Source organism: Heteronotia binoei, chromosome 2 (assembly GCF_032191835.1).
Source record: "Heteronotia binoei isolate CCM8104 ecotype False Entrance Well chromosome 2, APGP_CSIRO_Hbin_v1, whole genome shotgun sequence".
NCBI classification, from domain to species: domain Eukaryota; kingdom Metazoa; phylum Chordata; class Lepidosauria; order Squamata; family Gekkonidae; genus Heteronotia; species Heteronotia binoei.
The window spans coordinates 60,910,036-61,011,202 of record NC_083224.1 but is presented as its reverse complement, the minus strand read 5'-3'; the positions used below and the strand labels follow the sequence as shown (position 1 = coordinate 61,011,202).

Here is a 101,167-nt window from a genome sequence, read left to right as displayed (position 1 = left end):
ATCCTAGTATTCAGCATCAACCTCTTCACACACGGAGACAGACTTGGCCAATCAGGCTACATACCTGTCAGCTCACCTGGCTTCCTCCCTGCTTTCTAATAACAAAACTTTTTACCCAAGCATCTTGCACTATAAATGGAGAATCCTGTGGTTCTCATTTGCTCTAAACCATCTGTGTTTGTGTGTTGTCTTAAATTCCTGTCTGCCACGATGTTACATGGACCTTGCATTGCCTTGTGATACTGGGATTTAAGTACCATCAAGTTGTTTCCAATTTACAGTGGCTCTATCAGTTGATGACCCCCCAAAACATCCTATTGTTAACAGTTTTGCTCAGGTCTTGAAAACTGAAGGTCATAACTTCTTTGATTGAGTAAATCCATCTCATATTGAGTCTTCCTCTTTTCTTGCTGCCTTCAGTTTTTCCTAGCATTATTGTCTTTTCCAGTGAGTATCTTCGGAATTAATACTTGCCTATATGCTCAGATCCCTGCCTGGAACTTTGGTTAGGAGGCTATTGCCCCTGCTATTCCTACATTATCTTATGTTTTAAAACACTGCCAAGTGCATGCAGGACTCAGTGCCAATCTGTACATATAGATTAATGTGATTTTTTTAAAAAAAAATTGACAGCAAAAATCAGCACAAAGGAGATTCTCTGAAAGAGAAAAGAAATTAGCAGGTACATTAGGAAGACTGTTTTCAAAATAGCTCCTTTAAGGTACCCAATTTCCAATAACCTTTAATGGCATAACATAGGTACCCATACATAGAATGTTCTCCCTTACTCCTGTTTTGTGCAAAAAAGGGTGAGGCAGGAATAAGAAACAAACCTAAAGCAGGTTTGGTTTCAGTAGCAGTGAGATTCCTGTTATTCATGATGATGCAGGCATGCTTCACTGCACTAGACCCCATAGTGGCAGCCATTGGCAGTGCAGAAGGAGCACATTGGGAACCAGACATAGAATCATATTGTTGGAAGGTTACCCCCCAAGGTCATCTAGTCCAACCCCCTGCACAATGCAGGAAATTCATAAATACCTTCTCCTAAATTCACAGGAACTGCACTGCAGTTAGATGGCCATTTAGACTCTGTTTAAAAACCTCCAAAGCCCACCACCTCCTGAGGAAGCCTGTTCCACTGAGGAACTGCTCCGACTGTCAGGAAGTTCTTGCTAATGTTGAGCCGGAAACTCTTTTGATGTAATTTCAACCCATTGGTTTTGGTCCTACCTTCTGGGGCCACAGAAAACAATTCCACACCATCCTCTATATGACAGCCCTTCAAGTACTTCTCAGCCACCTCCTCTCCAGGGTAAACATGCCCAGCTCCTTCAATCTTTCTTCATAAGACTTGTCTCCAGCCCCATCACCATCTTCGTCACCCTCCTCTGGACCCGTTGCAGCTTGTCTATATCCTTTTTAAAATGTGGTGTCCAAAACTGAACACAATACTCCAGGTGTGGTCTTACCAGAGCAGAGTAAAGTGATACCATCGCTTCATGTGATCTGGACATTGTGCTTCTATCGATACAGCCCAAAATTACATTTGCCTTTTTAGCCACCGCATCACACTATTGACTCATGTTCAGCATATGGTCCACTAAGACCCCTAGATCCTTTTCACACATACTACTGCCAAGACATGTCTCCCCCATCCTATAACTATGCATTGGATTTTTCCTACCAATAAGTATTGAATACGCAATAAGTATTTGAACACCACTGAACTGAAAGGATATCATGATATTAGCACCATATTGTTTTAAATTGTTTTAGATTGTTTTAATTAATGGCTGACCTGTTGATATTGTTTAAATGTAATTGTTGGCTGAATTGTTATTGTGATTTTTTGGTTGTGAGATGCCCTGAGCCTGCTTCGGTGAGGAGGGCAGGATATAAATTCAATAAACTTAAACCTAAATGCAGAACTTTACATTTATCCCTGTTAAAATTCATTTTATTGGTTTCAACCCAGTTTTCCAACCTGTCAAAATCATCCTGTATCTTGTTTCTGTCTTCTACTTTGTTAGCAATCCCTCCCAATTTAGTATCATCTGAAAATTTAATAAGCATTCCCTCTATTCCTTCATCTGATTTCAAATCTTTTATAAAGATGTTGAACAAAACAGGCCCCAGGACAGATCCTTAAGGTGCTCCACTTGTCACTTTCTCCAAGAGGATGAGGAACCATTCATAAGCACTCTTTGAATGTGATCTGTCAACCAGTTACAGATCCACCTAATGCTAACAGGGTCCAAACCACATTTTACCAACTTGTCAACAAGGATAATATGTGGAACCTTATCAAAAGCCTTACTGAAATCAAGATAAACTATGTCTACAGCATTCCCCTGATCCAGCAAGGTAGTCACTTTCTCAAAAAAAGAGTTCAGGTCAGTCTGACATGACTTGTTCTGGAGAAACCCATGCTGTCTGTTAGTAATCACAGCCATCCTTTCTAAATGTTCCAGGACTGACAGCTTGATGATATGTTCTAAAACTTTTCCAGGTACAGATGTCAAGCTGATGGGTCAGTAGTTACCTGGATCCTCCTTTCCCCCTTTCTTGTAGATGGAGACAACATTTGCCTACCTCCAATCTTCCATCACTTCTCCTGTTCTGGCACTTCTCCTGTTCTCCATGGAAAAAACTGAAAAAGTTGGGTGTGCCCCTGGAAGGGGAACCTAGGAGACAGTTCCTTGAGGCCTTGGTCATCCTGGAGGCCTATGGAGTTAGGCAACTCATGTGATTTGATTTCATATGATGTTTGGGTGGGGTTTGGTGATGTGAGGGAAAGTCCAGGGGAATCTTTAGTCATGGTGCCTCTTGGCAGCCCGGCTTGTGCATGAAAGTAAATTTGGCATGGGCCCAATACCATATGCTCTAAGAAGCGATTTTAACTTGGATATAAGGCACTCCCCGCCCCTCCCCAATCAGAGCCTGATTTTGTGCTTGTGCTTAATTATGCATACTTTTTAGAACAATGAATGACAAGTGTTCTGCAATGCTTTAGATAATCCATTGTTTCATTCCAAAATAACAATTTAATCTGTCTCGTATTCTGCCTACTCACAAGTGACAGATTCAAGATTATATCAACAGGTTCTAATTTATGATTTGATAAGAATAACATGTGCTTATTCTATATTGTGCAAAATCATTTCTATAACTGTTTCCTAATTTTAAATATTTGTATTTAATAAATAAGGTAAGTGAACCATCGTGTGCATACCTTGATGTGCTTGGAGCCAGAAGAATGGCTGTCATGGGATGTAATCTGGAAAGCCTGGACTGGCTTCAGCAGCATTTCATCAGTCTACGTAAACTGAGTACCTGTAGCAAAGTGCTGTGTTACCTGCAGCAAGGTGTTGTGTCAGGCAGATCACCATTTACCAGGTGAACTACCTGCAGAGAGCATACAACTACATGGAGACCATGTATGGCATTTTATTTAGAAATGCTGAGAAATGGAAAGTGGCAAATTTCTCCTTCTTGCAAGAGCAAACAATTGGACCCCCAGCTGCCTTCATGACTAATTAAGCAAGATATCATTTAGAAGAAGATAAATATCATTTAGAAAATGATAAACTAGTTGGCAAGTATCAATATTTGTAGGAAGGGGGTATAACTATGAACATAAATGTCAGCCACCTGTATTAGTCCTGAGAGAAAGAAATACTGAACTAGTACCATTTCAATTCTCAAATAACAGAGGGTGGAGGTGAAAGTCATCCTGGAAACAATTTCTTTTGAATTAGAAGCACTCCTCTATTGACCCCTGATCAAGTGAGTTGGCTGAAGCTACACTCAAGAAAGGAAAGACACAGTACATACTGAGCAGCATTCATTTCTTTATTGTAGGCATGAGTCTTTACAGCAAAGTACAAAGCTCTCTTGCATTCAAGCTGAAATCAATAAGCAAAGAATTTGCTTTATGATAAATGCTTTTAATGGTCAGTTATTAAGACCACCTTCTCCAGGTGTCCTGTTGCCACGTAACAATTTAACATCCTTGGAGCAATTCATGCATCTGCTAAAATGGAAAAATCAAAGCAGCACTGGAGAACTGTGATGGAATAAACATCTGGCAGTTTCACACAGTGGTTGCAACTGCAACTGCTATGATATCTAGGCTGTGGTCAGATGGCAAGCTAGGCATGGTCTGGCCACACTTCTGTTTTATCCAGTGTTATTTGTTCTGGAGAGGTTTGTCCAAACATGCCGCCCTTAACCAGCCTCACTGCACACTCACGCTATAGTTGACCAGATTATTGCTGCACAGTAACCATGGAGCAGGCAGGTGGGTGGCATTCTTTTTTGTTTGTCTTTCACAAATGTACATAAATGCATAGCCAAAGCACTGGCTCTTTTTTGACAGCTCCACGATCCCTCTGCCAAGTACTGTGGCCCCTCTCCGCCTCTTTCACTGTGCCTCTCTTCTTTGGAATACATGGAGGGGAATTGTAAGCATCATACAGATTTGCATAAGGGTAGCCCCACTGACTTCAGTACATTAACTCCTGTGCCAGTCATGAAATGCTCTCAAACAGCAACTCTGATGCAGAAAAAAATATGGGAGCCTAACTAGGGACTATTTCCATGGCTTTCCAACCCCAAGAAACAGGAGAGAGGGGTTTTTTTTTGGGGGGGGGGGCTTTGTTGTTCAAAAACAATTCCCCTGGGGGGGCTCCCAACCCTGACAGAGAGTTTGGGTGCAGAAACACACAAGCAGTATTTCAAAACCCTGGGACAAAGATCCACTTATGTGTGCATTGCTAACTGATAAAAAGGAGGCAAAAAAGGAAGGGAAGGTTCAGACTTCCCAAATAACTTGACTTTGCAACAGGAGAGTTCAGACAGCTAGAAATATGGAGTGAAAGCACTGACATCTGTAAAGACCATACTTTCCCTGGTGTCAAATAACTCATTTTTGAAGACAGGTGCCAATGACTGGGGAATGGGACACAGATGTTGCTGCCTGATTGTGCAATTTAAATCCAGAAGGAAACAGCAATGACATCAGATCAAAGAAGCTCATCTGATTGCAGCCCTAGTGGGAAAACACATGTTCCTGGTGATTAAATAATTTTTGAGTATAGAAAAAAATGTAACATCATCACAACAGGACTGTAACATGGAAGAAAGATGACTGGGACACAACGATATACCAATGACAGCAGCATGATGCTAAGAGAAATTAAACTATTAAAAGCTTTGTTTCATAAGAACTGAACCAGATTTTCTCCATCCAGTGTGGTGCACTGATTTCTCACCTAACCACCTACAATCTGATTTTGAACTGCTGCTTCCATAAACATGACACATGTTCAAGCTTACATGCATCCCTACAATCGCACCCTGTTGCACAATCCTCTTACACTTCCTAAAGAGTATGTCTGCCAAATTGTGTCACACAGTGTACATTGCTAAACAGCTACATATTAATCTGATCTGCAACCCCACCTTCAGTGCTGGAAGGGAGGTTTATTAATGCCAGATCAAATCCTTATGGAAGGTGGAGCAGCTGCGGCATTGCCAGTGAAACAGCATCTGTTTACTTCATTGGCTCATGGGCTCAGCAATCTCTTTGCTGCACCTGCACTGCAGTGGCTGGCTGTGATGGAACTGTGGTGCTGCTAGTCTGTTCCCTGTGGGGTTTGGCTACACAGCAGGCAGAAGGAAATTTTGTCTTTGGCAGTTGTTTTACCAGGATGGTTCTGTGGACCCTGTAAATCCAATCATCACCAAACTTGATGGGCAAGTAGAGGAGAGTAATCCAGAGATCCCCTGCATGTTCAGTATCTCTAGCATACAGTGTGGGGGATTCTACCACATCACAAATCACATGAACCAAACTGATTTGTTTAGCACCTAAAAGTTGATAACAGTCTGTGGTTCATGAACCAGGCATACCAAGAACCAAACTGCATTTTCTCAGTCTATACCCCTCCCTATTGAGCACAGCAAAGGTGCAAGCTGCTCCAGTGGCTTCTGCAGCCAACAGCCGTCATATAGCCTTATGGCATCATGAACCACCTGGCACAAGGGATTGCATACCCAACCAGGAGTGGTGCCTTCCATTTCCCCATCCAGGGTTTCATTTTCTGTTTTTTACTTGTTGTGTCTTCCCTGAAAAGGAGATGGGACCAACATTTCCTCTGATTTCCCCCCACTACTGAGCAGAGCAGTTCTGAGCAAAATATAACTGCTGTAATCTTAAAATGGGCAATGGGTGGTGCAAGACCCTGCATGACTCCAGGTTGCTGCTGAACGGGGCTTCCTGTGTTAATGAGTAGCTGCTCATGAGCACAGCTTAGAGGAAACATTGGATGGGGCTTCAGTGACACCAAAACCAGGAATTCTCTCCCTCTGCTAATGTCACCTGTGGATTTGTTCCTGCTGCCCAAGGACATATGCAGAAACATCATTCTTTCAGCGTATGCAGAGTATGCTGGGATGTAGGACCTGTACAGATGACTGATCCTTCCACAGTGCAATCCTATGCACCCACTTCATGAAGACGGAGAGATTGGATTTATACTGTATCCTTCACTCAGAGTCTCAGAGCAGCTTACAATCTCCTTCCTTTCCTCTCCCCACAACAGACACCCTGTAAGGTAGGTGGAACTGACAGAGCTCTCAGAAAACAGCTCTTGAGAGAAAAGCTCTGCTGAGAACTTGTGGCTGACTCAAGGTCACACCAGCAGCTGCACATGGAGGAGTGGGGAATCAAACCTGGTTCTCCCATATTTGAGTTTGTGCACTTAACAACTACACCAAACTGGCTCTGGAAGGCCAAGCTCTGAGGGGCACTGAGCCCCAGTATAAGAAACAGGTAGCTGAGACCCAGAAAAGCAACTTCAGCAACTGTTTTTTTTTAAATTACAGTTGGCATTTCCAGAGAGTGTGTCACCTAGAAGCCTGACACACACAATGGTGATGGCACTGTTCCTTTTTGCAAACTGTGCTATTTTAATGCTCTGACTCCTTGTTAACATACACAAATGGGCCCAGGGTTGCTGGGATCCACCAGACCTCTCCAAGCTTCTGTAGTGCAAGATGCACCCCCCCACTCCACAATTGTCTAGCCATGCTAGGAGTGGTAAAAGACAGTTGTCTGAGACAAACTCTGGTAGCTGCCCTATTCTACTGATTTGCTTCACCTACACTAAAACAAGCCAAGAAGGGCAAGGCAGGGCAGGCCCCACAGGTTACTGTTCACCTTTCAGGCAAATCCCCATATCCCCCCACCCTTAATGAAAGTGTGTGCAGAACCTAATGCCAACCCAACGGCTGTCCAGCCTCTACCCCAAAAGCTCAGCTGGTCTCATCTCCTGGCACCTTGGCAACCCACCCCCAAGTCTGAGAGTGCAGATGTGTCACCATTACTAGCAGGAAGAGACCCACCCATTCTGCCACCAGACTGCAGCACCAGTTTAGTGATACAACCTCTGCACATCCTCCAAAAACACCTGGATAAAAATACACTCAGTGACAGGTTCAACCACAGAGTAAACTTTATTGAATGGTACCAAGAGTAAAGGAGCTGTGAGGAACCAATTCCACCTCCACATTGCCTCTGGCCTAATGGCTGTCACTCTCCAGGGACAGCAAGCAAATGGGTCAGATCTATCATAAATTTGGTCTTAGACAGAAAATAGGAGTAGCTGGTTAAATTGCATGCCTTTCTCATATAAACCTGGAAAATGACCAGGTAGTTTCTATGTATTAATTTATTTAATCAATCAACTTCTGCTTTCCTCATATCACCAAATTAACACACAATAAGTACAGGCACTGTAAGAAATTGGGAAGAAAAGCTAAGTGAAACATCAAGACCAACATTTGAATGTTTTTAATCTGACTATTAAAGAATAGAGTTAATAACTCAATAATTGTTTGCTTTTTACATATGTATTACAGCCAAATCCTGGTAACAGGTACCTATGCTAAAAATAAAATAAATGGGAGTTTGTACAGAATTTCCATGTAACCTGATGCTATATTGAATAAACATTCTGACTAAATTGTAATTCAGAACAAGAGGGAATATTTAAAATGTATTACACTCTACTGTGTCTCTTAGGGAGTGAACCCATATACTCAGAAATAAGTCCCATTTTATTGAATGAAGTTTAGTCCCAGGAAAATATTCATAGGATTGCAGCCTCTCTTCTTTTCCAAGCCTCTGTCTGGGGCTCAATGAAAGAGCATCTTCTTGGCATGCAGAAGGTCCCTGGTTCAGTCTCCACCATCTCCAGTTAAAAGGACTAGGTGGTAAGTGATGTGAAAGACCTTTGCATAAGACTCTGGAAAGCTGCTGCAAATCTGAGTAGACAATGCAAACCTTGATAGACCTGTGATCTGACTTGGTAGAAGATGGCTTCATATGTTTTTGTGATAAATAAGACAAAAAATTTCCTTCCCAAGTATCATGATGCTGTTGTTGAATTCATTCGAGATTGATAGAGACAGTAAACTGTTTCCCCTCCACTCCTTCAAATACTTCATATGAGGTTAATTTTTCTTTCCGACCTTATTTTTGTTCTCACTGATCTGATCCTGCAGTTTACATACTTCACATTTAGAAATACTTTTATCCTTATCTTCCTTGCTTCTCCAATTAATATCTTTGGATCACCTCATAAGTATAGGTATTGCTTTCCAATAGATCTGATTTAGCCTGCACTTTATAATCCTATTGTCAGCCTTTTAATCTATTCCTCAAGTAGGCGTCCATTGCTATTTCAGTAACGCATAGAATGTGGCCACCTACTGGATAGCATTTGTAACATCATTAGTGATGATGACCCAACTCTCCCACCACCACTCCTTAAGTCAGTTTGCAAACTGTTTAAAATACTTCTGCACAGATGTGCATTGCCTCCCCATCTTATCACAACTCTGGAATACTCATCCAGCCCTTTTTTACTTTTTAAAGGGAATGAAATATATGTGAGATAAGCTATTTAGAATTGATGTTATTGATTGACAAGTCTATGTGAAAGTTTTTTTAAAAAGAGTTTTAAAAATTAGGGTCAAAGCATTTTTCTGTCCAGGGCATCTGAAGGCATTTGTCTGTCCAATCTCTCTTCCATTTTCCTTTCTCCTTCCATTGCTTCTTTCTATTTCCCTTTGAAGCCTTTCCAAGATAGGGAGGGAGTCAAGAATAAGCTTAGAAGGTGTTCATTCCATGGTTGGGAAAGCCATCTGTTGGCTTCCAGTTTGCTTGCTATTTTAGTGATAAAGTCATGGATTTGCTCCTTTTTTCCTTGCATTTTCCAGCACAACACTTAGGAGTTTCCTTTGGGATACTTCTTCCACAGCTCTTGGGAATACACCCTTCCCTAGGCAGCCTCTTATCTTTCTGTCCTAAAATGTTGCCTTTAAATAGGCTAGATGAGATTGTGCCTGGATAGCAGCATAGCAGCCTACCCTAAAATATTGTATCCTAAAATATCTTGTTGCTTCCCTACCATTTTCTTGGAGAACATTGTAAATAAGGATTTATACATTTTACCAACTTGAGGAGTTCTGACAAGTCCCAACAAAAACAATCTCAAAGTTTTTGGCAGCAAAATAAGATCAGAAAGCCCTTTGATTGCAATCAATGCCTTGGCAGGGGCCAAAGAAAGACAACAAAAATGCTTTGAACAAGCCCGGTGTGCAGGGTGTGTCCCTCGCTTAGAGGGTGTGCAGAGTGACTCATGGCATTATCATGTAGTATGGAGTGCATAACATGCTGAATGTGTGAGAGGGAGCACCTGAGCTGCGGCTCCTTCAAATCCTTCTGGAATTTCTTCCAAACTTCCTCTATTGAAACCTCTCTCTTTCCCTATACTTTCATCCTTAAAGAGCTGCTAATGATTTTATTGTCCACTTGCTTTATTTATTTGTGAAAACATTTATTCTTCACCCTTCTGTAAAGCTCAGGACAGCCTATGTAAACAATTGAAATAATTTTCATAGAAAATCACCACTTCTGTACCCCACAATCTAATTTACTTCAAAATATTCCTCAGTAAAACAAAGCAGATACAGTTGTCAGACTTTTAATCCTTCAGCGAGACATCTCATTCCCTCAGCAGAAGATGCTTTCAAATAAGACAGGCTTGTGTGCATTTTTCAAGGCTAACTGAGCTGGAGCCTGGACTAATTATGAAAGCTGATTCCATAGGGTGGAAGTAACAACTGACAATGTTCTCACCCTAACTATGGAAGTATTTACCACCTTCTGTGAGGGCAGAGTAAAGGGAAGGCAGGTGAAGTTGGCTTACCAGTTCCTATAGAGAGAGGGGGTCTTTCAAATATTAGACTCTCGGCTTAACCATAAAGGGCTGTATAGGTAAGGACCTGTACCTGGAATTGAGCTTGGGAAAATGTCAATAGCCAATCAAGCTCATATTGGAGTTATTTATGCATAGCTGCTGATCATAGTCAACAACATTTTCTAACAACCGAAGGTGCAAATTTGTCTTCAAGGGCTGTCCCACATAGAGTGTTTTATAGCTGCAGATTATAGAAGCACAGATCAATGTATGTGGGTCAACTGAACCTAGAAGGAAGGACAACCTATAAGTAAGATGGATGAATGAATGTGCTCCCAGCCTTCTTTAAAAGCAAGGCTATGGTCAAGAAAAGCCCCAGACTTCTACTTGATCAATTACAGGTAGCTTAAAATTAGTGAAAGCAGTCCATTCCATCCAAAACAGCCACATTCTGAATAAATATAACCTGGATTCAGTTATAACCTGCCTAACCTTTATTTTCAGAGCAGTCACAATCTCCTTTACCTTCCCCCACCACACACACAACAGACACCCTGTAAGGTAGGTGTGGCTGAGAGAGCTCTTACAGCAGCTGCCCTTTCAAGGATAACTCCTATGAAAGCTATGGCTGACCCATGGTCAATCCAGCAGGTGAAAGTGGAGGAGTGGGGAATCAAACCCAGTTCTCCCAGAAAAGAGTCCGCACAGTTAACCACTACACCAAAATGTATCAATTGATCAATCATTTGGTACAGTTACAGACAAACAGAGAATATATTGAAACATGCAAATGCATCTGATGAAGTGGGCTGTCATACTACAGTATATTAGTTAGTCTTTAAGGTGCTACAAGACTCCTTTTTGTTTTTGTTTATGGAAGTATTTTTTTTGGCCAATGGGAGTAGCTTTTGTTACTTAAGGACTATGATCTAGTTGCTTATTTGAAACCATTCCAGCTTATGGTGATACAGTTTTGCTGAGGTTATCAAATTGTGAAGGTGTACATTATAGCACATAACTAGAAGCACCTCTTGTCTGTTCCAAGGTCAGATTGTTCAGTGCTGGTACGATCAGCCATGTGCTGTGATCAGCTATGATCAGCTATGCGCTGTGGATTGCTCTGAACAATTCTAATGGTGACAGATAAAGAAATATTTGGCTCTGATGGTTCAAACGACAATACAAAAGAAGAAGAATCACAAACCAACCATCTCTGCTTAGTTCTTCATTATTTGATAGATTTGGAGAACTGAGGCAAAAGTAATGATGAATCATTCTGGGCCCACGCTTCTCTCAGTCATAGCTTACCATCTTCTATCATAACACTCAGCAGCATCACAAAGGGGTGGGCTGTTACACTTGTCCTAGTGATCACGCATAGCTGCCCAGGCCTTTTCTGTATCTTCTGTTGCATTACAAGCATTTGAAAAGCCAATGTTCACAATATAAATGTTTGTATCATTACAATCATTATATAAAAAGTTTGTGGAATGTATAAGGGCATCAGTGCAGAAGGCAGGAATATGACTGAGCACCTGTATAAATATCAGGAGCTGCTATTCAGTTGTTGAACTGAAAAGTACTTAGTGTAATGCAGTATCCGGATAATCGTTGTGGGGTTTTATCCATGATGAAAAATAAACCTGTGTAGGTAAGTATTAGGGAAATTAGGTTGAAGAGCAAAATGTAAACATGATCAGAAGTCACCAAAAAGATACATTTATTTATTTAGATATTTACATTCCACAGGCTTACAACATTGCCCTCTTCTCCTCCAGTCTGTCTTAACCCTGTAAATTAGGTTAAGCTAAGAAAGAGTGACTGGTGAGGGTCACCTAGCAAGCTTCTAAGGCAGAGTGGAAATTTGAATCTTGGTCACCCAGATCCTTGTCCAACACCACTATACTACACCACAACACCACTATACTACACCAGTACATCATTTCCGCTTGTTCTTCATACCTCTGCAATGTCATTGCTGCTCATTCTTTTTGTCACTTATCCTAGAGTTCACTATAATATCCATGTCTCTCAACCACCTAGTCATCCCCATCTAGTTTCTGTGGATTCATAGAGTCACACTGCTGCATTAGCATCATTGAAAGCTCAGCTTCCTCCTGCAGCTCTCTTCATTCTCTTCTGGGCTGAAAGGGAAGCAGTAGAAAGGGAAGCAAGCTTTTGATTATCTGTCCGTCCATCCATCCATCCATCTATCCATCCTAGTTGAAGCATGAAGGCAGGGAACAAGTTGAATTCAATCAATTAGACAACATACAAAACCACTGTCCCAAAGCAGGAGCATCTAAAAAAAACTCCTGCACAATAATGTCATACAAACTCAACTTCCAAACTCATCATCAAACCCATCAAACCTTTCATAGGCTTCCAACAACCTACAGAACCTACAACATCTCCAGAATGATATCCAGAAGGAAGGGGGAACTTCGCTCACACTTTCTGGAAGGCTCTGTCATAACACAGAGGCTCCAATACAGAAAGCCCAAGAAGAAACTGCACCCTCCTACTGCTCATTTTGCTAAGGAGACATATACAGTCCTTGAAACACAATTTCTATGTCCAGTCCTCCACTATTTTGAGATATGCACCTTGCACCTAAACTGAGCCAATTCCTTGCTTTCTTGATTTTAACATCTTTCTTATATGTTAATATAGATGTTAAGCTTTTGGACAGGGCCTTGTATTTCTTACGCCCTTTGCTTTTGGATTAACAAATGCTTTGTGTTGTAAAGGGCACTTTTTATGACTGTTTCACTGTTCTCTCTTTATAAATTAATCCTAATGTGTTTATGCCAATAAAGATAAGAAATTGAAACTGAAATTAATCCTAATATGTAGCTTTTCCTGTTCTGGATGTTCCTTCACTCTTTATTTTACCAGCAACTGTTGTCATTTTTCCTAATACTAAGCATATACTAAAAAAAAAAAAGTTCAGAATAATAAAATAATGGAATCTGGATGAAGTAAAAGAACATCTAATCTATCTGCTGCTGCATGGTACAACTCTTTGCTCACCAACCCCTCCTTTAATTAGTCCACACAACTGGAACCATTGTGTGTCATCATTAGTTGCATTGGAACAGTGTTAAGAGAACAAACAGTTATTACCTCAATGACTCAAGCAAGTCATGTAAGGTATGTGTAGCTGCAAAAGGCAAGACAACTCTGGGGTTACTGGCCAACTTGATCTGAGGGATAATTTTATTGGCAGTTGATAGGAGGATGAGAATGCTGCTAGATCAAACTAGACTTCCTTGCAAGAGTTTACTTTCCTTATAAATTAGTTAAGATGACCAAGGTAAATATAGAAAGATCTCTTATGCTAGATTACAGTAGAAGCAGTTGCAAGAGTTTACTTTTTTTAGACTATATTTAGGATTTTGGTCTGAATTTACAGAGATATATATAATTTCTTATTTTCATTCAGTTTAGGCCAGGAGTTGATAAGTGCTACATAAAGGTCAAGGCAATAGATTAGTTCTTTTTAATGGATTTTGCATGGTATTATTATGATATAATACAATTGAACTGGAGTTATTAATGACTCCTTAATCGCCTACTCGTGGTTCTTGATCTGATTTTGTTTTATGAATGCTTCTTTTGGGATATAAAAGCACATGTTTCCTGAACTTATTTAGTGAAAAAACAAAGAATGTTGAAGTCAGTTCACACTGGTCTCCATGCTGAGTTATTTTAGAAAGTCTAAAGTAAGATTCCTTTAAGACCAGCCTTTCCGTCTGCTAACATCATGCCTGCCATTGTTTTGTGGATTAACAAATAAAACAATTGATTGCTAATTAATGACCTATTCAGAGTAGAGAAGAGAAAGGAACAGTGAATTGCAGGGTTGGAGGTACTAGACAATTGCAGTGAGAAAAGCCAGGAAAGAGGGCCAAAAGGATCAACAGCAAAGCAAAGCTGAAGGAGGTGATTCTTTCTTCTGCTACGTTGTATCCCACATCACCCATCCATCCTAGCTGCTTTATCCCTTGCTGCATGTATGTTGACTTTTCCAAGTGCAGTGCCATTCAAAGCAGCACTAACACGGCCACCAGCTCTGCACTACCTGGGAGAGTGTGTTGTGCTTTCTTTGGTATTTGCAACCAGAGTACAGCTGTGGGTGTGTGCAGGCACAGACAGAAGGCTGTATATCCAGTCTAGCAGAGGGCGTGCCTTCTCACACACCGGAGAGCAGAGTGTGGGGAAAGAGAAGCTGTCAGCAGAGGCACGTATGGCAAGGAGGGCTCCCTGACATTCTACACAAGATCAAGAATTTTTGCCGCTGCTACGCTTTCCCCCCCAAGTTTCAAAGGAGAGAAAGGTGACATCCCACCTCACTGCCACTGCAATCATGCTTCACTCTCCTTCTCCACTGAAAACAGCACTGGCTTATGAGTGTTTCCAAGATCAGGCCAATTCAACTCTAGCTTTGCCCTCGGATCACAAGCTGAAAACTAGGGGTACAGGAAAACAGAGGGTCCAGGAGCAGGTGATGATGACAGTGAAACGGCAGAAGCAAAAGTCCTCCCTGTCGTCAAACACAGGCCAGTCCAATCAAGGTAAATTGCTATCTTTGCTTGGAATAGGAAGAGATGCGGTTTCTGTAATTCAACTTTAGTTGCTCACTCAAGAGCCTCTGTGCTCACAGATATGTGGGTTTTGTTGCGGTTTTGTGCCTTAACTGGTGTATTTGATTTTGCCTGAAGGATTCTGTTGTGCTAATACCAGGGCAGTCTTACACCTTTTGGTAGGATAGTCATCTGATTCCAATTTCGGGGGGTCCCATTCTTGGAATATTGGTAATCCAGTGGAAATATTGTTTCAACAGTCACTTCATATAGGGCTGCAGCCCAGTCAAGTCTAGTTAACTTGAAGGCATGGGATTATGCAGATTGAGCAGGAATGGTGAAGATAGAGGTTTGTGTGCCAACACCATTTTTTTTTTTTAGAAGGGAGGGTGTAGTCTTCAGAGTCATTTTAGCCTCATGATTCCTTGATTCTCTTGTGCTTTAATCTCATGAAGTTAATTGTGTTAAAAAACCCAAGTGTAATCCAATCAAAATTAAGTTCCTGTAAATCCCATTGACTTCAAAGAGAGAAATAAATATCTTCTATTAAAATTAATGGGGTTTAAATCGTTAAATTATGATTTAAATCTGAGATTATCTGGATTGAGTTAAATCTGAGATTATCTGGATTGAGTTTTAATCTATTTACTTTAAAAAAGAAAACAACTTGTGCACTTGAGGTGGAAAGTTACACAACTTGTGCACTTGAGGTGGAAATTAATTTATCTCTGTGTTGAGTCTGTCAGAAAATGTTATTATTACCTATTTGTGGCACAGGTCTAAGTAGTCTGTAATGTACCAGCTAGCAAGGTATTTTTGCTTTACAGCTTTGCATCAGTTTCTCAATACCTCAGTCTGTAAATGATTCTGAAGGGGGAAATGGACCATATGATGGAAGTACAATTTAGTGTTTGTGACGGTCCCTAATCAGTATTCCAGAACAATTGACCAAACCCTAAAGCCTGGCCTCTTCCTGCCCAATTCATATAATTGTTACACAGAGAATCAGATCTTTAAAAACTAATTTGGGAATACTTAACACTACATTTTGGTATTTGAGCTGTGAAGCATCATGATTGCAAGCATTTTTTTAGAGTGACTCAGCTGACCTAAAATCACTTAAATACATAACTTCGTTGTTAGGCTCTTGAAGGCTTTATGCCTTAAACAGCAAAACTGCAAACATTTTAACAACACACACACACACACACACAAAATAATAGACAGCTGTACATAATGACCCTGGTAGTTCCTAAACTTAAGGCATAAGGGAATCCTATAAAAAGTATGGTTGGCCAAAGAACATTAAAAACATATAAATCAGGTTACCGATTATCTGAGTGTAGGATAGTGAATCTATAAAATCTACATACATATAGATTTTACATACATAAAATCTACATACAAGGGTTTTTTTCAAACTGTAACATTGCTGAAGATGGCACTGCCAATCACTCAGCAAGTAATCCATATTTGTTTGTTTTTAACTCTCCTGGTATCACAATCCTTTCTAGATAAACACACTCCTTTCTAGGTAAGATATGTTTTTGTTTGTTTCATCATTTATTAGAGGCTCTAAATAGTCCAGTTAGATCTCCACAACTCAATATTCTTTATCAAAACATTACTATTTAGACAAAATCTGCATCACATCAAGAGTTTTGGCACTTACAGACTTTGTGGAAAACTGGTTGTGCTAATTTATTCAAGAACTAATTGTCTGGCCTTGGAACATGGCTGGTGGTTTTGTGGTCTGTATTTTACTTTCATTGAAATAGCACTGAAGTACAAGGAAATTTTCATTTTGAAATAGTGAATAGTAAGAGAACACGAAAGAGAAAAATGTGCAAGGAAGAATATTTGTGCTGATCATATTGATAAAGTTTACTTCTTTCTTCTTCAAAGCGGGTGCTTTTCATATTTGTTTCCTGTTCAGTCAATTGGGTTAAAAGTTTGGAATTCTTATTTTTCTCCAGATATATGAAAAGCAGATGCCTTCTTAGAGCTAAAATTAAAACAAATATGGCCACCCTCCTCTCAGCATATATATCCCCATGTCAAAAAACAGAATGCATGGGTTGGCTCCTGAGGTACACAATTGGATCTGACTATGAATGGCAGGAAGATCTCTCAACAGTTGTAATGTGCACCTTAGGTCCAAACTAGACATGACCTGGAGTTCTCCAACTCTTTTTTTAAATGAAAAGCAGGCTTAGAAGGCTTGCAATTGGCAGTTGAAGAATGGTGGGAGTGGGGCTTCTCATCCTTTCCTTGTCCTCCACTTTGTCCTTCCATGCTGATTTTCCATCTAAAACGAAAAAAAGATGGGAATACATTTTCCAAAGCAAGTTTTTCCCTGTGGGAGAAAAGACACATAGATCATAAATTCACCTCGCTCCACCATTAATCGTAAAGCAGAAAAAAGGGGAAAGGATTATTTAACAATCCCTTCCCTTCTGATTCTGATTCTTGGTCTGATTTTTTTCATGGTGTTAAATGCTATTGAAAAATGCCACAGAATTCCTTCATGCCATGTATAATTTGGCACAAATTTCATTAGTACAGTTTGTTCTATCAAGCCATAGCTCATTATAGAAGAGTGTGAGTTTAAAGTGAGTAAAATCCATGATTAATACCTCTAACTTACCCAGTATAGCAACAAGTTGAGATCTTGCCTGCCTTGACTCTGATCTGGAGTTCTATTAACTACTGTTGTTTTCATTAATTAATGCTCCGAAGAACAAAGGCTTAGCAGAGCAGAGTCATCTGACACTATATACATGCAAATAGATGTGCTTGTCCATTGTATTTTGTTGTGTCCTGATTCAAAAGTTGACATTTCATTTTCAAATTCAGCTCATTAAAATTGTTCCATACAAATTTTCTTTGAGTAATGAACAACAAATAATTATTTAAATGTACATTAAAAGTACATTCAGTTATTGTAGATTTTTTTAAAAATTAAGTCAACTAATATTTCCACTTTGAAGTGGCCTTACTCCGTCATATTAAAATTTCTTCTTCAGCTGGGAAGCAGCTTCATAGACAACACAAAATTTGATTCCAGTAGCACCTTAAAGACTAACAAATTTTTCCAGGATACAAGCTTTCCTGAATCAAGGCTTACTTTGTCAGATACAGGTAGGTAGCAATTTACTTAGAGACACCAACAGTACGGTGGTAAGCAGAGTTATACCCATTGACTTCAGTGGACTTAGAAGAGTGTAACTCTGCTTGGATGGCATTGTAAAGTGAATGATGTCTTGGCACAGATTTTGGGTTGCTCAGGAAATACTAAGTCTAAATAAGTGTCATTGTTTAGAGTCTAGAGTCCAGGATAAAACTGTTCACCAACAACCACTTTTCAAATGTAGACATTTAGCAGGATCTCATTCTTTGGAAATGGATGAAAAATGCGCACAGCTGTTGTATAACTAAAGTGCTTTTCAAGCAGACACCTGAATGGGAATAAGTTGTTAAAACCCGATAGTAATCTCCCTGAAGTTCTGATGAAACACTGATAAGAAACTGCAGAGTGCAGCAGTTCTGGGATGCCTTCCCAAATGAAAGGATGCTAATATAATGCCCATACATGAAGAGGCAGAGGCAAATAAATCTAAAGTGAGTATTCATCTCAGTGATAATAAGGAACGGTGCTATTACATAGAGGCAGATCTAGGCAAATGCCATTGTTATATAAAGGAGGATCACGCATTTAACCATAGCATGTGACAGAGGCAGATGACAGAGGATAATAAAGTTCACCAGAATTGCAAGCCCCAATCTCATCCCATCCAAAACTTTACCAGTCCTTAGCTAACTACAGATTGGGGAGAGTGGATTCACACACACCCTTTTGCTTTCCTCCAAACACAATGTGGCTCGGCTCCAAATAGGGGCCCCATGTAACTGTTGTTTCCCTTGAGGAAATACTGGAAGGATCCAGTTGTAGATTTCTCAGTATCTTCTTTAGTGAAGTCCTAGTTACTACAAAAAAAGGAACAGAAATATAAATAGTATATAGTTAGACAAGAAAAAAATCAAGGAATGCTCCCAAATGTGCAGCGATACCTTTCTTGTTGAATTCAATCTAAAAACAGGAGTCGTTATAAAACTAAAAAATGCATGAGCACATGAAGCAAAGCCCTTCATTAGCTGAGTAGAGCCCCCATTTGGGCATTTTAATGAGGGCTGACAAATTGCCAGATAACTGGTAGCACAATCGACTAAGGCACTATTATGTGTGCATGATAGGAAGCCAAATCAAAAATATATCCTCATCACTGGTTGCAAATTAGCTTGATTGCTGTGGATAATTCATGGCACAATGATGGTTAGGACTCTGCAGTGTACAAAGAGAGAAACAGAACATTTGCAAAAAGGAGAAATAAGTCCATGGTGACAAATAAAAATTGTGAAGAGGTCCCTTATCTTTTTTTAAAAAAAATTAAAATATATTTTGGCCAAATTGCTTGTTTTTATTTTATGATGTTACCTAGTTGTTACTGATAACCAGTTTCTTAAAGTAGTTTCACACAGTACACAACAGCAAGCGGTTGTTTTCCTAATGTGTATTATTATAGCATGGGAAAGCCAATATCCAATAACGCCTTCCTGGGCTGCATCTTGATGTTATACATAGTTTCTTTTCATATGGTTGTTATGCACACACATTACATTTTAATGCAGAACCAGTATTAGTATATAATAAAAGGAAGAGACATGATCCAAACAAAGTTCTAAGCCATTTTGATTTCCTTGGAAGAGCAATGTTATATGGTTGAAATTGTTCCACGGTCAATCAAGCACTTAGGTTTTGCTGGCTCTTTCCACCAAATGAAAAGTATTAAATGTTCTGTGCATGGATAAGCTGACTCAGCTTTTCTCCACTAGACTCTGTCTTACCTTTACCCAGGACTTTTTTTGTAGAAAAATCCCAGCAGGAACTCATTTGAATATTAGGCCACACCCCCTGGTGCCAAGCCAGCTGGAATGGCCTACCTGTGCGTTCTTGCTCAAAAAAAGCTCTGCTTTTACATATGTGACCCTGCAACTTAATGCAATGTTTTTATTGCACTTCCTATAGACTAGGGGTAATATCACAGAATGAATATTCCCTAAACCTCAAACAAAATAAACATTTTTTTAGATAGTAACTTTTGTGTAAATTGGCATGAGTTAAGCTGTTGAATACCGATAATATTAATGACAATCCTTATAATACCAGTAATAATATAATACTTATAATAAAGATAATATTAATGACAAAACTTATAATTCTGAATAGTCAATCTAATCATGTCATCAAATAGTAAATATTGAAACAGAAAAACCAAGGCACTCACCAACAAGGTAGGGGTTTTTGCTTACTTGTGGTAGTCACTGGGTATATAGAAAAATATTGTTTTGTAAACTGAATCTGAGTGAAAAGGAAGTGGCAACTCTCAGCTTGGCATAATGAATATGGGCAGCCCAATCCAGACATAAGTGGCGGCCGACCATGGCATAGTTGCCACGCCACTAGTAGACTTCCTGAGGACTTCGGTACTCTGGAGCATGGGGAGGGGAGAGGCGTAGCTTGCTGTGAGGAAGATGGTTGCCATGGCAATGCCACTGATGGAGGCATGCAAGGGAGGCGGAGGCAGCCAGAGGGGAGGGCCAGCCTACCCCCCCATTGGCCAGTCCTGGAGCATGTGCCATGGCTCATGACAGTCAGGGATGGGGAGAGGCGGCCCCAGAGAGGCTGATAGCCATCCCCAACTCGCCCCCAAACAGAGAACGGAGCCAATGATGGGCAGACCATCAAAGGCAAAGGAGAGACATCCCACCAACATGGGGAGGGAACAGGAGTGAGGCTGGGCATGCATGCACGAGAAGCCTGGCTTGGTGGCAAGGCGGGGGTGGGGACGAGACAGGCCCGCATGGGACCACAGAGAAGCTGTCAATCCCCTCATATCCTCCCGCTGTCAGAGACTCTGCCAACGGCAGGCAGACAAGCAGGAAGTACAAAGTGCAGGAGGGGGGACAGTGGAACTTAACCAGCCATGGGCGACAGTCCTCGCATGCTGAGTCTCTGGGACCCTGGGACCTGTGGAGACCTGGAAACAAGAGCAGTTAGCCCCAGGGGAGAGATCTCTCTCTCTCCCCCTCACAAGTCAAAGATACTGTCAAAGCAACTGTGCAGTACAAAACCCGTCACCAATGTGCCTGCCTATCCCTCACTCTAAGTCTGTATGGCCAGGAGCTCACCGGCAGAGCTTCCTGCCACACACTCCTCTCCCTAACAACTGAGTTGTGTGAGGCCAGAGCGGAAGTATTTCTAGGAGGGGGGAGATCATGATTGGGTGCTGGGGAGGGAGCTCATCAGCCTGAGGCGCGAGGATATTGGCAAGGCAATCATGCCGCTCCCTAAGGGGTTTGCGAGCTTCTGCAGCGGCGGAGGCGACCTTTGTTTTTGGTTTCCACAAGTGCCTATGGGACACACCGCTATTTTTGCTGGAGTAACGTTGCACCTCTTGGGGGGGGCGTGTCATGGGCCAAATTGCTCAGGAAGCTGCCTAAGCCTGGCTGCACCCCCTCCACCCCTCCTTCGCCTGAACGCTGTGCTCCACCTCACCTCCGCCCACATTCAGGCGCAGCCTTAAGGCGCCACTGCCCTCAAGCGGAGTGGCACTCAGGCAGTCTCCTGCCCACGTAACTCCCCTCCGCTGTGGAAGCGCTGGTCATACATAGGTGCAAACCCTTTCTGTGCCCACGTAGCAGCTCATCTGCTCCCAAAAGACTTTCCGCCCCGCCCCCCCGGATTATGCTGTAAATGTGTTCCATATAGCATGGATCGACAGTAGTACTGCTCAGGTCTCTGAGCATGTATAAATCGAATCCTAGAGGGGAAAGGTATTAAGAGGCAGAAATCTCCAAACTGTTTCCCAGTTTACCATTCCTTGCAAGCCCCTGGCTTATTATATTTAATATGGGGACACAGAGCTCTTCTGTGAGCTTGGTAGACACAAGAGTTCTGCTTATGGTTCTGGCATCAGATATACAGCCGGAAAGAGCTGTATACAGCCAGAGAAGAGAAAGAAATATCAGTATTTAACTAATGAGATGTGTCTATAGTACATCATTTTGGTTGCAAGGGAATCCATGATCTAAGACATAATCCATACACATTTAGAATCATAATGTTCAATACTATCTGAGGAGGCAGTACATACATTTTCTAAATAAATAAACTATTGGGAAAGAGGACTCCGTCTTTGAAGCTGCCAATCTGTTTATATATCAGATTGTATGCCCATTTAACTCACCCCACATTTATTCTATTCTATATGAGGCTCTGCTTAATAAGGCCACATTTGCATGTTAGCCAGTTCACACATATGCAAAAGTAGGTGCAACTACATGAACATCTCACCTTTTCCATCCATACACATGCCTCACCCTACATACTTCCATATTACATGCATGCATTAAATGCACTAATGTTTGCTAATGACTGGAGAAAAAACAAGACTTAATTTCATATTAACCCTGCAAGTAAATTCTTCCCATGTTTCTTTTGCCTGGTGCAGAAAAGGCAAGAAACCAGCCCCATTGCTTCTTTTGAACAGAATATCAAGACAGAACCTCTAGAACTACCAAGCACAGACCTGTTCACCTGCACTAAAGATTATTTGACTTTAATTAACAAGTTTCCTATATATCAGGAATGGCCATCTTTTGGTTTCTTAGTATATTTTGCAATACAATCCAACTTCTTCATCTCTGGCCCTGCACTGTAATGGTTACATAGCCATTTGCATCTTCATAGTTTTGAACTCATGAGCTCAGTTTCAGAGGGTCGTCCAGCAGCACCTTAGAGACAAACTAAATTTCTGGGATATAAGCTTCTGAGAATCAAACTTCCCTTAAATCAAATACTATTCAGATACCCGATGAAGGGACCTTAGAGTCATGAAAACTTAAACTGTCAAAATCTTGTTCGTTTCTAAGGTTCTACTGAACTTGAATCTGAAGTCTCATAAACAACCCAAAAGGAGATGTAACATCAATATGTGGAATACTTCTGTCTTTTTGTCTTCTACCATTTTAAAAAATGTGTAAAGGTGAAAACAAAATTTTCAGTGCACCAGTACTAGGTTAAGACTGCCAGTGATTTTGTAAGACCCTTAGAGTACCTCATAACTTTAAATGATTGCATTTGAAATACTTAGGCCATACTAAACGAATCACTGTCAGTTGATAGGAGAAATGCACAACTATGTACAGAAAGATGAGGTGTGGAGAATGCCAGAGTCATAAGAATATAAGAAGAGCCCTGGTGGATCAGACCAGTAGTCCATCTAGTCCAGCATCCTGTTTCACACAGTGGCTTGCCAGTTCCTCTGGACAGCCAACAACAACAGGATACAGAGGCCAAGGCCTTCCTTTAATGTTGCCTCCTGGCTCTGGGATTCAGAGGATTAGTGCCTCTGATGTGGAGGTTCCCCTCAGTCATCATGGCTAGTAGTCATTGATAGACTTATCCTGTATGAATCTATCTAATCCCCTTTTAAAGCTGTTCATTACTGTGGCCATCACTGCATCCTTTGGCAGCAAATTCCACATTTTAATCACTCTCTGTGTAAAGTAGTATTTCCTTTTATCATAAGAACATAAGAGAAGTCATGTTAGATCAGGCCAATGGCCCATCCAGTCCAACACTCTGTCACACAGTGGCAAAAAAAAATTATATATATATACACACACACACATACATATACACACTGTGGCTAATAGCCACTGATGGACCTCTGCTCCATATTTTTATCTAAACCCCTCTTGAAGGTGGCTATGCTTGTGGCCACCACCACCTCCTGTGGCAGTGAATTCCACATGTTAATCACCCTTTGGGTGAAGAAGTACTTCCTTTTATCCGTTTTAACCTGTCTGCTCAGCAATTTCATTGAATGCCCACAAGTTCTTGTACTGTGAGAAAGGGAGCAAAGTACTTCTTTCTCTACTTTCTCCATCCCATGCATTATCTTGTAAACCTCTATCATGTCACCCCGCAGTCGATGTTTCTCCAAGCTAAAGAGCCCCAAGTGTTTCAACCTTTCTTCATAGGGAAAGTGTTCCAGCCCTTTAATCATTCTAATTGCCCTTTTCTGGACTTTCTCCAATGCTATAATATCCTTTTTGAGGTGCAGCGACCAGAACTGCACACAGTACTCGTCCACCCTGAACCTATTGCCCATCAGTTTCATTGGATGCCCTCTAGATCTAATATCTTGGGAGGGAGAGATTTCTCTTTGTCAACTGTCTCCACCCCATGTATAATTTTATAAACTTCTATCATGTCCCTCCCCTCCCCCCCAGTAGCTGCCTCTTTCCTGAACTGAAAAGTCTCAGACTTTTGGCCTTTCCTCATAGGGAAGTAATCATCTTGGTTGACCTCCTCTGTATTTTTTTCCAGCTCTGTAATGTCCTTTTTGAGATATGGGAACCAGAACTGTACACAGTATTCTGAATGAGGCTACACTATAGATCTATACAGGGGCATATACATCATGTCCTTTTTTCCCTCTCAGTGCTGTCAGGAATCCTGGTCTACTGATTCTTTTCTAAACATAAATTGCTATTGAATCACTTTCTGTTTCAAAGGTTAGATAAGTGGTTTGAATGAACAACATAGATTTTTACAAAAAAATGTTCCAAGCCAGAGCTGTATGTGCATTAGGGAGAGCTCCTGACTGCCAGTTTAGGGAAGCATAGCTTTGCAGTGGTTCCAGTCCTTTCTGGAGGTCAGATTCCAGGAGGTGCTATAGAGGACAGGGACTTCTTCCTAGGGGTTCCTCAGGATTCGATTCCATCAAATCCATATTACTTGAAGCTATTGGGGAAAGCATCCAGTCTTATGGAGTATAATGTTACTCATATGTGGATAGCATCTTTTCATCTGTTCTGTATGAGGAAATGTTGAGCCTGAAGACATGGTGAACTCAGTAATGAACCAGATCAAGGCAAAGAAACTTCAATCTAAAATAAGATGAGTGAGGGGTTTTTTGTTCTTTTTTTGTTTACTTTATTTTTCTTTTCTTTTCTCCTTTTTGTTTTTTTTCCCTTCTCTTTAATTTTTTAAGACAAGATGAATGAGTTGGAAGAGTGGTGGGAGATTCTGTGGATCAGTTAGAATGAGGACAAGATCACTGTTTCGTTGTTTGCACATTGGATGTGTTCCTGGACCTTCCTTTGTGCTGACCTAGTCCACTTTTTTTCAATCTTTGGCTGATTCACCAGTTGTGCCCTCTGCCAGAATAGTGAAATATTCTCTTTATGTCACCCAGTGACCTCTAGATTTGATTTCTGTATTATCATCTACATGGGACTTGGAGTATTGAGCAGGGCAAAATACTGCAGCTAGACTTTTATCAGTTGTTATTCAGCATAATCACATCACTCAACTATTGAAACAACTTAATTGTATGTTGCTATATATGTTTCTGGCCTGAATTCACATGCTGGTTTTCACCTAGAAATCTCTAATTCTGAATACTGGCAATCTCAAGGAGCCTAAGCTCCTGTGTAAATGCATCAGATAGGGTCTGCAGCGCTGAAAACTAGGCAAAGGCTGGTTTGTCCTCTGTGTATGATGGTAGGGGCTTCTTCTTCAAGAAATCTGCCCCCAACAGCATGCTTGCAGAGAGGAAAACATTTAAAAAATTTTTACTGGCCATTAATTTAGTTTCTCGACTTTTCTGCCTTGCTATTTTGCCGCTGTAGATAATGTTAGAGTTTTTTATGTAAATTGAGTTTGATTTTTTTGGCTTGCAATGGTTGCTTCTCAGTTATTGGATTTCACACTTTGGAACTTCTGCTTTGGAACTTTGTGAAAAGCAGCTTCTATATTTTATAAAAAAACCCACAATCTCAAATACATTTTCAAAAATTCTGACACCTCAGATGAGTATTGATGAAAACATGCAGAGTTTCTTTCTCCTAAGAGGAATGAAGATTTTGGATTACTGGATCTGTGTTGAGAACTAATTATTTATTTTATTTTTATATATTTATGTTATATTTATATCCCGCCCATTCTATACAGACTCAAGGTGGGTAACAGCATAAAATAGACAGTAAACAAAAGCAATATTAAAACAATAAAACAATCAGATAAATGGCAATGGTGCTACTTCAGGCGGCTCATGTAATATTTTCTTTCTCACGCGCACAGATCCTAGGCAGTTAGTACTAAAGCGCAATAGATCCAGATGTGGTGGCAGCCCTCTCTCAATAGATGTCATATGCCATCCGAAACACTTCAGTCTTGCAGGCCCTGTAGAACAGCGATAAATCGCACAGGGCCCTGATGACTTCTGGGAGGCCATTTTCCCACTTACCTTACCCCGGAGCGACGTCCCTCTTCACCGCGCTGCGTCTGCGCAGATTTCGCACAAACTGCTGCGCAGCACCAGGAAGAGCCGCGTAGTCCCGGGGCTTTTGCATCGCAAATGTAAACCTGCTTTTTGGCGGTTTACATTTGCGATGCAAAAGCCCCGGGACTACGCGGCTCTTCCTGGTGCTGCGCAGCTGTTTGTGCGAAATCCGCACAGACGCAGCGCGGTGAAGAGGGATGTCGCTCTGGGGTAAGGTAAGTGGGAAAACGGCCAGAGAGTGTTCCAAAGTATTGGGGCCACAACCAAGAAGGCTCTTGCTCTGGTGGAATTAAGCCTAGCCTCTTTTAGCCCAAGGACAGCCAAAAGATTCTGAGAACTTGATCACACTGCTCTCTGAGGAACATGTGGGGCAAGGCAGTCCCGCAGAGAAATAGGTCCTAGGCCATATAGGGCTTTGAAGGTCAACACCAGGACCTTGAAACAGATTCGGTATGCAACAGGCACCCAGTGCAGTGCTCTCAGCACAGGTTGAATGTACTCCTGATGGGGAAGCTCAATTAGTAGCCTGGCTGCAGCATTCTGCACCAACTGCAGCTTCCAAATCTGAGTCAGGGGCAGCCCCAAGCAGAGAGCATTACAGTAATCAATTCTTGAGGTGACCGAGGTGTGGATCACCATTTCTAAGTTGCCGTGCTCAAGATAGGGGACCAACTGCCGTGTTCACCAAAGGTGAAAAAAAGCAGCTCTGGCAGTGGCTGCTACTTGGGCCTCCTTCGTTAAGGAGGACTCCAGAAGCACTCCCAAGCTCTTAACCCTTGATGCTGGCATCAATAGTGCCCCATCAAAGGCTGGTAGAGGGATCACCCTTCCCGGGCCGCTGCAACTTAGAGAACCTCTGTCTTCATTGGATTCAGCTTTAACCGGCTCAGCCTGTGCCATGATACTACGGCTTGCAGCGCCAGGTCCAAATTCTCCGGGGTGCAGCCGGACCGGCCACCCATCAATAGATAGAGTTGGGTGTCATCCACATACTGATGACAACCCAGCCTATACCTCCTGACCATCTGGGCAAGGGGGCGCATATAGATATTAAACAACATTGGGGAAAGAACTGCCCCCCTGGGGCACCCCACAAATAAGTGGGTGTCTCTGGGGCAGCATTTCCCCAATCACCACCCTTTGTCCCTGACCTTGGAGGAAAGAGGAGAGCCACTGTAAGGCAGACCCCTGTATCCCCACGTCAGCAAGATGGCTAGACAGCAGCTGGTGGTTGACTGTATAGAATGCGGCTGACAGGTCTAATAGGAGCAGTACTGCTGATCTGCCTTGAGCTGCCTTAATATTTAGAACTAATGATTTGGCTGCCAGAGGCATCCACAGAAAACATTTCTATTGATATGACTGCACTGAATGGTCATGAATCAATCCATGTGGTTCTAATAGGCCTAGGTTCTCCTGTAAGGAGGGAACACTTATGGTGTTCATGGGAGCTGTTAAGTGGGAGCATGGAGGACTGAATAGATCAAAGAGCAAGGAAATGCTGCTTTATGAAATGATTCCCACCAGTATGGTTTCTAATTCAAACATTTGTCACTTCTGAGAATCAGATGGGATAATCAGTTCTATGGAATTTATCTTAAAAGTAAGGAAGCACTCTAACATCTTGCAGATGAAACAGGGACTTGTCTGAGAAACCCTCTTTCTTGCAAAAAGCAAGATAATTTCATTACTCTGAAATGGCCATTGATATTAAACTAAAGGAAGGTGGTTCTTTTTGCCCCCCCAGTCGGAATGAAGAGGCAGACACAATTGTTGGGATTTAAACCGGGCCGCTTTATTAGAATTAACAAACATAACTGGCAGGGAAGGGAAAACCAGACCAGACAAGCCCTGGGGTCAACACCTGGACCCCGCCTTGTCCAAAGGGCGAGCCACCCTGCCCCCAGCACAAACCCGCCGTAATCGGGTTGTACTGAGCGGCCAGGCCCGCAGCCATCACCAACCGGGCTGGCATCAATCCCCATGGAAAGATCCAACCAGGTGAGGCTCTCTGTGATCTGCATCACCGTACTGAGCCGTTTAGCCCATCTACGGTTCCTGCATACCACCGCACCAACGGTGCTAGGCCATAGGTGCTCCCCTGGAAAACCCAATGGCCAAACCTAATCCAGCCTGCGACCGAACTAATACTCAACAAAACCTAACCTACTAGGCAGTACAAGGTAGGCGAAAAACACCCCCACATAGGCCAATTGTGTGGGAGTGAAAAAATTCCTACCTGGCCCCAAAAGGCGACCGGCATGTACCTGTACTGCCAATGGGAAGGGCGGGCGGGCAGAGAGCCGAAACAAAACTGCGCAATAAGGCGGGAGCCGGGCTTATATAGCCCCAACTCCGCGCCTTGCAAAACACCCGTATGTCGGGTGATATTGGTGCCCCTCCCTCCTTCCGGGGGTGCAAAGACGGCCCCCAGCCTATAGCTTGCCAGCTGGCTCGGCTGGGAAGGGGCCGGACCTTGCCCCCCCAGTCGGAATGAAGAGGCAGACACAATTGTTGGGATTTAAACCGGGCCGCTTTATTAGAATTAACAAACATAACTGGCAGGGAAGGGAAAACCAGACCAGACAAGCCCTGGGGTCAACACCTGGACCCCGCCTTGTCCAAAGGGCGAGCCACCCTGCCCCCAGCACAAACCCGCCGTAATCGGGTTGTACTGAGCGGCCAGGCCCGCAGCCATCACCAACCGGGCTGGCATCAATCCCCATGGAAAGATCCAACCAGGTGAGGCTCTCTGTGATCTGCATCACCGTACTGAGCCGTTTAGCCCATCTACGGTTCCTGCATACCACCGCACCAACGGTGCTAGGCCATAGGTGCTCCCCTGGAAAACCCAATGGCCAAACCTAATCCAGCCACCGCCAATGCCAAGCCTCTGCTTAGGCATTAGCGCCCCAACGGGTGGCCCAGAGCCAACCGCACCCCCTGCCAAACTTCCTCTACAAAGGCCCGGTTACCCAAATCCAATAATTAAACACCATCCGGCCGGTACAGGTCGACTTAAATGACCCGAATGGCCGGATGAGGGGGAAAAACCTAATCCCTCCTCCAAGACCCTGGAAGGGCCCAATTGGCCTTACGTCTGCCCTTGCACTGAGACCGGGCTGGGTGCCCCAGGAGCCGTCCGGCGAAATGGGCAGCCCCAACGGACCATGCTGCGCCCGCGGATGAGAACCCGCCTTCTCTCACCCCGAGCCACAGCACCTGAAAAACAAACCACAATCAGCAACGTGCACAAAATTGGTAAACATTAGGCCGACCCCCTAACCCTCCACGGAGGACTGCCTACCTTGGATCTTTTATCCCCGACAACCTGTTCACCTCAGAGCAAAACCATCCCAGAAATAACTAGCATCAGCCCAGCACGGGTATGTGGCCAACAACCTACTGGGAGCCGGCCGGCGGATGGGGCTGTGGCCCTTTTCCAGGTGGCTGCGAACTGCCGCCTCCGCCTCCGGGGCGCTTACCGCCCGCTCCGGGCTTTGCTCTACTGCAGGCCGACAGTGCGTGGGGCCCACTGCACAGCGGGCACTCGTGACGAAATTTACAGGGCTCCTTGGGGCAGACCCCCTTGGAAGCGAACTCCCAGCACAACAACCGGGAATGATCCGGCTGGCCCGCGGAGACGCGGGCACCTGGGGTAGTCTGTTGTTGCTGTGCTCCCTGCACCAAATGACCGCTGTCGGACCTATCCCCGGAGTTTGGTTTTGCCGGGGCCATCAGCTGCAACCACAGCTGTTGATTTATTTGGTCCCACGGCATTCCGGGATTGACAGCGGCCCGCATCCGGAAGGCTTCGTCGTATTGCAGCCATGCTGCCCCGGCGAAGTCCGTATAAGCCCTATAAACTATGTCTATATATTGAAAGAGGGCGGCCGCCCTGGCCGGCTGTGCCCTTGCGATGACCCCGGCATAGATCAGAAAGCCGGGCAACCAATTCGCCCAGGCCCTGTCAACCTTCCTGCGCTTTATCTTTTCCTTGTCCCTGTCGTCGAGCTCCTCCTTACTTTTTTTTTCGAGCTCCCTGAACAGGAGACCGAAAACATCGACGTACTCCCCACGGAGGATTCTCTCCCGTGTGGCCGCCGTCAGATGATCCCCCAACGGCAAAGAAGTGTCGCCGTAGGGGAGAGCGTGGAAGGGGATACTCGCATAGGGGTTCGGGGGGTAGAACCACCCACCCACTTGAGTTGAAGGCCATGCACCCCGCAACTGGGCCCCCTGCTGACCACCACCTGGCCAAATGCCCGGTGTGGGCAGCGAAGGAGGGGCTGCAGGGGGCGCCCCAGCGCCTACCAGCTGACCAACAGGGGCAGGAACTGCACTGGACAGCAAACTGGGTGTATGAAAACCCAAAGCCCACGGCTGAGCGGGGCCCAACTGTTCGCTGGCACCTGACCACCCGGGCCCCCATCCCACCCCGCCCACCCCCAGCAAATGGGGGGTTGGCTGGGCTGGACCCCAAGGCCAACCTTGAATGGGCAAAGTCATGGGCTTACCACCATCACCCGGAAAGACGCCCGAGCCTCCAGGGGGCCGCGGGCCACCGCTTCCAGATGCCCCTTCGCCCGATGGCACGCCCGAAGGACCTTCCCCTGGATCTTCCTCCTGGTCAGTTTCCGGCAGCGCTTCCGGCTCCGACTGCCCGCCCTGTAAAGCAGACAACCTTGCCAACAATTCAGTTTCAAAGGTCAGCCGGGCCGACCGGCTGGTGGCACGGCGACGGCCCTCCCAAATGGGTGAACCTCTGGCCACACGTTCCTGCTCGAGGGCGTCCAATTGGCTAATAATAGCGAGGCGAACCCGCTCACTCTGGCCCTGATCTTCAGTTGGGGCTCCTTGCTGGCCCCGCCCCCGGGGTGGGCGAGCAGGCTGCTTGCCCTTAGACTTACCCTGTCCCTTCTTAGGTGCCATCCTCTAATGGTACCAATGCCCCTAACGGAGACTTACCGGCCACCCAAGGCCCCTTTTCAGCCCCCACCTCCTCCCAGAATAGGAAGAGCAGCAAACACCCCTGTTAATGGGGTGGCCCACACCACAGCTCCAGACACAGAAAGACACCACCCCAGAAACTACCAGCCCCACAAGTAGGGAATGGATGAAGAGAGGGGGAAGGTTGCCAAAGGCACCAGCCCAGGCACCCGGCCCTCAAGCAAAAGAAACCAGGGGGGGGGGGGCTGGGGAGGACAGGATGCTCGCCGCGCCACTCAATCCAAGGAAAACAGTGGCCTAATCCCCTCCAAATTATGATGAGAGCGGGCTAGGCTGGGCTATCCAGGTCAGGGCCAGGGGAGGAAAAAACGCCGCACTGTGGTGGCCTGAGACCCCCAGGAGAAGGCTGCTGCCTAATAATGGCCAGTCGCCTGCGCACGCTTGGACCAGGGGCCACTTCGCGCAGCCCTGATTCGGGCTAAGCAATGGGAATAAAATGCCCTTGGGCTGGGAAGCCTTAAGCAGGGAGCGCCGCGCCGACCCGATCCGTCCCGGCCACCCCCGAGCCTCCCCCCCACTGGGCCTTGGCCCCCACGCCTGACTCAGCCTCTGAAGCGCCTCGCCGCGCGAAGCCCCGCCGCGCCGAACAGCTGTTTCTCCGAGGCCGCTGCTACGCCGGCGCGTGTTTCGGCCTTCGCAAGCGCCTCGCAGCGCGAAGCCAACGCCGCGCTGAACAGCTGATCCCCGGAAGGCAAGTTGCTAGGACGACCCTCGTTGCTCAGGCCTAACCCTGAGCTCGGACCAACGTGGCTCTCTCCAGAGAGCCGAAACAAAACTGCGCAATAAGGCGGGAGCCGGGCTTATATAGCCCCAACTCCGCGCCTTGCAAAACACCCGTATGTCGGGTGATATTGGTGCCCCTCCCTCCTTCCGGGGGTGCAAAGACGGCCCCCAGCCTATAGCTTGCCAGCTGGCTCGGCTGGGAAGGGGCCGGACCTAAGGACACTTTTTTTTAGTACAATTGTACTACAGTTAAAAATATACCATAACATACAGAGTATATGAAACAGAGGGCTGTCTCCTATTTATGAAGTATTCATGAATATATATTTATCTATAAGATGCATATGTTTATCTACTCAGAGATTTTACTGCTAGGACCTGCATAAGGAAGATAACCTCTGTGAGCAACAGCATTAGCAATTCATGCTAACCGGATTTTAGCATGGTGTCACCAAGAGGCCAAACACTGGGGCAAAATACAAGTAGGGCATCAGAAAGTAGGGACTCCAAAGGAGAGGTAGGGACTGCCAAGGACAGGTACTAGATAATAGGGATTACCCTTGGTAAACAGGGACAAGGGATGCAGGGAAATCATGTTAGGGAAATACATAGGCACAAAGTGCTAAAACAATGCAATAAAACTAGACTACAAAATTAGACAACAGTGCAATAAAATAGTATAATACATCCAATAAACAATAGCATCTTTAAAAACTACCAGTAATAATTTGGCCTCACAACAACACTGTGGGGCAGATCAGGGCTAGAGGCAGTGATTTCCTTAATGACATCTTTAGGGCTTAGAGAAGCTTTGTGTTGTGGTGTATGTTTACGAGAATAGCTATGGCCATGTTTGCAATGTATGCAAAGTGTGAAAAGAAGACACTCGCTTCCAAGTGCTCGAGGAAATGTTCTAAGGAACTGTAATTGGTCCTTGGCATATGTCAGCTGCCTGTTTGGAAGCACACATCTCTTTTTCACATGTGATTGTTTACTGCTACAAAACACTACTATAATCAGTGTTTGTTGCTCTGAACTACTCCATGGAAGGGCAAGATAAAAGGATAAGAGATAGATATCAAAACCCAGGGCTACAAGCAAAAACCACATTGGATCTAAATGCAGTCCAGGCACACCAGAATGGAATAATTTAGACCTTCCCTTTGCCCTGATAGCATTTTTAGTTTCAAAAGGGTTTTTCCTGTACTCATACAGCTACATATTACATTTACAGAAATAAGGTATAAAAGCGCTTGAGGCTGAACAAACCTGCTAAGCCAGAAATGGCATCTAGTCTACCCTTCCCCCCTACTAGAATGCAATTTGGCTATGAGGGAGCTCTGAACCAGATATGAACCACATAAAGTGGTGGTGAATGGGGTTTAATGAGGGTGTTCTCCACTCTCAAGAACTGGGCATGGAGAAACACATTTCCCAAGGAGCAGAACAAACAAACAAAACAACCATGCTAACTATCCAAATGGTCCTCCCTTCCACAGACTCTGTGTGATGCCTGAGATGCAGAGATAGTTCCCAGGACTAGAAGGGACCAGAGGGGTGAGCATTACCTATTCCTTTATTTCCAGGATAGTTGCACCTTCCTACATTGGCATTGCAAGACTGAGACACTTGTAGGTATGAGATGAGACATCATTTTTGCTGGTCTAACATCACCGCACATAGTATGTCTGGTTTAATTGTGAATCATGTTGTCTGGAGACCAGTTCTGACTCCAGGAGATCTTCAGTCACCACTTGGGAGTTTGGCAACCCTAATTTCTATTACTTTTTCATTAGTGTGTGTAACAGAGAGAGCAAGACAGCCTATTTGGTGAGAGAGAATGTTGTTTGGTTGTTGGAGTGACCATTAATATTATATGTTTTGCCCTTACAGTGCTTTTACCTCACAGGAACATGTAGGAAGTAGCCAGTAGTGATGATAATTCAGCCTTTGATTCTGAATATACCTTTTAAATAGGTACGGATGATATGTGTTAGCCTCCTTTGTACTTCCTCTGAGTCCAAAGTAGTGGGCTTTTTCCACTTTGTATAAGGTTGTACTGATTTCCACTAATTCTCTCCTCAGTACTTGAAAAAGCCCTGGAAAAAGGTGGCCATACTATGTACCAGTGAGTACTGTCTTAAAACCCTGCACATCACTATCACAAACAAAATTGTAAATTAGGCATGCAGTGCCCCCACTTATGAGACCTCTTGATTTGTAATTAACTTCTCAGTTCTCAATTCTGTGCTATATGACAGAATTGGTTTAGCAAATATGCTAATTTAAAATCAGTGAATTTGCTCCTTATACAGTTAAAGCAACAAAGATGCTTGCTGCAACTTAAAGATGAAACCCACAAAGAATCTGTTACCTTTGAGGTGCCACAAGATTATTTATATTTTTGCTTCCACAGACAAATATAGCTGGTCCTCTGGAATTTGCCAGATGTAGTAGTGAAGTTCTGCCTTTGTATTCTCCTGATGAAGAGTACTGGGTAACTCAAAAGGCCAGTTAATTAATACTAGCAGACGTTGGGTCCTATAAAAAAAGTCATGTCTTTATATCTCTGTATGTGTAGACCTGAGAACCAATGGCTGTTGCACCACATTAACGGATATTGCAAGCAGCTGCAGAATTAACTGTAATATCTTTATTAAATAGTCACTGCTCAAACTCAAGGCATACTTTCCCTTTCAAATGCAAGAAAAGATTGACCTGAAAATATTACCCAGGGAAACAACTTTTTTCAATAAAGATGCTTGCTGCTCATAATTTTATCAGGAGTACAGGATGATTATTATTAATGCAGTCCATCCCCTACAGTTTGAAGTGGTTTAGTCAATTCTATCACCTCAGCAGTCTGTATCCTTGGTTCCACCTCATTCCACTGCATGTCTTGACCATGCCTCAGATCTTCTGCAAAGGCCCTGCGCTATGCACCCCCACATTCAAAATAAGATGTGTATAGACACCTATTTTGTGAAGTGGTTCTTCAGTTTCGGACCCTCCCCTCTCTCCTGGCCTATCTAATTTTAGGCAGTAAAGACATTCATCTAATTTTTAGGCATTTCTGTTTGATTGTTTTGTGGCATTCCTGTGTGTTCTCTCATGCTTCTTTATTTTTATCTTGGTTTTTTTTTTCCCATGGGTGACAACAGCTTTCATTGACTGATGTGATGTGTTTAATTTTTATATTGCTAGTTGTAGCTTAATTATCATTTTACTTCCATAGTTTTAATGATGTGTTTGTGTGAAATCCACCTCAGAAGCCTTTGGCTGAGGGTTTTGTGCAGTGTATGTAAATTTTTCAGACAAATACCACTCTTGCTCCTACTGAAGCTATAAGGTGCTAGGAACTGCTTATAAACAAGGTGTGAAGAGAGAAGAAGTGCTGTAACTGGCCCAGAGGAGTTGTCATGGGAATCATGTACCCCATTTGAAACCATCAGTATCTTGGCAAACCCAAGTTCGAATCCCCTTTGTGCCATAGAAGCTTGCTGGGTAACCTTGGACCATTCACTCACTCCTAGCCTAACCTACCTCACAGGTTTGTTCTGAAAATAAAAGGGAGAAGAGAATGATTGTGAGCTGCTTTGGGTCACATTGAAGAGAAAGGTGTGATATAAATAAAAATAATATTTTTGCTACCTAGTCACCTTTAGAAGTGACGGGGGTAATATTTCAGACTTTTTAATACAACTTTTTGAATTGAACTTTTAAATTCTGCCATTACACAACAGAATTCAGAAGAGCTGTCTTTCATGTTCCTGCAATAGCTTTAGGTGGATTTTAGGATTAATGTAAACTGCATCTGTTGTGCTTCTTAGTTTTCTTCTCCCTTCTTGGACTGGTAAAATAAAACTTATTTTGCTGATAGGGCATGGAACTCTATGTTTATTGTTTTAATTGGCTTGAAAAGGAGTTTGAATTGGAGCACATTATTTTCACACCTAATATCATTGTCTTGTTTGCAGGTTCTATGTATGATGGTCTGTCTGATGGTTATAACTATGGAACAGCCCGTGGTAGCTACTATGCTAAAGCTCACACAGGAAACAACAGCTGGGGCCATGGGGTAAGACTTTATTTGTGAAACATGACATCCTGTCAGAAAGGAAAAGCAGAAGAGAGATTTGGTTGGAATGCAACACAATACAAATTCTATTGGACGTTTTGTACAATCATTTATCACAGATCTGCTCAGAAATTCTTAGAGTCCTAAACCTGGGTTTTAAAAGTGGGTAAAATATCCATGTATATAAGACTGTTCTTTGTCTTCCCTTCTCTCCCTGTGCATACACACAGGCTGTAATGTACTGAGAACCGAGACGGTTTGAAGGCAACATAGTAGTTTAATCTGGAGTACATCACAAGAGAGAGAGCACGCGGGCCAGGCCCCGCTTATATACATTGCCCGGTACAGCCCCCCCCATCCGACCAGGCCAATCCTGGTCGGTCAAACTTCCTGCCACAGATCTTGATGGGCGGGGCCTCAGGCGAGCTCCATCCGGGGACCCCAGGGTCTCCTTTCGTCGCCATCGCCATGAGGTCTGGTTACTTGTGTTCAATACATAACACAGGCAAAGGACCAGGACAGGACCGGGAGGTGAGGTAAACACACATCACTTGATTGAGTAGAAAGGGAGGGCCAGATGGGATTACAGAAAGTGTCCATGGCATGCCCAAAGGGAAGAAAGAACAAGAATCTGTTGAGTAGTGGTGGGTTCTTCTGTGCATGAGGAAGAGTCACAACATGTGCTATTTGTTCTTTTGGGTTTAGGAAAATGGGTACCCAAGAAAGGGAGAGAACTTGTATTTGATAATACTTAGACCTATGTTTGATAACATTATTTTTAAAAGTTGATACAGCCAATAGTTTTATTTTAGAGAATACAGTATAAGAGAATGAAGGAATAAATATACAGACTCCCAAATTCTGGTGATAGCCTATATCAGATATATACAGGTTGCAAATAATTGTAATTTAATTTTAACTAATACATTAATTTAATTAAAAAATAAAATAGAAAATGTTTCTTTTTGGAGGAAGAGTACACAAGTGCTGTGTTTTACATGTTTATATTATGTGTACATTAATACGTGTGTTGTTGGGGGGTTTTTCTCAAAGAAAAATGTTTCCTTAAAAAAATTAAGGAACAACTAAGTCTGAATCTCAAATAGTGACAGTAAAGGTTTGGCAAAGGGTGTCTGTCCTGAGAACAAAAACGTGGATTTTTAAAACTCTGAAGAAGAAATTATTTGCAGAATAAATCTTTGTGTGTCTCTTACCATGCCCTCCACCAAAAGCTGCTCCTGTTGGTTGGGGGAACTAACAGAGCTGGAGGTGGTATGGGAGAGCTGTATCTTGAATGGCAAGTAAACAGAAATTATAAAACCCTATCACAGCTTGTGCAAGAGGAATTGTCTTCATCTTGCACAAGGTACCTTTCAATCCTAACCCCAAATTAACAGATTTTTGCAAATTATGGTATACTCCCATAGTTGGCGGAAGGGGGGGGGATCCCTCATTAATTTTGTTCACATTCTTATATAATTAGAATGGCAGATTTGAAGCCTAACCTACCCATATTAACTTAGAATTAAGTCTCATTGAATGAATAATTGTTGTGCATAATGAATACTTTTAAATAAATTTGGATTGTGTAAAAATAGTTGTAGGAGGTTAAAATGAAGTCAACTGGATTCCCCCCATCCGCAGTGGTTGTCTCCCTTCTAAGCAGTGCAGTCATCAGTCTAATTAATGGAACTTGTTGTACAACGTGTTTTTCTCTTAAAAAGCTGTTGAAGCTATGTCATAATTTTAGCTTTTCTTGTCCCAACAACCACTGGATGTGTATAGAAGTAAGGTGACGGATGCTCGTTTATTTGCAGGAAAGAGCAAATTTATGCTATGTCCGAAGTTGAGTTTGCCCATCAAAAAAGTTGGCAGTCTGATGAAATGGGCTGTACTCCCATTAAATCTTAACACCACAGTAAATGAAGAGTCCTTGTTTCCTACAGCCACATGAGATTTTATGGTTCCATTTCTCTAGTCCTCCTTCTGAGCTCATATACAGAAATGACACATTTGGGACTGAAGCTGTGCTCATTTGTTTGTAGAGAACATAAAACTACTGCCCTCATGTGTCATACATGCTCACAGAGGCAACCCATATGCACAGCTTCTACTTGTTCCATCAGAAATATGTCATTAATTAGTCAGGATAATGACCTGAAACTTTTTAACTGTTTGGCAGATACAGAAATTTACAGGCTGGGTAGAAGATGACTCTCAGCAGAGTACACGCCTAATAATATTCTGAATAAACTCCAAACAAGGAGGTGATGCTGCAGTCAGAGAGATTCAGACACAAATGAGAGGGCAAATATGCTGTGCAACTAAGAAAGGAAGCAGGACACTAGAAGAAGAATATCAGCGGATGTTGGTTAAATATTTTTCTGAATAAGCTTCCCATGGCCCAAAGGTGGGAGAAAGGGTGCTTTGTTTATAGCAGTGCAAAAGGAAAATGTTTTAAAATACTTTTCTCCTGAATACATTGGATGGAAGTCTACTTATCCATTTAGTGTGTGAGTTTAAAAGCAGCAACAATGAAAGGATGTTTTTTTACTGTTGTCATCTTGTTAGGGTGATAGTTTTACAAATTTTAATGTTAGATTTATTGTTTTAATCTACTGTTGCTTGAATTTAATGTGAGCCCATTCACAAGAACGGCAGGATAGAAATGGAATAAAATAAATAAATAAATCACAGCTTGCGATGTCAGTGTCAGTAGGTTCTACTGTGCATTCTGCACGCTCAACATGTTTCCCCATATTATAAGATCATATGACTTTTTTCCATCTTTCACATCTTTCACAGTGGCTCATAACACAGCAGTGAATCCCCTAGTGCACAATATTGAAAAGGGGGCTTTGCAGCTACTTGTCAGTTAAAAAAAAAGTCTTGTCCATTTCAGCTTCGGGTCTTCCCCCCCCCCCCTCCTTTGCCTGTGTTCCTTTCTGTTCCCTTTCATTCAACTAACACTAAAATGCATGCACAAAACCTGAACCATGAGGTTTTAAATTGAAGGCACTTGCTGTGTAGCTGTGATAGAGCAACTGCATAAGTTTTTTTTTTTTTTAAACTTTGGATACCTTCCTCTGCATGTCAAATGAAGTTCCTACCTGATTTAGAAAAGGGAGGGCATTATTATGGCAGCAGAGTAAATAAACCAGAGGAAAAAGAATGATGTGTAAGGTGGGCACAGAATCCGAAGTCAAGATGAAAGGCTTACTGCTCTGCATATCTGCAGTAAGGTGTGTGTGCATAAAGGGCCATAGCTGTGTTTGTCTCTACATTAAGGAAAAAACCACAATTTGTTCACTCTTCATTTTTTAAAAATCAATGTCAGCGAAACACAGCATTTTAATTGGACTTCCTAAATATTTCAGCTATTAGAATAAATATTTTAATAACCTTTTCTTGATTGTTATGTTTATGCTGGAATTATTACTTGTGAAATGCAAATGGGGATATTTAGTATCTCCTCTAAATCTAAGTCTCTGGGTGCTTTCACATGGCAACTGTTTGCAAGTGGATTTTGCTATTCTTAAACAGTAAAAATCCAGTTGTAAAGTGTGTTATTTAGTGTGTATGAAAGTACCCTCTGACACTGATTGGCTGAGCTGCTGTGGTGTTATGGTGTGGCTTAGTTTATGAGAGGACTAAACAATATGCAGTACAAATTCTATGAGGGAAATTGTCACTTTGTGTGTGATTAAAACTTCACACAAGGCCAGAATTAGGGTTGCCAATCTCCAAGTGGGGGCAGGGGATCCCCCTGTTTGGAGACCCTCCCCCTGCTTCAGGGGCATCAGAAAGCAGGGGGAGGGGGAGGGAAATGTCTGCTGGGAACTCTGTTATTCCCTATGGAAATTTATTCCCATAGAAAATCATAGATAATTGATCCGCGGGTATCTGGGGCTCTGGGGGGCTGTTTTTTGGGGTAGAGGCACCAAATTTTCAGTATAGCATCTAGTGCCTCTCCCCAAAATACCTCCCAAGTTTCAAAAAGATTGGACCAGGGGGTCCAATTCTATGAGCCCCAAAAGAAGGTGCCCTATCCTTCATTATTTCCTACGGAAGGGAGGCATTGAAAAGGTGTGCCATCCCTTTAAATGTGATGGCCAAAACTCCCTTTGGAGTTCAATGATGCTTGTCACAGGCTTGATCTTGGCTCCACCCCTAATGTCTCCTGGCTCCACCCCCCAAGGTATCCTGGCTCCACCCCCAAAGTCCCCAGATATTTCTTGAATTGGACTTGGCAACCCCTAGCCAGAATATAATACCATCCTTCCAGCTACAATCTTCTTGGCTGCTTTGGCAGCCATAACAATTCTCAGAACTAATTTTCAGATACTCTGCCATAGTGATAGTTCTGTTGTCAAGGCAGGGAATCCTGAAACCCTGATTAAAACCCTCCCATTTTGCAGGTCCCTCCAACAGGAAGGCCTCAAGAAGGGCTCAAGAGCAGCAGGTCTGACTGGTATGTGGGCTAATGTCTGCAAGTTTATGCTGCCCTGCCACCTATGTTGTCCCTCTGAGCAGGCTTTTTAAAAGCTTTATTTGCCCATTTGGTTACCTGAGGTAAGAACACCCTGGCTGCATAAGACCAAGTAGCCCATTGCTACACTGGCACGTGAAGCCTGGAAGCAGCTGATCTGAAGGAAGCCTTCTTTTCCCAGGTCAGGCACAGCCATTCCCTCCCTCAAGCATTTATCCAGAATTTAGGTGGAACAAGCAGGTGTTAGCATGTGGCAGAGAGTGAGAAAGCAGATACCCCCAAATGCACATGCTCCCAAATCATGCCAGTTGAAATATGGTGCCCTGTTGAAGGCAGAGCACCCTACTTGCGTTCAGTCTCATGAAAATAACAAGCAGTTTATGACATACTGGCTGTATGATCAAGCACTACATGATAGGCCAGTTTAGATCCTGTGCTGACTTGAATAAACTATGATTGTCTTATCAAGATTTCAGGTTTTCATGGCTGGTAACATCATTAGGGTTTGTAGAGTCTTTCGGGATCAAGTGCCGTGTTCTACTGGAGAAAGTTTTCCTTCCAGACGTTTCGTTCTCAGCTGCGGAGAACATCCTCAGTGGCGTTGCAGCCGGAGCAGGCGCTTAGACCTTAATGGCGGCTGTGCATTGAAATCACTCAATGCACAGCAGCCAAGAAGGTCTGAGCGCCTGCTCCGGCTGCAACGCCACTGAGGATGTTCTCCGCAGCTGAGAACGAAACGTCTGGAAGGAAAACTTTCTCCAGTAGAACACGGCACTTGATCCCGAAAGACTCTACAAACCCTAATTATGATTGTCTTAGATAATCTGATTTTTCAAAGTGCATGCGACCATGAGTGAGGTGCACCATCCTGAGGTGCACCATCCTGAGGTGCACTGTGTAGTTCTAAGCCATTGAAAGGCATACTTGGAGTAAGAGAACTATGATGCACATGAGTTTATGCCATTGGGAAACCAGAGATTTACTGTACTTCTTGCTTATGCCAAATTCAGATATGGGGACACATGTTTGACAGACTCCTTCATTGTGGGGAGTGGATAACGCAAAAAAGCAGAAGAAGGTACCATCTAAGAATGTCCACAAATTATCCCCAATCAAATATAATTTCTATCTGACTATGTTGGGGTGGGTGGGAAGTGAAAATACTTTTTAAAATGGTATTACAAGGAAAATTAGCAGAATTTATTTCACGTGAGCATAGCTGGATGTTTCTGAATGCATGTTGGGAGGTTCAGTACATGATAGATGTGAGGATGATCAATGAAGGTAGTTGGCTACTTTTCCCACCATCAAGCAATTTTTTCTAGTCACTTTTCAGGGGGTCTTCCATAGAACCAGTTTGGTCTGAGTCAGATATATCCTTGACTGCCAGCACAGAACGTTAAGCAACAATTGTATTTTTGAAAATACAGGAGTGGAAAATTCATGACTAGAACTTCTGTTTAACTTTCCTGATGCCCCTGATGCACATGGATCTTGCTACAAGATGAATGAAAAATATTTGGAATAGCAGTATGGGAGGAAATACTAACCAGATCCATCTACTGGTCATGATTAGAGATGGGCATGAACCAAGAAATGAACCACGACAAGCCATGTCATGGTTCATTTTGAACCGGTTTATTTGGCTGTGTCATTCCCGAACCAAAAAAATGAACCACATTTTTCCATGATGGTTAATTCAGTTCATTTTTGCGGTTCATTCTCCAGACAGCCTGGCGCCAATTCAATCAGTTGCTAGGCAACACTGGGGGTGGATTTGTGGAGAGCCCTAGAAACACCCAAAGCAGTTGCCCATAGCTTGATTGGCAGCTCTGGGAGCCAACCACAAGGCTCCCAATCTGGCAGCAGATTATATGCCAGAATAATACCATGCCCTGACTCAGCTGCTTTCACTTTGCAGCACAAAGAGAGAAGAGTTAGTTCAGTTGTTGTTCACTGCATGGCTGATTTAGGGGAGGCTTTGAGGGTCTCCTTTTCCCATACACAGTGGGACAATTTTTTAAACATGTCTCCTGGCTGAGAAGGTGTTCCTTGCTGCAGTTTCAGGGACCGAACTTGGAACTAGAGCTGAGCTTTTCTGGGGGCACCTGCTTTGGGGGGCTATAACTTGGATATCCCAAATCCAATCTTCACCAAACTTGGAGGGCTGGTGGAGAGAGTCTGCTGAAGACTTTGATTGAGTTTGGTATCTCTAACTCATGAGGGGGCTGTTCTATCACCTCCTGAACCAAATGATCCAAATGAACCACAAACTGGTTCAGAAAAATCAAATGGAACATGAACCAACATGAACCACCAATTTAGGAAATCAAATGAACCACAAACCACCATTTCCCCAATTCATGCCTATCCCTAGTCACAATCAATTTAGGACCAAATGTTATCTTCAAGAAGAAAAGAAATGAAAAAGTATCAAAGACATGATAGAGGAAGGGTTGTTTTTTTCTTGTTTTGTAAGTTTTCCTTCTCCAGTTGTGTTTTAACAGCCAGAAGTGGCTTCATTGTGTAAGCAGGATTGAGGGTGTTCACATCAGTCAGGGTGGTACACCATCATATTTCACTGATTTGGTTTTCCCCTCTAGCTTGAGAGACACACCCTCTCAACGTGTTTGTGCATATTTTTTTTTACTTCTACACCATCTGTTGCTCTAGAAACAAATAAACCAACTGTTTAAAAATTAATAGTAATCATATTTTTTCGTAAAAGATTGCTTTGTTAACACTGGAAACACCAGCTAATAGGCAGGCTTGTAGACCCAGAAGGCATCAGGAGATATGGGCTGAGTTCCTGTCTCTCTTGTTGACCTGATGAGCTATTCAAGTCATTTTTGTGCTTTACTTTCTCCTGCTGCATAATATGGATAATTATAATGATCCACTTCTGTAAAGTACATGGTGATCCACAGTTATATTTTTAAGTCATAAACTTTTAAATACCTTGTTATGACACTTAATACCTCTGTGATTCAGTTTGGCCATGTGAAAAATAGCAATAACAGCTATTTCCTTATCTCATCAGAATGTTGACAGACTCTGTTAAATTTGGGGGTGGGCTACAGCTCGGATGGTAAGTTCAAGCCTGGATAACTAAGGTAATGTCTGCAAATCCCTTTGAGCACTCTGGAGTGCTATATACATTTTATTACGGATATCGTTTTAGTCTTTGGCAAAAATGACAAGTTACTATAACAAATATGATTAAAATTATTATGCTTGCTGATTAACTTTGGGCCACTCATACACTCTGAGGCTAACCAACCTCACAAGGTTGTTGCAACGATAAAATGGAGGAAAAGAGACTGGTTTGTAAGTTGCTTTGGGCCCCCATTGTACAGAAAGCCAGGGTATCAAGGAAGTAAATAAAACAGATGATGATGATTAATAATAATAATAATAATAATATAATAAGCAAGTTGTGCAATCAATGTAAGAAGAATTTCCACAGTGATATTTCTGGGGCATTAACAGCTGTTATTTGCTTCAGCCAATTTTGCCAGTGAACTAAACAGATAGGAGAGAGATCTGCTTAAGACCATGATCTTATATCTGAAAAGGATATATCAACTAGTAAAAAGGGCTAGAGAGGAGTTCACAGTGTCATTGTTTGTCTACACTATTGATTACTTGAGAATAGAACCTAGCAACAGAATTGGAAGCTGGGTCTTTATCCTGATGCCACAAGAATATCCAACACTAGAGCTCTCAAAATTTCCCAGGGAATTTGACTCCCTATTAATCTGTAGTAGACTGTAGACACATGGTCAGACATGTCTCAATTCTTGCTTCAGGGTTCAATGCATTCAGAATGTCTCTGAGTAATGTTTTTGGGGATGTCAGGTGTACTGATTCAGTGCCCCAACGCCTATGAATAAAATGGGTATTATATTAAATTATTTACCAATTCTAAGCCAAGTTGAAGCTAGGAATCTATTTGAATCAGCCCTGGTATAATGGTGTAAATGGTCATGGACCATTAACGTATCTGCCTTCTGGATCATCCTCCAGAATTTTCCTTGGCTATATTCAAGTTAATTCTTTTTGAAGCTGTTTGATCTTGGTTGAGTATTGGGAAGTCAAAGAAAAACAACACTGGGCACTGTCTGACCTCGTTTCTCTTTTGTGAAACAGCATCTGATTTTATTCCACTGGCGGGGGGGGGGGGGAATAATAGAGACAGCAACTTGGCAGAGATGTTGAATCCCTGGGCGTTTGCTGAAAACAGTTCAGCTAGCTATTATGTTTCCATTAAAGACTTAACATGTTATTTATGCCAGGCTTCTGTTTTCTTTTGCATTCATTCACATCAAGTGTCTGGAAGAACAAGCAAAGAGGAGTTTGTGCACAAATGTGCATATGTTGTTTGGTCGGATGTGTTTTTTCAGGGAAGCAATGATTAAGGCTTCTTTTTGTCCAGCATTTTGAAACGGCAAGCCATGTTTCATAGCTGTTGAGTTTTTGACATATTCCTCCTCCCAGTGAGGCTTGGGAAAAGTGGGTGCCAAGTTATTATCTGTTTGGGAAGGTACTTCTCAGTTAGATGAGTCCTCAGAAGCAAGTCAGTGCAAGTATGGCTTGGGTGCGGTGGAATATGCAAGATGATGCCTCCTGCAGACATGGAAAACAGCTTCTTTGGTGTGAAAAGAAGCTCCTGATTTAGCCCAGCCTATTATTTTTGCTTCTTATTGTACAACACTGTATTTCAAAAATATCTGTGTATGCACCTTATAAAAGAGCTGCTGCAGTATAATGGCTAATAGAATGAACTGTGATAAGGTTGCCAGGTCTGTGTTTAAAAATACCTGAAGACTTTGGAGTTGGATCCAGGAGAGGACTCATTACCGTCCAGGATTTGGGCAGGGGAGGGGCCTCACCAGGGTACAATGAACATATGAACATATGAAGCTGCCTTATACTGAATCAGACCCCTGGTCCATCAAAGTCAGTATTGTCTTCTCAGACTGGCAGCGGCTCTCCAGGGTCTCAAGCTGAGGTTTTTCACACCTATTTGCCTGGACCCTTTTTTGGAGATGCCAGGGATTGAACCTGGGACCTTCTGCTTCCCAAGCAGATGCTCTACCACTGAGCCACCGTCCCCTCCCCTCCCCTCAATGCCATTGAGTCCACCCTTTAAAGCAGCATTTTCTCCAGGGGAGCTGATCTCTGCCAGCTGAAGATCAATGTGACCCCAAAAGTCCCTGATTCAAATATTAAAATCTGCCAAAATGACACTGAGTAGCCTTAGGCCCGCCAAACTCTCTATCAGCTTCCATCCCCCATCTTCAATATAGGGACAATAATAGTATCCTAATTTGCAGAACTGTTGCAAGGATTACAATAGGATAAAGTATAAAAAAGCGCTTTGAAAACTTAGAGCAATATAATAACTACTTAGCTTTGATCTATCTATCTATCTATCTATCTATCTATCTATCTATCTATCTATCTATCTATCTATCTATCTATCTATCTATCTGTCTGTCTATCTGGAATAAAGCCCATTGTGAGGGAAAATTCAACAGGCTCTAGAAAGAGGCTCTGGGAGGGTGCCCCCACCCTTGCTGTATTCCCATCCACCCAAGTGAAGGCATTCACCCCCCCCCCAACTCTTGTGATCTGAGTCTAGTGTCTCTTATAATCCAGTCTGACCTTTAATAAAGGAAATGGAAGTCTAGTCAAAAATCTAAATGGTTCTGCTTTTTGTTTCACACACCCTGTGTTGCATAATTTTATATACACATTTTTGATATGTAACTTTTCTTCATTTCTGTATCCTGTTCACATCTTTTTTCCCCTACAAAAATAAGAATATATTTTTTAAAATCCTGAATGGTTTTCTTTCTTTCTTTTATCCTTGTTAGCTGTACAATGGAACAATAAAAAGAGACATGGAAAATAAACGCTACAGCTCCTACAGCCAAATGGAAGGCTGGGGTGGCAGGAACTACAACAAGATCTGCAGCCCTACCAGTCCTGGCAGTGATTACTGTTTTGTGAACATGAAGAGCAGTCGAAGTGAGCCAGATCTCTACTGGGACCCTCCACGAAGCACACTAAGGAGAAACCAAAGTGGAAGCCGGGTGGGGCACAAGGCCACTCTGAATCGTCACAGCATCTATAGCAGCTGCAACAATCAAGGCACTGTAACCACAACTAGGACAAGCAAAAGAATCCCAGTGCGGAGTCCCTCCTGTACCTCTGCTAACAAGCAAGATGTGGTCTATGCCCAGCCTGTAGCAAGCAGCAAGCATGATGCAATCTACGCACACTCCAACTCCAAGTAAGTTCTCATGCATGCCTTTTCTGTTGAGCCCATATATACTTTTTCTGTAGAAAATTAGCATGTACTATGAGTATGATAAGAAACTGGTCAAAGGGTCCAAAATTTTGCTGAGTTTGTGAGCACTTTGGAATTTTGGTGATGGAGCGTGGGCACCACACAAAATGGCTTCTATGTGAGCAATCACAAAATGGCTTCTTTGGGGTGCTGGAGCTAGTCACAAAATGTTGAGATGTTGCTAGTCAAACTGATTCCTTTAGTGGAGGCACTGTTTCTGAATAGATGCTGCCTGTATACAGAAAGATAATGTGTCCTGCATTCTTCTAAACTGCTTCCTATTCTAATAAAATGGAAGAATATCAGGACTTGACTTGTGAAAAAAGTGTTTTGTCAAAGAAGCAAATGACAGAAGAAAATCCATTAGTGTGTGTGGGGGGGGGGGACTTGCTAACCCTAATAAGCATCAAGATACCCATGAGATCTATGTTAGTGATCACTGTTCTATAGGTTGTTTTACTGGTTGTTTATCATCCTGCAGGGGGAAAAAAATACTGTGCAAAGTGTTCCATGTGCAATAGTAGAATTATAGAACATCCCTGCTTTTGGAGGAATTTACCTGAGTTAAGAGCTGTTTGGGTTCTCAGTTCAGTGGTAGTAACCCAGTCATGATGGACACAACCTGACATCCATACTTTCCAGCAAAACAGTGTATGTAAACAGTATTTTTTTTTACTGCTGGGAATTATATATTCAATATCAAGTTCATATGCTTTCAGTTCAGCAACTGCTTCCCAATTTCATTTTTCACAAGCAAACAAGATTTTGTCATGTGGTGCCATGGGATCTAGGAGAATTGCTTGCCATGTGGATCATAGTTATAGTATTTTCTATAATTACAGATCCAGTTTGCCTCTTAAAAAACAAGAGTTCACCTCAAGAACAAGTGTTGTGTGGGAAACATTCTCCTTTGCCAAGCATCTCTTGGTTTGGGAGTGGCCCCCTTCACAGCACCCGTCTTGCTAGGGGTGTGGTTCACTGGTGGAACTGGTTCTGATTTGGGAGTTGTCTGTCTTGAAGCAATGGGCCTGGTTGGTGAGTCTTCCTTCCAGTTGAACTAGTTCTGGTTTGGGGAGTTGTTTCATTTCTAGAACTAAGTTTCTTTGTATTGTTCTGCACACGGAGAAATCAGTCTATTTGGTAAAAAGTGGTTCTAGAGATGAATATCTTTCATCCACAGTACCAGACTAGGTTGAACAGATGTTGGGTAGTACTTCCTGTTTATTTTGAAAATACCTGTTAATTTTGAAAATTATTTTGAAAACGGGGCAGGAGTTTGCCAAGATGCTAAGTCTAATGGATGTTTTAACCTGAAGAGCGAAAACTAAATATCCATTCTTCCCCTTTTATATTACTTATCAGATAATTTAAAAATAGGTGCCATGGGTGGGAAGGGTATTTTCATGGAGCTGTCTGGGATGTAGAAGCTGTCTTCTTGGAGAAAGAACTCGAACCAGTAGCACACTTAATCCAAACCAGTATTTGGACTGAATTTGGGTGGGGTTACCAGAATATTCAAGAAAGTTCTGACAAGTCTCCCATTGGCTGCCTCTGGTCTGCGTGAGGCCTTCCATTTTCCATCAGCAACCCAAGCAATCATGCTGGGAGGACAATATCAGCAGGGTAGCCTTGATCTGCACCATTCAGCTCACTGAAGACACAGAGCCCTTGGATGTGTTCTTCATTGGTGCTATAGTTCACATGACTCATGTGCCTAAATGTACCATGCAAGTGCTAAACATTAGGAATATTAGAGCATGCTTTGATTTGCACAATCCTAATCAAATCTCATACCCCATGACAATGGCTCCATCTTGGAGATGATAGGCAAGGTCTGATGTTTACAGCCACAGCATGGCCAAAAGCCTGTAGGCACAATCAGGCACTAGATCTATCATGACTGCAAGATCCCTGGATCTAGGAGATTCCTCCTCTGATTATGGGGACAATGCAGCCAAAGAGTGAGGAATTGCAGGGAAATTTCAACCAAATTCAGATGCATGAATTTCAAATGCATTCAGATGCAATTCTGCTCTGAGCCCCCCAAAAGGGGGAAGAGGAGGAATAGAAATAAACTAATAATAATAATATTTCTGCAGTATTTTATTTCACTAATCACTGGAGTTAACTAATTCTGTTTTGTGCCTTGAAGTGCAAGGGTCCAATCTAAAAAGAACATCATGTCAGACTTCTTTCAGAAGGACCTTCAGTAAAGGAGACCTTGAGTAAAAGAGAGCCAGTTTGGTGTAATGGTTAAGTGTGTTGGCTCTTATCTGGGTGAATCAGGTTTGATTCCCCACTCCTCCACTTACAGCTGCTGGAATGGTCTTGGGTTAGCCATAGGTATTTGTCCTTGAAAGGGCAGCTGCTGTGAGAGCCCTCTCAGCCCCACCCACCTCACAGGGTGTCTGTTGTGGGGGGAGAAGATATAGGAGATTGTAAGCTGCTCTGAGTCTCTGATTCAGAGAGAAGGGTGGGGTATTAAATCTGCAGTCTTCTTCTTTATTGGAATGTGGTCTTAGTATCAGAAAGAAGCCGTTCTTTCCTTTTGGAGTTGTCTCCCATGTCAATCTTTTTATGTGTGGAGAGTTGTACAGTTAGACTTGAGTGAGGGTGTGTCTACACTAGTGCTGACTTTGTTCAGTATGCAACCTCCCTATGGGAACTGCATCACATTGATGCTCCAAATCTGAAGTCAAAGAATTCTGCCATCTCTGCTCTGATTATACTCCCTGCCTTCCTGCAATGGTAATGTCAGCATTTGCAAGCTAACCCCCCCTCCCCCCTTTCCTATCACTTCAGCACAGAAGGAGAAGATACGCAGACATGATCTAATACTTTTAACTATGAACGAACTGTCTAAACTGTGAAATTGCTCATCTGTTATACTGGAATTGCTTCAAAAGCTATGTGATTTACTGGTTGTAGGATTTAATGTGTAAAGGCTTGCAGAACAGAGTTCTTATTAGAATGCACTTGCTTTAGAAGAGAAAAATAACCCATGGGAACAGAAAGTAAGAGCTGGGGGGAGGATTAGCAGAAATGATATGGGATTTTTGTTTTCTTCAGAAAAAGAAACATTATGTATCCTTTTAAGTTGTTACAGTTTTGGCACACCTTCTTTGAGTACTGGGGAGAGCACCTTACAGTAAGCCTCTGAATACTCACAATTGTATGTATAGGACAACACACATATTTTTCAGCTTCAGTGCACAGTGTCAAAAACCCAGAGTTTTGAGGACTTGAGTCATTCATCATTGGATAAGTGATCATCTTTTTATATAAAGTTCTGGTGAATATTCATGATTCACGTTGTCCTAAAAACTATTTGTTCTAGTTGGCATTTGCACAAAGAGGCTACTATTAACCTACAAAATTGAGCCTGACTGAGTGCTGTCTTTGTGATTGTGTGTGATGATAGTGGGGTCATTCCTTGAATCTGAATGGACAGATAATTTTGCAAAAGAGGAATAGTTGAAGCAGAAGTGATGAAAGAAAGGAAAAGAATATACATACATTGGTTTTCAGCTTTGTGATGTTGGAAAAGGCAATGTCTGGTGTACAAAGAAGAAAACCTTGCAGGAGGCAGCAAGAAGAAATTTAGATAGGATAGTGAGGGCAGCACCTTTTCTCCTTTTAAGGGTCATTCCTTGTCTGTCTTCAGATTGCTATTCTTCGGGCAATTGCCTGCTTCTTCTCTGAAGTTCCACACTTAGGCCGTGTTCAGACACAGATAATCAGATGTCGCTGCTGTTTCCTTCCAGATTTAAAGTGGCTGATCAGACAGCAACATCTGCCTCCTGGCATTAATACGTGGTAGCCCCCCCCCCATCCTTCTTGGAACCAGATTATTTTGTTACCTGCTTCTTTGTGGTGTTTTTTGAGTTCTCCGGTTTCACCTGGTAGTTTTCTCCATCTGGATAGTTCTGCTGAGATATTAACCAACTTCTGGATGTCTGAAGGCTGTCCCAGAGCAAAAGGAGCCTCAGACATCTGGTTTATGGTTGCCATTTTTTTTTTGCTACTTAGTGATATGCGCATAACCACATAATGTTTAACCTATGCGCATATGTGCATAATGCATGTGTGCACATAATGCATGCATGCTCTAGTGGAAGAAAAAAAGAACTGCATTGTGCCATCGTGTGGATGGCAGAAGCCAGTTTCACCATGGAGTGATTCGAATTGCAGTATGGCAGTCTGATCAATAATACCCAGAACAAAGATATTCGAAACAGAACTGGGTCAGTTTAACATGGACTCAACACGCTGTCTGAACAGGGCCATACAGTGCAATCCTAAGAACACTTTCCTGGGAGTAAGTCCCATTGAGCAGACTTTAGTAGAATTCTGAGTAGACCCGCTTAGGATTGCACTGTTAGTCTCTCCCTCTCTCGGCTACTGGAGTAGTTAGAAACCTATCTCTGTCTTTCCTCTTTACTGAGCCCATTTTGGGAAGGGCAGGATATAAATGTGAAATATAAATGTGAACTAATAATAAATAAATATAAAGTTAGTTCATAAATAAACCTTTCATCTACACTTTAATCAACTTGTGCACCTTTGCTATGTTAATTACTCTGCCAACACATAATGGATTTTTTTTCCAGGAGTCATCAGACATGTGGTCTGTGAAAAAATCAATCACTGCTAGACCAGGAACTTATAGAATCTATGTGGGTAGCATAGACCACAGCAGTGTCGCAAAAACAAAATGCTGCTTAACATCCTTGTATATGGTCCTTTCTTCCCTATTCACAAGGTCTCAGTCAGCACTCCACAATTAAGAATGATACATTTACAAATCTATCTCCAATTTTGACACATTTATTTTCTTCCCATTTGTTTTTCCCTGGAATTAAATCCAAACAATGGTGACCTTCTAAACTTAACTTGTTATTCCTGTTTGCATATGTTAAAACATCATTATGTCTGTATGCTGATTTGATGTTCAACCTCTGCCTTATATGTGTGGACTGGTAAATTCTATTTCATTATATTTGAGGAAGTGTGTGTGTGCATATGAAAGCTCATACCTTGAAAAAAACTTTGTTGGTCTTAAAGATGGCACTGGACTCATACTTTGCAGAACCAGACTTAACTAGATGTGGAAAGAGCTGCCATCCAGACTAGCCTTTGGAGAGAAGCTGAGAAATTGAATGTATTTGATTAGACATATTTCCTAAGCAAGCAGTTTTTTAAAAAAATTAGCAGGTCAAGGACCCCTGTTTTGAGTTTTCCCCCCCACAGACTTGCAAGCCTTCATCTGGCACTTTTCATACCTGGAAAGCCCCTTTTCAAAGTACACAAGGCAAACTACAAATGGCCCAAGGAGATGTTTGTCTTTACAATAATACAATGAAACCCTGATCACCTTAGAATCAAGTTTAAGCAAAATGCATTGTCAATACATGGCTTATACCAGGGGTGGCCAACGATAGCTCTCCAGAAGTTTTTTGCCTACAACTCCCATCAGCCTCAGCCAGCATGGCCAATGGCTGGGGCTGATGGGAGTTGTAGGCAAAAAACATCTGGAGAGCTACCATTGGCCACCCCTGGCTTATACCATCAGGTTTCAGTGGACAGCTGATTTAGTAGGTCCACCATTCTGCAGGCCCTGACCCACCTTCTGAGCAGTCACATCCATTGATTGAAAGGGTCTTTGCACTGAAGACAGCAATAAACTTTCTTACTGGTTCAGAACTACCTGCCAGAGGCCCAGTGGGCAGGAGTGGAAAGGGCTTAAAAATACTGTCTTTAACAACAGTTTAAAGATCTAGAATGATTTCCTTATCATTACAACTGGATATAACTGAAGAATGCCTTGTCTAATAATTTGGATTCATATATGAACATGTAGTAAAGAGCAGCTTTCCCCATGTAAGTCTAACTGGACACTTTAGAACATCTGCAGAAACTCTCCTTTGTGTACCACCAGAATCCAAGGTAATCCAATCTGACCTGGATAGCCCAGGCTAGCCCAGTCTCATCAGATCTCAGAAGCTAAGTAGGGTTGGCCCTGGCTAATTTTTGGATGGGTGACCTCCAAGGAATACCAGGATTGTGATGCTGAGGCAGGCAATGGCAAACTACCTCTGAAATGCCTCTTGCCTTAAAAATAAGTCTAGCTCACCACCTAACGGTGCATAGCTCTAAAAGAGCTAGAACCTGTGGATGACAGTCATAGGATCTCCTGGCTATACTACACACACTACCATGCAATAATAATTATTAATTAATTATAATTATTACCCATGGTACGGTACAGGGCTTTTTTTTTAGGAAGAACGCACAGGAATGCAGTTCCGGCTGGCTTGGTGTTAGGGGGTGTGGCCTGATATGATATGATACTGTGAGCCGCCCTGAGTCCGCTTGCGGAGAGAGCGGGATATAAGTCAAATGTAATAAATAAATAAATAAATGATATGCAAATGAGTTCTTGCTGGGCTTTTGCTGCAAAAAAAAGTCCTGGTAAGGTGGATGATAGCAGGGCTGGATTAACAATTAGGCCAAGTAGGCACTGGCCTATGGGCCCCCATGCCTTTAGGGGCCCCAGGCTGGCTCCCCCCCCCCGGTTTCCCCCCTGTTTGCAGCCCTCCCAGCCTGCACACGCAGCTGGCAACTGAGCCACTCTTTGCTTGACTTGCCTGGTGCGGCTGCTGCTGGCATTGTCACCAAGTTTTGCCTCTCTCTGCCTCTCCCTCACAGCTATGTGAAAAGAGCTTTTTAGAAGGTGCCTACAGGCTGCAGCCAGGGCTATGGGCAGTGAGGCAGGCACTCCAACGCTGAGATAATTTGAGAGGCCCCGAGATTTTGATTGCCTAGGGGCCTCCACAGGGTTTAATCTGGCACTGGATGATAGGCAGAAGAAGACTTTCTCCATAGCAGGTCTCTGTTTATGGAATTCTTCGCCAGGTGAAGATGGCCTCTAACCCCATCACTGCTAGCTTTCTGTGGATAATATGACAAATACTTCCCATAACTAAAAAGTGCTGTTCAAGGGTTTACAAAAAATACCACATATTGATGGCAGACTAATACGTTTTAATTAGACCATAGCTTGCAACCAGAACAATTGTTGACCCTCTCTCTGTCTCTTCATTTCCCCAATAAATGTTTGCCTGCCCTGTGGTGTCATATCAAGGCATGCTTGAAGGCCACCATTGCAGCTTCAAAATATGTTCCAACATTCTGAACACAGGCAACCACCTGATAGCTCTATTCTCATACAAGGCATTCTAAACTGGAACAATTAAGAAATGTGTTCAAGGGTATGCTGAGAAGGGGCAGAATAGTACAAGTAGCTGCTAACATACTCCAAAGGGAAGAGGAAATGTGCAAGAAGACCATTTTTTCCCTTGCTGACCTAATGATAGCCAAGGACATCGATTCCCATAGGGTATAATGAAGAATTGATCTGGGGTTATCTGAGGCTCTGAAGGGGCTGTTTTTTGAGGTTGATGCACCAACTTTTCTGCATAGCATCTGATGACTCTCCTCAAAATGCTTGCCAAGTTTCAAAGAGATTGGACCAGGGGGTCCAATTCTATGAGCCTCAAAAGAAGGTGCCCCTATCCTTCATTATTTCTAATGTGGGGAAGGCATTTAAAAGGTGTACAGTTCCTTTAAATGTCCTTTGCTTATGGCTTCATGCCCAATGTCTCCTGGCTCCACCCCCAAAGTCTCCTTGCTCTACCCCCAAAGTCCCCAGATATTTCTTGAATTGGATTTGGAAACCCTATTTCAGGTCAAGGCCAGCATAGGCTATTCTGGGATGTTTTCATGGCCCAGGTGGTGTATAATGTTTGCTCAGCATATCTTTGATGGGTGATAGGACAGGGGACTCAGTTTGGTGTAGTGGTTAGTTTGGTGGTCAGCCAGTTTGGTGTAGTGGTTAAGTGTGCGGACTCTTATCTTGGAGAACCGGGTTTGATTCCCCACTCCTCCACTTGCACCTGCTAGCATGGCCTTGGGTCAGCCATAGCTCTGGCAGAGGTTGTCCTTGAAAGGGCAGCTGCTGTGAGAGCCCTCTCAGCCCCATCCACCTCACAGGGTGTTTGTTGTGGGGAAGGAAGGTAAAGGAGATTGTGAGCCGCTCTGAGACTCTTCGGAGTAGAGGGCGGAATATAAATCCAATATCATCACCATCATCATCATCATTCCAGTTTCCTCTGTTTTCCCTTGTGTCCAACCCACCAAAGCTAGCTACTACTGACTACATGATCTGAGAGTGATTCACTGAGCTGACTCCTCTTGTGTGTGCATGGGTGAATGATTGGCTGAGACTTCAGTGTGCATGAAAAAGAGATGCCATCTGTGAAATGTCAGGGGTCACCATGTATACTTGGAGGAATGCTGCTTTGATGCAGGGATTCTCATTGGCTTGTAGAACTAGATTTTTTTTTTAACAGGTACTTTATGTGAAATCGTTAAGGATATTCAGTTGTTCTCAGGACTTTTTTGTAGGAAAAAAACCAGCAGGAACTCATTTGGTAGTAAAATGCTGGGTAGGGAGCTGGTCCAGATCTTGAAGACTCAGGTTCTATCTCCACTGTGGCATCAGACCCAGGCCAGTTACCTACCAGTTGTGTGGTAAGTTAGTCTCAGACTAACTTACCACACCTGGTTGTTGTGAGAACAAAGTAAGTAACAGAGTCATGCATGCTGCACTAAACTCCTTTGAGGAAAGACCAGGTGAAATTGTATAAGTAAATGTAGCCACAATTGGGTAAGTAGGTGTAGCCACAATTTGGTAGTTGTATCACATGCTGAAATCTGTAAATTAGTTCCCAATGGGTGATAATTACATAGCCATGAATGGGCTCCTGGATGAACCTGCCATTTCCAGTTTGTATGCCTGGTATTCTGATCTCAAACAATGGCCTTTAGGCAAGCTGACAGCTGCATTCTCCCGTACTCTGGGGCAAAACCTGAGTGAGGAGTCATAAGGATGCAGATACTGTGGGAAAATGGTGGCCTAGTGCATTCTGGGATTACACACAGAAATCTGTTAATAGCATAAATAATTATTCACTCAACTAATTTCTTTCAAGGGAGGGCCACAGCGAATACCAAATATAGCATCATCCTTTCTATATCTGGGGACTTTGGGGTGGAGCCAGGAGACATTGGGGCGGGGCCAGGAACAAGGATGTGACAAGCATAATTGAACTCCAAGGGAGTTCTGGTCATCACATTTAAAGGGACAGCACACCTTTTTAAATGTCTTTCTTCCATAGGAAATAATGAAGGATAGGGGCACCTTCTTTTGGGGCTCATAGAACTGGACCCCCTGGTCCAATCATTTTGAAACTTGGAGGGTATTTTGGGGAGAGGTACTACATACTATACTGAAAATTTGGTGCCTCTACCTCAAAAAATAGCTCCCCCAGAGCCCCAGAAACCTCCAGATCAATTCCCCATTATACCCTATGAGAAATATTCCACATAGGGAATAATGAAGACATTTCGCTCTCCTCCACACACCCCACCCTTCTTGCAAATCTGATGTAGGGGATTGGCCTCTCTACTCACCAGCCAGCTTCTTCACAGCAACAAAGACACAAAAACAGAAAGTTGAAGCCTTTCACCACCTCCGGAGGTGCAAAGGCACATGGTCCTTTGGGGCGGGGCAGGAAGCAGCCTGGGAAAGCTCCAGCTGCTGCGATGGAGCTGGGTGGGAAGGGGAGGGGCAAGGAGAAGCTGCTGCGATCCGAGGTGAGAAGGGAAGGGAAGGGAGGAGGAGAAGCATCAGGGATTGGTGGGAAGAGGAGAGGAGAAGCTGCTGGGATCTAGGCTGCGTGGGAAGGGCCGCCATTCCCCCCACTTTCTGGATTTTTGCTGAGCGGGGGGGGGAGGAGGCTCCAAATCGGGGGTCCCCCACCCAAGCGGGGGATTTGGGAAGCCTAAGCATTCCCTTTAAATTTTATGACAAAACCATAGAGTTTTAGGGAAATACTAGAGTTTCTGGTGATACAGTTACATCACTTCCACTTACACAGCCGGTAATGATGTTTTGGCATTGCTGGACCCCCCCCCCCCTCCAATTTTTTCCTATCGGGCTCACTTTGTAGCAGGAGCACCTTTGCATATTAGGCCACACACCCCTGATGTAACCAATCCTCTAAGAGCTTACAGGGCTCTTCTTACAGGCCCTACTGTAAGCTCCAGGAGGATTGGCTACATCAGGGATGTGTGGCCTAATATGCAAAGGAGTTCCTGCTACAAAGTGAGCCCTGCCTATCAGTATGTTGAATGGTGGCAGGGAATGGTAGGGATTTGCCTGCCAAAAGCAGACAAATGACACCTCTATATTTTTCTTTTGCCAAGTCATTATGCATGGCAAGTCTCAGTCAGTTTCTAGAAATGTGGCTTGGTGTTCAGTCATTTCACCATGGAGCTTGAATAACTGCCCAGTAAGTCCTTTCATCAAAGGCTTGGAATAATTAGTTGGGTGGATCAAAGAAGGTAAATATATTTTATGAGTCGTAGATTAATTTATTTTGATAACAAAAATTGTTTAACAAAGAGGGTTTTGATTAATAACTTTTGAGTGAAATGTGGGGAAGGATATTATTTTTATTTTGTGACTTTTAAAATGAATAGACAACTCTGTTCTTAGATCTATTTATCTCTTCCCCCCCCCTCTCTGTATAAACAGCCGAATTTATTAGCATAAAAATCACTGATGGCTTTGTATTTTGTGAAAGGGATAAGGAGATAGCAGGTGAGAATCATGAGAATCATATGTCTGGATGTTGCTGCAGCCCAAGCTTTCAGGTGCTTCATTCCATCCTCCAAAGGTGAATGAAAGAGAATGCTCCTATGCAACAGCTCCTATATTCTCAGCAAGTTCTATTAACACTTCCCCTCCCCTCAATTGTCTAAGAAGGTACATTCATGGCCCAGGCTCAGGCTGCCACCTGCCTCTGCAACAGGTTCCTTGAAGATTAAACATTTGTATGCCTTCTTGCCACTCAGCTAGAACACTCAAGACAATGAACAATTAAAAAGCCATTAAACAATTTTAAAAAATAACATAAAACCCAGCAATTTAAAACAAATATTAAAAGCAGCTTCTTAAAACAATCCATATATAGTATATCAGCAATGAAAACAAACAAGAAAGGAGGAAGGGTCCACTTGGAGTATACCAGACAAAAGACAAGAGACAGTAATTGGCAGTGATAGATGGATCTCCTTGGTATAGGGTTGCCACGTCTCCTTCCATAGTGGAGGATCTCCCACTGGTAGCTCCACCTACTGTCACTGGCCAGTAGGTTGGGGGAAACAGTAATGCAAAGACAGATATTGTGTTAAGATAGGAATGTGAAATAAATTTGATATAGAAAGGATGATGCTATATTTGGTATTCGCTGTGGCCCTCCCTTGAAAGAAATTAGTTGAGTGAATAATTTTCATTGTGGAGAGTGGTTTCCTTTACGTATGATGTAGACTGAGTGGTAGGATATTGTTTCTTTGGTGGACAGGTAGTTGTAATTTTAATCTTTTTATATTATTGTGTCATATGTTCTATATTTAGAGCTTATTTAGGGGTTGGTTTAAGCACAATTGTAAACCACTTTGAGTCAACAGAATAGGATAGATTAATATAGTAAGAATAACTCAAAAGATCACAGATCAAACTACATAAACAAGATCAAAGTACAGTTTAAGGATAAATTTCTAGTAATTACAGGATTATACCTGTAGACTAGTATTATTTATTTGTTTATAGTCCACCTTTCTTACTGAGATGCAAAGTGGATTACACAGTGTTGATCTGTAACAGTCCATATAAAGAGACATAAGCACAATGTAGGTCAATACAATCATTAGGAAGAGACATCAAGCGAGCAGCATACTAGGAATAGGATTATTAAAATCTGAGTGAGTATATCATATTAGGCATAATATGTCATGGGTGCTGGGGACCCCGCAGAAGAAGCTGAGCCTGCAGAAGAAACTGTGCCCCTGCCACCTGCACCAGTGCCCTGGCCACCTGCACCAGTGCCCCTGCCTCCTGAGGGAGAAGACCCAAGCCCCCCTGCCTCGCCCTCTTGGGTGGCTCGGGTGTGTGACCGCCTTCGTCAGGACCTCAGGGATCGGAGGAGGGCGGCACGCTCATGAGCAAGACGCTCCCTGAGCCCTGAGTTTTGAAAGGATTCTGGCTCTTCTAGGAGTAAGGATGCTTGAGTCTCAGCAGGATCCTGGCCACCCTCTGAGTCAGCACTTAGCCCAAATGGGCAACAGACAGCAGAGGGCTATACAGCTGTGGGCTTTGGGAGGAGGCTTTGTGGAAGCAACTAGTCACTTACCTGATGCTCTAACATCCACTTCGGCTTCTGACTTTGGCTTCTGGACCCCCTGACTTTGGCTTTGATTTCTGGACCCCCCGACTTCGGCCCCTGGACTCCTGACCTGTGATACCTGGACTGTGATTTGGTTTTGGCGCATCGGACCCTCTTTGCTCACCAGCTACAGACCTTGGACTGCCCCTGGACTTCGCCTGACCCAGCCTGAGCCCGTGACATAATATAGAGTGTGGATATCATAAAGAAAAATGGTATTACAGCAGTAGAAAACAAAGAAATGACTAAAGAATAGGGTTGCCAAGTCCAATTCAAGAAATATCTGGGGACTTTGAGGGTGGAGCCAAGAGACATTGCAGTGGAGCCAGGAACAAAGTTGTGACAAGCATAATTGAACCCCAAAGGGAGTTCTGGCCATCATATTTAAAGGGACCACACACCTTTTAAATGCCTTCCCTCCACTGGAAATAATGGATAGGGGCACCTTCTTCTGGGGCTCATAGAACTGGACCCCCTGGTCCAATATTTTTGAAACTTGGAGGGTTTTTTGAGGAGAGGCACTGGATGATATGTTGTGGATGTGGTGCCTCTACCTCAAAAACAGACCTCCTAGAGCTCCAGATACTCCCAGATCACTTCACCATTATACCATATGGGAATCAATCTCCATAGGGAATAATGTAGTGCCCAGCATACATTTCCCTCTCCTCCACTTTCTGATGACCCTGAAGCGGGGGGAGGGCCTCCAAACCAGGGGATCCCCTGCCCATACCTGAGAATTGGCAACCCTTCTAAAGAAAATGCTTGGGGAGAGTTTATGTGTGTTCCAGAATGGGGTTTATTGTTTTTCCACAGTTTCCTGTTCGTTCCCATTGTTTCCCAATCTGTGTTTCTTAGTTTTAAACATGTATTGCACACTAGTATCAGTTCCATTTGCTGATTCCCCCAATATGCTGAAATATACAAAGTATACAAAAGGAGGTCCATAATGATTTGAGTCAGGAAAAATCCCATTTCCCACTTCTTTTTATTTTCTCCCCACTTCCCCTCATCTTGTTCCCCCCAAACCCTCCTATCACCACCACTATCACACAGCAAAAAAAAAAAAGTTATTTGGTTATGTTTGGAGCAAGAGAAAGAAAAGGAAGTGGGAGGTCCACTGTGGGGAGAGGAAAGTAGAATTTTAAAAAGTGAATGTAAAGAGGGCAGAATTGCTCATTTCCTACCTTGCCACAGTCTTCTCTTGCAAGGGAAATTGTGTTCAACCTGACAAAAAGAGAACACATTATAAAGGAAAGGAGTTGCAATCTAAGATAGGCGCAGAGGTGGTACATAAACAGTTATCTTCTTTAAATGAAATCAAGTCCTCAAGTAAGGTTGCCAGCCTCCAGGTGAGCCTGGAGATCTCCTGCTTTTACAACTGATCTTCAGTTGGCAAAAATCAGCTCCCTTGATAGGTTTGCCAATCCCCAGGTCCCAGCGGGGGTTCTCCCGCTTTCCCAGGCTCCTTCCCACTCCCAGTCAGCTGGCCGGTGAGAAGAAGCCTTTCCACCTCCGGAGGCTTCAGACTCCACTTTGAAAGGCTTCCTCTTGGGATAGTGTGTCTGTGTCTTTAAGGCTGAATGGGGGAGGGGGAGCAGGCTGTGAAAGCTGCCCAGACCATTAGAGGCACCAAATTTTCTGCATAGCATCTGATGACTCTCCTCAAAATGCTCTCCAAGTTTCAAAAAGATTGGACTGGGGGTCCAATTCTATGAGCCTCAAAAGAAGGTGCCCCTATCCTTCATTATTTCTAATGTGGGGAAGGCATTTAAAAGGTGTGCAGTTCCTTTAAATGTGATGGCCAGAACTCCCTTTGTTCAATTGTGCTAGTCACAACTTTGCTTATGGCTCCACCCCCAATGCCTCCTGGCTCCATCCCCAAAGTCTCCCGGCTCCAACCCCAAAGTCCCCAGATATTTCTTGAATTGGACTTGGCAACTCTATCCCCTAAAGAAAATGGCTGCTTTGAAGGGTGGACTCTATGGCACTGTACCATGCTGAGGTCCCTCCCCTCCCCATCCCCACTGTCTCTTGGATCCACCCCCAAAGTCTCCAGGTATTTTCCAACACAGACCTGGCAACCCTACCTCAGGGCCAGATGAATTGCATCTGAAGATACTAAAGCAATTTGTTGATGTAATTTTGATACCTCTGTCTATCATTTTTGAGAATTCTAGGAGAACAGATGAGGTGCCAGAAGAGTGAAGGCAAGCAAATATTGTCCCCATCTTCAAGAAGGGAAAATGGAATAGGAGGGGATAATCATTGAGTTTGTGGCAAATATGGTAGAAGACAGAATCAAGAAATAGGATGTTCTTGACAGGCTTGAAAACTGGGCTGAATAATACAATGAATTTTAACAGATATAAATGTAAAGTTCTATATTTAGGTAGAAAAAATCTAATGCATAATTATAGGATGGGGGGACAAAAGTAATGACTACTTGAAAATTACACAACTTTAAGACTGGGAATGAAGAAATTGAAATTGAAATTGTTCAGGATTTTCTATTCCTGACTCCATCATCAACCAGAGGGGAGACTGCAACCAAAAAATCAGAAGGAGATTGAAACTGGGAAGGGCAGCCATGAAGGAGCTAGGAAAAAAACATCCTTAAGAGTAAGAATGTGTTGTTGGTGACCAAGATCAAGGCTGCAGTCATACAATGGGTTTAATGCTGTCTGACCCTGCCTCTTATTAATCCAGGTTTTTTGTAATTGAGAGTTTTGATCAGACATCCCACCCTTAACCTGCATCATCACATGTTCACTCCATGGTTGATCAATCGGATTACTGCTGTGTGGCAACCATGGAGTGTGCAGCCAGGCAGCTTTTTAAGCATTTGTCTTCTGGGCATTTGCATAAGTGCATATTGGAAGCAATGCTTCAAACTCCTGGCAGGATGGCAGCAGCTGGTGGCCAATGGGATTGCTGGAGGAGGCTGCTGGGATATGTAGTGCAGTGTGGGGGGAGTGTTTTTGAAAATGTGCTTTGTAGGTTTTCTTAAGAAAAACATGAGGAGTGGGGAGGGACTCTGATTCAAAAGCGGGTCAGAACTGGGAGCCAGTGACTGGGGAATGGGAGGCAGATGTCACTTTAAATCTGGAAGAGAATAGCAATGACATCAGATCAAATTGCTCTTTTGACCACAGCCCAAGTTAACTCATGCCATGGTATTCACCATTACGATGCATGGATGTGAAAGTTGGATAATGAAGAAAGCCGACAAGAAGAAAGTAGATTCCTTTGAAATATGGTGTTGGAGGGGAGTTTTACAGATACCATGGATGGCAGAACCTGAACTCTCCCTAAAAGCTAAAATCATTAAACTGAGGCTACACTTTGGCCATAAGACAAGACTCACTGGAAAAGACAACAATGCTGAGAAAAGTTGAAGGCAGCAGGAAGAGAAGACCCAACATAAGATGAATTGATTCCATCAAGGAAGCCATGCCCTTCAATTTGCAAGACCTGAGCTAGTTTGTTAATGACAGGACATTTTGGAGGGCATTAATTCATAGGCTCAGCATAAGTCAGAAGTGACTTGACCGCACTTAACACAGTGAGATGGCCATCAAATAGCAATGCTGATTCTATGATGATTCTATGATGGCTCTCATTGCCATTTCTTATATGCCTACGGTAATGCTGATCGACACTTTGAGGTCAGAAATGAATTTTCCTCCAGAACAGATTTGTCTAGAGATCTTGGAGATTCTTTTGTCTTCCTCTGAGCATAGAGCAGGGATCATTGGGGAAGTGGGGAGGTCACTATGAATTTCCTGCATTTGTGGAGGGGGTTGGCCTAGAAGACCCTTTTAGTCCCTTCCCTGTTTCTTCTCCTAATCCTCTTGCCATTGCCTCTGATTCTCTCTGTTGTCTCCCAACCCTGTCATCAATACTTTCTACTCCTCCATCTCACAACCTGCTTCCCTGAGCTCCTTGAACGATGGGCAGGCTAAAATGTACCAAATAAATAAACCATGCCTGCTTTTTTCCTTCCCTCCTCCACTTCTCCCATTACACAGCAGTAATCTGATTGATCAACCATGGAGTGAACATATGATGACTCTCCCTCCCTGCAGCCGCTCTTGAGTAAAACAAAGTACCAGATTTTATGGGATTGTTAGGGAATCTCATAATTGCTAGCTATGATTTCATTAGATCATAGTTGACTTTCTAAAAGTTGGGTTATGTGCATTAGCTATTTTTTTTTAACATACCCACTAAAAACATTTTTAAAACACAGGCTTCCTATATATTTTTAGAAACACCATCCCTTTCTCTACCTGGTCCCATTGTGCAAGTTTTTGATCTGTACTCTGAGGACAAATTCAGATTAGGTCATCAGTTAATTAAATCTAGATTTTTATAACTGCAGCACTGATGTGGGCAAACCATTCAGTTCCACTCCTCCAAACTAGGCTCCGTGTATAAGGCCTACTGTTATAGATATATGTTCAAGGAAAGTCATACATGCAATCATGTGTGCAGACAAGTCTAAACCATTTCTACTCAACTGCTCATTCACCTGAACCCTGTTCATGGGGCAGTAGATGGCAAATCTCCTATCACATGCCTCCTTGCTCCTTAAGGGTTACTTTGTGCATCTGTGTACCATCCAAAATGGGGAGAGGGTGTAACTCAGTGGTATAACATGGTTTTAAGTCATGTCTTGGTTGTTTATTTTTATTGCTTCTTACTAACTGCTTGGGTTTGTTTTACTGTTGTGATCCACCTCAAGCAGGTCTTGAGAGGTAGCATATACTTTTTCTAAATAAATAAATGCTGCAGCATCTGCCTTGAAGTTGCTAAAATCTTTCCCTTCTTGTATTCAGAATTTGCAATGATGAGGTGGATTATGGAGCAATGACCATACAGAAAGCCATACAACTCCTGTGTTCCTCAGATGAGAAGTACCAGGCCATGGGTGGTTACTACCTCCAGCATACCTGCTTTCAAGATGAATCTGCCAAGCAAGAGGTAAAATTATTCCCTATCATAGTGTTTCAATTTTGTGTAGCTTTATGCTAGATGCTTAACTGAAACTTTAATGGAACTCATGGCCCCAGTAGAAGGATAAGTAGGTAACATTGGAAGAAAGAAGTTATGAGTTGTTCATTCCGCATTAAAAGGAAGTAATAAAATGATGGTGTTGTTGAGTCCATGATTGTAGTGAATGAATCAGTAAGCTCAGGTTGCAGTAGAGAATCAGACCACCAATCTCAATACTGTCTGCTTTGATTGACAGTGGCTTTTAAGATTTGCTAAAGAGATCCTTTAACCAGAAACACCAGGAATTGATCCTGAGATCTTCATAAAAAGTAAGTGCTCTGTCACTGAGCTGTGGTCGATTCCCAATTTTGTACACATACATTATGCAAGATAGAAAAAATTATGCATCTCTGAGTTCTACAAAGAACTCAGGGAAACCCAAAGTTTACAGAAAAATCAAAAATGATAATCCCACCCCCCCAAAAATAGAAAATCTGTGTACACACATATATGCAGGGTCAGTGCTAAGGGTTCTGCCGCTATAGGCAGACCCCCGCGCTGTGCCTCCCACCCAGGTATCCTTTTTTTTTCGCGTGCACGCCATGATGACATAACTAGAAGTGACATCATCGTGAGTGCTGTCTTAAAGGTGCCCGGCCACTTTCAGGTTGAAAGCGGCCAAGTGGTACCTTCATAGAAAGGCGCTGCTCTGCTGCTTTCAACCCGAAAGTGGCCAGGGGTGCCTTTAAAACACTGCACTCTTGAGTTGAAAGCGGCCAAGCGGCACAGGAGAAGAGGGAGAGGGACATGCAATGGATGGGCCTCCCCCGCACTTCAAAGTTGCTGAAAGACTTGCTTCTGAGCTGCATTCAGAGGGGCGGATGCCAGAGCCCTGGAGGCCGCCTCCCTCCCCTCCAAGAGTGGCGGGAAGTCCTGCTCCTGCTGCTGCCCAGCAAAGCCAAGCAGCATTCAGGAGGGGTGGATGCCAGAGCCCCAGAGGCCACCTCCCTCCCCCTCAAGAACAGCTGAAAGTCTTGCCGCTGCCCACCGTGACATCATCACATTGGGCACTCAACCCACTCTTTTGGCTCTGAGGGATTGGGGCAAACTCCTCCTATCCCGCAAAGCTGAAGGAACAGTCAGCCTTTCCCTTCCCCTGTGCCCTCAGAGGATGCGAGGAGAGAGAAACACAGCTCTTTCAGCTTTGAGGAAATGGAGGGAAATCCTCCAATCCCTCAAAACCAAAGGAACAAGGCAGGCTTTCAGTCCTGGGCACTCTCTGAGTTCACTCAGGACTGAAAGTGCCATTGCTTCTTGGTGCTGAGGGGCCAGAAGGGTTCCTCTGACCACTCAGCACCCAGAAACAATGCACCCCCCCCCAAGAGCCGGCGCCCGAGGCAGTTGCCGAATATTGCCTAATGGATGTGCCAGCTCTGCATTTATGAGAAAACCTGCCTATTGTGGATCCATAGAAATTAGATATCTGCACATGAATTTAGTGCAGGGTGCCAGATATACTGGCCAGGATGAGGAGGATAAGGAGGAGGACACAGCGGTGATGGTAAGCAGTGGAAGGGTGTTTGGTGACACCAGTTGGGGATAAGGACGACAATGATCAGTGGGAAGAGGGAAAGTAATGAGAAAGAGAAATAAGGTACTGCGGAGGAATTCTCTGCCCCACAAATGAATAAGCAGGGCCCCTTTTGTTTTTAGCAGGAATGCACAGGAACACAGTTCTGTCTGGTTTGGCATCAGGGGGTGTGGCCTAATATGCAAATGAGTTCCTGCAGACTTATTCTACAAAAAAGCCCTAAGAATAAGTATACATAAAGCCCTTTTTAGGGTTCCACAAACACGATTGTGGTACATCCCTGTAAAGCAGGCCAACATTTTTTTCATCTCCATTTTGCAGAAGTATGACTTGAACTAGTGGACCTCCCAGACACAGGTCATTAGCCACCATACTGCACTAGTTCTGTATGTGTTTATTCATGACAGTTCACATAAACAAAAACTAAAACTGTGCTATGAAAGTGTGTGTTGTGCCTGAAACTTAGATAACTGAGCAAATTCTTTGAGTGTATTTTAGCAGATATCAGTAAATGACAAATCCATTTACATATGAATGTTCTGTTCTGTATAGTGCTGTTCAATATCAGGTCTCATTTATGTTAGAAACTATACACAAATTCTTTTAAAGTTACTGGCTTAGACTAAGAGCTTGTCTGTTCAGCCAACCAATATAATTTGTAGAGTCATACCCAGACTTTTTGCATCGTATATCTAATTTCCTCTCCCCTGGCCTTTTACTGACAGAAATTAGGACTTGAAAACTAGCAATAATGTTATAATTGCCTAGCAATGGCCACTGAAGGCATTTGTTTCTTAAAATTGCTTCTATTATTTCGGAGGGCTTAAAAACATTTTTTAAATATTTCAGTTTTTGTTTTTTTTACAAACCTGGGGCTTTTCTCAGGTTTGTAGAAAGATGCGTCTGTTCATGGCTCCAGTCTCTGTATCCTCAGATTGAAGGATATCCTCTAAATAGCCACAGATTTGGCCAAATGTAAAATTAGATATTGATGATATATTTAAGAATTTGACTAGTCTAATTAACATTCTCACTTCGGATAACTACGAGTGTCAGGTATATGTTTCTATATAGATATAGATAGCTGATTGTCACAAACAGGATATGAGCAGCTGTTGTCTGCACACCATTTCATGTATTACACGTTAACCGTTTTCCCACACAGCTTACATCGGAGTGACGTCCCTCTTCACCGCGCAGCATCTGCTTGGATTTCCCACCTTCTGCTCCACAGAAGCAGGAAGTGACGGGGCTTTTGCGTCGCAAATGTAAATCGCTAAAACCCAGTTTATGTTAGCGACACAAAAGCCGCGGCTCTTCCTGCTTCTGCGGAGCAGAAGGTGAGAAATCCAAGCAGACACTGCACTGTGAAGAGGGACGTCATTCCAATGTAAGCTGTGTGGGAAAAAGGTTATAGGCTTTCCTTATTTACTTCTCATCTTCCTACATAGTATTATACAAGTAGCATAGAATCATGCAGACTGAGGTGTATCTAGATCAGACTTTTTGAATAAGCTAGAGCAAAATGGGTAACTTTAAAGAAAAAAAAACACTTTCAAGGAATCAATATAAAAATATGAGAAAATAAATATAATTTAGCTAATAATGACTTCAGTAGATGGAAAAAAGTAATATCAGGCCAGAGATTTGCATTATAATGTTTCCCAAGAAGCAATTCCATTGACAAGTGACTTTTTACTAAAAGACACCATTTTGCTAATGGTGGTTAGCATTTTTCGATCCAAATGGGTATCACATGAATTGCTGGTTATCATGAAAAAATAATGCTGATTCACAGGAGAAAAGTTCCTTCTTTAGTCTATAGCTAGTTATTTGTCATTGGGTGGAATTGTATTTGACCCAATCAAAAGCATTTCAGTTACCATTTCAAAGTGGGTAAAGACTGAGGATTGATCCCTACTGTAAAGAAACTGTAAGTACTATATGCACAATGAGCAGTAGTCTGAGTGCACACACCTGTAGTGTAAGTGATGTGTGGTATATGGTCATACAGTGCATCTTAGAAGCTGCATGTTAACTTTTATTTGCGGAAAGGACAGCTGAATTTTGTGAATGGCTTGAATCAGTGGTTACTTCACTATCTTCTCTTTAAGGTCTATCGACTTAGTGGCATTGCCAAACTTGTTGAACTCCTCCGCAGCCCAGATGAAAATGTGCAGCAAGCTGCAGCAGGGGCCCTTCGAAACTTAGTCTTCAGAAATCCAACTAACAAGTTAGAAACCCGGCGACAGAATGGAATCCGAGAGTGTGTAAGCCTCCTGAGAAGAACTGGAAACACAGAAATACAGAAACAATTGACAGGTACCTGCACCCCTTTAGAATAATGTAAAAGCAACTGAGTAAATGATGGAATCTCCATATATATTTTGGTGTGTAGGTCCTCCAAATGAGATCTGAGGCAACTGAAGATCTTAAAGCAAGGAAAAAATGTTAGGGCTACCAGCAGATGAAAGGATTTTCAAGTGATAAATCATACACCTTTATCAGATCAATCAATAAATCAATTGCATATTAACCAACCTCAATACATGCACCTTTTTGATTTGTTATAGGAACTAGAAGATAATTATTTATGTATTTATTTAATTCATTTATATTCTGCTTTTCTTCCCAATGAGGACTCTTGGTGACTCATAGGACAGGGAATGAAATCAACAAAAACAGGAAAGGGAAGGAACTTTTTGAATGCTAAACTGGTCTTCCTCTCCCTGCTAGCCAGTGCTCTTCCCAGCTCCAGACTACAACCCTCAGGCTAAGAGCTAAATGCCAAAAGTCCTTCAGCTCACCACTCTGTACCTGTGAGCAGAGCAGAGGAAAAATAATTCAGTGCGGTGTTATTTAGTGGCTGCTAGCTAGCAGGATCTTCCCATATTCTTCCCCTGCCAGGAAACTTTGTTAAGAAAAATCCATATTTCATATTTGGACTGTTTTTCCATTTGAATGTGTGCAGTTATATGCAAACACTGCTAAAGCAGAGTGATGGTAGGATTTAATATGGACATGTGTGAAAGTCTATGGAGTTTTGTATTGTACCTCCATGTACTCTTGTACAGCCACAAAAAAATCTCCAGAACATTTTGAATATCCTTGACTTTAAAGAAAAAACTTTGGTTCATGGTTTCTTTTTCTTTCTTTCTTTTTTTTTTTAAAGATAGAACTGGATATAAGAAAAGTTTGAGCTTTTAGGTTGGATCTGACTTGTTGCTGTTGTTGTTATTGCTGTTGTTGTTGTTGCTGCTGCTGTTGTTGATGTTGTTATTGTTTTATTGGAGAGGTTCCATTTGATCAAACAAGGCTCATGAGCCCTGCATGTACAAAAGTCGTGTGAGATGAGACCTGTAGATATGCGGGGAGCTGCGTAAGGCTGAGTGAAAAAGCTGGCTGGATCCAACCCATTGTCTATACCAAATAATAATAATATAATAATAATAATAAATTTATTTTTATATCCCGCCCTCCCCCGCCAAAGGCAGGCTCAGGGCGGCTAACAGGACATGGTGTGCACCATGATTACGATAAAATACAATCAGTACTATAAAACAATTAGAATAGTTACATTAAAATAGTTAAATTACATTCATAAATTAAGTTAAAATTAAATAAACAGTTAAACCATTATAAATTATGAGTTTCGGTGCTACAGTTCAGACTATGTGTAGGATGGCTAGATGTCATTTCCCGGGTTTCATCTTAAAGCGAGTTGAAAGAGGACAGTTTTGTAAGCCCTGCGAAACTGATTTAGGTTTCGCAGGGCTCGCACCTCCTCTGGTAGTTGATTCCACCATTGGGGAGCCATTGTTGAGAAGGCTTGCTCCCTCGTCATTTTCAATCTAGCCTCCCTTGGTCCAGGGACTTTTAAAAGATTTTGAGAACTAGATCTCAGTGCTCTCTGAGGAACATATGGGGAGAGGCGGTCCCTAAGGTAGGCAGGTCCTCGGCCATATAGGGCTTTAAAGGTAATAACCAGCACCTTATAGCGAACTTGGTACACAATCGGCAGCCAGTGCAGCTCCCGCAGCCTAGGCTGCACATGTTCCCACTGCGGTAGTCCCACTAACAGCCTGGCCGCCGCATTCTGCACTAGCTGCAGCCTCCGCGTTCGGTATAAGGGCAGCCCCATGTAGAGGGCATTACAGTAGTCTAGCCTCAAGGTGACCGTTGCATGGATCACAGTTGCCAGGTCTCTACGTTCCAGGAGGGGGGCCAGCTGCCTCGCCCTCCTAAGATGGAAGAAGGCGGCTTTAGCAGTGGCAGCTATCTGGGCCTCCATTGTCAAGGAAGGCTCCAGTAGCACTCCCAAACTCTTGACCCTGCGCACTGGTATCAGTGACGCACCGTCAAAGGTTGGTAGGGAGATCTCCCCTCCTGGCCCGCCGCGACCTACGCAAAGGACCTTAGTCTTCGCTGGATTCAGCTTCAGCCCACTCAGCCTGAGCCAACCCGCCACGGCTTGCAACACCCGGTCCAGATTTATAGGGACATCACCAGTCCGGCCGTCCATCAATAGATAGAGCTGGGTGTCATCAGTGTACTGGTGGCAACCCAGCCCATACCTCCGGGCGATCTGGGCAAGGGGGCGCATGAAGATGTTAAACAACATCAGAGAGAGAACTGCCCCCTGAGGCACCCCACAATTAAGTGGGTGTCTCTGGAACAGCTCTCCTCCAAATAACAGTCAGCATTAAACGTATATGAAGCTATGTTATTGTTGGTGTTAGAGTGTTGGTCTATCAAGGTCAGTATTATCTACTCAGACTTGGCAGAAGTTGTCTAGGATCTCAGGCAGAGGTCTTTCACTTCACCTATCTGATCCTTTCAACCAGTGATGTCAGGGATTGAATATGTGCCTTCTGCTTACAAAGCAGATATCACTGAGACATAGCCCCACCCCTTAAAATTGAATCAGGAAGATTATCACAGCTTCCCTAATTTAACTTTTAGTTTGCACTGTCTTTGTGTTTCTTCCTCTTCCTTTAGATTCCTGCTCAACACACTATTGTAACAAAGTTTTTTTCCTGAACCTCCCTATCATCCCTTCTTTCCTCCATAATTCTTCCACACTTCTTTCTTTCTTTCTTTCTTTCTTTCTTTCTTTCTTTCTTTCTTTCTTTCTTTCTTTCTTTCTTTCTTTCTTTCTTTCTTTCTTTCTTTCTTTCCAGATACAACCTCAAAGTCACATGGAAACTATTTTTGCTTTGTTTTCTTTATCGGTTTGAAGAAACAATGGTATGGGTTTGAAGGAAAAATAACTGTATCAACCAAAAGAGGGAACCCCTAATATTAAAGCCAAATTAACATCTCTAGTGGAATTTGGCACACCCTAATGTATTTTTGGATGCAGAACAGAGCATTATAAACTGTGATATACCCAAAATTATTTGGTTTTTAAGAGAGGGCTTGGAGAATGGTGTGCAACTTTTCATCTGTCTTTTCTGTTTGAAATACTTGATATACACATAAATCAAAAGTGGCCCTGAGGCAGTCAGAATTATTATCCTTTTATATAATGGTCAACTTCAGTTGGGGTCAGCTCACATGTCTGCTTTTAAACTTCAGAAAAATGTTGGTTTACATATTTTTAGAAAATGGGTAGCTAAGGGATCGGCTTAATGAAGAAGTAGTGCGTCGAATGGGAGACATTTAGGGTTGCCAATCCCCAGGTGGGGGCAGGGGATCCCCCAGTTTGGAGGCCCTCCCCCCATTTCAGTGGGGGGGAATGTCTTCTGGGCACTTCATTATTCCTTATGGAGAACATTCCAGAATAATGGAGAATTGATCCACAGGTATCTGTGGCTCAGGGGGGGACTATTTTTTTTTAGGTAGAAGCACCAAATTTTCAGCATAGCATTCAGTGCCTCTCTCAAAAGCACCCTCTATGTTTCAAAAGGATTGGACCAGGGGGTCCAGTTCTATGAGCCCTAAAAGAAGGTGCCCCTATCCATTATTTTCAATGGAGGAAAGGCATTTAAATGGTGTGTGGTCCCTTGAAATGTGGTTGCCAGAACTCTATTTGGAGTTCAGTTATGCTTATCACATCCTTGCTCCTGACTCCACCCCCAAAGTCTCCTGGATCCTCCCCAAAGTCCCCAGATATTTCTTGAATTGGACTTGGCAATCCTAGAGACATTAGGTAATCCCCTCCCATATATTTACAGCTTAAGGATGTGTCCTTTTGCTTTAGAGGTGACATGGGCCCTTATGAGTTAAAATCATGTTTGAAAAAAAATGGAATCTGTTGTGATGGAAATTTAAGAAACTGAGTTTATGACTGGCTGACAAGTTAGATACCACAACTGATTTTGTTAGAAAACATGGGAAAGGTTTATACTATTACTGTTGAATATTGGAACTGGATTTGGGTTAAATTATCCTTTATGTGGATATCATTGGTCTTTAGAGAAAACTTTTATAGAATTAATACCAGTGGTATCTAATTCCTTAATGATTAAGCAAAATTTATATGAATATGTAGAATAATTGATAGTTTTGTAGAAGTCATTTTGCTGATTTCTTTCATGTGTTTTAATTCTTCCCAAATGTGAGACCATTTCTGAAGACAATGCAGCAACAGATAAGTCCGTAGAAAATCAGATTGTTTATTATGTAGTGGAAGAATAATTTCCAGGATAATATTAAATTGATTTTATTTGTATTGCTACTAGATGGCTGAAATCTATACTTTTACCGTTAGGGATGTTCTACAGATTTCAGTTAATTCTTTATTTGTGAGAATTTTTTTCCATTGGTGAAATATGCTATTGTGCCAATACAAGAGGGACACATAAAGTCAGAAAGCACTTCATGCCAGAAGAACATGCTGATGCTACCAAAACACACCAGTGGTAGTGGAGCACAAGTATAGGATTTCATTCATAGCCTGTATAGGGTGGATCCATGATTGGAGTGGAACTTAGTCTCTCCTTGCTCACTGGAGCCCCAGATGCCCCATAAAATGCTTGGGGACAGGGAACTCCCAAGAACCAAGTTAGTCAGAAGTCTGTGTGGAAGGGGGGAAATTGATAAGGATCCCCCTCTATGACTCTAGCATTGATTTTCTTTTTGCATCTTGTATTTTCTATTTTTTTTCCTTCTTTCCTTCACATTTTTCCAAGTTCATAATAAAATGTTTTAGAAGTTGGACACCGTTTTAAATGTATCTAGAGAATATTTGGTGGTCGTCTTAAGTAATACATATTATTTGCTCTGCTTTCTGTATTCTCTTCTGGTGCATTCTGTGTCAAATGAGTTGGTAGGAACCTTTTAGCAGTGTTCCTCTTGTGTTTCCTTTCTAGGATTGCTCTGGAATTTGTCCTCCACTGATGAGCTGAAAGAAGACTTGATACATGAAGCTCTTCCTGTTTTGACTGATTGTGTTATTATCCCTTTTTCTGGATGGACTGATGGCATTAGTAACAGATCAAGAGAAATTGTTGATCCAGAAGTATTCTTCAATGCCACTGGCTGTTTGAGGTAGGTCTGTCAATGCCACCATAATATATAAATATTTGGCCCTTACCAGAAGAAAATAAGATACATTTTAGCTGACATTGTAATTACTTTAAAAAGTTCCATTTTGCATGGGTTGTTGAAATAACTGACTTGAAAGCCCATGTGATACAGTAGCTAAAGACTGGGTGCATTCACACCCACTAAATAACGCACTTTGCAACTGGATTTTTACTGTGAAAGAATAGCAAAATCCACAGTGTGAAAGCATCCTATAAGATGCATATTGGAAAGACCTAGGTTCAAATTCTTACACAGCTATAGAATTAATTGGGTCACACAACCTAACTCAGAAGTTTGTTGTAAAGATATATTGAGGATGGCAAGAAGTTGAAGAGAGTAAAATAATCTAAAGGAACAGTCTAAACAATCAAGTACCTCCCCCCTCCCGCCCGATACTAGCATTCTGGCAGAAAGGTCTATTTTCTATCTCTGTTTCAAATTCTTTACAGAAAAAAGAGTGGGAAAGTTTGTATTTTAAAAAATTACTGCCTTTAGGTACTGTCCTTTCAATTGATTCTTTTCAACAGATACCTCAATCTACCACAGCAACCCCAATTTAAATTGAAGAAAGCCAATATCTGGGCGTGTAATGATTTGACTCTAGCCTGGGAAAAACTTCCCAGCACTTGGGCATGTAGGTATTAGCCCTGACTTGCAATTTCTCCCATCAACCTCCAGCAATGCCTGGCTGGCAGTAAGGAGGAACTGCTGGATGGGCAGATGAAACAGGTGTGTAATTAGAAACTGTAATGAACTGAAGCTCTGCCTTAGGGGATGCAGCAAGAACAGGAGCAGTACTTCACACCTGAACCACACACATTTTCAGAGGGGCATGGATTAGTGAAATGAAAGAGACGTACCTATGTTGCAGCAGCTTCCCCAGTCAAAGGGTCTCATATCATGGCCTAGGTCCTGGAAAGCCAGTGAAAAGAGAATATGTATTTATATTTTCTCAGTGCTGTCTTTTGTTAAATGACTCAGCTCTGTAGGTGGACGAAGAATACTATTCCAAGCACCATCACTTCAAACTGGCAGGTGTCTGATTGTGAGAAAGCAGTAAAAACAGTTCCTCAATGATGTTAAAAAAAGCTAGGACCAATTTAGGTATTTATAAAGTCTCTAACTGACAATGTTGTTGTAAAGAGGTGCAGATCAAGAATTCTAAACCAGCTTTCACACAACAAGGAATCTCCTTTTATAGAATTGCTAGGCAGTGTCAACTACCATCTTCTTCTTCTTCTTCTTCTTCTTCTTCTTCTTCTTCTTCTTCTTCTTCTTCTTCTTCTTCTTCTTCTTCTTCTTCTTCTTCACTCTGTTTCTTCAACAGCCATGTATCCTACAGCAGTTATGAAATGCCTACAATATCAAGGCACTTTCATGTTCATGAGGGTGGGGGTATCTGTGAATTTCTGTCATGAATTGCAGCCTCCTACTCCATGTCCCATGGGAGCCTTAAGAGTTCCACTGACCCTTTGTGTTGCCACTCTAAACTAATACATCACTCTGTTGCCATATTTAGAGCTATAGCATCTAGTGTTGCCAACTCTAGGTTGGCAAATCCCCAAAGATTTGGGGATAGCACTTGGGGTTTGAGGAAGGGAGGGACCTCAGTGGGGTAGAATCAGTTGGGGGACCATAGGGTGCCCCTGTAGTAAGAAAGCTCTGATCATGCCATGTTGGGTCCAACTCATCATGTACACAGTGAAAACATAATATCATAAATCATCCTACCTTCTTCCCAAGGGGCTGGCACAAATAAAAATTCTACAGATCTGTCAAATACATTCTCATAAAACTATATCATGAAGTGCTGGCATTGCAAGAGTATACTTCAGAGTGAATGTGGTGGATCAAACACCACTTATGTTACAACATCCCCATAGTCATAATTAGTTAAATATTCACAAATGTCATACAGAATATTTATGAACACTTATGGAGCATGTTTGAAACTCATAAATGTCCAAGTGACCAACAGCTCTTCAAAGCCTGCAGAAGTTCACATGTGCTAAGCCTGTCTTAAGTATGTATTCTCTTGCAACAGGTCATACTGATATTGGCTGTTTATTTCAGTGGATATATTTTGCTTCTATACTCCATGCCTTGTCTATATAGGTGAAATGCACACTCACAGAATCAAAGAGAACTATATATGGATTTTGCTGAATGCAGGAAAATAATATGAGCTGCCTGATGCTTTCATATCTTCTGTCTTCAATTTATAAAATACCTCTTCCTTTTAGGAACCTGAGTTCTGCAGATGCAGGACGCCAAACTATGAGAAACTATCCTGGTCTGATTGACTCAGTAATGGCTTATTCCCAGAACTGTGTGGCAGCCAACCGGCCAGATGACAAGGTACCAGGAAATGCATGATTTCACCTTTTTCCTTGGTGGAATACACTGTGGAGAGGATGTCTGAAAGTGATTAGGTTTGCCTTCCTAGGATAATGGAAACTGATTCTCTTGTAGCTGAGGAAGCAATTGGGAAAGCACCAGCTTTAAGCTGTATATAACCAGCGGTCATTTTGTAGAAAAATAGAAGGTGGAACTCATCCAGGGATTGTTATGCAGCTGCACATACTATTCAATGGACAAGGAGGTGGAACTCTCAGAAGGAGGTGGAAATCTCAGAAAGGTTCAGGAGCTGTGCTCCTGTGAGCTCCCACTGAATCTGAGGCCTGTATATAATTAATGGAAGGAAGGAAGGAAGGAAGGAAGGAAGGAAGGAAGGAAGGAAGGAAGGAAGGAAGGAAGGAAGGAAGGAAGGAAGGAAGGAAGGAAGGAAGGAAGGAAGGAACATTGGTTGGTTTATTAGAGGTCATTTTGATGAACTCAGAGTCAGTATCCTCTGTTAAGCCCAGTTGAACCTGCCATTAAAACCTGTACCTGTGAGGATGAGGTCATCTGAAAACATCACCTTTTTAATACGTTTAACTGGGATATAAACTGTTGTATACAAACCTAATTCTCCATGACTGTGGAAAGCCACATTGGCCCTGTTGCTTTTATCCTCCTCTCTCTTTCATATGGGATAAAGAAAAGACCTTAAAGAATCATTTCTGATTAATTTTTACTTTGAGGATAGATCAAGATGGGTAGTTGTGTTAGTCTGTCTGTAGCAGTAGAAAAGAGCAAGAGTCTAGGTGCAAGAGACTAAGGTGCTACTGGACTCTTGCTCTTTTCTACTATTACTTTGGGAGGCATCTTCAAAACCAGCAATCAGTCCTATTCTAACAGTGCAGTCCTAAACAGAGCAGAGTCCTAAACCCTTATATGTCCATTGAAAGCAGTGGGCTTAGAAGGGTGCAGCTGTCCTTAGGACTGCACTGTAGAGGACTTTCTCCTGTAACTTCTTTCAGTGTACAGCAGATGTTTTACTGTGAGACCTAACATCAGCATGACAGAATTGAGTAATAACATCAGAAATGGACTGCAAAACATTTTTGAACATCAGACTTTATACCTATAATATGCAATGTACCTATGTGTTAAGACAGCCAAGATAGTGATAAAAGAATACAGAAGCAAAGAGATCATGGGTGGGTTTTTTTTCTGTTGTTGCAGTCTGTAGAGAACTGCATCTGTATCCTACACAATCTGTCCTACCGCCTGGATTCTGAGGTGCCTAATAAATACACACAGCTTAATCATATGGCCAGGAACACTCACACTGACAAAACCCTGACTGGCTGCTTCAACAACAGAGGGGGAAGAATGGAGGTAAGGCTTGTTGCATGGTGATGCTTCTATGAATTTCAGCCTGCTGCATGCAAGTGAAGATTCCCATCCCTGCTTCTTGCTACATTGCCAAGTATCACATATGTGACTGCCATGCTATCTCTCTGCAATAGGTCTAAACATGTGTGATGATATTTGCATGTCATATTGCTGCATCCTGGATTACAAAATGCAACTTCCTGAATTTTTCCTCTTTTTTATTCTTAGTATGATGAGTATGATCTGCCCCTTCCTGAGGAGGATTATAAACCCAGGGGATCAAGTTGGCTCTACCATTCAGATGCCATCCGGACATATCTCTCTCTGATGGACCAAAGCAAGAAAGATGCTACCCTGGAAGCTTGTGCTGGAGCCCTGCAAAATTTAACTGCAAGCAGAGGACTGGTAAGAACCTTACCTGTTTAGATAGCTGGGAAAACAAACTGTCTTTGCTTAATGTACTGATGGCAAAAGGCAAGAAAGAACTGACTGCTAATCGTTAGAGTGCAATTAAAGCCTATGAAATCTGTAACAATAATTATTTTCAAGAAGAACCTTATTTTTCTGCATGGAAATAGTTGCACCCAAGTAATCAAATGTCTTCATTTTTATCATAATATATCTCAAAAATTCCTTTGTGAACAAATTATTTTCATTTACTCTTCTGCTTGTTTTGAAGAACAGGCTCTTTGGTTGTAGTTACGAGGTTTGATCAGGTGTTGAGTTTCCTAATTCAGAAGGAACTCCCAAGTACTCAATTTGTTTACTTTTTGTCCCTGTTTGAAATAAAATATGTTTTGGTCACCTTAACACTTTTTGTGAATGAAAAAACACATTGCTAGATAATTCTTAAAAAGACTACTAATGTTATACTTGACCACGTCATTTTGTTGCCTAGATGTCAAATGCAATGAGCCAGCTGATTGCTATGAAGGAGAAGGGTTTGCCGCGTATAGCACGGCTTCTGCAGTCCACAAATGCAGAGGTTGTCCGATCTGGAACATCCTTGCTGAGTAATATGTCTCGACACCCCATTCTCCACAAGACTATGGGTAAGTGTTGTTTTGCGCTCCAAAGTATTAATTGGGCTCCTGTTTGTCCCTAAGATGAATCAGTAAGAAACACAGACTCAAATGGTTGAAAAACAAATCAAACTGTTTATTGAGACAAAATGAGTAACATACTATGAAAGAAACCCAAATACACTACTGGGAGGAAAAGAAGTGAGAATAAAAGAAATATAGAGAGAATACCCAAGACTTACATGTGGCATCATGAAGTAGCACAGAATACCCAAATGATGGAGAGATGAATTTATTATCAATAATTTTCAGACTGGAAAGTGTCAGTTATCCTCCAGTCAAAAGAACTGAACAGAGCAGAGAGATGAAGTAAGTGTCACTGCATGCAAACAAAAAAGCCAGTAATAATTAAATAATAGCAAATGAGAAACATAGTTATGTGGTGTTGCAAAGAAGCCTAAGACATTCTAGCTTCTAGTCAACCTATCACACTGTCCTGTCCATTTAAAATTAAACCACCTAAGTTACAGTAAGTGTGCAGCATAATTACCTGTCAGAGGATCAGGACCAGGGATACCACCAAAGGAAACTCAGTTTATGCACCGCACCAACTAACTGGGATAACTCTGTCCTGGACCTTTTAAAACTTTTTTAAATTAGAGGTGGCACTGAGATGGTACCTCATTCCTCAGGGATGGAGACAGGGGTGTAGAAATAATCTTTCCACACTTCTTGTTTATATCCAATCTCTTTCCCATGGAAACTGTTCTTTCTTCACTGCCTACTCCTTGGCTTGACCCTTTGCCTGTTGCAAATCTTATTTTCCTATATGAGTCTTTGTCCCGCCCAGCCCCATTACAAGACATCAGAAGTTTATAGGTTGGTCTGTGCATTTGGCATTTCTGCAGTTCCTCATCAAAGGCTCCTGAGTAAACTCCAGCAGTCATGGGATAATAGGACAAGATTTTAAAAAATACTATAGCATTGGAAAAGGAGTTGAAAAGGGCATCTAAAATGATGTAAGGGGATGGAAGACTTTCCCTAGGGGAAAAAATTACAGCGGTTAGCTCTTTAGCTTGGAGAAATTATGATTGGAGGGGGGGTGACATGATAGAGGTTTACAAAATTATGCACATATAGAGAAAGAAAGTACTTCTTCACTCAAAGAGTAATTAACACATGGAATTCACTGCCACAGGAAATGGTGACAGCTACAAGCACAGGCATCCCCTTCAAGAGGGGATTGGATAAACATATGGAGCAGAGGTCCATGAGTGGCTATTAGTCACAAGGTATAGGCGGACCACTATGTCTGTGGCAGTGATGCTCTGTATTCTTGGTGCGTGGAGAGCCACAGTGGGAGGGCATCTGGAGTTCTGTCCCCACTGGTGGACCTCCTGATAACACTTGGGTTTTGGCCACTGTGTGACACAGTGTTGGACTGGATGGGCCATTGAACTGATCCAGCATGGCTTTTCTTATCTTCTTGAATGCTTTAATTCTTGTTTAAAAGTTTGTGTAAACAAGGTGTCCATTCAGAAGCACCCATGTCTCATTGCCAAGCTATATCTATTCTCTTTAGGTAGTTCAGGACTTCTTCAGCTGGTTTCATAGTTCTGGCTTCCTGAAAATACAAAATGACTTCAAGTGCAATCCTAAGTAGAATTTTACTTTCTTTTTTTTTAATTAAAAATGTTTTATTTAAGCAAATATCAACATAACAAAAATAGAGGGGAAGAATGCAATACAGCAAGCTCCATAAGATGAGTATATAGGTAGCAAATAAACAAGTGTACAAACAATAAAACCTTTAGTGAAAATGAGAGGAGTATTGATGCAAGTAACAATATATCATTCTATGAAAATTTGCCATCACCTATATGAGGCACCATAAGAATACAAATATATCTAAAGTAAATAAAATAAAAAGAATAAATACTCAGTAGTGGGAGAGCCTGATGACCCCTCCCCCCAAAAAAATTAAAAATATAACCAAGAATGATATGGACAGTTTGATGGAAGAAAATCATTTCTGGACATAAAGTCTAAAACTGGAGCCCAAGTAGAAATATATTTACTATAATCAGAATGAGTAGGGTCCACAACTGTTGAGATTCTTTGCATAACAAATTGATCCCAGATTTTATCAAACCAGGCCTGTTGACTTGGAGGAGATGGAGATTTCCTTACTGACACAATTGTAAGGCGTGCGGTAGCTAACAGAATATGAATAAGGTTTTTGTTAAGAAAAATTGAGGTAGACTCTTCCCAAAGATCTAATAACAGAAGTTCAGGTGACAATTGTAAAGACTGGGATGTAATTAGTGAGATTTGTATCAAAACATCAAGTCAGATTTGGTGAATAAGGGGGCATTCCCACCAACTGTGGAATTGTGCCTACCAGGCCACAATTTTTCCATCAAAGTGAACTGAGACTAGAACTGATCTGATTTAATTTCCTGGGGGAATAGTACCAGTGGGACATGATCTTAAACATTTGCATTCTAATATTGAAAACAGAAGAACAATTTATGGGAGAGTTCCAGATTTTTAACCAAGAAGTAAGAGAAATGGAAAAGAAGAATTTTACTTTCTGAAGCCACTAGCTTCATATACATATGATGTTTTGAATTCCCTTATGGGGGATCAGTTCATCTGGAACATTTCATTAAGATAGCCACAGATCGTACACATGATGTATGGGCTATTCCCCCTATATGGAATGGGCTCACTGAGAAGGGAAGAATATGCTGATCATGGAAGTACTGAGGAGGTACTGCAAAGCTGTTTTCTTGTACTAGGACATTTTCTGAGGGTTAAACTGTTCTCTCGTTGAATTATGTTGCTGTTTTAAATATGAACTGTAAACCACCTTGAACTGTGAGGGGAAAGACAAGAGTATAAATATTCTAGTAAAGAAATATTCCAAGATAGTACCACAAACGCCCTATGGAAAAACAATTGTTATTCTACTAGATTAGATAATTTTATTTATATTTATTAGTTGCCTATTTTTTTGAGACAGATAGTGAATGTGTCAAGTCAACACATATTGACTGAGCTTGGTTACTACTGGCAAATCTACACCAACTTCATGGCTACTTGTGGCTGCTCCGCTATGACTTTCCACACAATCCTTTGGTACAATTGTGACTATGACTAATGCTTCCCCTTTGACCTGATTCTACACCTTTCTAAATTGAATAATGATATTTAGTCTCAACAGCCCTCATTGAGGGTATGTGGGGTTTTTGCAATTTTCATTTACCTGTATTCTGTTTCCCCCCCACACACACCCATTTAGCTCACCAGGTACTCCCAGATGTGACTCGTCTCTTGGCTCTCCAGGCTCCAGGTTCCAGCAACTATGGAGACATTATGTCATCTGCTTGCTACACCCTGAGGAACTTGATTATGTCCAATCCACAGATGGCCAAGCCTTACTTGACAGGCAGTCTGATAAATAACGTAGTAGGCCTGTGCCGAAATGGGTGAGTAATGGGTATAAAGGAAGGACAATGAAGATACATGCAAATATGACAGATAATATCACAAATACCATGAAATGGTGTCAGGTGGTGACTTCTTAGTAGCTACCTTACTCTAAGCTTGTTGGCAGATATATTGTGAACTTCATTTCAATAGAGCCTCAGTATTTGGAAACCATGTCATAATACCTAAATTAAAGGTAGTAGTGTTAGCCATAGGAAAAGCCAGAAAAGCTCAATTCTGGAGGGTATATATCAGTTCTAGTTTATAAGATGTACAAAGTGGACACCTTGGTGACCCTTGTTTACCTTTTTTGCTGTTGGCAGTTCCTACCCAAAAGCAGCTGAAGCTGCTCGTCTTCTATTGGCTGACCTGTGGTCAAACAGGGAGCTCCAGTCTATGCTAAAACAGGTAAGTGAACAAGGTGGTGTCTCTGTTTAATGGTTCATAAAATAATATAGCAATGTATCCCTAAAGAGAAAAGACAATATAGCAAAGAAAGAATAATTATATGAGCATTTGGGGGGGGGGGGAACCTGGGATGCATAGAAGTTTGATTAAGAAATGTATTTTGTTTCTGCTTTAGCTATCAAGATCTAAGGTAGATTTCCTAGGAAAGATTTTTGATATGTCTGTTGCATCTCTGTATTCTGTAAGAATTGCCAGGGAAGGGTAGTACACCTTGTCACATTTATTGTATGTTTTGGGTTCCTTTCATCTGCAGATGGAAGGCAGTTTAAAAAAGAAATATTCACTTCTTAAAATAATGGGCTCAGGAAGTTTGGGCCCAGCCAGTGAAGAGATGGAAGACTGATTGGGAGCTGTATTATTCTAAGTTCCTAAGTGTCTTGGAGGAAAAGACAGAATAAAATGTAGTAAACAAATAAAACAATAAATACAAAAACTGTGTATGTGTATTATGGAAAGCTAAAGGAGAGTGGCGGAGAGATTGACATATGAATCAGAAAGTTTTTCACTAAAATTTACTAAAGTAGTTTTGGGGATATATATTTCCTTGAACACAGAGTGTATCCATGTGTTATTTGCACACACACACACACATGCATATCCTAACACTTGACTTCTTGGCTCCTACTGATAATCTGGACAGTGCCATCCTAACCATTAATGGGCTTAGATGTGTATTATTGTGCTTAAAATGGCACTTCAAATGATTGTGTTTTTCCTGCCTAATCTTCGATATGCTTCATTTCTATGGCTCATTTTGCAGCAAGGATATGATAAGAATATGATGGGATCCTTAATAGGAAGCACTTTCAGGAACCTGTCTTCTAGATTCTAAGAAGATATCTGCATAACATTTGTGGACTGCAGGTAAATATCTGAATCTGATTTCAAGACTGGAGTAAAATTCAGAAGATAATGTTTGGTCTCCAGCAGCAACACCTCAATATAAATGCTGCAAGATTTATTTTCCTGATGTTTTGATTTGGTAATGGTTTGTAATGACATCATTTGCAAAACATGCCTGTATATGTATCTTATTCTACAATCTGAAGCAAGGCAACACTAGGAACTAGCAGGATTCAGTTGATAGGATTTAATTGACAATTGAAACATTTTCCCTCAAGATGCAAGTAGCTTTTCAAAATACATGCAGTATAACAAAACCAGACTTAAAAAATGTTTAAAATCCCATTGGTTTTAAAGAGTGTTTTATTTAAGCAAGTGGTTAACTTTTCCATTTTGCCATTGGGACTTTCCCATTATTCCATTGGTTAGATAATAATAATAATAATTTTTTATTTGTATCCCGCCCTCCCCGCCAGAGCAGGCTCAGGGCGGCTCACAGACATGGAAATACCATGATTACAACAATACATTATACAGTAAAATACATTAAAACCATTAAATAAATAAATAAATAAATAAATAAATAAATAAATAAATAAATAAATAAATAAATAAATAAATAAATAAATAAATTTGATGTTGCCCAAACTTTTTCTCAGACATGGAGAATCTGAGAAATTATCATTGTTGCTAACAATTACAAAATAACACAAAGTGATATTTTCACATCATCACTCAAGGATTAATTTTTATGATATAGTAGCTTCAACTTGGGTTCTAATGCTCAAATACAAATACAAAATAAAAACACCAACTTATTGTATTAGTTGTAAAAGGCACACATTGAATAACCTGAGTTTTTGCCTTCAAAATACTCTCAGGAAAAGTGGAAGAGTCCACCAGCAAACTTTTTTTAAAAAGAAAAGAAAAGCTGATTTATAACTGTATGGTTTTCATAGCTGATGTAGTACTTGTGTGATTTTGAGTTTCAGAAACTGAATTTAAAATGTATCATAAAAACATTTCAGATCAGCCCTTTTAAAAAGAAATGAGCTGTAAAGGAAATGGAGTTGTTGCCTTAGTCAGACTAAAAAATGCAGGTACAGTTAATAGATCCTACCAGGTACCTAGAATATCTCAGATTACTTGTCCTGGTAACACTGGGTCAGATCCCTCCAGTTTTGTGCCAGCCAAAGCAGATCAGTTGCTGCCCTACCCTGGCAATATCCTGTGACCCCAGCACCAAAAGCTGATGCTGGACACCCACATGGATAAAAAGTCATGGGGATTGGAGAACTGCAGCAAGGAAGGCGTGCAGCTGAGATTGTCCCTCTTATCAGTAGCGTGTTGGCTGGGTGCAAAACACAGAATGTGATCCATGCAAAATGTCCAGTGCTGTACCAATGGGAAACTATTGGCATGACTCAACAGAACTCTCTTAATTCATTTCTCCTCCTTGACTGTATTTGTAAAGCCTAGGAAGAAGGCTAATAAGCGGATTGGGGGAATTGGAAAGAAAATGGATTAGTGGGTGAGAAATGAGTAATATGGGAGATGGATATTAAGCCTTTTATCCAATGAATGGCCAGCCTACTCTGATCTGGGCTTGGTTATGCACATTTGACTGAAAAGAAAAAATAGTCATGGCCAGTCTCCTATGGGCACAGCAGCACATGAAGAGGCATTTGGGGACATTGCTCAGCGTGTAGGTGATAAATCTGTTGAAATGATTAATTTTGCAGAAATTTTCCTTTTCTTTCAGAGTTTGTAACTGGTTCCTGTCTGGGAGACTTCAACCCTCAAGGAATTAGTTAAGTCATTAAAGATGTACACAGAGAGGTCAACTCAGTTGTAAAACTGGATATGAAAAGCATATTGCCTGATTATAGATATCTGAAATGTTTTAATGGATATTTTAAATATTTTTTCTTTTTTTGTCTGAGGGCACACTGGGAGTTCACAGGTTAATGTCACTTGACATTAATCATTATATCTGTAAAAAATGAATGGGGGGGGGGACAATATGAAAAAGTATAAAGAGCAAGTATCAGGCATCAACTTCCCAATCTATATCTTGGCCATATCATGCAGGATTACCATGATAGTACCAGTCTAACCTGAACTTGCAGCTTCACAAAACAGCATTTCTTTATATCCATTATGTAGTTATCATGAATATAGGGAGAAGCAGATATTGAATGTCATAAAAGACATTTGGGTGCCATATAAATATGTCTAAGTCCTTTTCTTTCCTCATTTTCATGATATTGTAGACAATTACTAACATTCTGTATGTTTATTTCATGGTCATGATACTGAGATATTTAGCTTAGTGCTGTAGTTTCAGATAGATGGGTTTCTTTTCCTTGAATATTTACTGGCATCATGGACTTCCTTTTCTATTCCTATCATTATCAGGTCTGCTTTCATATTTCATGTTACTGAGCATTTTTTTTTCCTTATAGGCCATTAAGTTTTTAAATCCCAAGAAGCAAATTCATGTCAGAGAAATTTGTCCTTCACAGGTTCTAGATAAGTGTTTTTAAATTTTATTTTTGTACTGTATATGAATAATGACTTGTGCGGAAGGCAGGAATTCAGGAGGTTATGCTTTATTAAGGATACTCTGTGTACCACTGTGGCTCTGTTTTTGCTTTTTAGATACAAATCTGTCACCTGAACAGATCTACAAAGTTGATAAATTTAGACAGATGATAAACATGTCCATGGTAGAGAATCAGAGTAGCTTCCTGAGTTTGGTCGATAGACATACCAACAGAAATGTTTTATTAACTAAGAATGAAAAAAACTAAACAGACTGTTGAATAATTTTCAAGCACAGAAATGAACAGCTTATGAACATATGAAGCTGCCTTACACGGAGTCAGACTGTTGGGTCTATCTACCTCAGTCTTGCCTATTATTGCTAGCAGGGGCCCTCTAGGGTGTCAGAAAAGGTAGATATTTCCCCAGAAAGATCCTTTAACTAGAGATGCCAGGGATTGAATCTGGGACCTTCTTCTTGTGAACACAGCAATTGAACACTGAGCTCTGGCACCTTCTCATTGAGCAGTAAATGGTCAAGAGGTGAGAATTCTTTTTAAGCATCCAGTGTCCTAATAGGCCATTAAGACTGATTTGTAGCCACCACCAAGACATCCTGCCATGGACTCACTATATTTTCTATGAGCACATTGTAATTCTCTTGCAATTATGTTGCCTTTTCTGTGTCCAAACAAACAGTGATGAACTATGTTTATTATAGCAAGTCAGTAGAAGATAAAGCATATGCTTTGTTGGAATGTAAAATAAAAGATCAAGTCATCAAACATATAAAATCAATTGAATATTATGATTTATGTAAAAAGATAACAACTTTTCATTTTCTCTGGTGTAGCTTTGAGAAAGAAAATTTGTTGAGCATGATGGGTAACCTTGAAAATGTTATATGCTGGAAGATTGCTAATTTGTATATTCCATTAAAATAGAGGAGGGGGTCACTGAGTTAAAATTTTGGCATGGGGATATAATTTTTACACAGATTTGTGATAATTATACTAATCCAGCCTGCTTTCTAATCCAGCCAATGCTGGGTAGCTGTTCATGCAAAACTCCCACAACTTGTCAATTTAGAATTTCTATTCCAACCTCATGAACTGTGATCAGCGTACAGTCTAGGTCATTTTTATGTAAGGACATAAAAATGCAAGTGTATGTGAGTACACCTAATCATGTTGTATTTTCATGTATGCTGCAAGCTAGACTGCCAGCCTTGTAATTGTATTTTATGTAAAAGAGGTATTAAATGGGAAAGAATGTTGTATATGAATCTGCATATGCCACAAGATAAGTTGACTGTGGAATGATTGTGTCTGTCAGCATAATCACTACAGCTGTGAATTTTGTGCACATTAATGAAATTCTGGCATTTGACCTGCTGCTGCTCAATATTTGGACAGTTAATGCTGATGACTGTTTTTAAAACTGGTGTTGATACAAACAATTTTATAGATAAAAAAGTGAAGGGAGACAGTTGCTATTTTGGTATTTGTTGCCATTTTATGAAGAATTTTTAAAACATTTTTTTAAACACAAAAGAACCTACCTGTGGCTGAGAGGGAATTGATTTTGCCAGTCTGCAAATATGCTGTTAAGTGGAGTTTCCCCTCATACTATTTCATTCTTGCAGCTCTTTCCTGGGGTCATAGAACCTGTGCAGAGGAATAGCCACAGGGTTCTGAGGCCAGGGGAGCAAGGAGGTAAAATCAGTCTTTCTCCTTCTGCAATTGCAGCTCTGCTGAAGGGAGGAGTCAGTTTCTTGTCCCTCTTCACTCCAGCCCCTGAACTCACATGGCTATTCTTTGGTGCAAGACTCTTGACTGCAAGTCTTGAGAGGGGGTCATGAGGGGCTGCAAGAATGGAGAGAATTGTGGGGAAACTGTTCGCCTTCTGTACACAGTTTTTTTTTTGGAGATTTTACTGAAGGAAGACATGTACCCAATCAACTAGCAACTACCACTGAAATCATTTTAAGATCAAGCCATGCGGTTTTGGCATTTATTTATTTTTTTACAAAATGCTGCCATTTATCCACAATAATTTGTCCACACAAAATTTTAAAGTGCTAGCATTTATCAGTGATTTCCACTTTTCAAGCTATACTGTAAACCACTGTGAGATTTTGCAATCACAGTGGGAATGGCAATGGACTCTGTTAGTAATTGACTTGGCTGGCTGGCTGTCACACGGGGTCAGAGTTATCAGAATGGGCTCTGTTTGCCATTGGTTGAGTTGCTCAGATCCTAATCAGCATAAGATCCACAAGCAATTAGCGCACAGACTAGGAAAGCAGTAGATGTTTGAGAATGGGGGCTAGAGCTAAGAAGGCACATAGAGGCAAGGGAGGTCTAGGGAAGAAAGTATAGGTTACAGAATAATGAAAAGAGGATGAGAGGGAGGAAGAAATCTGAGAGCAAAAGTAAAATTGGGAGCGAGAATGGACAAAGAGAATGGAGCAATATGGGTGCTGATGTTTAAACATTGTTCTGAAAGAACAAGCCAAGCTTTGGAGTGAGTTTCTAATTTATATACTTTTTCATTCTGAATAAGAGAATACAGTAAAATTCAATCTTGTATTTGATATTAGAAGTTTAGTAGGAAAAGGGTCAGGAAGCTGCAATAGTCCTATTAACAAAAGTGGTTTTCAGACTGTGCTTACAGGTCACACTAGACTAACCAATGTTGGACAGAAGTATATAGAGTAAAGATAGGGAGGTTAAATTATGTTTCCAGGTCATTAGATTAATAGGTTTTGGTCCAACTAACTAATGATCAAATAATCTAGAACTATCAATCCTCTTCACTTCCCCTGAACAAGTCAGATTTTGGCATCTAAGAAACAAATCATGCCCAACAGCAGAGCTGTACTGTTTAGGAAGCTCCTGATTTTGAGATGACATAAATGAGCTGCAGAGATTTGAATGAGTCCCGTACCCTTGGATGGTTTATGTTCTCTGATCATGCCACTATGATTCCCCAAAATCATCCCATATTGTCTCAATGAGAATTGGTCTTGTGGATATATAATATGTCTGCCTGTGCTGGATGGACACAATAGGTCTGGAATGAATCCTGTTTGGGAGGAAGAGACATGCATTTCTTTTGAACCTGCCACATAAGAAGCAAGGTGCCAGGGGTTGATGTTTGATTTGAGCATGAGTCATGTAAATAAATGTTACTTCTAGTCACAACTTCAACTTAGCAATAGTTTTTTGACTAATCCTTACCAGGGTTTATTTTGTTTTATGCCTTGTAAAATCATTTCAGAAGACTTGTAAACACAACTAGAAATGAACTTTTGCTAGCTTTATTCCTCTATTGACTTTTAATCGCCACTCATACCACTAATCAATTCATCTATGCAGAGCTATACAGTATATTCTGTAAAATATATGTACAAGAATCCTATGTCAACATTCTTTTTTTCCTGAACTGTATGGATTTGCTTCACCAGAAAGTCTGAAATCAATAAAGTGCTGAAAGGACTTTTAACTTTTCACCTTGGCTGTTTGTGGTGTCTTTCTTTCAGATTGCCACCAAATGTATTGTTAATATTTATTTTTATTTTATTTATTTACTTTAAATTTATATGCCACCCACTCCACATGCAGACTCTGGGCGGCTCACAGTCATAATGCAACAATAGGAAAGGAAAAGGAAAGGTTCCCTGTGCAAGCACCAGTCGTTTTCCAACTCTGGGGTGACGTTGCTTTCACAACGTTTTCACAGCAGACTTTTTACAGGGTGGTTTGCCATTGCCTTCCCCAGTCATCTACACTTTCCCCCCAGCAAGCTGGGTACTCATTTTACCAACCTCAGAAGGATGAAAGGCTGAATCAACCTCAAGTCGACTACCTGAACCAGCTTTCGCTGGGATTGAACTCAGGTCGTGAGCAGAGGGCTCCAACTGCAGTACTGTAGCTTTACCATAATGTAGCAATAACAATACCTTATAATTATAAAATCAAAACACATATAAACAATGTATAATTTAAACTTTAAAATGGTGCTATAAAATTTGCTACATGGGTGGTCCAGCTTCATTTTGGTTCTTAATTCTCTGTAATTGCTCAGATGTCTTATAGATGGATGGTAGTATTCAGCAAGATAGTGCATCTCCCTTGAATAATTCAGTTTTCCCCCTTTCTGTTAGAAAAAGAAGAAGATATTAGATTTATATCCCGCCCTATACGCTGAGTCTCAGAGTGGTCACAATCTCCTTTACCTCCCCCCCCCTACAACAGACACCCTGTGAGGTAGGTGGGGTTAAAAGAGCTCTCACAGCAGCTGCCCTTTCAAGGACAACTCCTATGAAAGCTATGGCTGACCCAAGGCCATTCCAGCAGGTGCAAGTGGAGGAGTGGGGAATCAAACCCAGTTCTCCCAGATAAGAGTCCGCACACTTTACCACTACACCAAACTCGCTATTAGTGAACACTTCCTCTTTCCCTGAAGACCTTGAGTCAGATTTCTGCTTATATGCCTTATATAAAGATGCCCTTTGAGCAGGTGTACCTGCGGGTAGGTGAGGACATGCCTCACCATGGGTCGTGAGAGTTTTACCAGGGAGCAGCTGCCTTTTATACTGCTTCTGCATCAATATCTGGACAAGAGTTTATCTGTTCAAGGTGGGATGTCTCTACAGATGCAGTTAGCAAGAGAAGAGATTACACTGGTTAATAACTTTACAGATTGCACAATTCTGATGCCAGTGCTATGCTTTGGTCATATTGTAGTTCTTCTATGAGACACACTGCTTTAGATTGCTGGAAATCAGCACCACAGGTACTAAGCAGATTAAAGCCTTAGAACATAGATTCTTTACCTCTTTATTAAGAGGAGAAGATACCAAGTACATATTGTTGTCCTTTTAGGATTCATCTTTTAATATTTATAATGTAAGCGTTTATCTGAACATCGCAAAGTCCTAGTGTTTGTTGGGGAGGCTGACTCTACAGGCTACTGTATGAACCATACAAAAGATTACATCTCAGATTTGCAGCACTCACTGTGGTCCCACACAGAGGGTCAGACTAATGGACAAGGGGGGGAAAGCACAGTGTTGTTACAGAAGCAAATACAGTGCCCCTTAAGAAGTTACTGTTTCTTGATTCCCACCAATGTGAAGCAAATGAGAAGGCAGAACACAACTAACTCAAGGATATGGTCCGCCAGATCTGTACTCGTTCAAATAGCGTTGCAAACTCAAGCCTTGGAAACTCCTGGAGATTTGGAAGTGCTGCCTCTGGAAGTGGGAATTTGAATGGGATTTCATGTAGTGTACCATAGAGTTTACCCTCTGAAACTGCCAGCTTCTCCAGAGAATTGTTCTATGTAGCCTGGAAATCAGTTGTAATTCCAGAACTCTAGGTAGCATCTGGAGGTTGACAACTCTAGTATTTGTTTGTTTGTTTGTTTATTATATTCAATTTATAGCCCGCCCTTCCCTGCAAACAGGGGAAGACAAAAACCCAAAAGACAGGTGAAGTGGGGGAGGACAGAAAGTAGCTTGCACTTCATGTGCCTTTGTCTTCTCCTCAAAAGGATTGTCACTTTTCAACCTGGAAAGGATATATATATAAAAATGCCAATCTAGTGAGAGAGCAAATAGCTCCTACCCCATCTTTTCCTTTTCTTCTCTTTTTGTCTGTCATCTTAACCTTGCTGTTTTGGGGAGAAGATAAGGCAAATGAGAAGATCACATCTATCTTAATTTGCTTTGGATTTATTAATTCAAATGCTTATTTTTCAGAATGCAGTGTGACAACCCTAGGCTTGCCTTGCTTTTCAAGAACCAGAGCCCCGGAACTGGTGATGGTGGGGCTGCTGTTGATTTTCATTATGTCTTCTGCATTATTAATGTTGCCAGGCCTTTGAAGATCTGTCCTGTAAGTCACAGTGGCTGTTTAACAATAACAACAAAAGCAAGTTCTTCATAAAACTACCATTAACCTTGCTCATTCATTTGAGCAGGGAGTGGCAGAACTGATCTAGGTACAACATGGTAAGAAACTGTAGCACTGGCATCTTTTGAAAATATTTTTTTTCCTTAGCACACTGGCTTACAGACACCGGTTGCTTGTGGAGACATGAGCAGATGAAACAAACGCATATGAAAATATAAATTAATGTCAGAAAGCCACTGTGCTCCATTCCTATTGGCTACCCTACCTTCGCTCCAGATTGCATCTGGTTTCACTATATGAACAAGAGATAATTGGGCTGACGCTATACCAAAGCTTGGGAACATGCATCCACAAGTCTGTTGTGGCACAGCAGATGCCATGAGGATGTCCCAATTTCAGATGTGTGTGTGAGAGAGAACACAGAAAAAATCAGAAATTCTTCACCAAATTGAAGGAAACAGAGGCCAATGAATAAAGAGATGAACTATGATCTTGGGAGATACTGGTTCAAGTTCCATCTTGTCTAGGGGGGCAGCAGGACTAGTTAAGCAACAAGCATTATCAAATTAGCTTGCATCTCTTCACTACCTTTTTTAGACTTCTTGCTTGCTACAACTTAAAAGAAATTATCATTTTGACCAATACAGTGTAGTAAAATACCTGCTACATCCTGTGATTGATTAATTTAACACATCTAAAATGTCCCAGATTTGGGGTGCTGCAAAGTCTGCTGAGTCCAGTGATACAACAGTTCAAATTTATAATTTTTGAAGTATGTTGCTGTCTAGATTACACTTGCAAAACTTAAACATGTTTCTTTCCTTATCCTCTAGTCCATAGTAGGCTATAACTCAAGAGCTATTCTTGAACCTAGAAATTGTGTACAGTGGTCTGACTCAGTGTAAGGCAGCTTTATTGGTCTGTTAATGCCAGGGTAGCCTGTTCTGACTCCCAGTGTCTTGGGCAGAGGTCTTTAACATCACCTACTACCTGAGCTTTTTTCATAAGCAGAGGTGCCAGGGATTGAACCTGTGACTTTCTGCCTGCAGAGCAGAGGCTCTTTCACTGGGCCATGCACCTTCCCCAAATCACTCACTAGCACATCTTTCACCAAGGTGCATGATAAGATTACTAAAAAAAAAAAAAAGTCAGATTTTTTGTAATCATTTCATAACAATTTGAGCCTAACTTTTCATAATCACACATGATCAGCTTTAACTCAAGAGCTGGATCAAGGAGGTTTTGAATCCAGCTCTAGCATGTAAAAGTAACAGCAGAGGAAGCAGCATGATGTAGTGGTTAGTGCATTAGGCTAGAATCTAAGTGAGCCTGTTTCAAATTCCCAGACTAAAGCTCACTAGAGACTGTGGACCAGTCGCTCTGTCAGCCTCTTGGATTAGTTTTGAAAATAAAATGGAGGGGGAAAAGGGTCCCAGGAGGAAGAACAAGATTAAAATGTGACAGATGGTTATGCTGATCCTGAGTCATCAACTATTGAAATGGGTGGCTACTTGAATCTTGTTAAACTTTCAGAATATGCCTAATTTTATACTAGTAATGGATCAGTCTTTAGAAAGCGTACCCATTATTAATCTGCTGTTATCCACCTATGCTGACTGTCACTTTGCTCTTTATAATATGATCGATCATATACTTCACTTAATAGACTCTTTGAATCCTGAAAACTATTTCTTCTAGCTGTAATCCCAAAGGAGAATAATATGTGGTAACAATGGTAATAATGCCCATAATCACATAAATATCAGTCTTGCTGCAGTAATGCCATCCAGTACATTCATTAGTCAAACACAGACAAAAACAGTAATCATGGTATTTGATCCTGTAATTTACCTATATATCCTCAGCTTTAGTAGCATGCAACTCACTGCTATTCTTCATTGACGTGGATGGGGAAATCACAAAATACTACTATTGGACTTTTGAAATGAAATCACTTCAATCTTTTGGATTCTGTTTTAGTGAGAAAGGTGCCTTCTGTTTTGTTTTGATTTTTTTAATAGTCTGACAGTGCGGCCACACATGTGAAATAATGCAGATCCAATCCACTTCAGAAACTGTTTGAAAGTGGATTTTGCCATTTCACACAACAAAATCCAATTGGAAAGTGCCTTGAAAGTGGATTGAAAGTGCATTAATTAGTATGTGTGTGACTGTACCTTGAGATGTTGAAATTGTCACCAATAAACTTCAAAAGCAAATGAGAAACTGGAGGAAAAAATGTGCAGATCATTCTTTTCCTTGCTAACAATATCATAAGGAGGTCAATCTTTGGAAAATACAGGAGATTCCACTTTGACACCCTTTCTTTCTGAGTCCAGCTGCTGCATTCATACATAAAATATAAAGAGCTCCTGGCTGTATTCCATATTTTAGTTTGAACTGAGGCACTTCTAGGGGGCAAAGACTAAGCTGAGCAGGTATCAACAACCTTCAACAGGCAAAAGAACTTGAACATTTTACCATAAGAACAAATAATGCCTAGGTGGGCACTAGGTAAGCAATTATTGCATTTGTGTTTTTTAAAAAGAGATGCTAAGGTCTAGGTTCTGGCTGTTAATCTTGAACTAAAAAATACTGCAAATATGTCAGATGTCAAATAATCAGAGGTGTGATAATCATATCCTGCTATACCAGCATCAGAAAATAAGTCAGGGGGTGGTCCTCTGCCCTCAGGTATATGAGTAAAGCAATTCCTGGCAAACACACCTTCAGAATATCTGAGATGCTCACAGCGTTGGTATAGTGTGTTGTATTTTCTGAAGTGGGAGGCCCAAAGTAAGAGACTATGTGAGGGAGTCTCCATTCAGCAAATGAGTCAAAGAAACAGTTCCTGCTGGCAAAAATCCTTCAAGTTATACCAGGAAAAACCCCCATCATCATGCAACTGAAGCAGTGGGCTCTAGGTCACATAAGTGTATGCCACTAAATTTAGTAGCCTTGTAACATGGCTTTAGTATTTTATTTGAAATACAATATAAGATCACAGCAAAGAAGCCAAGTAGGATATGTTATATATGCTAATAATTTTCCTCAGAGAAATATGGTACACGTGTTAAAATAGATGTACTGACAAACATACGTTTGGTCATAAAAAATAAGGTTGCTGATAAGACAGTCACTGCAGGTATGCACAATGCTCATGTTACACAGGATCAGATGCAGGAATTTCTATGGAGATTTTAAAAAAACAAAAAACCCAATGCTACTAATGAGATAATCTAATCAAGAGCCCTCCAATTTGTATTTTTGTGAATTTGTATTTTTGGATCATCATAACAATTACACTGTATGCTCTTGTCTCACAACCCACTGGGAGGTTCTGGGAAAACAGAAATGAGACTGAAAAGGGTATTGCATGAAAGCTGGGTCTCTCAGTTGGATTGTACACATAGAGAAAGATAGTTCAATTATGAACATTTGGTGGGGGGGGGGGTGTGGAAGAAGCAACTTTTTTATTGTTAACTTTACTTTGTGTCCAGGTCTCACATATCCAAGTGTCAGTCATATTACTGAATGGCTTCTGCAGGAATACCAAAGCAAGGTTGCTGTTTGTCATGGTTGATGTGAGAGTATGTGTAAGATCAGGCAGGCGGGGACTGCTTGTACTTTCCAGTGTGGATCCTTCCTCCCACAGCAAAATTTGGAACTCCTAGGCTACATTTTTTCAGATTCTTCCTCAAGCTCCTGAATCCTGCTGTAAAAGAAAAGCTTGGGTATTATCATTACTGCTCTAACTATTGCTCCTTGGGTGGGAGGAGTGGTCGTCAAGCATGCCTCTTATTTTTAAGCTTGTCAATAACAATTATTTTCTACTTGACTGCCAACATTTTTACAAATAATTTCTAACAGAATAAGAAACCAAGAACAGAGGAAGGATTTTAAAAATGCCCTGGGTGAGACTGATTATTGTTCATACACTCCCTAAAACGATTATGTCATGGGGCAGGGTGTTGCAGAACAAGAGGCACACCTATGTGGGCTTATGTCCTTGAAACCAGTCCTGTAGGAGTTTTTGGAAGGAACTTCAGTGTTCTTGCTGTGGTTAACTAGCATGGGAAAAGAAGGGAGAAATAAAGCTTTGCTCAGGTCTTGGCACAGATGTAGACCCAGAGTGAATCACAACTACACTTCAATCAAAATTAAAATGTGGGAAAGGCAAAGAACAGAGAGAGAGAAAATCTTTAGCTTTTGCTTACTCAGCATTTATTCATTTCACTGAGACCATATCTGTTTATCCTCATTAGGATTATACCTTTAAAAAAAAACCTTGTACCCGTTGAACCAGCCTGGATCTCATGAGCTTGACAACAGACATCATAATCAGACCTGTCCTTTGGCCCCTTCTCTGGACTCAAAGTGAAGCTGCAATTAGCTCCCCTAAACTTCACACATCTTCTGCCTTTCCCGCTGATATTCCTGTCAGCAAATTACCAAGAGTATTCTGAAGCTGCTTTCCTCCCATCCAGATCAGCAGTGTTTAAACATGGTTGACTTACAAACTCCATCCTCCAAAATAGGCTCTGGGCTGAGCTCAATTTAAATACAGTCCAAAAACAATTCTGCTTGCTTGAGATAAAGACTCCTGCTACTGTCTTCTGATGAATGAGGTTGTAATCTCATGACAGACTCATATTCAAACAAGCTATCAAGATCTTTTGGTGTGAGCAACTCATGAGAGTAAGTGGTGAGGGGTGAGAAAGAGGTTGTGCAAGAGATGGAGAAGGAGGCAGTGCTAAAGGCATTAGCAGCCAAATGTCAAGTTAATGGCTGGGCTCCAGTTCTCAGCATCAGACAGCATTTTGGGTTAATTGATATGGGCCTAATTTGCATTGATACAGGCCAATTTAATTTAGTGGGGCTGAGATTTGTCAGTCTCCTTTTTGCTGTGGTATATTAATTCTAAAAATGTATTCCTTCCTTCTAAAACTGGGTGATAGGTTGTGTTCACTGCACTGGAAATTTATTTTATACTTCCTTTGGTATCACACAAATTAATACTTGCATACTGACACTCAGGTAATATGTGAATGTATCAAAATATAATTGTTCAAAAGGTAAGTGCTCAGTCAAGTAAGCTGATTGACAGTCTTATTTTAAACCATCTTTAATTATTTCCGGTGTCCAATTTATGCATGATTTACAAGCATCATTTCAGTTGGCACTTAAATAGAAATCTTTTTAATATGTGCCAAAGCCACAAGTGTCTTAAAAACACAAGAGCACTTTTGAAATTTTTAGTGGAATCCTTTCAGTATCAGTCTGCATCACTCTGTGGGCAGGGCTTTGCTATGGAGACTGCGCTGTCTCTGTCAAGAGCCCTTTGGCAAATAAAGCCATAATATCAGTTCATTACATCGTCTGGAAGAAAACCTGACTTTCCCATGAGCAGAACTGGCTTTTCAATGGATGATCCAACTTTCTCCAGGGCACTGCCCTTGCTGACTGAACCCCCCTTCCCCGACCTGAAACCTTAATGATGTCAAGCAGCTAATTAGTTTTGTCCCTGTAGTTTCTTTTGAAGCCAAGAAAGTCTCTGTTGAGCATCACACCAGGATAAGCAGTGACCATGCCTGCCCTACAAAGCTAGTTTTCATTAGATTGCTCAAAGACTTGTTGCAGACCAATTGCATAGTGTGCCACTTTGCTGAGAACTCAGTCATCCTCTTCTGCTGTGGTCGCTTTTATGGGTTTGCCTTTTGGAAGTGCTTTGAAGATGAAAAGTGCTAGGTGAGGGAGAAGGATGATTGCCCCATAAGCATATCTGTAATCTCTGGCAGGCAGAAGTGCTTTTAAACAAAGCAAATTAAATTAAACCTCCTGGTTGTAGAACAGATTTCCCTTGTATGGGCATCAGATTCCTCCACTCATAGCATCTAGTACCAGTCACTCCCAAAGACAAGGGAGGGGAGGGGGGAACAGATGGATTGCAGATGACAGCTCTTAATCTGTGGGTTATAGGGAGCCAGCCACTGAAACTGTAGCTGCCATGATCCATTTGTTGCATAAATCACGTACAGAGAGGTGAGCATTCCCCCAGTAAGAGCACTGTGACTTTTCTCAGACAAATCACTCATTACATGAGCACCAGACATTTGTGTGCCAACAACCTAATTCACATATTCCTCAAGAAATTAATGATGTGCATAGAGTAAAAAACATAGGATGCCATTTAGGGCTCTGAAGGTATGGAGGAAAAGACTCTGCATCTTGCATACCGGACTAGTTTTGTATTATATGGGCACTTCTGCAGTAAAAATAATTCATTTGTAATTTTTAGAAGGCATTTCACCACAGCAGGAACATTGATCATGATATAATGTGCACTAGATCAAAGTACTATGCAAGACCCTTTTAATATTTTCTAATCTTGTCCACAAGGTACTGAATTCCAGTTCAAGCACATAGTGCCAATGATGAAATTAAACTTCAGGGCAGCTTTATGCTTTGGTTGGAAGCTGCTGTTAAAAGAGATTTCTCTTCCTTTTTTACCACCTTTCTTGCTGTCTAGTAACATGGCTGTGCATTTATCAGAGGCACATATTGGACAGTGCCTGTGGCAACTCTGATGAAAAGAAATGTAACCATCCACCCCCTCCTTGCACACATACACACACACACAAATGAGCAAGGTGTCTGTAATCCTGAAGCAAAGTATCTCTTGCCATTTCAGAATATTGTCTTCTGTATATCTTCTTTTTAAAAGCAGAAGCAAATGATGATGATGATGGTGGTGGTGGTGGTGATGATGATGATATTGGATTTATATCCCACCCTCCACTCAGAGTCTCAGAGCGGCTCACAATCTCCTTTATCTTCCTCCCCCACAACAGACACCCTGTGAGGTGGGTGGGGCTGAGAGGGCTCTCACAGCAGCTGCCCTTTCAAGGACAACCTCTGCCAGAGCTATGGCTGACCCAATGCCATGCTAGCAGGTGCAAGTGGAGGAGTGGGGAATCAAACCCGGTTCTCCCAGATAAGAATTCACACACTTAACCGCACCAAACTGGCAAATATCCTGCCTTGCTTCCTCAGCAGATCTGCCATTTGGTTAAGATCTTACGCTACTTCAGTGGTGTTGTAGTCTCAGCAGTGCCATTCCTTGCTGTGTCAGATGGGAAACATGGGAAGTCTAGGACCATCCAAGAAGAGCCCTCACCACAACTTCTCTCCCCAGGACTGTGAACCTGGTACTGTTTGGGGGAGAATAACAGCCCAGGTGGCTCTTGCTTCCTCTTAGGCTTCTGGTGTAACTTCAGCAGCTTGGGAAGAAGAGGTGTAGCTGCCACTCCCAGACCATTGAAGTAAGAACTCAGCCTCAGGGACAAACAGACTCTTCCCTCACAGCAAGGATAAACATCCCTTTCATCCCACAGAACTACTTTCTCCATTCATTTTGAATTGTTGCAATACCATTTGCAGCAGAACTGGGGACTAGTGCAACTAAAGCATTTCAAGGGAAAACTGCTGCCCAAGCCCCTAAGTTGATAACTGAATGAACTCTCTCCAGCACTCTGTTCTGCCTTTTATGCTATGCCCCATTTGAACATTGAGCCTTATCTTCCTGCCACTCTACTCTGCTGATGGTAGTGCCTGGTACCTGTACAAGGAGCCGTCTTCTGATGCAACAGAGCCTCTTGTGTTAGAAGAATGATCGTTGCACCAGAGGAAAGCACCACCATCAGCTGAGCTAGGTAACAGGATACAATCCAATGTATCTGTTAGCAGTAATAAAACTCACCTGTCACTGTCAATATGGGTAAGACATGTTGCTCTGACTTTCCCTGGGCAAGAGTGTCAAGTGTACATGAGGACCAGTTCCCCACCCATCATATGCCCAGGGCATTTTTGTAGCAGGAACTCCTTTGCAATTTAGGCCACACACCCTTTATGTAGCCAATTCTCCAAGAGCTTACAGGGCTCTTCTTACAGGGTTTACTGTAAGTTCCAGGACGATTGGTTACATCAGAGGTGTGTGGCCTATGTTGCAAAGGGGTTCCTGCCACAAAAAAGCCCTGCATATGCCCAAAGGCTACAATTGTAAATTTGTAACCAATGGCTGAGTCCAGACTGGCACTTTAAGCCAACACAGGGACATCTTGCAGAGAGATCAAAAAATCAAATCGAAATGAGCACATCTGCCACCTGTCCTGCTCCCATACTTACCTCCTCAGCAGGCATCCTTAGGCATCTCAGCTGTGGCTCAAAAAACTACCTCCTCAACAGGCATCTGAACACCAGAGTGTGAATGCAAGGTGCATTGGTGGTGTGAACCTGCCAGGCTGCCCCAAGCCGCTTCAGGGTTTTTAAAAAATACATTGCTTCTAGGCACATGGGTGCACATGCGCATGACCAATAAATGAAAAATGGGAAAAAAGAAACCCAAACCAAGCTACAAGCACAACCGCCATCTGACCACACAGAAGTGTGTCCCACGTGGGATACAGCGCTTTGCATGGAGCGTGTGAACAAGCTTCCACCACTCCATTTTGAGCCAACCCCATTTGGGACTCCTTCTGTGCACCCCAAGCTGCCAGTCTGGACCCAGCCACAAAGGCAATTTCATCTGAATTGAAGAACATCACATCACTGATCTATTCTAGTGCTCCTTGATATACAGTGAATTTATAATCCTTGTAAAACCACCATACTATCCTAAATTAGGGAACAAAGGAAGGGTTGTGAAGAAAAGCTGATGCTTCTAGAATGTTTCAGTTTAGAAAAAAAGATGACTAACAGGGTGGAGGACCTGACAGAATTTCATAAAATTATGTATAGGATGGAGAATGTAGATAGGAGGTTTTTCTTACATCGTTATAATGAGAGAACTTGGGATCGCCAAGTGAAGCTGATGGGCAAAAAGTTCCGGACTGACATACTTTATTCAACAAAGAATTAAATTTTGAAATTCCCTGTCCATGGATGTAGTGATGGCCACAAGTGTCGGTTAGATAAATTCATGAAGGATAGGCCTATCAATGGCTACCAGCCATGGTGACTAAAGGGAACTTCCAGTGCAGATGCACCTCTGAATACCAGCTCTTGAAGGCAGCATCAGGGGAATGCCTTGGCCTTTATGCTCTGTTTGTTGGCTCTCTAGGACAACTTTTCAGTCATGTGTGTAATGGATTGCTGGATCAGATGGACTGCTGGTTTGATTCAGCAGGGCCTCTTCTTGTGTTCTTCATCTCTCTGGGCTCTTGCATTACCCTTACTGAATAAGTCAGTTGGCTGAGCTTAGTAGAAAAGATGGTACTTTAGTTTCAATATTGGTACCTTGGCATCAAAAGTTAGTACCTTGTCCAACTAGATTTTTGCATTGATGGGATCTTGTTATGTGCCTTTTGAAGTCATCCATCTAGCCCAGTAATGTCTAATCTGATTGACAATTGCTTAAAGATGGAAAGAACTTGCCCAATCTTTTCTGCCTGAGGTGATGTAACTAGAGATACCAGAACCTGGGATATTTTGCAGAGGGTGCAATCCTTGGGGATTCTGGGACTCTGGGCAAAATTCCATGATTGGGCCTCAGAATTCCTGCTACCCCTTCTGACCATGGCTCACAGCAACCCCCTTGCCAGAGCAAAGCTAGAAGCAGCCCTCACTCCATGTGAGGCCATTGGTAGCCATCGGCAGAAGATGGTTTCTTGAGCCTTGGATGGAATGGGAACAAGTGGCTGCCACTAAGCCCCAGATGGGGCAGACATCATTGGCTGTTACTTCAAGCAGACAGCCCAAGCCCTG

At 41.9% G+C, this 101,167-nt stretch overlaps 1 protein-coding gene across 1 annotated transcript; it reads left to right on the top strand.

The window, feature by feature from the left end:
• The first annotated feature begins 14,455 nt into the window (after positions 1-14,455).
• On the top strand, positions 14,456-84,828 carry PKP1 (plakophilin 1). The gene is made up of 14 exons (XM_060231161.1): positions 14,456-14,848; positions 35,982-36,082; positions 46,451-46,869; positions 64,118-64,262; positions 67,980-68,187; positions 73,179-73,356; positions 75,639-75,753; positions 76,963-77,118; positions 77,344-77,520; positions 78,014-78,167; positions 81,442-81,628; positions 81,953-82,037; positions 82,858-82,961; positions 84,703-84,828. Exons 1-13 carry the CDS (start codon positions 14,641-14,643, stop codon positions 82,927-82,929), a joined length of 2,205 nt encoding a protein of 734 aa, XP_060087144.1. The 5' UTR covers positions 14,456-14,640; the 3' UTR covers positions 82,930-82,961; positions 84,703-84,828.
• Positions 84,829-101,167: the final 16,339 nt, after the last annotated feature.

Coding starts and splice junctions, on each gene's coding strand:
- PKP1 (XM_060231161.1), top strand. CDS start 14,641: ATGCTTCACTCTCCTTCTCCACTGAAAACAGCACTGGCTTATGAGTGT. Junction 14,849..35,981: donor CACAGGCCAGTCCAATCAAG/GTAAATTGCTAT, acceptor TCTTGTTTGCAG/GTTCTATGTATGATGGTCTG. Junction 64,263..67,979: donor ATGAATCTGCCAAGCAAGAG/GTAAAATTATTC, acceptor CTTCTCTTTAAG/GTCTATCGACTTAGTGGCAT.